Source organism: Aptenodytes patagonicus, chromosome 3 (assembly GCF_965638725.1).
Source record: "Aptenodytes patagonicus chromosome 3, bAptPat1.pri.cur, whole genome shotgun sequence".
Taxonomy (NCBI): Eukaryota; Metazoa; Chordata; class Aves; order Sphenisciformes; family Spheniscidae; genus Aptenodytes; species Aptenodytes patagonicus.
Window position 1 is genome coordinate 118779756 of NC_134951.1, and position 143072 is coordinate 118922827.

The 143072-nt window shown below is 45.1% G+C and overlaps 2 protein-coding genes across 2 annotated transcripts; one reads left to right on the forward strand and one right to left on the reverse strand.

The window, feature by feature from the left end:
- The first annotated feature begins 3802 nt into the window (after window positions 1-3802).
- On the forward strand, window positions 3803-89015 carry MRPS5 (mitochondrial ribosomal protein S5). The gene is made up of 11 exons (XM_076334930.1): window positions 3803-3875; window positions 13628-13765; window positions 27454-27579; window positions 27883-28116; window positions 34035-34069; window positions 63467-63557; window positions 67722-67768; window positions 68906-68963; window positions 70523-70585; window positions 83185-83321; window positions 88427-89015. The coding sequence occupies exons 1-11, from the start codon at window positions 3812-3814 to the stop codon at window positions 88649-88651; spliced, it is 1218 nt and encodes a 405-aa protein (XP_076191045.1). The 5' UTR covers window positions 3803-3811; the 3' UTR covers window positions 88652-89015.
- A 5400-nt stretch (window positions 89016-94415) lies between these two features.
- MAL (mal, T cell differentiation protein (MAL blood group)) lies at window positions 94416-100182 on the reverse strand. Its single transcript, XM_076335586.1, has 4 exons — window positions 100040-100182; window positions 96378-96545; window positions 96061-96195; window positions 94416-95813 (listed from the first exon to the last, which is right to left on the reverse strand). Exons 1-4 carry the CDS (start codon window positions 100124-100126, stop codon window positions 95739-95741), a joined length of 465 nt encoding a protein of 154 aa, XP_076191701.1. The 5' UTR covers window positions 100127-100182; the 3' UTR covers window positions 94416-95738.
- Between the last annotated feature and the right edge of the window lie 42890 nt (window positions 100183-143072).

The window sequence follows — 143072 nt, forward strand, 5'->3', positions numbered from 1 at the left end:
AGCTGTTTCCACCACACCTGGAGGATCTTGCATTTCTTAGCATTAGTTGCTAAACAGCTAAATACTCCTGAGGCTTCCATATTATAAGGCCACCCACAACTGCCTGTGCTGTCTCACCTCTCCTTGAGCCCTTGGGAGCAAGGTCTGGCTGATTTTCCCTGCGACAGTGGGCTGCCTATGCCAAACAGCCAGTTCTGCTATTTTGGAAACTCATTTATCAGAAACTGTTCAAGACACCAGCCTCTTTCCTACTGAAGCTGACCCAAAGTGAGTGAAGTCCTTCTGACTCCACTAGGTTGCAGAGCTCCTCTTCTTTAGAGATGTTTCTTCTTGCACATCTTAAGTTCCTACCAAGGAGGAGTCAAAGCAGTGTAATGCATCTAGTTGACATTGCTTTTACAATGGGAAAGCATACACTGGGGAGCAACTTTAAACAACAGAGATTTACAGGCAATGAGCTAGGCAAAGAAACAGTGTTTATGTTATCAGTTGTTAAAATTTATCAGTCTTGCTGAAACAAATGAACTAGATTAGATTGAGACTTTGCTATTATTCAAAGATAGGAAAACCCTAATCAGAATCACATCTCTGAAATTTTTGTCTGCTGGCGTTAGAGTGCATTATTCATCCTTCATTGGAGCAGGCAGCCTGCCTTTGAATGGTCCATTATTAGCCTGCATTGCTGTCCTTCCCAGTGGCAGCACTGTTCACACATCAATGACTAATACTGGTTCAAATCTATTTTACCGCCAAAGAGTTATCACTGGTGAAAAAATTGGAGCAAGTAAGGTTTGCTCCAAAATGTAAATGACAGCATGCCCAGACAGTAGGCTTACTGTAATTGTTTTCAGGTCTGGTCGGTTATCAGATATGATGGGATTTTTCTGTACCCTGAGACAGCAAAGAAATAGCTGATAACATCACTTTGCTGAAAGTATTCCAGTGCTGGACAGACCAGATATGTGTCTCACAGGAGTGCAGTGGGATACTAAAAGCGCCAGGCTGCCTGATGGATACCTGTGGAGTGGGGCTTTTTCCACCTTAGCTTCTCGCCACAGGGAGAATGGTGGCTGCACTGTGGTGTTTTAACAATCAGTTGTTCCCCCTTCTGGGCTGATCACCCCTCTGGTTCCTTTTCCCCACCACGCATACATCCTTTCCTGCCTGCCACGACAGTGCTATGCTGGTACTAACCAGGTGCTACCAATGGCTCCGGTCATCTGCTTTCTCTCTAGCTTCTCATGGCATCACCCGCACCAGCTTCTTGCACAGCAACCAAGCACTTGCACTAGGTGCTCTTCTGGGGCCCCAGCTCTAACACAAAGACTTTTGCAGGCTACTTGGGTCTCTGTGGAGCTCAGGGTACATGGGGAGACTTAGCATGCTATTTCCAGTTCTCGGGTGAGAACTTTGGGTTCAACCAGGTAAGATAATAATAGTTCAGAGCTAATGGAACCAGATTTTTTTAAGAAGGTCTAAATGAAACTCCCAAGCAATTCAGAACTCTGTTAACTTTTCAGACTTGGAAGGTTTTGCTCCAAGATGATTTAGCCTTTTGGGAAGTCTTTTCTTAAAATGTAGTCCTTTTTTTTGGGGGGGGGAGGGGGGGAATAATTGTAATAAACAACTCTCATGAAGGAGGAAATTTGTCCTCTTTGAGTTGGATCTTGAAGCTGAATGACCAGTAATCAACTCCAGAAACTGGCTTTCAGGACTGCATATTACTTTTTCTCCATCTTTTGTAGTCTGTGCAGCATACTGAGAGACTGGCTAGTGCATAAACCAATTCCCATTGACACAAGACAAAACACGCTCACCCCTACACTGCTGGCATTGACCAGCTGTAGCAGCGTGACAAGGTACAGTTGCTAAACAGCCATTTCACTGGCTGCAATTTTTTTTCTATGTAACAAATTTGTACAAGGCAAATTCTTTCTCTCCAGTTAATGATGCGCAGAAAGGGGCATTTCCATTAGATCACCCAGTGCATAAATAAAAAAAGAGAGTTTAATTCTCTGTGTGACACAATTACTTCCAAAAGGAAGAACTGGAAATAAATACTGCAGTGAACATATCTGCAGAAATTTATGAGACTAATTGGTTTTATCCTTAGCGACACTTGTCAGGGTTACGTCCTGAAATATGTGGTATCTTAATGCTGTGAGAATGGGCATATTTAAAGTGCCTGAAGATAGGATAAAAATCCTGTTTAAAAGATTATGTCTTGCATCAATTTTCTGCCAGCAGCTGGTCTGTCAGCACACTACAGGAAAGAATTCTTTACAGCTTCTCAGTGTATTTTTGTTCCATAAGGTACAAAGCAATCATTGTGTTACATGTTGAATGTACAACAAATACTGAACACATTGCAGGTTGTGAGCTTCTGCTCACTAACGCAAATTAAGCTATTTGTTATCACTGTAGTCTTTAATACTGGAACTAGTGCATCAGGAAGAACGGTAATGCAGTATATGAAAATGCCTGTATCGCGGAAGAGGGCAGTCAGACCAATAACTCTACTGGCTTTGCCGCACAGAAGGAAGAAAAATAAGAGGGAAAAAAGCTGCTGTGAATAATTTCCAGCAGAGTTTTCCCTGCCTCAAAAACTGTTCTGAAAAAGCAAGAATTCATCCCCTAGCATTCTGCCTTTTCGTTCTCGGTATAACAATGCCTTAGAGCCACAATGGTAGGCACCATGCAGGAGAGTAGGAGATGGTTCCCACCCCAAGGGTACAACAAAGGGTACAAAGTGTGTGCAGTATGCTGAACTGCCAGGTCTTCTTGTTACGCTTGCTGTATGAGTGAGTTCAGAGTCTTGAGCAGTTCCTAAAGCGCGTTTGGTGCTTAAGCTGCTGCAGTTCAGGGGAGTAACAGAGCTGTGGGGAGACGGCAAGCTGTATTTGACAGCATTATTGTCAGGCACAGGGAAGCTTTCCAAGCCACAGGCAAAGTTCGTCTGTGCAGGAAACTGCTTCTGTTGGAGCTCACCTGCCCCTTTGGATCAAATGGCCACCAGCATCCACAGAATAGCAAGCGTGCCTTGGCTGCCACTCTGACCAGCAATGCAGAGCCACTAGAAAAAAGCTGTCTGTGAGGAGACACCTTATCTAACCGAGCCACGTGGACGAGGAGCACTGCACAGCCCACTGCACCTCAGGGGTGTGAAAGAGGAATGGAACCACCGGGAAAGAGACCGTAACTCCTAGGAAAGCCGTACGAGCTCCAGGCAGAGCTGCCGCCCTGGTGTTCATGCGAACTTTGGTTTTGGGCAGGGCAGGGCAGGGCAGGGCAGGGCAGGGCAGGGCAGGGCAGGGCCCGGCCCCGGCCCCGGCCCCGGCCCCGGCCCCGCACCGCACGGGTGAGCCCCTACCTGCACCCATAGCCCACCCCCACAGCTGCCGGCACCAGCAGTTGCGAGGGCAGGAAACGCAGAGGTACCAGCGGACGGCTATTTACTTCAACTCCCTTATGCCGAGGGCCTCGCCCGGGCCGGACGGCAGAAGGCCGCCACCGCCCGGCCCCGCCCCTGGGTGGCGGGCAGCGCCTCGGCGACCGTTGGGGTCCTGCGGCAGGCCTCCGCTGAGGGGCTGTTCGGCCGCTTGCCTGTTGGACCGTTAACTGTGCAGCTGCTCGTGGGAAGGGGCCGGGACGGTGGGAGCGTTTCAGTGAGGCTTCAGCCGAGTGTCAGCCATTGTTTTTTGCAGTTCCTCCCTAGTTTTCCCGAAGCTGTTCTCTTGCTGCCTTCGCTTTCTCATCAGGCAATGAGCGGGGCAGCTAAGTACGGTGGCCGGGATCGGGAGAAGCGGCCGGTATGGCGGCGGCGGTGGCGATCGGCCGGGCGTGCACCTACGGTGCCTTCCGAGTGGCGTGGCGAGGTGATGAGGGAGGGCATGGTACTGGGGGCGCCTCCTCGGGGAGGGGAGGCGGTAATCGCTCGCGGGTCCGTCTCCCGTGGCAACGGGCCGGTCTGGGCAGTCGCCGCGGGAGGTAGGGCTCCGAGCGGTTCTCCGCTCCGTGTGTATGCACACGTGTGTGTGTGCACACATACGTGTGTGTGCACGTAAGCGTGGGAGGTGGGTGTGCTGTGTCCCTGCCGTGTTCCCATAGGTCTGGGGCATGACCTGCTACGAGCTCTTCGTGGTAAGAGCAACCTGTTCCCCTTGCGGCCTGCTGCCTGCCTGCTCTGGGGTTGCACCGCAGGGCTGCGGGGGGACAGAGGGAGATCAAGAGTGTGTCTGTGCTTCAGAGGCGGCTGGTCGTTGTCATATGTGGGTGTCTATACATATGTATGTTTGCATTTTATAAGCCCTTGTACTGTTTTTTTCTCCATTGTATTAATTCCAGTGTGGAAAAAGTGCTTTGCTGTTTGTTGGACTCAGCTCCATCTGTGAGACTTAACAATGGTTAGTGTGGCATAATGTTAAATGTCTAGTGATTAACTCGAAAATAACACATGGAGAAGCAGGAGCTACTCTGTATGTGCACGGATCAGAACACACCACAGTTGCATGTGTTCCCTTGTCCAATCACTCTGGGTCCTACAAGAGCTAGATATGAATTCTGTTTTATATCTAAACAATGCTAATGGGACTTTCTAAACAAATGTTATTTTTTTAAAGCCTGTATTTTGTTAGGTGGTGTGAACCTAGTTGCTCTTGCATGTGTTATTCTTCTCTAGGACAGGAAGTGTGATAAATACCTTATGAAATAACTACCTTTACACTTGCATTGTCATCAGTGGACAAGGTTGCTGTTGTCACTACTATGCGTTTTCCATATTTCATTCTTCACGTGCAGTAAATATGTACTTTGAATCATAAATGGGCTTTAGGCATGCAGATCTCACTCATCGTTACAGGGTTTGGGGCAGGCCAGCTGTGCCTTTGGAAACTGTCCTGATTTGTTTTCTAGACTTGTCTAATTCTTCAGTAGCCATTTCTTTCTGGATTTTAATCCTCTGCAGTCACTTTTCAGAACTCAGATGTATTATTTTTCCCAGTAGAGGTTAAAGTATACTTAGGAGGAAGGGATAATGTATATTTTTTCCACTAAGGGTCAGAGTTGACTTTGGATCTGTCTTTCAAAAATTGTGTTTAGAAAATTGGGAAAATTGTCTTTTGATATATGAGAAATAATACTGTATAACTGAAAACTTCTCCTGGGTGGCATTTTCTGAATATATAGTTAATTTTGATATAGATTTTTTTTTTTTGACCTGCATCCTTCTTAGAAGAGAAAATTAAAGTCTTTTCATTATACAGTGTTTTTAAGCAGTGAATACTACTGAGGTTTTGACAACAAACTTAAAGCAATATAGGTGTAGTTATTGCAGTGCCAGGGGTGCCTTAGCCTTTTGTATTGCTAAGTGCCCTCCATTTGCAACTTTGCTGCCTGCCTTTCAGCAGCTCTGTCCCCTTTCACCCAAGCTGCCCTGGCACTGTTGCAGAGCTTTTGGGGCAGTATTTTCCCCTTGTTTTCATGCTGTTGTCCTTATGACCTTGCAGCTGTGAATCCCAATAGTGTTTGGTGGGTTCTTCTGGGTAATAACTGGCAGGAGCAGGAAAGACTTCTCTTTTTCCCTTTGCTTTCCTCTGGGTTGTAGGTTTTGGATTCATTAGGGGATACCATGACATGCTTTCATAGTGCTTAACAGCCAGCCAGCCTGCGTGTATCTAGTGAGGAGTCTAAAAGGGTCCCGATGAAAAGTATATACGTACTGTGGGAAATTCTTATGGGGGGAAATCATCTGCAGCACTAGAGACTGCCTTGGGACACCTTATGTCTTTCTGTCTCCTTTTGTTTTCACTTCTCCTCCAAAGTGACTTCCATTGTTAGAGTCATTGCATGCCATCAGCTATGCACCCTGCTAATAAATCTTAGTGAACCTGTCTCAGAATCCTTTATACAGCCTAGGTAGCTTGTATGCGCTTAAGTTCTTGACAAAAGTTGTAATGAACTACATTAATGCCTGTGTGTTCTCCAGGGAAAGCTGGCGACTGAGGTGGGAAGAAAGGCCAGATTACATTGGTAAAAGTGTGTTTAAGCTTGGTATTAGAACACCTGGAAGCTGGGCATGTTTTTGCTTTCAGTGGAGGATGTCCCTTCTTTCTCCCCCACCATCAAAGGCAAAATAGTTCTCTAGCTTTTTTTCACTTCTACAGTCCTCTAAAAACTTCCTTGCCTCCACTCCTAAAAAACCCAAATCTAAGCAGTTAATGAATTTCTGATCTCTTTTCTTCCTCAGAGTAATCTGTAATGAAGCGATGCCCATTCTGTAGCCAAACTGCTATTAAGCCTGAGCATTCAGGGAGGTTTGAAAGCAGGCCAGTGGTGTTTTTGTGGTGGAGGGAAACATTTTCACTGTCTAGTCACAGAGTATATCCTAAAAAAAAAAAAATATTTCTTGCAAGTAGACCAGGAAAAGTAAAAGGCTGCAACTCCTCCTAAATAATTTGTTAAAATGATCTGTGTCTTTTCAGATGTGACCATCTAACTCTTTCTGATTTGATTACCTTTGTGTTCCATGCTTAGCCCAGGTAGATAGTGACCCTTTCCATGTGCTGTGATTTTAAATGCATGGGTTTTAGCTTGAGAAATTAAGTTCTTCACATCCAAATTTTTCCAAGGTGGCTGGAGGTTTTTTTAAAAAGCAGTTTGTATTAGTGCAAAGATTTCATTACTACATGGGCCTTTCTTGAGCACTTGTGAGATGATATGAAAAAAACAGTAATGATTCTGAAGTGTCTTCCCTGTTGCGATTGTTTGTATGAATGTATTATTTCTGTGCATAACAGTTTCATTTGAATAAAAAGCAGCAAGCCAAATGTTAAACAAAAACGAGGCAAAAAAACTTCATTGCCCATTAGAGGCTAAGTTAATAGTGCTTGATGTTTTCAGAACCGCAATTTGGAATTTAATCAGAACATCTCTGTTTTCTTGTACGTAAACCTTTTCAGAATGTCGTGATTATTTCAGCCTAGAGCCTCCCATATGTATGTCTGGGACCATACTCGGGCAATTTTTCCCAAGTTCTAATTATAACCATACAATAAGCATCTTGATGGCTCTTTTTTAAAGTCATTTTACAATGCAGTTCTCACTGCTGAAACCAACTTCATGCAGTGTTTCTTTCTCTCAGGTACGGAACAGAGTAAGAACAGTTTTCAGTATTTAATTCCTGTGGAAAATAATTACAGGAGTAGAGGGAATTATTAAATTGTTGCCAATTGTTTAAAAAAAATAAAATTAGCGCTCAGGCTTGCTGAACACTGCATTCACTAGTAAAGTAAATATGTGGATGTTCAGCACGCTTGCTGTCTTTCAGAATGTTAGGTGATATAGCAAGCAAATGGCAATGCATACCAATTTTGGGCATTGTGTGTGGTGACAGATACTGCACCCTGTGCATAAATCTCCTAAAGGTAGCATGTTAAACCAGTATGTAACTGAAATAAAGGTTAGGAAAGTTATGATGAAATGGGTACAGTAAAGTAGTAGACTTGTATATGAACTAGGGTGAGTGTCAGAAAGAAAACTGTTAGGGATTTAAAGCTTGCAGAAATAAGACTGTTAACCCGTTAGGTTTACTTTTCCATCTATCTTGAGATTAATTCTTCTGTTGCATCTTGTGAGAAGAATGAAATGGTTTTATAGTGGTTTTGTTAAGTGAATTTTTAGTGCTGAATATATGTATATTTATACTTGTATAAAATTTTGTATTTAACCACCAAAGGGTAACACTTAAAAGTCAGTGCAGGGTTTTAATTGTAATGTTTATAGCAGGGAAGTAAAGTATCACTGAGGGGTTAATTTTATGTTAGTGCAGAGCACGACTTAAATATAGTAAGCATGCATTTTTTTTTTTCTGCTTTGTTGGCATGTCTTTTGCTGGTGGCAAGACCAGGTCCAGCATTCATGACCTGCCTTGTTACAAACGATTCAGTTTTGAATAGCTTATTTTAAGAGACATTTTAGATTTTAAATAAAAATCCCATCACGGATGTTTGGAGGATGTGTAGGGAGTGGAGGATATGATGCATTAACTGTACATCCTTACATGTCAAAATGCTGTTTTATTGAGATGTGACATTTCAAACTGTTTACATTTCATAAATATTTTTATTCTTTGCTCTCCTTTCAAAGTGTCTATTCCCTTGGTGGCAGTATGTGTACAGAAGACTCGGTATACTTTATTAAATACCAGCACTCAGTATTTCAGACTTTGGGAATCATGTGGGTTTGGGGTTTTTTTTGCCATGTCTTCCTCCTCCCTCTTTTGTCCTGCTGCAATTCAGAGACCAAAACAGTCTCATCTCCCAGTGTACAGAATATGGTCAGCACAGCCCCTGGGCTTTCCTAGACATATAATTTTGATTGCCAGCTCAGAACTGGTATTCTCTAGCTGCCAGTCTTAAAAGTATAAATTGCTCTCACTTTAAAAACGATTGAATCCTTAAAGAAAATAGAGATTTGTCACTGGTTTCAGTGAAGCCAGGATCTCACCCTGGGCTTTAACAACTTCTATTGTGAATTGTAATAGTCGGATGTTGTAGTACTTTTTAAAAATAACTTTGGATCACCAGACTTCTTGAGATCAGTTGAAGGTCTTCTGACATTTTTCTATCACACCAGTGTTTATTTGGCTGCTTCTTTTTCTGACACTGGACTCTTTCTCCTCTTCTGTGCCCCAGCCATTCTGTCAGAATTTTATTTCTGCAGCAGTTATTCATCTGATTCCACTATCTCTTGATTCTTCTTACTCTCGTCATTTTGTCCTGACTTTATTGCCTCTTTATAGACTTTTTTCAGATTTCCATTGTAATTTCAGAAGGAGACAGTGTTTAGAATGTGGAACTTTTTTTTTGCTAATGAAAGTAGGAGTAAAACAACCAACCAAAAGCAAATTGCATTGCAAATATTTTTGATAATGAAGTAAACTAATACTCTTATGTTTTGTTTTCCAAATGAATGTATTGTTTCTTAGGCAGAGAATTTAGAATATGCTTTTGTATTACAGAACCGTGAAAGAAACCAACACGTCCACTGCTAGAAGTGTAGATGACCAATTCAAACAAAGCAATGACTTTCTTACTGTAATGTTTTAATGTATGTTTGAGCCTGCCCCAGACAATTAGTGTTTTTCCTGATGTTCTGAATATTGACCAGTTATTTATCTCATTTTAGCTAATAAAGTGTTGCTCCAATAGATAACTCAAAGTGAATGTCTGTAGAGCCAGTTTAACAAACAGGATACAAGAGGAGCACTCAGAGATGGCAAGGCAGGGAAGCTAAATTAATTCTTTGCATCGTTATTCACTGGAAAAAGAAACAAGATATTTCCATATGGTACCCCTTGGTGGTGATGGTGGTGAGAGTTAGCAGATATTTCTGAAATTAAAATAACTGTGAAAGAGGTTATGGGACGAATCTACAGTTTGATCATTAGCAGAATCAGAAACTATTCACAAAAGAATTCTGAGAGAACTCCAGGATGAAAAAGGTGAATTACTAGTAAGAGTGTGTAACCTCCCTTTTGAAATCGCTTTGGTACCTGAAGAGTGGAAGGTGGTAAATGTGGCGCCAATCTTTTAAAAAAAAAAACAAACTTGCAGGATAAATGTCGATAAAAAGATTATGCATGCTTTTAGTAATGGAAAATTCAACCTTACAAATCTCTTAGATCTTGGGTGTGTTTGTTGTTTTTTCTGAGAGACTCAGTAGGATAATGGTGATCCAGTTAATGCACTACATGCATGATTTCCAAGTAGCTTTTAACAGAGTCCCTCACCACAGACTTTTAAGAAGTTCAGCAGATGTGGGATATGAGAGGAGGTCATGGTGTGTTTAAATAATTCACTGAAATGTAGGGAAGAGTGTTGGAGCCCTTTTGTCAGAGGGAAATCACCAGTGGAGTTCCATAAACATCTGTACTGGTTAGCATGTTCATAAGTTCACTGGAAAAGGGGTTGAGCAGCAAGGTAATTAATTTTGGTGGTGGTACTAAGTTATTTAAAGTAGAAAAGAAAGACTGACTGGAGAGTTACCTAAGATTGAGTGAATGGGCAATAAAATGGTGAATGAATTACAGTGTAAATAAATATAAAGTGATGAAGTTCTAAATCCCTTCATATCCAAAAGGCTAAATCACAGCTGGAGAAGACTGATACAAAGGGGAGAAGGGTCACCAGAAATACCAGAGCAACAGCTGAGTAGGCTGGGACTTCTCAACCTGGAAAAGGCTTCCTGGGGAGGCATGAGGGAAGTCTGCTAGATCACATGTGGAATGGATAGGAATTGACTTTCTCTTCCAATCTGACAACTAGGCCATGGAGCTAATAAAAGACAGGCTGAAAATAATAATAAGCAGCATCTGGTTCATTATGTGGTGAGTAGTAGATGCATGGAATTCCTTACCAAGGAGCGTTGTGGATGCAAGATGTCTACGTGGTTCTGAGGAAATCACCTGTATTGAAAGTAGTCAGAGACTGAGAAAACACAAAGGAGGACATATTTGTACATATTTGCTCACTTTTTACTCTTCCCCAGGCAGCTCTTTGTAGTGCTTGCTGGAGAGAGAATACTGAGCTGCTTAGGCCACTAGCCTGAACTAATGCATCTGTTCATAAATGTCCATTTTTTTTTTCCTCATTTTTCTCAAAAGGTGTTAAGAACTAGGAGTTACTAAGTCTTCATATTAAAAGAAGCTTGTTCAAGGAAATTATCAGTAGATGTGCTCATGTATGTGAAAAGATCATTTATAGGCCAAGAGGAAGTGTGTGAAGTGGGGAAAAGTGTGCCACTTCAAGTCATGTTTGAGATATGACAAAATTTGTAAGTGTGTGAAGAAGACGGGATTAGATTTTGCAAGTATTTTGAAGCAATTTCGAGCTGTAGGCAATTAAAGGGTGCAGCAAGGGAAATTATAAATACTGCCACACAGTGCAATTTTAAATTAGTTGTAGATACATGATGTTATTTTTTAAAAAATAACTTCTTTAATTGCATGCCATTTCAAAAAATAGATTAATACCTCACGTAATTTTTGTGAAAATTATTCTCAGATGAACTGTTAATTTAATCTTGTAGATTAACGTTTTGTCATTAAATACATACTAAAAACACAAAACAGCTCAAAAATTGTGTGTGCTTATACAGTTATCATTAACATTGTCTATGTAGTTCGTATTAGGAGTGACTGCTAGTTCAGTAGCAGTTTGAAGTGAAAGGAAGTGTTTGAGTAGTGACTAGCATATTGTTTATATGTGTTTCATACTATGACTCAGTGATATGTTCTGCATTCTCTGTGAATTTAACCAGATATTTAAGAATCTTCTATTCCTATTTTTTGCTTTTTTGTTTCTAGGCTGCTTTTTATTTTGTGAAAATAAAAAAAAATCACAAAAATTTCATAGTGGAGTTTTACTGTCAACTTTAACTTTTCATAGGAATAAATGATGATAAATTTACATTTTAAGACTACTTTGAGAGGAATTTTTTAGAACTTCCTGCTACATTACCCCAGTTAACGGAACTGATTGTTATTTGCCTAGAAGGAGCTGACTTCAAAAAATGGGTTGTTTTATTGGTACTGGATGGTAACAGAACATGACAAAAGTTACTTACAATACTTACTTTCTGCTTTTAAAATCTAGCTGAAAAGATTGAATTTAGATGTAGTTTAGGAAGAAGTAGATTTTTAAATTTTTATTATAATTTTCTGAGTAACACATTGAATAATTGATTTCAAGACAGTATAGCCCTTTTTAGTTTGTTGAATATGCACACTGTTTGGACTGATTGATTGTGTAAGCAGGAAAAATACAGATTCCTTACTTCTGAAGAACCACCTCTCTGTGATGGTCAATAAATGAAAGCATATCTTGCTTTCATTGTTGTAGGTAAGCACCTGAGCCTTAGCAGTTATAACATGCTCCCTTTGGCTAACAGAATAGCAACCTTTCTGTGTCAGCTGAGCCACCGGGCAGAAAATGCACCACCATGTATGCTATATTGAAGTAATCTATTCTGGAGATGATAAAAGCATGTGTAATTGGCTAGCTTTATAATAATCAAATCTGGAGGGCCATGGGGAAGGTACTTCTGGAGGTACATTCTCCTTTCAGGATGCCAGAGTAAGTCAGGTTCACGAATTCGCAGAATCACAGAATAGTTGAGGTTGGAAGCCTCTGGAGATCATCTAGTTCATCTTCCCTGCTCAGAGCAGGGTTAACTAGAGTAGATTACCCAGGACCATGTTCAGTTGAGAGTTAAAAAAAAAAGTTTTCCTATGTTCAGATGGAATTTTGTGTTTCTGAATTTACGCCCATTGCCTCTTGTCCTGTCACTGGGCACCAATGAGAAGAGCCTGGCTCAGTCTTCTTTATACCCTCCCTTCAGATATTTATATACATAGGTAAGATCCCTCCTGAGCCTGCTTTTCTCCAGGCTAAATGGTCCCAGCTCTCTCAGATTCTCCTCTTATGAGAAATGTTCCAGCCCCTTAATCATCTTCATGACCCTTTGCTGGACTTTCTCATAGAATCATAGAGTACCTCGAGTTGGAAGCGACCCATAAGGATCATCGAGTCCAACTCCCTGCTCCTCGCAGGACTACCTAAAACTAAACCATATGACTAAGAGCGCTGTCCAGACACTCCTTGAGCTCTGACAGGCTTGGTGCCATGACCACTTCTGTGGGGAGCCTGTTCCAGTGACTGACCACCCTTTCAGTGAAGAAACTTTTCCCAATCTCCAGTTCTCCAGTATGTCCACGTCTCTTTTGTGCTAGGGAGCCCAGAAGTGGACACAGTGCTCCAGGTGTGTCTCACCAGTGCTGAGTATAGAGGGGAAGGATCACCTCCCTCAACCCACTGGCAACAGTCCTCCTAGCGCAGCCCAGGATGCTGTTGGCCTTTTTTGCTGCAAGGGCACATTGCTGGCTCATGGTCAACTTGGTGGCCATCAGGATCCCCTGAGCTGCTTTCTGCCAAGCTGCTTTCCAGCTGTTCAGCCCCCAGGATGTATTGATGCATGCAGTGCAGGACTTTGCACTTGCCATTGTTGAACTTCATGAGGTTCCTGTCAGCCCATTTCTCCAGCCTGTCAAGGTCCCTCTGGATGGCAGCATGACCCTCTGATGTATCAGCCACTCCTCCCAGTTTTGTGTCGTCAGCAAACTTGCTGAGGGTACACTCTACCGCCCCATCCAGATCATTAATGAAGATATTGAACAGAATTATTGGGCTGATTTCAGGTTTGGTTTTCATAGCACATAGTAGTTAATGATGTATTTATTTATTACTTTTGATTGTGTCCAGGAACATTATTGCATATTTTGCTGCTAGAACAATATTTCTACTTTTTGAGGGTGCATTCTCACTCTATCAGCAATATGTTAGAAACGTTCTAGCCGCCTTCTCTCTGTGACATTTTCTGTTGCAATATTTCCCCTCCCTTCTGCAGCTTGCTTTACACTTCAAGACAGAAGGTTCAAGTCTGATTCCCTTTGGAAACTAAGCTGTATGAGTAAATATTACCGTTTTTTTGTCTCATGTGTATATTTGCAGGAAGTGCTGTTTTAAAGAAGAAAATGTGCTGTATATAAACACCTTTCTGTCTTCATTCTCAGGATTTGCTTCTGTGCCAGTGAAAGGGAGTTGCTGTTCATATTCTAGCCTGGCGTGGGCTTTCCAGACACGGTGTTCCATCTCTGCCCCCTGGAATGTGACAGTCAAGCAATGCAGACAAAGCAGTTTCTTCAATACGTGTAAGTCTTGAGTTGAATTCAAATTATTATCTGTAGTAAACAGAAGAAGGAAAGAAAATTTTGCTTTGGAGAGATACAGTCATGTAAATCTATGTATAGTAACTTTTTGCATCTATTCTAGTTACATATCTCCTAAGATTATAGTTGCAACTACAGCTATTGACAGAAGTGCGTGCACAAGGTCAGTTTATTATCTTTTAATAGCAAGCAAGGGTTTGATTTATGTCACAGTGAATCCATCTAATATACGTCATTGGATGGAAGGGGGGAAGCACCTTGCCCTCTGTTTCGTAGTCCTTTATTGAGAATGTAAATTGTGTGTTTATTTTCCAAATTATTTTTGAGCCACAGGCAAGACATACTGTTCAAGCTGTGCTGTCTGAAAAATGAAATAACTAAAATGCAATAATGTGTTAAACAAAAACTGTTGATAATGTCCTGCTAATTGTCTGCACAGCTGCAGTATTTTCCTCCAGTCCTGAAAGGAATTACACACATGCTTAACATAATTGAGAAATGATAGCTGTTTAAATTCACGCTTGGGATTGTGAACTGAGGTAGCTGAGGGGCCATTCCACATGTTTTGCGGTTCCTTATCCTATCCCATAGGGGAAGAGAAGGAATAGTAAGAACGTAATCTCTGGAGGAGATAACTGCAGCAGTTTGAGAGTCAAAGTTCTTTGTTTATAATCCATAGAATGTAAGAGCTCTGCAAAATTAGGCTTTCAGAACTGGTGGTCTCTTCCTATTCTTCTCAACATCGGAGTGGCAGAATACTGTATTTGTTTTCTTTACGTTTGCTAAAGAAATGGGGTTTAAGCAGTCATGTTGGCTGTCTGTTCGTCTTATCCAGTAAATTTTGACTGAGGGTAGAGAGGTCTCAAAAGACCTGCAAAAGGTTGCAGTGTGAACAAGAGGGTCTGCATGGTAAAGGTTTTCTAAGGATGCTAACTGCAGGAAAAACTAATTTAAAACTTAGCCACTCAAACAGTCACAAGATAAGAATATGTAAGAAGCTAAGCACTGTTGTTATTCTGTTTATCTTAATTTTAAAATATAGCACTGCAAGTGATTGCAATGTGATTACAATTTGTAGGTTAGATGTTTCCTTAATTATGCTTATGTTCATATTCACAAAGTCTAGATGAGGTCTGTTTTACCAGGAATTTTGCCAGCTGTCTTGTTAGATGACTTAATGAAAAATGTTTGTTAGATGACTGAATTAAAAATGTTTGTTGTGATGGCATCCCCATTGTTTGACTTAATAAAATTTTAAATGAGTTGTATTTAGGCAAACTACCTAAAACTATTGGCTTAATTAGTAAGATGTAACAACTTGGAAGAATTTAAGTTTACCTCCTTTATGTATTCAGCAGAGACAGTAGCCATCAGATTCGGAAGACTGAAGGTTTTTATTTCAAAGTAGTTATTCTAAGAACAGTTTCTCTTACAGAAGTCAAAAATAAAATCTTCAAAATTCAAATGCAGTAGATATTAACAGTATAAATTGCTCATATCCTCTAGCAGTGGAGTTGCTTCACAAGTGGTAACATTAAAAATGCAGATATGACCATTTTATGTGAAACAATTTTCAAGTGAAATGTCAACCAAATGACAGTCCTTTGTGACTGAGAAAGGTGACTATACTTTTCTATCTCATTAGTGAAGGTTTACTTCTCTTCCATCATACTTTTAAAAATATTAACATGCTTTTGTTAGTAGGGTCATCTGTACCTTCAATTTAACTATTAAAAACAGTTTAACTCATTTAAATAGAAGGAATTGCAATTATCCTAGGCAGTCTGTGATCCTTACCCAGATAGCTGTCTCCTGCAACTCTAACAGAAACATACACAGGGGTTTATTCTTGTCCAATGACATATTTCAGTGAGTTTGTAATGAAGTGATTTAAAATGATCTTGTTATTCCAGGCTTAGCTTCTGTCCCTCCCTCCTTTCCCCTTTCCACCCTCCCCACTATGGGAAGCAGTTCAGTTTCCATTTACTTAACAATTTCACATGCTTAGTTAGAGATATGGAAAGGCCTGAGGTTTTTCAGATCATGTTTAAAGAAGAAATAACTTCCTCTGAAAAGTTTACCTCCTTTTTCAATGTGTCTCAATAGACCTGGTATTTGCAGATAATGTCTTGCTTGTGCCTATTTCAGTCCAGCTTTTGTCTGAGAGGATAGGGCAGATCTTTTTTCCTTACCTGTAAGTATATTTACGTGCTCTTATGTGCAGGCACACAGACTGGGAAATCCCACCAATCCAGACTTTCTGAACAGATGCTTAAGTTTCAGTTGTAGAGAAACATTGATAGAAAGTGCTATATGTTTAATGGAAGAAGTATGTATCTGTCTGCCCTGTAGATGAGGAAAATGTGAGATATAGACCATTTAAATTTGATAGCCACAGAATTGAGTTGAAATACATGGGCTGTCATTCCTGAAGGCAGCAGAGGCACACAGATGAGTCATGAATACTGAAATGATTTGGCTGTCTCCCAGCCATAGGAGTTATCTTTGACCCTAATCATCCAAACTAGCAAGTGTAATTTTCTCAACATCCGTTGTGTATCCGAGTGTATGTGAGAATAAAGAACTTTTATTTGATACTGGGACTATATAAAAATTATGCTTTCCTGCTCGCAGTATTAATTCCATTAGCTACCCTTGGGAACAAATGAAAAGAACTTAATTTCTCTGTTGCTAGGTGATGTTTCCTCTTAGGTTAGAATACAGAATAAGGAATATGATGATTTTTCAGAGGTTATAGAACTGGATTGTAACAATCAAGGGAGAATCATTTAGACCAACAATATAAAATCATACTCAGAGTAACGCGTTTTGTCTCTAGAGGCTTTGCTTGCTGGAAGCAGTTGTACTCAGTATAAATATCTGTGTTTGTGTTCTGTATTGGAAACATCAGTTCCTGAAAGCCTGCTCCTTAATTACATTTTATATTAAATTTTTGTAGTCCTATGTGAGTTTTCTTTGGATTAAATTGTTCATTTTTTCTGCTGTTCCTAATTTGAGAATCAGAGTGAAAATATGATTTTTTTTTAAAAAAATTTTTAAAGAATTTTTCTTTAAGTATGAACACTCCAGATAAATAATTAGAGTTACCACTTGTCATTGTCAGTAGTAACATATGAAGAGTTTTGATGTTTCAGCATTAAGAATGTAAAGACCTCCGAATATACAACTGTCTTTTTTTTTTTTTTTCCCCTAAGGGGGATGCCTGTGTGTGCATGTGTGTTGAAGAATAGTTGGTTAATTGTTTTTGGTCAGAAAAAGGGGAGTGAATACTAAATGCCTTACAGTTAATTGTACTAATGGGGGGGCTATTTAATTGGGTTTTAATTTGTTGTTGTGCAGTGTAACTTTTGTGAAGGCACTTGGCCTCTGGTTTTTATTTTGTTTTGAGGAAATGAATCAGGCCAATGGTATTTAGTTTGCAAACTTCACTAAAATCTCTGTTCTCCATATCCATCTGGTGACACTGAGGCCAGCTTTGTAATACTTATTATTTAAAAAAAAAAAAAAGCTGCAAATGAAAGCTTTAATCATCAAAGCAACCTTCAAAAGATAGTAGCATTTACAAAAACATTATTAGCTAAGTTAAGGTCCTGTTTTTTTGATAAGATGTTATGAAGAAAAAAATAAAATTTCTCAGATGTTTGTCAGGATAAATTACAGCAGTTTTGTTTCTTTGTTTAAGCTGACAAGTTTTTAGTCTGTTAATGACTGGGTTTGTAGCTGGATTTATTCAGGATTTGAATTGTGATTAACCTGAAAATCCCATGTCTGCAATTTCCTGCTGACATTGTGCTAAATTGCCATTTTTAAAAAATGTGAAATTCTAATGCCAAGTGCACTGTGAAAGTGTGCTCAAGGTTTGCAGTTCAGTGGAGTTATTGTCACTGTGTCTGTGTAGCAGTATGAATGCATCTTTCAGAACAATATTTTCAAGCTGCAGAGGTTTTGTTGTACTGTCATAATGCAATAGATTTGTTTCTGGGTTTGGGGAAGTTGCCCAAAACTTTCCCATGCTGTCTTATGGGAATAATAGTTAGATTATAGAGACATCTTTTGCTGCCAGCAAATTTGCAGACACACCTAAACTAATTCTTTTCTGCAATCCACATAATGAGAACTTTTTCATTTTTTTATGATATATTAAACTTCTATGAATAAGCAGGTAGCCCCCTAGAGCTTCAGCCTTGTATTAGCAAAAAAACCTGGAAGCCAGAAAGTTTGTTAGTAGATGAGTTTTTTTCCTGTTTCACTATTGTGGAAATCCAGCTAGCAGTGAGAAGTAGAAATGAGCTTAAGTTTTCAGTGGAAACATTTCATATATGTACAGTTCTAATTTTTGGTCTGTGAAGTTTATCTAAAACCATCTTATATCTGTCCCATGGTACTAATCTCTTACATCGCCTCAGGTTCCTCTTTATGGCCTTGCAATAGACCTTGTCTTTCTCAGACATTTTGAATGTCCAGATTCTTGCAGTTCCGCAGTTAGATACCACCTACTATCCAAATTAATTTTGAGTGACTCGGTAGTGGGCTCTCTAGGCTGAATGCTTTATATTCTTCACTACTTCCTAGGTTTGAATAAAGACCCTGTAGAGCTAACAGATAATATCCTCAGAAGATGACATCTTAAGAGGGTTGAGGCAGAGTTGTGAAGAGGAACATGTATTTTGCTAAAGCAGCCCTTTTTTTAAGGCATCACTTGGCAGGGGGAAGTTTTTTATCTTCTCATTATCTTTCAGCAGAATTCAACATCAGATATGGATCATAAACTTCCATGTAAGGAATGTAAGGCTTCTCTTTTGCAGTTGAAGAAAACAATGTTTTGAGCATGGTCACTTAGCAAACTTTAAAGTAATCCATCACTATATCTCATTTCTTATGGATCCACGCTTTTCTGCTTGCAGACTGGGATTAGACAGGGAGTCAAGAAACTGTGATGTCACATGATGGCAGACAGTTGCAGTTCGGAGATAAAGGAGGTAGCAAGGGCAGTTCTCATTTGGGATGAACACACTGATTTTGACGAAACTGCTTTAGAATCTTGCATGTTATAAGTAATCCATCCCATATTAGTATGCCATTGTTCCATTTTTCTCTCATAAATAAATCTATTTGTATTATCATCTGCACGATACTCCCCTTTGAATTGTGGAGGAGAGGATTCAACCTATTAAAAGAGTTAAATAGTTTATCTTTAAACAGGCTGAGTAAGTCTTAGAATTAAAGATTCCACTTTTAAAACTAACAGGAAAATGCTATATTAGAAACATAGTTTGTCAGGAATAACTGATGGTATGGACTGAGTTGACAGTTTTTGAACAGTGTATGAGTTCAGTTGAAGTTTATGAAGGGATATAAAATCAGACTCCATCTTTGTTTTGGATGCTTCACTTCTTTTGTTTTGGAATTAGGTATTTCGTGTAATTGTGAGAATGCCTCTAGCCACTAATAAGTATTGTGCTTGAAATTAAATGTTCATATGTGCAATTGAAAGTGACATCTAAATCATTTGCTTCATGTTGGATTCATGTTCAGCCACTGAAATGGGTTGTAGGTTTTGCTCTTAAGACAGCTGCTCTGTGTACATTTTTGCCTAGCACCTTTATCTTAAATGTTTTGTAGTTAAGGATATTGTTATTAGGCACATTTTATAAGACTGTGGAAAGAGAAAGTAAGACATCGTAAGGCCCAGATTTAAAAATACAGTTGAGAACTCCTTTTTCTGACCTAAGTGATTTAAATTGCAGTTCATTGCCAAATCCTAGATGGTTAGAGTAGTTCACGTAGCCTGCTCAGTGCCAGCCTCTGTCCTAGGAATCTTTTAAATACTGATGGGGAGGAGGCTGGAAACAGAAAGGTGGTTTTTTGGGGGTGGTTTTTTGGAATGGAACTTGTGAAAAAAGAGAGACATATATTCTTGCAGAAAATGGGAGACCAAGGTTGAAGTCACAGAATCATAGAATAGTTTGTGTTGGAAGGGACCTTTAAAGGTCATCTACTCCAACCTCCCCTCAGCAGGGACATCTTCAAATAAGTCAGGTCGCTCAGAGCCCCATCCAACCTGACCTTGAATGTTTCCAGGGGTGGGGCATCTACAGCTTCTCTGGGCAACCTGTTCCAGTGTTTCATCAACCTCATCGTAAAAAAAATTCTTCCTTGTATCTAGTCTGAATCTACTCTCCTTTAGTTTAGAACCATTACCCCTTGTCCTATTGCTACAGGCCCTACTAAAAAGTCTGTCCCCATCTTTCTTATAAGCCCCCTTTAAGTATTGAAAGGCCACAATAAGGTCTCTCCAGAGCTTTCTCTTCTCCAGGCTGAACAACCCCAACTCTCTCAGCCTTTCTTCATAGGAGAGGTGTTCCATCCCTCTGACCATTTTTGTGACCCTCCTATGGACCTGCTTCAACAGGTCCATGTCTTTCCTGTGCTCCAGGAGGACTCCAGAGCTGGACACAGTACTCCAGGTGGAGTCTCACCAGAGCAGAGTAGAGGGGCAGAATCACCCCTCGTGACCTGCTGGCCACACTTCTTTTGATGCAGCCCAGGATACGTGGGCTTCATCATTGCTTCCTTTGCCTTTTCTCTTCTGTCCTGAGCCAGCTACATCTACCTCACTCCCATCGCAAACTCTACGTGGGCTTGCTTCAGGCAGCTGCTGGATCGAGCACCCATTATGCTGGCAACTATCACTACTACCAGTTTTTTCTTTCCATGCCATACTTGAGCAGTCACATGAGGTAGGCTATAATTGACCTGAAGTTCAGATTTCTCTTACAGAAATTTTAAAATGTGAAAATGATCTCATCAGGTAGTGTGTGTAAGATATTATACGTTTATCTGGCCATGCTGGCTGTGGATAGCTAAATACAAACACTATTTACAAGTCATTCTACAGTCATTATTTTGTGTGTATTTTTAAAACAGCTGGCAAATTCATATTAGTGGATGGCCCTGACTCCTTCAAGGAATTTTCTTTTAAATCAAAATAGATTTAGTATTAATATGAATTAAGAATTCTAAGTGCTAGTTTGTATGAAAAACAAAGGTTTCTTTTATCTGTTTCTAACTTTGGGTCACTTAATGACCTGATTGTTTGTTGTTGACTGATAGAGGAAAAAAAGCTTTATGCTCAGTTATTTGAAATATACTACTTCATAATGTGCTTGCAAAGGAGTGGGGAAAAAAAAAGCTACTTTTGTTGCTCTTGTTCTTCCAGTCTCATTGATGGATGTGAGTTCATTGAAAATCTGAAGTCTTTAACTTATACTGTTTTTTTGTTTTTTGTTTCTACTTCATTGTGATTTTTGCCTTTGTAGGCCTAATTTACATGGAAGATAGCTTTTTTAAGTGTTACTATCAGTTTTCAGCTTAGATTGTTTTTGTACTGTAGTTCTGTTCTGTAAGCTGCAACCTGTATATGCATCTTATATGCCTTATTAGGGAATAGATGCCTTAATAGGGAACCTGGAATTTGAGATTGAAGTGCTATTCTAGCATATGTTGCCACTGCAAGTCTTGCTGTGGCAGTCATACCAGTGGTTGCCTAAGTATTGAAGTTTTTATTATAGACCCAGGTTTAGGCTACTGTTCTCACTTTGGCTCTGAAATTTTGAGAGTGAAGGCACTGGTTTTTGTTCTTTGCTTCCCTAACATGGAAAGGAAAGAATTTTTTCTACTTACATGCGGTGGCTCAGAAAATCTTGTTCTCTTCCCAGTTCTGTTACAGGAATTCTAGGCTAGGCTTTTTTGTGCAAGTGGTCTCTTGGCAACCTGATCGTAGATGTAAATCAATTTGCTTCTTCAGGTGCATAAATAAGATTTATTTAGCTAATTGATATCTTAGTTTTTCTATCATGAGATGCCTCTGAGTAAGTTGGAGGTAGCCATGCTTGAGCTAGAGGTTGGAGTGGGTGAAATCCTGTGGTCCCTTCAAACCTAAATTATTTTATGTTTCTAAAGAAGACAGAGACACACTTCTCTGAGGTGTATAGGCAAATAGCAAAGGGCAGTGAACACAAGTTAGAACAAGGATTCTGGTTACACAGTAGGAGAAAGTTTTTCATTGTGAGGGTGGTCTAACACTGGACCAGGGTGGGGGTCCAGAGAGGTTGTGAAATTTCTATTACTAGAGATATTAAAAATATGACTGAGCAAGTCTCTGGGCATCCTCACATAATCTTGAAGTTGAATTTAGCTTTGAGGTTGGCTCTGCTTTGAGCATGGGATTAGATCAAGGACCTCCTGAAGTCCCTTATAATGTAAATTTTTCTGTGAATCTGTGATTATAGTGTATTTCACTCCTTGTACAGTATTGAAGATGGGGAGTTGAATTTCACTAAAATGTACAAGGTGACACTAGAGTAGAAGCAAAAATATATTTTCATCACTTCAAGTTTAGTGACTTAATAACTTAGATCCAGTGGGAAGGGTGGATTGAGTGTTTTGGGAGTCATGTTTTAATTTTTTTTTTCTTTGTTCTCAGGTAATTCTTTGAATAATTTTAAACATTGTTTCACTGCCTTTGTCTTAGCTTGTTCTTTATGTTTTATGCTGTCCATATGCTGCTTTGCTTCCTAATAAAACCATATATAATCAGAAATAGTCTGAGTTTTTTGGCTAACTATATAGTCAAAATTGAAGCTTCAGGAGGCTATAGTTATACAAGGAGAGGGGAAAACTAATGGAAGATAAACCACATACATGCTTAAGTGATGTCACAAATAAGTGACATTGTTTTCCCTGTTCTCATCCTATTTCAGCTACATGTGGAGACCAGCTCTGAGGGCAGGCCCATCATTTGCTTTTCATACCTGTTTAATGGTTGGCCTATTCTTAATCAGTCCTCAGTGCTTCCAGTTGTGATGAGGTCATAGAAACGTGTGTGTTTTCTAAGAACTTACGGAGCCCATACTGTTTTTTTAGAAATGTCTTTCAAAACCAGCAGATACTGAATATGAAAACTATACCTTACAGTAGTGTCTTAGAGGAGTAAGTTAAAAATGAACTTCTAGAACATGAGAAAAACCTTGCCTCATCAGACCAAATGTCCATCTAACTGAGCATCCTGTCTCCAACAGCAGCTGATGCTATGGGAAGAAAGTAAGAATTGGATGAGCATGTAGGGATGCTTCCTTAGAAAAACCTCACAACCTTCAGTGATTTGTGACATGGAATTTTTTGAATTTATAGCTCTAGGTGGCTTTTTCTTCTGTGAATTTGTTTGGCTGCTTTTGAACCCATATAAATGATCTGACAAGAGTGCATTCTCTTTTCTGTAGATGGGTAAGCATGTGTTTGTCAGAGAAAAGGTCAAGGAAATGCCCTCTGCACTTGAGTATAGTGAGGTTTGTGAGGCTTGGTTCCTAGAGGAGTTAATTTTTAAGCCTTTGACTTGCCTCCGAGAAAAAATGTCTCCTTGTGGTCATTAAGCAGCTGAGTCTAGCTGTGTAATTTATCATGCAATTTGTAATAGAATACGTAAGCAGCACATTCCCTTTGCAGATGCTCTTTCATGTTTCGTGTATGTGAAGTATTTTTTCCAAATTCTGTTTTTGTTTGGAGATCGTGGCAAAAATATTGGTGTCTGGAGAAGGAAAGAGGTTGAAATATTATACCTTTTTAGAATTCATCTGCTAGTAAAAGTATGTATTCCAAACTGAAACCTGGAAGAGAATGTTAGTGATTGAAAAGACCTTACTAAGTTCCTTAAGGTAATACAGATGCATAGAGGTAATGGCATTAGTGGGCAACAGTACATTGAAAGAAGCATGTTTATTGTAACATGTTCATTAGTCTTTTTATTATGTCATTAATATTAACGTCTTTGGTTCTCTGCTGCTGTGTTGCCACAAGGCTATTTGTCATCAAAAAACTTAAGGAAAAATTGCTTGTAAGTGGAAGAAGTGAGCCTACTTAGCTGTTTTACAAAGTCGATTCTTTCTTCTCCTTTTACTCCCTTCAGTTTTCCAACTTACTACTATTTGTCTTTCTTTGTAGTTTATACTCTAAGCAAGCTGGGAACCCATCTTGCAGGAGGCAAAGAAATCTGCTTTTAATCTCAGTTTATCAGGGTCTAGGATACTGTTTTCTGATATGGTCTACAGCAAGCTTTTTGGTAACACTTGTGAGTTACTGAGGTGTGATCTAATATTAATCTTCCTCTGAAGTAAGCACTAGGGCTGTCTGGTTCCTGAAATTCAGGGATAGTACAAAAAGACACAAAACCAAATCCTTTTCAAAATATTACAAACATCTTTTATGTAGATTAAGCAAAATGGAGTCGTGTCATACAAACTTATTATTAGCAGTTGTTAGCAATCAGCTTGCATAAAGCATGCTTTCAGCAAAATTCAATAGTGGATCTTTTTCTAGGCCATAAAATAAAATCTTATATATGACACTTTTTTTTTTTTTTTTTTTTTTTTTTCAGTTAGTAGCTACATACTTTTCGGTAACTAACTAGAAATGTGTGGTGGCTTTTATGACTGGGTCTATTTTAGCTCCTCAATTTAGGAGGAATGCATGCAGCCTGCCATTTTACAAAGGTAAAATAAAGGTAAGGCCACAGATCACTAAGAGACTGCATACCTACTGTACTGTCTTCATTTCAGAGCATTTCTGCAAATGTGAAAAGCAGTACAGCAGTCCTCATTTCTGTTTGGAGTTATTTCCTCCACTACAAGACATTTCTCCTGCCTATGTATATGTTCTCCAATCATCTTGGTGCTTTGCTGCCAAGTCAGATTGACCTTTGTTATGGTCAGATTTTTATTTCCTTCATTGCTGTGTTGTCTGTCTGTCATAAGCAATGTCCCCACCATTGTAATCTTCTTGACTGCAGCCTATCCCTTCCATATTCCATTCTTGTCATTTTGTCTTAAAATCAATGTGATATCTGCCATCTTATAAAGAACTCTCAGCTCTGTAGCCTGCAGGCTTCTGATGTGTTTCATTAAATTCATCTGCTTTCCAAACACATGATAATATTATTATAGACTGATTAGATGAACTGCACTTTGGTACCAAATGTGACGTTTTCCTCTGGTTCTAATTGTGGCAGAATTTGTGCGGTGCTTGAGGCCAAAACTTGACTCAGTCTGACCTCATCTCACTGGATCTATTGGCATTGACTGGTCTCCTTTGGTACAAAACAATCTCCTTACTCTGTGACTTTTGCTACTTTCCTCTATTGGGATTAAGTGATCTTATCGTACAGATATTTAGAATACAGCTCAAAGTGCTGGGGTTTTTTTGAGTGTATTACCAGCTCAAGAGCTGCCTGTTGTCTCTCAACTGCTTGTTGCTGCCCATCTGCAGCCTCCTTTGTAGCTGTTATGACCCTTTGTGAGGCCACACAATCTGCAGTAGATTGGGGAACCGCTCCAGCTTAAAAATAACCTTGCAAAGAAAGATGTAAACACCTTTATTGTAATTCCATGTTTCCAGGCCAGCAGGATTATCATAAAAAAAGATATTGCTAGTTACACAGTGTTTTCTGAATAAGCTAAGAAGCTTAACATGATTGATTGTCAACCTTCTAACTCATGCAACAGTCCTATAGTCCACTTTAGAACATGAAAAGCTGCATCATGCATTACCTGCTTACCACCAGTCGTCTTCTATACTGAACTTTAATGCAGTGTTATCTTAGGGTAATATTCACTACTTGTAGACAGTCTAGTACCTGTCACAGTTTGGCTTTTATTGAAATTAACATGCTGAGTCAGTAATGAAATTTTTCTGTTTGGAGAACTCTGTGCAGCTGAAGATTTTTTTTTTTTTTTTTTTTATTTAGCACACAGCTACATGCATCAGTTTATTGTAATCAGCTGGAATTTTTTTTAGTGGCTGACAGTTCAGAGACTGGTTTCAAGCCATTTGATACAGTTACTGTTTGTGGCATTTTTTTTAACCATAAACCTCTGGACATTAGGGTTCACTTGAATGTCTAGAAAAGAAAGTGTAATTACTGATAGAAATTTCTTTTTTACAGGGACTAAAGCCTACCCAGGAGCAAATACAATTCTTGCCTCACAGCATATAAGAAGTGTGATAAATGTTGCTGTTATGTGCAATCCATGGGCATTTCTCCTTGTCTATAATACACAATTTTCACTTGTCTATAATACAGATGAAATCTATATTACATACTTTGGCTTATTTTACTATACATACAATATGTTATTTGGGTATGTAGTCACTTTCTAGGCCATTCTGCTCTTGCCCATCTTGAGGGAATACTTTTTTGTAGCTTCCTGGACTTGTAGTGTTGTGTGTCCTTCCTTGTATGCTTGCTTTCCAATGTACTGAGCTTTGATTACTTGATTCAGGATTGTACTTCTCAAAAAAGAATCACAGTTATGCATCCCACTTTGAAAAGGATTTTTGACTGAAAAGATGGACGTCATACCTTTGGAAGAGCCACCTTGACACTCTATACAAACTTATTCAATACAAAAATATACCTGGGCACTTAGCAGTACCTCTAGAAATCCTGGATAGCTCCTGTCCCTCACTGTGTTGTCAACATAGCAGTTCCAATGTATTTGCCAGTCTGTGGGACAGGATCTCACACATGCATTAATCTAACAAGGATTAATTGCTGTTGGGAAACAATTTGAGCATAGTTATTTTAATTCCCCTGGTTAAAAGTGTTTACTGACTTTTTTTGTCTACTTTAAATAAACAAAATCAGTTTCTAATCAGAGAAGACAAGAGATTTAAACTGCCGTAGTAACATTGCCCCTGGGTGAAACATATAATAGCATTAATCTGCAAATACAACAATGGTGATGCTTGTGTATTCCGTGGTGATAGCCGCCTTGTCTGGACTAACAGGATGAAGTATCGTCTGTGGTGTCTTCTTCACATCATCAGTTTCATTTTGGTGTAGTTTGTTTTTGTGTAAGTTATGAGGATGTCCTTTATTTCCATCAGCTGGGCAAGCAGTAGTTTGAAGTTAACTACCAAATATGTGCTTCCTAAGTCATGCTCTCATATGTTGGGTGAAACATCTTAAGACAGTGGATGTCCAGTACACAGCCACTGAGTGAGGAGGCCTGACCAAAGCCTGAGCTCTGTGATGAGGCTGTTTAAAGTGTCTTACATTCCTTCCTCCTTACATTACTTTGCATTTATACAGGCAATAAGGGAGACCTTGTATTTTGTCAGAACATGAGAACAACAACAGATTTATGTTGTTGGTTAACTTTTTGTGCCTTGTGGCTTTTTAAAGTAGGCTAACCCTTGGATATTTTTAGAAGTGATTCAAGTTGACTGTCATGGATATTTGTCCTTGGATAAGTGCTTACAGGTATTGCTACTCTGAGTTACTAATGAATGACCTGGGAATTAATACCTTACTGGTTAGGAATGTTTGCCTTTAAATCGATTTTGAAAATCCTTTTAAGAACCATGCACCTGGCTGTGTGCCTATCTGATTGCAATCATCAGTAGAGGCACATCTCTGCACCAGATACATATACATGTAGTAGGAAATCACTTTCTTAGCAAGGCAGTAATCCTACAGTTTAAATACTGGCAAAGATCAAGCAAGGGTTAACATTTCAAGGTTTTTTTTTTGTTCAGCTTCAATTTCCAATATAAGCTGTGCTTGTACATTACTTACGAAAGCTTTTTTATTTCAGTGACAGCTGATGAGCTATGGAAAGGAGCTTTGGCAGAGACTGGTGTGGGAGTAAAGAAAGGAAGAGGAAAGAGAAGGAAGAAAAAGCTAAGGAAGAATCTCAATAAAGGCCAGGAGATTGGTGAAGGTAGATTCACAAATAGGGGGCTGAAGACATGTCTTGACCTTTTTGTGTACAGTGTTTCTTGATTTAATAAATTGACAAATTGCTGTTAATTTCTGTGGTGTCAGAACTGCTTGAGATATTTTTGTCCTTTTAAAAAAAAATCCTGATATGGTTTTTTAATGATATTCTTGGGTTTTAAATATAAATTCTGTATCATAAAACGCACTCGAAATATGTGAGAACCTTCGATTTTATTGCATTTTTCCAGCATGCAGAGTTTCAGTCTAATTTGGCATAAAATGCAATTTTTCTGTTTTTTTTAAGGGCGCTCTGGTTTCCTCTGGCCTGGTCTTAACGCACCTATGATACAAAGTGGTAGAGTTCAGGCAGTTACTCAACGAAAAAAAGAAGAACGAGAGAGAATTCAGTCTGAAATTGTTCAGCAGAGAGATACATGGGAGAAGAAAAGAAAAATCAAAATTAAGAGAGAGGGAGGATGGAGTGGAAAGTGTTGGGGAGGTGTCATTCTGGATCCTCCTGACCCAGGTCCTAATGGAGGTAAGAAAACTGAATATCTGTCTTAGTCTTACTTAGCCTTTCTGGTAAGGGACTTGGAGAACGTGAGATCCAGGCTTTCCCTGTGGTTGAAAATTTATTTTATACTTCTGTCTTATATGCCGTACATGAAGCAAGGCAGCTAAATCAAAGAACAAGTTGTGTTAACACAAGCTAAATCACTGCTTAGTCTAATATAGATGTTAGAGTATTATATGATGTTATAGACTGTATGATATTATACTGTATTACAGTACAACATTATTATGTTGTAGACTGTTATAGAGGTCTTGAAGTATGAAAATATTTTTCTGTGTTCAACATCAATTGTCTTGAATATGAAATATACCCATGTTTTTTTGTAGTTTCTTAAAGGATCCTGTGGGATAAATCATTTTTCTTTCTAGTTCATATAATGAAATATGGTTAAAGATTATGTAGTTTGAATGTAGCTAATAGAAGTTATTTATTTATTTATTTATTTATTTATTTATTTGGTGCCTAGTTAAATGTCATAGTAGAACTAGAGGTCCTATATGTAGAGTGAAGAGGTGACCTTAACTTTTTTACAGTGCTGTTATTCAGACCACTAGAAATTCTATAGTAGCTTTGTTTAACATTAAGAAGCCTAATTCTTTTCAACTAATTAAATATGAAAATGAGTTGTTACTCATGTTCAGCTGAATTTTTCTTGTGAAGCACTTAATGATGCTTGTACGTTTATTGTCGTCTTTCTGTAGGCTTTTATAGTGAGATGAGCTAAGAAAGATGTTTTGTAACACTGTTGTTTCAGGCTTGTTGCAGACTCCAGTCATTCTAACAGTTAAGCTTGTTCATGTTTTTGGAGCTCTTTTTGTCCAGGAATATCATCTCCCAGTGCAAGCTTGGATCTTGAACATATGTTGTAGCAAGTCAACATAAATGAGAAATTACGTGCATGGAATCACAATTATATTGTTGTCTGATCTTCTTGCAGTCACCTTTGCTCCCCAGTCTGCCTGGTGCTTTGTTTATTAATTTCTTTCTGTTTGTCTGTGAATATTTTCTGGTTACATTCTATTGGACATTAATTAAAAATTCAGGTATGCTTTGAACCAAGCCATAAGGTAGTGAGAGCATTGTCTTTCCAGTGTGATCTAATGCCTTTGTCTGTGTAGACTGAAGTTATGCTGGCATTTTTGTAGCTTTCTGCTTTATAAAATCATGCCGTTGTTGCTATCTACTACTTCTGTTCCCTTCCCAGGTTTTCCATTCCAGTAGCTGGTATACATGATTTTGTGTCTTCTGTTGCTGTAGTGTCTGAGATACATTGTTTCCCTCAGATTTACCTTGTGACTTTAAGGACAGCTTGCCTGCCAATCTTTTTGAGTATTTCTCGCTTGTCTTCAATTTTAAGAGCAATTCGTTCTATTTTAATATCAGCATAATACTGCAGTATACCAATGAAAGATTTCCTGTATTTACTTCCCTTCATTTAATTTTATTACCTTGAAAACAAATATTCTATGGAAGGCAGTGATGTGACAATGGACTTGGCAGCCTGTCACTGAATCTTACAGCTGAAAAATAGAAGATTTGAGAAATTAATGAATTGTTCCAAATACCCCATAAGGCAGTGGTGGAATATAGAGAAAGTCAAGAAAATTTAATGGTTCTAGTTCCATACTTTGAACACAAGACTATATTGTTTTTAAATTCAAATATATTTTCAAGTAGTTTATTCCAATAAAAGAAGTGGCAGCTGTTGCATGCATTTATGCATGTATGAATTTTACCTTCCGATGTTTTCCTTGATTTAGCTTTTGGCTGATACTATTGCTGTTGATTACTTGCATTAAAGTTGGCTGTGTGGAGGCTGTAGTAGTCAGGTCAAGTTTTGCCAAAAAGAAGAAAGGGTACTACAATCAAAATAGGAAAATGAAACTGTCAGCTTGTATTATAAATGTGCTTGAGAAAAAGCAGTTTCTGATTAGTGTACACTAGTTTCCTATTAATCTGTTAAAAATTGCAGGGATTTTGAGATCCCCGTAGTTCTTTCAGCATCTTTTTATTCGGAGAATTAATGATTTTGCAGGGGAACCGGGACATTGCACTGTCAAGGTGGTAGGAGGAATAGACCTGAAACCACCAAACCGAATGTTTGTCCTGAGACTATGGCGTGGCTGGGTTCCCTGGTGTCTAAGCAGGCATGAGTTCTGACTGAGATTTTGCAGTTTAGCGCTTCCTAGTATTGGTATTAGATTCTCTATTAACAAACGGAGGTTGAGCATATGCTGCAGCTTCCCTTCAGCAGCATTCATATTTTCTAATGAAAACAGGTACAGGAAGTTTGTAGAAACCTCAGTGGTGTTAGCCTTCAACATCTGACAAATTTGTTTGAAATTGACCAATGTTAAAAAAAAAAAAAAATTGGGGACATACTGTGATTTTATATGCTTCATTCTTTCAGGGGGATCTTCTTCCGTTACACCTTTACTTATTGTGCTAGCTATGAGTAGAGAAAGAACGGTATTTTTCAGTTGGAAATAAAATTATTTTTCTTCCAAGTTTAGTGTTTCTATGCAACTGAAGAGGCTTCAGAGAGGGAACAGAGTGCCTGTTGGCATTCATAGCCTCCACTGTGAGCTAGAAGTCTACTTCTTGTAGACTAACGGATCTTTAAATTGTGCCAAGATGATCATGTCTATAATCATGTTGGAGGTTATGTGTAAATGATAAAGCAATGTTTGGTGAAGGAATGAGTCCCCAGTTCTTCACCATTATATTGTTTTCAGCTCCCAAACTTTTCTCCAGAATCTCACTGTGACTACACCAAATAAGTATTAAATGCTTTAATTAGCACTGGTCTTCTATGTTATACTGAAATGCTGTTGTTCATGAGATAAATTGGAGAAGCAGGAGGCTGGAAGGATCTCTTATCTATTCTGCTTCTTATACCAAGACGTTGCATTTTACTCCATTGTCCATTGTTTTCAGAGTCAGTAGGTTTTTTTCCTCTACCAAGCTGATAATAGGATACTCCCTGTGGAAAATGTATCTGTATTAAAATATAAATCAATTATAAGTATGCTCTCAATTGCATAAAAGGAAACAAATATATTTGCAATTTGTATTCAGGTATTTGTGTGGTCATCAGGTTTTGAAACAGAAACTCAGAGAAAATGAGATCTTTTTGGGAGTATCCATGATTTGCAGCATTTTTGCCTGCTTCTGTAAAATGGATTTTGAGAAATGCTGGTGCAGCTGCTGAAAGCCAAGCCTAGGGGATTTGCTTTCTGACTTTTCTTACAGCATGTGTCAGGGTGAAAGCCTATAGATAAGGTCCGACTGGGCTGTTGTTTGCATGGTTTTGCGCTCTCTCATTTGACTTACTGTCTTTGGAGGCAGTACATGTAGATGCCCATGTCATGCTCAGAGCTCTCCAGTATTCATGCTCTTTCCTCCCCCACAATGTTGTAAGACATTTCAAAAACATCTTACTTCTTTGAAGTCCCTTCTAATGACAGAGCAGAAACTTACTAACTTTCTGTGCAGTGAAAAGAATATGTTCACCACTTAGAGCTGAATGTGTAATGTCCACCTGAATGTGTAATGTCCACCTGAACAGAGCTCTGTGTTCAGTGTTTCATTACCACTGTGATGAAAAGACTTGAACACACGTGACATAGAAGCGATCTTTATTTTACAATGCAAAACACCTTAACTGTTACTAGACAAAATAAGTGACGCTGTAATTGTCTTTGATTGCAAAGGCATTTTTTCAGGCAGAATTTCAAATTGAAAGAGAAAAAAAAAAAAAAGTCTGGCTATAGAATAGTTTGGGTTGGAAGGGACCTCTAAAGGTCATCTAGTCCAACCCCTCTGCCGTGGGCAGGGGCATCTTCAACTAGATCAGGTCTCTCAGAGCCCCGTCCAACCTGACCTTGAATGTTTCCAGGGATGGGGCATCCACCACCTCTCTGGGCAACCTGTGCCAGTGTTTCACCACCCTCAGCGTAAACAATTTCTTCCTTATCTCTAGTCTAAATCTACCCCCCTTTAGTTTAAAGCCATTCCCCCTTGTTCTGTCGCAACAGGCCCTGCTAAAAAGTTTGCTGCCATCTTTTTTATAAGCCTCCTTTAAGTACTGATAGGCTGCAAGAAGGTCTCCCCAAAGCCTTCTCTAGGCTGAAGAACCCCAACTCTCTCAGCTTTTCTTCATAGGAGAGGTGTTCCATCCCCCTGATCATTTTTGTGACCCTCCTCTGGACCCACTCCAACAGGTCCGTGTCTTTCTTACGCTGAGGGCTCCAGAGCTGGACGCAGTAGTCCAGGTGGGGTCTCACCAGAGCAGAGCAGAGGGGCAGAATCACCTCCCTCGACCTGCTGGCCACGCTTCTTTTGATGCAGCCGAGGATACAATTGGCCTTCTGGGCTGTGAGCACACGTTGCTGGCTCATGTCCAGCTTTTCATCCACCAGTACCCGCGAGTCCTTCTCGGCAGAGCTGCTCTCAATCCCTTCATCCCCCAGCCTGTATTGATACCGGGGGTTGCCCCGACCCAGGTGCAGGACCTTGCACTTGGCGTTGTTAAACCTCATGAGGTTCAGACAGGCCCACTTCTCGAGCTTGTCCAGGTCCCTCTGGATGGCATCCCGTCCCTCTGGCGTGTCGACCGCACCACTCAGCTTGGTGTCATCTGCAAACTATGTGATTCTTGATTATTTGAAGTGGCTATGTATTGATTTGTTTTATCCTCCCCCTCCCCTTTCTGGAATTTCACAGAAATATGTATCAAGAAATACCTGCAATTTCTTTGAATCCCTGTTGATTGCCTAGTACAAGTTTCAGAACATTCTGAACAATATTGGATAATAGTTTGGCCATGATGGAAGTGACCCATTTGGTGTTTTACCTTTTTATTTTTTAATCATTGAGCCCTTTGCTCAGTGTATATGGGGTTCATTTACAGTTTTAGAGCAGTATTTAGGGAAGAAGGCAGTTTACACTGCCAGCCAGTGAAAACCCAAAACATTCTGTTTTCATAACACGCTGTGGATAGTTGTTTTTCACAACATTTCTGCAATTGGAAAGAATCAGGAAGAATATAAGATATAACTTAATAAAAATGCTTCAATGTAAGTGGTGAGTTGCAGTGATTTCCAAAAGAAAGTTTCAGGTTTAATTTGGAGAGGATGTATAGCTTAGCTTGTGATCAAAATATTCAACAGATTCTGAGGATGTCTCAGTTTATCTATCAGCTTTGCTTTCTATGTGATGTTCAAACAAAGCAGTTAAATTTGTATGTTTTGCTTTACCATTTTAAAAAAGGATTATTTTTCTTCCTTTGTGCTACTCTGGTTATTTGGTTGGACAGTCTTTGGAGACTGTTTATGTCCTACTTCTCTGCATGTCTGGTACTTAAAAAGATGAGATATTGATTGCAGTTGGAGGTTGGGGTCCCTAATAGAGCACAATGAATGTATTTAACAGTTGTCATCTCATAATTAAAATAGGAGCTGTGTTGTAATTATAACAAGAGTAGTATTATGCTTTCTGACAAGTTATCATTTTAACTGGATTTTTTTTTAAGCAAGTTTTCTTCACCTGAGTTAATTTTACTGAAGAAATGAAAAAAACCTATGCTTTATAAATAAGAGCTACATGCTGTTTTTTCACTGACCTTTTTCTAAAAGAGATTGAATGAATGGAGTCAAGTAAAAAACCATATTTGAGGTCTTTTTAAAAGGAAGCAACTAATGAAGCTCACTTTAGATACGTTTGTTCAAAATATTCTTACCTTTTCTACTTACTGCTGAGATTAATTTATAAATTACAGTTACATAAAAATTGTGTCCTTTTTCAATTATACCACCTACGGGGAGCTATGCTGATAGGTAAGTAATACAAGGAAATGTAATACCGTATTTTTCTCCCAACAGAAACTTACGAAGACTTTGAAACAAGAGTCATTGAGGTAAGCATTACAAATCTTTTCAAGGACTTTAAATAATTATCACTATATATATTGAGCTTGCAATTATTTAACCAGTCTTTGCTAAGTCAATCTTAAAGCAATAGGAATTAGTCTGGTATTCTGTTTCAAATGCATGACATAATCTGTCATTCTTTTCATTGGGGTCTTATCTTCTCTGTTGAGCAAATAACATCTAATTCAAAGGTGGTTTTGAGTAACTCTGAAATGGCAAATGCCTGCAGATAAAGCTTTAATAGTTCACATACAACCGTAATAGGGAACCTAGTAAAGTGTTAGGGTTATTTCTCAGACAAAACTACAAATAGGAAGTTGTATAACTCTGCTTGTAAAATGAATAATGAATTAAAGGGGGGGAGTGGCGGCACAGGGCAGAGAGTGAGTGGAGTGAAGATCCCCTTTTGTGTGCCTCTCAACTAATAAAATACTCACTTGTCCTAAATATGATAAAGGTGGATTTGGCTTCGAAAACAAGGTAATCCATTGGTAATAATTTTTTACTGGTGAAATGTGAAGTGTTAGTAATGCAGATATGTGGACCCATGTTACTTCTCAATGGAAAAGCCATTACTGAAGAAGGCAACTTACAACTCATTCCAAAGCAGACCATTAACAGTTAGTGCCACGCACACCCATGCTATCACAAAATATGCTTTCCATTTATCGTAATGGAAAGTTTAAAAAACTAGTTTTTCTTTCACTTCAAATACATTAGTTGCTATGGAAACCATAGAACTAGTATAAGCATTGTTGGGGGGAATCATAACTTCAGAAATAAATTGATTTCTTGTGACTCATTTGCTCCCAATCCAGAATCAGATGATGCACAGCATCCAGAAGGGGAGCAGCTCTGGAAGTGAGAACAATTATTTGCTCTCTATCCTTGCATGTTCCCTTCTCTTCTACTTGCGTTGTAATTTTAGTGAGACTTGTGGTAGCAGCGGTCATTTCCAAGTCTGTGTCCAGAAGTTTGTTTTTTAGACAACTGAAATCTCAAACTTATTTATCTATTTATTTATTTATTTATTTATTTAAATACCTAATGTGTTAAAAGGACTTGATAATTGCTGAAATGATTGATCCATTAGAAAGCAAAACCCTCTATGGTGTGACAAATTGACCACTTCCAGCTGGGGGCATCAGAAAGCCCCCAAATAAGATAAGATTTTGCCAAGTCTCTCTTGTTCATAAGTATTGATCTTCTTGGTGAAGGAGAAGGGACTGGGAGAAAGTCAGTGTTACTTGCAGCACGTTTTGCTGGGGAGAGATCTTAGAGCCATGTTCAGCTCCTTGTGCCCTGAAGCCCACCTCACTGGTCTGTGGAGCCCCACAAAGCAGGAAACTGTGCCTGTGACTCTTCAGGTCGGCTGCAGGGTGGAGGAAGGCATCTTTGCGGAGCATTCTGCAGAGGTGGTTGTGACAGAGTGCTGCCATTCTGGAAACAGCTACTGTAAGGTGACTTCCTTTGTATAATTGGGCACCCAGAGTGGAAGAATCTGAGCCTCCAGTAACTGCCACTGAACTCTTGCATTCCTAAGGACTTCTGGTCAAAATTCGGATTGTGCTTTGATAAATTACATTTAACCTTGTTATACAAATACTCTGGTGCATAAATCAACCCAGTAGCTTTGTGTGTAAAGTAATTAGAATCATAGAATATCTTGGGTTGGAAGAGAGTCCAACTCCCTGCTCCTCGCAGGACTACCTAAAACTAAACCATATGACTAAGAGCATTGTCCAGACACTCCTTGAACTCTGACAGGCTTGGTGCCATGACCACTTCTGTGGGGAGCCTGTTCCAGTGACCGACCACCCTGTCAGTGAAGAACCTTTTCCTAATGTCCAATCTGAACTTCCCCTGACGCAGCTTCATACCGTTTCCTTGTGTCCTATCGCTGGTCACCAGAGAGAGGAGATCAGAACCTCCCCCTCCGCTGCCCCCCTTGAGGAAGTTGTAGACTGCAATGAGGTCACCCCTCAGCCTTCTCTTCTCCAAGCTGAACTAACCAAGTGACCTCAACTGCTCCTCATAAGTCTTGTCCTCAAGACCTTTCACCATCTTGGTCGCCCTCCTCTGGACACACTCTAGTAGTTTGATGTCCTTCTTATATTGAGGTACCCAAAACTGCACACGGTACTCGAGGTGGGGCCGCACCAGTGCGGTGTAGAGTGAGACAATCACCTCCCTCAACCAGCTAGCTATGTTGTGCTTGATGCACCCCATCACACGGTTGGCCTTTTTGGCTTTCAGGGCACGCTGTTGATTCATATTCAGCTTGCCATCAACCCAAACCCCCAGATCTCTTTCTGTGGGGCTGCTCTCCAGCCTCTCATCCCTCAATTTGTACATATAACCAGGATTACCCTGTTCCAGGTGCAGAATCCATCACTTGCTCTTGTTAAATTTCATATGATTGATGACTGCCCAGCTCTCTATCCAGTCTATCCAGAGTCTATCCAGATCTCTCTGTAAGGCCTCTCTACCCTCGAGGGAGTCCACAGTTCCTCCTCCTAATTTACTATTGTTGGCAAACTTACTTAATGTACATTTGACTCCTGCATCCAGATCATTTATAAAAACATTATAGAGCGCTGGCCCTAAAATTGAGCCCAATAGTGGCTGGTCGCCAGCTTGATGCAACCCCATTTACTATAGCTCTTTGAGCCTGACTCGTCAGCCAGTCGTTCACCCAACGTATTACGGACATATCTAGCTGTATGCTGGACACTTTGTGCAGAAGGATACTGTGAGAGACAGTATCAAAAGCTTTGCTAAAATGCAAAGAAACCCACATCTGCTGTCTTCCCTTGGTCAACTAGATGGGTGACCTTGTCATAAAAGGAAATTAAGTTGGTTAAACAGGACTTTCCCCTTGTGAACCCATGTTGGCTATGACCAATTGCGTAAACTTGTCACTTTAGAACATTCTCCTGTTGTTTACTTACCTACAGATGAAATTGCTTATTAGATTTATGTTCCTTTCAGGATTATAATCAGAACCTTTAACTACTACCATTTAACTACTTTATTATTGAAAAACTATACTAGTCTAGCTGCTGCTTTGAAAACGAGACTTCTCTCATTTCTAACCATGATCTGAGAGCCAAGGTATTAACCTGAATTAATACACATTCTGTGATAGATGCACATCAGGTCTCTTTGCTTAATACTGACTGACCGTTGAGTTGTTATGCAATTTTAAATGGGTAGAGATTAATATTCATCACTTTACTCTTGTCATTGCTACAGCTTTGCTTACCAAACAATTCTGTGAAACATTGCCTGTATTTTTATCCAATATTATGTTGTACCTGTGTCCAGACAAGGTATTTGTTCCAAAGTATCTGTGTTTGAGATACAGCATATCATCTTGTGTTCCACTACCAAAGTTCACTAGTGATGCCCTTTTTGGATCACACTCTTTCTGTCCACTACTATGCACTGTCATATACTGTTGGAACAGCTGGTTTTCCTTCATGCAAATCCTTTTTAAATCCTTTGTCTGACAAAGCTGGCAAGGAACAACATGTTCTTAATTAGTAGGATGCACTTGAAAACAGTTATTCTGTTTCAAGATTTTGCATTGTGGTCATAGTAAAATCTCATATTCAGAATTTAATCTCTTTGAGACAGAAACTTTCTTCTGCACTGCATATCACTAAGCAAGCTATAAATGCCAAACATTGATTTTCTTACCAGACCTTATGTCTGATTGCATTTTTCTTGGAACATGGCCAAACATCTCACTTTTTGTAGAATCATAGAATCATTAAGGTTGGAAAATGAGTCCAACCATAAACCTAACACTGCCCAGTCCACCACTAAACCATGTCCCTAAGCACCACATCACACGTCTTTTAAATACCTCCAGGGATGGTGACTCAACCATGTCCCTGGGCAGCCTGTTCCAGTGCTTGATAATCATTTCTTCAGTGAAGAAATTTTTCCTAATATCCAATCTAAACCTCCCCTGGCACAACTTGAGGCCATTTCCTCTCGTCCTATCGCTAGTTACTTGGGAGAAGAGACCGACACCCACCTTGCTACAACCTCCTTTCAGGTAGTTGTAGAGCGTGGTAAGGTCTCCCCTGAGCCTCCTCTTCTCCAGGCTAAACAGTCCCAGTTCCCTCAGCCGCTCCTCATAAGACTTGTTCTCCAGACCCCTCACCAGCCTCGTTGCCCTTCTCTGGACACGCTCCAGCACCTCAATGTCCTTCTTGTAGTGAGGGGCCCAGAACTGAACACAGTATTCAAGGTGCGGCCTCACCAGTGCCGAGTACAGGGGCACGATCACTTCCCTACTCCTGCTGGCCACACTATTTCTGATACAGGCCAGGATGCCATTGGCCTTCTTGGCTACCTGGGCACACTGCCGGCTCATGTTCAGCCGGCTGTCAACCAGCACCCCCAGGTCCTTTTCCAACAGGCAGCTTTCCAGCCACTCTTCCCCAGGCCTGTAGAGCTGCATGGGGTTGTTGTGACCCAGGTGCAGGACCTGACACTTAGCCTTATTGAACCTCATAGAATTGGCCTCGGCCCATCGATCCAGCCTGTCCAGGTCCCTCTGCAGAGCCTTCCTACCCTCGAGCAGATCAACACTCCCGCCCAACTTGGTGTCGTCTGCAAACTTACTGAGGGTGCACTCAATCCCCTCATCCAGATCATCGATAAAGATATTGAACAAGACCGGCCCCAGTACTGAGCCCTGGGGAACACCGCTTGTGACCGGCCGCCAACTGGATGTAACTCCATTCACCACAACTCTCTGGGCCCGGCCGTCCAGCCAGTTTTTTACCCAGCGAAGAGTCCACCTGTCTAAGCCGTGAGCCACCAGCTTCTCTAGGAGAATGCTGTGGGAGACAGTGTCAAAGGCTTTACTGAAGTCCAGGTAGACCACATCCACAGCCTTTCCGTTATCTACTAGGCGGGTCACCTGGTCATAGAAGGAGATCAGGTTGGTCAAGCAGGACCTGCCTCTCATGAACCCGTGCTGGCTGGGCCTGATCCCCTGGTTGTCCTGCACATGCCTTGTGAGCACCCTCAAGATGAACTGCTCCATAATCTTCCCCGGCACCGAGGTCAGGCTGACAGGCCTGTAGTTCCCCAGATCCTCCTTCCGGCCCTTCTTGTAGATAGGCGTCGCATTTGCTAACCTCCAGTCAACTAGGACCTTCCCAGTTAGCCAGGACTGCTGATAAAGAATTGAAAGTGGCTCGGTGAGCACTTCTGCCAGCTCCCTCAGCACCCAGCCCCATAGACTTGTGTGTGTCTAAGTGGTGTAGGAGGTTGCTAACCATTTCCTCTCGGATTCTGGGGGCTTCATTCTGCTCCCCGTCCATGTCTTCCAGCTCAGGGGGCTGGGTACCCGGAGAACAACTGGTCTGCCTGTTAAAGACTGAGGGAAAGAAAGCATTAAGTACCTCAGCCTTTTCCTCATCCTCGGTGACAGTGTTCCCCCCCTGCATCCAATAAAGGTTGGAGATTCTCCTTAGCCCTCCATTTGTTGCTACTGTATTTATAGAAACATGTTTTATTGTCTTTTACAGAAGTAGCCAGATTAAGTTCTAGCTGGGCTTTGCCCCTTCTAATTTTCTCCCTGCATAACCTCACCACATCCTTGTAGTCCTCCTGAGTTGCTTGCCCCTTCTTCCAAAGGTCATAAACTTTTTTTCCTGAGTTCCAACCAAAGCTCTCTGTTCAGCCAGGCTGGTCTTCTTCCCCGCCAGCTCGTCTCTTGGCACATGGGGATGGCCTGGTCCTGCGCCTTTAAGAGTTCCTTCTTGAAAAATGTCTAGCCTTCCTGGACTCCTTTGCTCTTCAGGACTGCCTCCCAAGGGACTCTGTCAACCAGTCTCCTAAACAGGCCAGAGTCTGCCCTCTGGAAGTCCAAGGTGGCAGTTCTGCTGGCTCCCCTCCTTCTCAGAGAATCATAAACTCTATCATTTCATGATCGCTCTGCCCAAGACGGCCTCCAACCATCACATCACCCACAAGTCCTTCTCTGTTCACAAACAACAGGTCCAGCGGGGTGCTTTCCCTAGTTGGCTCCCTCACCAGCTGTGTCAGGAAGTTATCCTCCACACACTCCAGGAACCTCCTGGACTGTTTCCTCTCCGCTGTATTGTATTTCTAGTACATGTCTGGTAAGTTGAAGTCCCCCACGAGAACAAGGGCTAGCAATTGTGAGACTTCTGCCAGCTGCTTGTAGAATATTTCATCTGCCTCTTCATCCTGGTTGGATGGTCTGTAACAGACTCCCACCATGATATCTGCCTTGTTGGCCTTCCCCCTGATTCTTACCCATAAACACTTGACCCTATCATCACCATCATCAAGCTCTAGACAGTCAAAACACTCCCTAACATACAGGGCTACCCCACCGCCTCTCCTTCCTTGCCTGTCCCTTCTGAAGAATTTATAGCCATCCCTTGCAGCACTCCAGTTGTGCAAGTCATCCCACCATGTTTCCATGATGGCGACTAAGTCATATCTCTCCCGCTGCACAATGGCTTCCAGCTCCTCCTGTTTGCCGCCCATGCTGCGTGCATTGGTGTAGATGCACTTGAGTTGGGCTATTGATCCCACCACCTTTTTGAGGGGAGAAGCTTTAATTCCTACATGACCATTCTCAGGTGCTTCCGTGGTTTCTAACACATCAATAACCCTTGTGTCTTTGCTGTTGCATGGCTCTCCATCCCCTACCTCCGCTGAGATGGCAGACTGAAGGACCTCACTAGCACACCATCTCTCAAACATTGGTGTGCCACCCCCAGGCTTATTGCTAGTGAGCCTGGTTTTATCCCTTTCCCCCTTCAAATCCCATTTAAAGCTCTTTCAACGAGCCCTGCGAACTCCTGTGCAAAGATCCTTTCCCCCCTTCGAGACAGGTACACCCCATCTGTTGCCAGCAGGCCTGGTGTTGTGTAAACCGACCCATGGTCAAAACCCCCCAAATTCTGCCGGTGACACCAGGCTTGGAGCCAGGTATTGATCTGCTGGCTCTTCCTGTTTCTTCCCTCACCATTCCCTGCAACTGGAAGGACAGAGGAGAACACTACTTGTGCTCCTGATCCCTTAACCAGTCGTCCCAAGGCCCTGCAGTCTCTCTTGATTGCCCTCAGACTTCTAGTTGCAACTTCATCCCTGCCTACCTGAAAAATCAATAATGGATAGTAATCCGAGGGCCGTACCAGGGTAGGAAGCTTTCTCTTCCCCAGGGAGGCAGCAGACTTCCCTAAGAAGTGGGTCTGGTCTGCATATTGGGCCTTCTGTTCCCTTCAGGAGAGAATCTCCTATGACAATGACCTGTCTTTTTTTCTTTATGGAAGCGGTTTTGATGCAGGGCGTAGACCAGCTTAACCTCAGTGACACCTCCAAGCTAGATGAACCATCGTCCTCGTCATTGTTCGACTTGCAGAGCCTCATACCTATTATGCAAGGGCAACTGGGAGGGTAGGGTAGTCACAGGGGAGACACGCCTGCTGTGCTGGGCAGGAACTTTCTGCCATTGCCCCCTATTCCTTGAGTCACTGCGTTCAGCCAGGTGGAGAGAGGATAGGAGATCCTCAGTGTCATGTGTCCTGTCTGCCTATTGGGCCTGTCCCAGGGAAGGTAGGGTGTGTGTTTCAGAATGCTCTGCAAGGATGCCTTTTGAGAGAGGAAAAAGTGAAATAAAGTAAAAAAAGTAATAAAATCAGAGTTGCTGTGTAAAGAACTGTGAAATCAAGTGTTTACTTGGTTTGGAGAGTAAGGAAAAGGTTGCCCTTTAACTAGGATTGTAGTCAAAGAGGGAAGGAGATGGCCATGTCCCAGTCCAGAACAGGACCAAATGTATAAAGCAAAGAGTCCCTTTATCTGCCAGTTTTGCAGGGTTCATTGCAGCACAAGGCTGCATAGGTTTAGAAGTAGGAAGTGAGATGTGCAAGAGACCTTAAAGCTACATCAGTATCTAATTTCCATCACTGTCTGTTTTGAGAAAAAAAGCAGATACTTCAAGTTAGGGAAATAAATTATGTCCTTTAACAATAATACTCTTAGATGTTGCCTTATTTAGAGGCTTAATATAAAGGGTGGAACCAGAAGTACTGAATATCAGCTGTGAACCACATCTCTCATGTGGAGATAAGAAACAATTTTCTGTCTTTTTGTTTTTAGCTCTGCCTGTCGTTGTTTGTGTCACCTGTCTTTGAAATGGTGGTCAACTGCCTTTTGCTTGAAATTGTTTTGCCATTCCTTGGTGAGGTACTTTCCATGAAGAAATGTTTTATTCAGAAATTATTTTCACCAACATTTGAGAATTTTAATGTTGTATTTGATGTGATAATAGGAGTCTATCCATTGTCTTCATTGAAATATATGTGGCCAGAGTAGGTAAGATTTTGCCAGAATGAAAATAAAATAGCTTTTAAATGGCTTTGAGTAACTAATAAATAGCGTGTACAGGGTGCAAGAGTAAGAACAAAGTTAATATAACTGAGAGCAGCATTCATTTCTTTTAAACTGTGTACAAGCATAACCTATTGGAAAGTGAGTTACTTGAAGTCTATTTAGCTGGGAAAGAGGGCTTATGAGAAACATTTCCTTAAACAGAATAGACTAATTTGCAACAGCTCCTTGTCTGAAAGTTAAAAGAATAATCAGTCAAGTTGAGCTGACTGACAGCTCTACTTCAGAAAAGCCTCTGAGTGTTCTCTCCTGTCCTGGTTTTCTTTGTCCTTGATTATCTTCCTGCATTTTGCTGAGATGACCATCAGTTGGGAATCGATCCAGTGGCTTGAATGATTTCTAGATTAATCCTATGTATCAAAATTCTTGCCTGTTGCAGTGATTTTGAGTATCTTCTGAGACATGGAAAACAATGATGTTGTATTGTAATGTCAGATTGGGTAATTAAAAGTCATGAGTTGGTTTATATATTTTAAAAAATCCTCTGATGGGGAAAGGAATAAGCTGTTTTACGTGTCTGCTGTGATAAGGATAAGAAGCAATGGATTTAAATAATGAGCAAGGGAAATATAGATGTAAAAAATGAGTTGCAAAAGGAAAGTTGAATACTAGAATGGATTGTCTGGGAGCACACCTGTGTGTGGTGTGACCAGGGGGATGATCTGCTCAGCCTGGTGGCAGAGCTGAAGGAGGAAGTGGAAAGGTTAAGGAGTATCAGGGAGCGTGAGAGGGAGATAGATTGGTGGAGCCGCACCCTACCATCCCTGAGGCAAAGGCAGCAGATGGAGGCTCCACAAGAAGCAGAGGATCCCCTGCCCTCTTGCCACCAGGCAGAAGGAGGAGGCCTAAGTGACGGGGGGGGGAATGGAAACAGGTCCCTGCTCGGGGTGCCAAGTGATCCCCCGCCCAGCCTCCCTCACCTTCCTAGTTGCTCTTACACAACAAATATGGGGTCCTGGAACTTGAGGGCCAGGCAAATGAGGATGTAGATGAACGTCCATCCAGGGGGTCGCTTAGGGTGAGGCAGTCAGCCCCACACATTATGACTGCCTCTGCTAAGAAAAAAAGGAGGGTAATTGTCATAGGCAATTCCCTTCTGAGGGGAACAGAGGGCCCTATATACCTACTGGACCCATCCCACAGGGAAGTCTGCTGCCTCCCTGAGGCCCGGGTCAGAGACATTACTAGGAAACTCCCTGGTCTGGTATGGCCTTATGACTACTACCCGCTATTGGTTATACAGGCTGGCAGTGATGAGGTTGCAGAGAGAAGTCCAGAAGCGATCAAAAGGGACTTCAGGGCACTGGGGAGATTGGTTGAAGGATCAGGAGCACAGGTAGTGTTTTCCTCAATCCCTACAGTGGCAGGGAAGAATCCTGAAAGGAACAGGAGAACACACCTGATCAACACGTGGCTTGGGGGCTGGTGCCATCGGCGGAATTTTGGCTTTTTTGATCATGGGGAGGTTTACATGGCACCGGGCCTGCTGGTGACAGATGGAGTTCAGCTGTCTCACAGGGGGAAAAGGATTCTTGCTCGTGAATTGGTGGGGCTCATTGAGAGGGCTCTAAACTAGGTTTGAAGGGGGAAGGGGATAAAACCAGGTTCACTAGAGATGAGCCTAGGGGTGGCATGCCAATGCTGGGGGCAAAATCGATAGGCCAGCTCAAGTGCATCTACACCAATGCACCAATGCAGCATGGGCGGCAAACAGGAGGAGCTGGAAGCCATTGTGCAGCAGGAGAGATATGACTTAGTCGCCATCACAGAAACATGGTGGGGTGACTCTCATGACTGGAGTGCTGCAATGGATGGCTATAGACTCTTCAGAAGGGACAGGCGAGGAAGGAGAGGCGGTGGGGTGGCTCTGTATGTTAGGGAGTGTTTCGATTGTCTAGAGCTCAGCGATTGTGATGATGATACGGTTGAGTGTTTATGGGTAAGGATGAGGGGGAAGGCCAATGAGGCAGATATCCTGCTGGGAGTCTGTTATAGACCACCCAACCAGGATGAAGAGGTGGATGAAGCATTCTACAAGCAGCTGGCAGAAGTCTCACAATCGCTAGTCCTTGTTCTCGTGGGGGACTTCAACTTCCCAGGTGTCTGCTGGAAATACAACACAGCAGAGAGGAAACAGTCTAGGAGGTTCCTGGAGTGTGTGGAAGACAACTTCCTGACACAGTTGGTAAGTGAGCCTACGAGGGGAGGTGCCTCGCTCAACCTGCTGTCTACAAACAGAGAAGGACTGGTGGGAGATGTGGTGATTGGAGGCCGTCTTGGGCTTAGCGACCATGAAATGATAGAATTCTCGATTCTTGGTGAAGTAAGGAGCGGGGCCAGCAAAACTGCAACCATGGGCTTCCGGAGGGCAGACTTTGGCCTGTTCAGGACACTGGTTGAGAGAGTCCCTTGGGAGACAGTCCTGAAGGGCAAAGGGGTCCAGGAAGGCTGGACGTTCTTCAAGAAGGAAGTCTTAAAGGTGCAGGAGCAGGCTGTCCCCATGTGCTGTAAGAAGAACGGGTGGGGAAGACGACCAGCCTGGCTGAACTCAGGAAAAAAAAGGAGAGTTTACCACTTGAGTTGCCTGCCCCTTCTTCCACAAGAAGAGTACAGGGATGTCGTTAGGTCATGCAGAGAGGAAATTAGAAAGGCAAAAGCCCCACTAGAACGCAATCTGGCCGCTGTCGTTAGAGACAACAAAAAAAGCTTTTACAAATATATTAATGACAAGAAGAGAGCCAAGGAGAATCTCCATCCTTTATTGGATGCGGGGGGAAACACTGTCACCGAGGATGAGGAAAAGGCTGAGGTACTTAATGCTTTCTTTCCCTCAGTCTTTAACAGGCAGACCAGTCATCCTCAGGGTATTCAGCCCCCCGAGCTGGAAGACAGGGACAGCGAGCAGGATGAACCCCCCATAATCCAAGAGGAAGCAGTCAACCACCTGCTACGCCACCTGGACGCTCACAAGTCTATGGGGCCGGATGGGATCCACCCGAGAGTGCTGAGGGAGCTGGCGGAGGAGCTCACCAAGCCACTCTCCATCACTTATCAGCAGTCCTGGTTAATGGGGGAGGTCCTGGGCAACTGGAGGCTTGCCAATGTGACGCCCATCTACAAGAAGGGCTGGAAGGAGGATCCGGGGAACTACAGGCCTGTCAGCCTGACCTCGGTGCCGGGGAAGATTATGGAGCGGTTCATCTTGAGGGTGCTCACAAGGCATGTGCAGGACAACCAGGGGATCAGGCCCAGCCAGCACGGGTTCATGAGAGGCAGGTCCTGCTTGACCAACCTGATCTCCTTCTATGACCAGGTGACCCGCCTAGTAGATAACGGAAAGGCTGTGGATGTGGTCTACCTGGACTTCAGCAAGGCCTTTGACACTGTCTCCCACAGCATTCTCCTCGAGAAGCTGGTGGCTCACGGCTTAGACAGGTGTACTCTTCGCTGGGTAAAAAACTGGCTGGATGGCCGGGCCCAGAGAGTTGTGGTGAATGGAGTTACATCCAGTTGGCGGCCGGTCACGAGCGGTGTTCCCCAGGGCTCGGGTTTGGGACTGGTCTTGTTCAATATCTTTATCGATGATCTGGATGAGGGGATCGAGTGCACCCTCAGTAAGTTTGCAGACGACACCAAATTGGGCGGGAGTGTTGATCTGCTCGAGGGTAGGAAGGCTCTGCAGAGGGACCTGGACAGGCTGGATCGATGGGCCAAGGCCAACTGTATGAGATTCAACAAGGCCAAGTGCCGGGTCCTGCACCTGGGTCACAACAACCCCATGCAGCTCTACAGGCCTGGGGAAGAGTGGCTGGAAAGCTGCCTGGCGGAAAAGGACCTGGGGGTTCTGGTTGACAGCTGGCTGAACATGAGCCGGCAGTGTGCCCAGGTAGCCAAGAAGGCCAATGGCATCCTGGCCTGTATCAGAAATAGTGTGGCCAGCAGGAGTAGGGAAGAGATCGTGCCCCTGTACTCGGCACTGGTGAGGCCGCACCTTGAATATTGTGTTCAGTTCTGGGCCCCTCACTACAAGAAGGACATTGAGGTGCTGGAGCGTGTCCAGAGAAGGGCAACGAGGCTGGTGAGGGGTCTGGAGAACAAGTCTTATGAGGAGCGGCTGAGGGAACTGGGACTGTTTAGCCTGGAGAAGAGGAGGCTCAGGGGAGACCTTACCGCGCTCTACAACTACCTGAAAGGAGGTTGTAGCAAGGTGGGTGTCGGTCTCTTCTCCCAAGTGACTAGTGATAGGACGAGAGGAAATGGCCTCAAGTTGTGCCAGGGGAGGTTTAGATTGGATATTAGGAAAAATTTCTTCACTGAAGAAATGATTATCAAGCACTGGAACAAGCTGCCCAGGGACGTGGTTGAGTCCCCATCCCTGGAAGTATTTAAAAGACGTGTAGATGAGGTGCTTAGGGACATGGTTTAGTGGGCATGGTGGTGTTGGGTTGACGGTTGGACTCGATGATCTTAAAGGTCCTTTCCAACCTTAATGATTCTATGATTCTATATGGGATGTCTGTCACTGGAGGTTTTTAAAAACAGGTTAGATAAATCTGTCAAGAGGGGGTGGGAAGACAAAATTGGTAACCTTCTAACCCATTTTCCTATGATTCTTTAAGACTTTTCAGGTGCATTTCATTTAATCCATAGACATTTTTGTGTACTCCCCTTTATTTTACTTTATAAGTAGCATAATTATTAAGGTTAGGGCAGATTTACTGTCAAAGATATGCACTCGGCTCCGAAGGAGTATTCATCTGACACTATCATGAGGTGAAAGTAGATCTGTACTATTGTCAGTGTATGTGATGAGAGAGAAGAGGAATACTTTTCTCCCTGGCAGCAGCTGGGAGTAGTCTCTAATCTAGTCCATATATATCTCTCTCTCTGCAGCAGTTGAACTGTTCTCTTTCTGCATAGGATGCATTTGAGAACAATGCTGTCCTGTTGGAATTTCCAAAGGGCTCTAGCAAACGTCCAGCCTGAGTTAAAAATGTATTTCCTTCCTTCTCCGCATTTCTAGAGTCCCCTCTCCCCCTAAATGTAATTAATCCCTCCATCACTGAGCTCATGTTTCTTCCTCATGTTCTGTTTGCCCTGAAACAGCATTATGCAGACATCATCTCAGATGTCTCCGCTACTTGGTAGTGCTCTTTTATGGTGACGATGAAGATGTTGAACAAAATCACTTTGCTGCTCAGACTGATGATAACATCCTTGCAAATGAAGAACAGTTTCTTTTTCAGGTTTTTCTGTCAGTCATCTTTAAACTTTTTTTATAGACCTTTCTTTGCCTTGCTGCCTGAGTAATTTTTTTCCTGAATTAAGTCCTCATCATTTTTTTTCATTTTTAATTTTTTAGTGTTCCAGCACTTAGAGTAAGATGAGTATTTGTAGGGTCCCTTCTGTTATCTTGACAAAGCTATTTTATTCTTTGGATATGATCACTATTTATTTTAAAACTAAATTGCTGTTTAAGATCAACTTTGACTTTTCAGAGTCTTCAACAGAATGTGTGAAGTGGTACTGGTATGTACAAGAACAAATGAAATAAAAGTTAGTTTGATGAGGGATATCTTTTCCATTAATGAGTGTATTCAGTCAAAATCTTAAGATAACATTTATCAAAGGATCTGACCTTCACTGGCAGTTCATATTTAATGCTCTATATGTCACGTATATCTAAACAGACATGAATATAAACCTATACAAATGAGTTTGGTATCAAGATTTTTTCTGTTTTCTCAAGTATCTCTAATATATTCTTGTCAGATTTGTCATTGGTGCCTAGAGATGATAGAAAATAAAATGAGTAGCAAACTTGCACTTAATGTCACAGGTGGTTTGTTGCAATAATAAATGGGTTGCATGCTTCTGCATACCTTACTGCATATGCTGGTGTGCATATGTCTAGACTTCCCCAAAACAGCTTTTAAAGGATGGTATCATTGGAAAAGAAACTGGTGATCATCTGATCATATGTAAGTGGATAATCTGATCCATTTACATACCAAATTCCCATTTAATAGTATTTTAGGGATTATGCTGAACATGATAAATGCAACAAAAATGAATATTTACATGAGCATTAATGAGATGTCCTGAATTGCACCATACACTTTTTATGCATTCTTATTTTAACATGCAAAATTAATCTATTATTCTCAGGTTTAAAACAACACACGTGTGCTGTTTCATTTGAGATGCTAAAGAATCAGAAAACCCTTCTCTATTTTTTTACTTCCTCTTAGATTAGGAGTAGCTGTACACACAGTAGATGGTTGTGGTGGGTTTTGGAAAACCCACACAATTCATTAAAGCTCCTTTAAGTAAATGAGGTTTTGGAGTGGACTGTGCACTCTGTCTGGGCTTTGACTCTGATGTAGCAAAGACCATTTGGACCACTTAGCCTTTAGCTGTGTCTGTGTTGGAAGGCAACTTGTAATAGTTGAGTTGCATGGGCACCGCTCATAAAGAAGTGATTTTTCTTAATGAGCTCTGCAGTTGGCAGTGCTTTAGTCCTTTAATTGAAAGGGCACATTGCAGAAAAGCGGCTGTTGTTTTGTTAGTGTGACATGTCACAACTGACTGTCAGTTTGGGTACTACAGTAGGTATTTACTAAAGTTGGCTGTTCTGTACTGGCATAATAATTTACACTCAAATTCATTAGATTAAACAACAAACTAAGTTGCCATGCAGTGCTTCCATGTGCTATAGAAATCTGTTTCAATGCTTTATTATATCTGAATAATAAAAAAGCTTTTAGAAGCAGGCTGGGGCTCTACTGTTATATGAGATTGCCAGCGATCTGAACTGAGAAAGAGGAGTGTTTTTTGCAGAAAAATAGCAGCAACAGCAAAACCTTCTATATTCAAAGCCAGCAGTGAACCCAAGATAATTGAGTCCTATAATTTTCTGATAACAGGTATGAGTTTTGAAGTAAACAGATCTTTTTTAGCATTCTTATTTTAAATAGATGGCATACATGATGCTATTTCTGTATGTCTTTTCCGTTATCTTTATCTTCACAACAGTACAGGAGATTAAAATAATGTTTGTTGGGAAATTATACTTTGCAGCAAGAAACTGAAATCCATTTTTAAAAGACTGTCTTATGAACAAAGATAGAAAAGCCCCTTTCTGTTGTGACTGTGCTGCTAAAAAGGCTCTGCTCGCTTGCTAAAAGAGAGAAATTGCTTATTAAAGTGTTTTCTTATAATGTAGAAACAGAAAAGCTAACGATTTTTCCCTACTTGTAGAATAGAGTACAGACAAGGTCAGATGTTCATGTAAACTAGAGCTAAAGTTGTCATAAAGAGAAAGCTAGCTTGAGTGAGTGTTAAGGGACAGCAGCAGGGACTGCATATTGGTTTTGTTTCTGGCTTTCCTATAGACTATTGCGTTACTTAGAGTAGGTGACTTGGGCTGTTTCTTTCTTTCCCTGCCAACCTGAAGGCACATTTCCTGTTTTGCTCATATATTACGCATAAGAAGAATTTCTGTGAATAGAACTGGTGGTAGTATTTACTGTTGTTTAACATAATGTAGTAATAGTGGTAATTAAAATTTACAGCTGTAGTTGACATATGCCATTCTTATTTTAACGGGAAGGCTTCATTTCGTGTATCATCCATCCTCAGGTGAATTTTTCTTCTATTTTTCTCCAAACTCAACATGGTAACATAGTAAAAAAAGTAGCCTACACGATATCCTGTGTTATGATAGTATTTGCCTTGTAGTGCAATCAAAATTAGAAAGTGAGATCTAGTAATCAGTAAGGCCTGAAAGCACATAACATGAGGTTAGTGGCCCTTTGAATCTTTCACAAAGGGGAGCTTTCTAAGGGAGAAGATAAAGTTATAAATAATGCCCTTTGCAAAAGACAGATCTCTCTTCTTTTGTCTAATGCTGAAGTTGCCCTCTGCCAGTTGTGAAAACTCTGCCTTTTGATCACTTACTATTATGTTCATGCTTTTTTGTTTTCGTTACCTGTTTCTAATAAAGATTACTTGCAGATTTTTGTGCAAGCATGGCCCCATTGTAACTGGGTCAGTGCAACCTTTCCAGTGTCAGAATAGTTCCCTTTTTCAGCCAGATGTTTAGGATATTATATTTGGACTCAGGAGAAAAAGGAGAGTTTACCGCTTGTGGAAGAAGGGGCAGGCGACTCAAGAAGAGTACAGGGATCTTGTTAGGTTGTGCAGAGAAGAAATGAGAAGGGCAAAAGCCCAGCTAGAACGCAATCTGGCCACTGTCGTTAAAGACAACAAAAAAAGTTTTTACAAATATATTAATGACAAGAAGAGAGCCAAGGAGAATCTCCATCCTTTATTGGATGCAAGGGGGAACATTGTCACTGAGGATGAGGAAAAGGCTGAGGTACTCAATGCCTTCTTTGCCTCAGTCTTTAACAGGCAGACCAGTTATCCTCAGGGTACTCGGCCCCCCGAGCTGGAAGACGGGGACGGCGAGCAGGATGAACCCCCCGTAATCCAGGAGGAAGCAGTCAATGACCTGCTATGCCACCTGGACACTCACAAGTCTATGGGGCCGGATGGGATCCACCCGGGAGTGCTGAGGGAGCTGGCGGAGGTGCTCGCCAAGCCACTCTCCATCATTTATCAGCAGTCCTGGTTAACGGGGGAGGTCCCGGAAGACTGGAGGCTTGCCAATGTGACGCCCATCCACAAGAAGGGCCGGAAGGAGGATCCGGGGAACTACAGGCCTGTCAGCCTGACCTCGGTGCCGGGGAAGATGATGGAGCGGCTCATCTTGAGGGCGCTCACAAGGCATGAGCGGGACAACCAGGGGATCCGGCCTAGCCAGCATGGATTCATTAGAGGCAGGTCCTGCTTGACCAACCTGATCTCCTTCTATGACCAGGTGACCCGCCTAGTAGATAACGGAAAGGCTGTGGATGTGGTCTACCTGGACTTCAGCAAGGCCTTTGACACTGTCTCCCACAGCATTCTCCTCGAGAAGCTGGTGGCTCACGGCTTAGACAGGTGGACTCTTCGCTGGGTCAAAAACTGGCTGGATGGCCGGGCCCAGAGAGTTGTGGTGAATGGAGTGAAATCCAGTTGGCGGCCGGTCACAAGCGGTGTTCCCCAGGGCTCAGTACTGGGGCCGGTCTTGTTCAATATCTTTATCGATGATCTGGATGAGGGGATTGAGTGCACCCTCAGTAAGTTTGCAGACGACACCAAGTTGGGTGGGAGTGTTGATCTGCTCGAGGGTAGGAAGGCTCTGCAGAGGGACCTGGACAGGCTGGATCGATGGGCCCAGGCCAACTGTATGAGATTCAACAAGGCCAAGTGCTGGGTCCTGCACTTCGGCCACAACAACCCCATGCAGCGCTACAGGCTTGGGGAAGAGTGGCTGGAAAGCTGCCTGTCGGAAAAGGACCTGGGGGTGCTGGTTGACAGCCGGCTGAACATGAGCCGGCAGTGTGCCCAGGCGGCCAAGAAGGCCAATGGCATCCTGGCCTGTATCAGAAATAGCGTGGCCAGTAGGAGTAGGGAAGTGATCGTGCCCCTGTACTCGGCACTGGTGAGGCCGCACCTCGAATACTGTGTTCAGTTTTGGGCCCCTCACTACAAGAAGGACGTTGAGGTGCTGGAGCGTGTCCAGAGAAGGGCAACGAGGCTGGTGAGGGGTCTGGAGAACAAGTCTTATGAGGAGCGGCTGAGGGAACTGGGACTGTTTAGCCTGGAGAAAAGGAGGCTGAGGGGAGACCTCATCGCTCTCTACAACTACCTGAAAGGAGGTTGTAGCGAGGTGGGTGTTGGTCTTTTCTCTGAAGTAACAAGCGATAGGACGAGAGGAAATGGCCTCAAGTTGCGGCAGGGGAGGTTTAGATTGGATGTAAGGAAAAATTTCTTTACTGAAAGAGTGGTGAAACATTGGAACAGGCTGCCCAGGGAAGTGGTGGAGTCCCCATCCCTGGAGGTATTTAAAAGACGTGTAGATGAGGCGCTTAGGGAGATGGTTTAGTGGACATGGTGGTGTTGGGTTGACGGTTGGACTCGATGATCTTAGAGGTCTTTTCCAACCTCAATGATTCTATGATTCTATGATTCTATGATATGATACTGTCATTTTTAAACAAAAAAAAACCCATTGATTTGTGTTTGAGTGTTAAATTACAGAAAGGTATAGACTTTCTAAAGAAGTTCAGGTCAGGCAATACACTCAATTTGTACAGAGAAATGGTGCAAAAGGCAGCAACATAAAGACACTGATGCTTTTCTTAAAGCAAAAGCTGCTCTCTGCAGATATAAGTACGCTGGTGCTTTGGTTTATATACAGAGCTTCATATGTCATGAGCTGGGTACTGGGATGTTGGTATTATCTTTTTTGGTCCTTGAAATAACAAAATTATTTTTGTTGCTATTTTAATTCAGGGTTATTTCTCATTCTTTCTTATGCTGTAAGTAAAACTGTATGTGGACCTTTTTCTTTTGGGTGTTTGTGTGGTTTTTATTTGTTTTTACTTTCTAAGAGTGTGGGAAGGGAGGGAAGAAGAGAAGACAAAAGAGATCTTTTTTAGCACTTGCATAGTAAAAATAACTAACTGGTTTTTCCTTAGATAGAATCAGTCAAAGTAAATTGCATTGTGTGGATAATTGAGTGGGTATTCTGAAAGCATACAGATTATATTTTCCCAGGAATTGAGTTAGTGATGAACTCTACAGAAAGCGTTTGAGAAGAAACACTTTTGTCTTATAATCAAGATAGTGTGCAGTAAATGAAGCCAGATTCTAGGTTCTCACCTAAATCTTCTCTCTCTTTTTTTGCATGTTACCTCCAGTAGTATTCTTTACAGACTTAATTCTTAGTTGAATTGACTTGAGATTGGGTATGCGTCACAGAGTTGTATCATAGTATTGGCAGTTCATAGCCGAGTCCTGATGTGCCAAGACTTCATGCAAAACCTGTAATTTCTTAAAGCTGGCAGTTTCTCTCAAGTGAGTTTGGTCGTTTGCTTGTTGTTCCACTGTTTTCTTCAGACATTCAGCTGGATTCAAGCACACTTGTTTTGATTGTCTGAGACCTGTTTGGATGCAGCATTTACCTCAACTGTTGTATGGCACTATGGAGAAGCAAGACTGAAGAGAGCAATTGGAAAAAAGCAGTTTTCTGATCAGGGTCTGCACAACATGCATCTGATGTGGGTTGTGCTGCCCGTATGCAAAGTAGTGTTAGGTGTGCTTGTCACGGTTCATTTGGATCACTCAAATTAACAGGGCAACATACTCTGTAAATTAAACTTTATTTTATGAGCTTACTAGGAAGGAAAACAAACACACACATAAAACAAGCACTCAATCCCCTTTGTACTGACTAGTCTAACACATGAATTCACTAGTTCATCACTTAATTCATGAGGTTTCTAACTCAAAAGTTCTCTAATTCATAACTTGTAACTCACAACTTCTTAACTCGTGCATCTGTGAGCAAAACAGTTGCCAAACCAACAGTAAGAGTGCTCATCCTTCCTCCTCTGTCACGGTACTGGCATCCCGTGTATCACACCAGGAAGCATGAAAGCCTCAGCTGTCTGGCTGCTGTTGGATCCACTTCAAAATCTTTTTGTGTAAGCTGACACATTTATACCACCAACTTGGAAGTTTGGTCTGTACCATTGCCATGAGTTAGGGGATTCTGAAGAAACTGCCAGACAATCAGTATGCAAGGATGATGGCTGCAGGGGACAGTAAGCTGCAGGTGGCAGTGGCTGCATAAGGACCTTTAGCCCTTCCTGGCCATCATGTTTGCCTACATGTTACCTTCACTTCAACCTAATGGAGCTGCTCCCAGCATACATCAGGCCTTAGCATGAGCTGTGTGTTAGCCAAAATCTGAGCAGGAGTAGAGTGAACAGTCACTATTCCTAGCTGGAAAAGATTAGCAGAAGTTTCAAGGTTTATGTTCTTGCAGTTGAATGTCACCTGTACTTATTTAATCATCTGAATCCAGCCCTTGGCAAATATCAATGAGGCAGTAGAGAAGGTTGGTTGTGTGGGGGCTCTCATTCTGTTCTGGGACTGTTCAGGGATGGTGACACTAGGAACCACTAGGCTTTCTTTACCAATCCATGGAGAATTGACTTGCCTTAGGAACAGTAGCTTTATGTTGGCATGTGGAAAGCAGGGGTAAAGTCAGAAGAACAAAGGTTTGTTGAGTCAAAATGATATGAAGGACCTTGTCTTAAGTATTTCTAAATGTATTGTCACAAAAGTGCATGCACATGTAGAGAGTTATCTGTAGGGAATATGAACACAGAAGAGAGTTATAACTGTTATCACTCTGTAGTCATTTGTTCTGCATTCACTAAACAAAAATAAATTGTCTAGGTGCAGCAGCGGGTTGTTAATAGAATATAAAGCCATAGTTTCAACTTTCCATGAAGTAACAAAAAACCCACGAGTACGTGTTTGTTTTAAGACCGCAGAATTAATCTTGGTAGACTTGCTACTTGTGACAAAAAGAATATTCCTTAATATGCAGTCTAAAATCTTCGTTTCTTTTCATAAGTCATTGGAAATTGTTTTCTAGCTATTGTTTTTGCAAAGGGTGCAATAAAAAAGGCTTGTGAAAAGGAAATGCTGCATGAAATTGCAGTGTCTGAGATCCGTTGTTTGACATCCTTGACTGAAAAATTGCATGGTATACAGGATACTCTCTGAGTAATAATTTACTTCAAATGAGATGCTGGCTCAGAAGTACTTTTGGAGTATTGGAGCTCTAGATTTTGCTTTTAGAACTACAGGGAGGTTTTCTGTTCCCTGGACAATACTGACAGAGTCTTTAGGCTGACAATGAAAATTTCAGACAGTTTTTAAGATAGCACCTGAAGCAACCTGGCACAAGAAAGAATGACAGGTCAGAGCTGTGCCCTAGAATTTATTTCTGATATTCTTGGGAGTTCTCAAGAGTTTTGGCCTGCCTTTAAAGTAGACTTTAGGGATGCTACCTTCAACTGGTTCTGTTGATTAAATAATTAAATCTTTTTCTCTCTTTTACCTGTCAGCCTGTATGGATGAAATAATTGGCATTTGGAACATTCAGAAGCTTTTAAGTGAATCATAACCATCCTGATTATGGATCATCCTTTGAAAAGGAAACAAAGCCTTTTCAGATGTAGTGTGGCTTTGAGCATGCATTATTGTGGGGTTAATCCAAAGGATCTGTACTCAGATGTGAGCTGTAGTATGAAGCCACATTTAGACACATGCTGTGTCAGTAGGGCATTTGAGCTATGTTATTTTTCCTAGTGAGTTTTAAAAGAGTTTCACACATGTGAGAGGGGAAAACTATCAGCACTAAACATGGTTTAGTCAATAGTTTCTCTGCAGATTGGGCTCATTACTAATTTGGATGAGAACTGCACTTGGGGTTTATCCCAGAGCTGTGATGAGTCAACCTATATGAAAAACACTTCAAGTATCTGGTCAAAAACTTTCATCTGTTTTGCTGAGTAAGGGATAGAGAAGTCCAAATTATTTTCTGTATTGCAGCTTCTCCGCTTACTGTGTCCTTGGGGGATGGATGCACTGTGAATAGGATGGCTAGTTCTAATCTTCTCGCTTCTCAGAAGTTATAGCTACTGAATGAAATTCTTCAAGAGAGAAGCACTTCTACTGATGGCCAAGATGGAGAGAGTACTGACTGTTAGGGTATGTGATAAAAGGCTTGTCTGTCCACACACAAAGGAGCGCAGTAGCAAAAAGGCAATAGCAAGTAGAAGAACCAAAATAATACCCTGCCACCACTCCTCCTAGGACCATCACAGGAGAGCCATAACTGCATCAGTGGCTCATTTGCACAGACCAGAGGAGCACAGAGGCAGGCAGGGGAACCAAAATTACATACTCAGAGAAAAAGACACCCTGTTTGGCTCCTCCTGAGGCTGTACTGGGATAGCCTCGGCCCCATGGTCCAGGGGTGACATCTATCAAGATGAGGCTTTCCAGAGCACCCCGCAGTCTGAGGGGGGATTACTGCCAAGGGGTAGGGGACACATTATGGAACGCAGGGAAAGAACATTTCAGTAGTACACAAGACTTACGGGATGTCTAGGGCAGGAACCAAAGGGAGAACAAGGGAGGGATCTAGGTGATTTGGGGAGGAACAAGTGTGGGGAAAATAGAGGGAAAAGGGGATAGAAAGAGTGGCTCACATGTAAGCAGGGCTGGTCAGTATGCTTGTCTTGCCATGACCTGTGTCTGATCAGTAGTCGGTCCTGACTTCTTATTAAACTCAATTTCTAACTATTTTCTTGGGCTAGATAAAAAATCTTGTTTACTGTGTGCATGTGCGTGTATGGGGAGGGGTCTAAGTGCCAGCAACTGGAGTATATGTATTTGCCACTAATGGGTCTTCATCTTGATCAGCCAGTGAGAGGAACAGGATGAGGCTATTAGTGCTGTTTGTGTTTGTGTGAGCGCTGTTCATTTCTGTTTGTGTTAATCTGCAGGGCTTGCTGTGTATATATGCATATACGTGTTGTATAGGTGTATCAGCTTTCTTTAAGGGTACATGGATGGAGAGAGCATCTCCTCCTTTAAGGGTGCATGGTTAAGGACCTTTTCAATGTAGAAAGGGGATAATAAGGGAGAAGCCATAAAAGAGAACATACAGACACAAACCTGACTGACAAACTATAAGGCAGGCAGTAATGAGAACCAAACCTGGTCAGCCACACTAGTTGCTAAGGGTATGTGGAATGTGACAATGTTTATTTCATTAAGATTATCTGATAGAGGTCCAGTGTGAAAATGGGAGTGAAATTGGTGCCAGCAACTGCAATCAAACTGGGGGTGCGGGCACCCCTGACTTCTGGTGTCAGCAACAGGCATGAGTGGGGTCTCAGTGCAAGCCACTGGAGAAGGTGAGGGCCTTTGCCACTAGCCACTGGTGCAGGAATGGTGTTTCCTGAAAATCAGCTACTGGGAGGGACCAGGGTGAGTGAAGCAAGTCAGGGCCTCAGCACTGGTGCCTGGGGCAGGACCACGGGTCAAAGCCTGTCTGCCTGGTGCCAGCTGCTGTGGAGGCAGCAGGGAGGTGAAGGTCTGTATCTTCCCCAAACCCGATGTTTGTTTCGGGGGGGGAGGTGTAATTTACTAGCAAACTTCCAAGCTGGACTAGCCAGCAAGTAGGAAGCCAGAGGTCCGGGCGTGGGGTCAGGCAAGCAGAGGACCAGTTGCTTGTATTCAGAGGGACCTGCAAATGTGGAGTGCCTTTGAGATGAGTGTGTGAGTGCTGCGTGTTTGCTAGTGAAGACCAAGCTGGACCAGCCGGCAGGTGGAAGATCTGTGAAGCGGGTAAGAGGGCCTGGGCAGTAGTATCAGATGGACAGAAGGGACATGCTGGTACTTGGGGGAATGTACAAATGTGCATGCGCTCGTGAATGTAGAGAATGGTTTGTATGGGCCTGCACTAGTGAACCTCAGTCTATACCAGTCAAAAAGGAGGAAGGGGACGTGGCTGTCTATACTTAGGTTTTATGCAAGTCCTATATGTAGGTGCTGTTTAAGGCAGTGCCTTGTCTGTGACAGACTGTAACTGGACATGTCAGTGTCCTGCATGTGTGTCTCTGGGATACATACTCGGCTTTGCTACTTTTTGAACCTGCAGCCATGTCCCTCAGCCTGGCTGGGCTGGGCTCCAGTGGCCAGGCGGGACAAAGTCCTGGGCCCGGAGCTGTGGGAGGTGGTGTCCCCTCCTGACGTCCCTTAACACCTTGCTACTTGTTGGACCTGGGAGCATGGAGCTATGGCAGACTTGCTTCTGTTGGGCTACTGAATTTGGCCCTCCCTAACACTTATATTAAACATCAGTACGGACTGATAAATTCACTAGCTAGCTGTTCTTGAGAAGGTCACATCTTAGTAATCATAGCGGAAGACAGAATAATTTGCTGCCTTCTGAAGCACTGCCCTTGCCACTGCCCACCATTTGCACACTTTTAGGGAAACCATATAACACTCATAGAATCATAGAATCATTGAGGTTGGAAAAGACCTCTAAGATCATCGAGTCCAACCGTCGACCCAACACCACCATGTCCACTAAATCATGTCCCTGAGTGCCTCATCTACTCATCTTTTAAATACCTCCAGGGATGGGGACTCCACCACTTCCCTGGGCAGCCTGTTCCAATGTTTCACCACTCTTTCAGTAAAGAAATTTTTCCTCATGTCCAATCTAAACCTCCCCTGGCGCAACTTGAGGCCATTTCCTCTTGTCCTATTGCTAGTTACTTGGGAGAAGAGACCGACACCCACCTCGCTACAACCTCCTTTCAGGTAGTTGTAGAGAGCGATGAGGTCTCCCCTCAGCCTCCTTTTCTCCAGGCTAAACAGTCCCAGTTCCCTCAGCCACTCCTCGTAAGACTTGCTCTCCAGACCCTTCACCAGCCTCGTTGCCCTTCTCTGGACACGCTCCAGCACCTCAACGTCCTTCTTGTAGTGAGGGGCCCAAAACTGAACACAGTATTCGAGGTGCGGCCTCACCAGTGCCGAGTACAGGGGCACAATCACTTCCCTACTCCTGCTGGCCACACTATTTCTGATACAGGCCAGGATGCCATTGGCCTTCTTGGCTACCTGGGCACACTGCCGGCTCATGTTCAGCCGGCTGTCAACCAGCACCCCCAGGTCCTTTTCTGCTGGGCAGCTTTCCAGCCACTCTTCCCCAAGCCTGTAGAGCTGCATGGGGTTGTTGTGACCCAGGTGCAGGACCCGGCACTTGGCCTTGTTGAATCTCATACAGTTGGCCTTGGCCCATCGATCCAGCCTGTCCAGGTCCCTCTGCAGAGCCTTCCTACCCTCGAGCAGATCAACACTCCCGCCCAACTTGGTGTCGTCTGCAAACTTACTGAGGGTGCACTCAATCCCCTCATCCAGATCATCGATAAAGATATTGAACAAGACCGGCCCCAGTACTGAGCCCTGGGGAACACCGCTCGTGACCGGCCGCCAACTGGATTTCACTCCATTCACCACAACTCTCTGGGCCCGGCCATCCAGCCAGTTTTTGACCCAGCGCAGAGTACACCTGTCTAAGCCATGAGCCACCAGCTTCTCTAGGAGAATGCTGTGGGAGACGGTGTCAAAGGCCTTGCTGAAGTCCAGGTAGACCACATCCACAGCCTTTCCGTTATCTACTAGGCGGGTCACCTGGTCATAGAAGGAGATCAGGTTGGTCAAGCAGGACCTGCCTCTCATGAACCCGTGCTGGCTGGGCCTGATCCCCTGGTTGTCCCGCTCATGCCTTGTGAGCACCCTCAAGATGAACCGCTCCATAATCTTCCCCGGCACCGAGGTCAGGCTGACAGGCCTGTAGTTCCCCAGATCCTCCTTCCGGCCCTTCTTGTAGATGGGCGTCACATTGGCAAGCCTCCAGTTGCCCGGGACCTCCCCCATTAACCAGGACTGCTGATAAATGATGGAGAGCGGCTTGGCGAGCTCCTCCGCCAGCTCCCTCAGCACTCTTGGGTGGATCCCATCCGGCCCCATAGACTTGTGAGCGTCCAGGTGGCATAGCAGGTGGTTGACTGCTTCCTCTTGGATTATGGGGGGTTCATCCTGCTCGCCGTCCCTGTCTTCCAGCTCAGGGGGCTGAATACCCTGAGGATGACTGGTCTGCCTGTTAAAGACTGAGGGAAAGAAAGCATTAAGTACCTCAGCCTTTTCCTCATCCTTGGTGACAATGTTTCCCCCTGCATCCAATAAAGGATGGAGATTCTCCTTGGCTAACCATATAACACTCTTGTCACTTGTCAGCAATACTAGTTCTGCCCTCCAGCTAGCTTGTGCAATTTCTGATTTTTAGGTACAGTAGGTTTAAATTACAACTGGGAGATATTCTGTCACTGTGGTACAAATCTGCTCTGCCCTTGGTGCTTTTCAGAGAGAAGAGAAGGCTGATAGACACGATCTAGCTAACATGGGCTTGATTTTTCTTTACAAGTTTATTACTCAAGTCTTTTGGGTAACTGGCTTCCCAAGCCTTTTAGCTATGTCCCTGAGCCTCTCTAGGCTCACTTGCATGGAAGTGCTTTTCTTTCAGCACTGCACCCTGCTCTCATTTTATCTTGTCTCACCTTGTACCTTAGAGAAGTATTGGGACCAGAGGACCTTATGCCATGAGGGGATCAGCCTGTGCAGACACTCTCCTCTGCATAACAGCAGCAAAAGAATAGCAGTGTCAAGAGTGTGGCCTAGAGGTGGCAGGTTCCTAAAAATCATGATTAGAATATGATTTCTAGAAAGGAGGACTTTCCAAGGGCAATCAGTTTGGCCTGTCATTCATTCTGCTTTTACAAGAACAAAACCTCTAGGGAAGTGTTGGGTTTTTACCTTTTTCTAACAGAGTGCAACAGCTGATAAGTACTTGAATTCACAATAACCTTTAGCAGCCTGTCTCTTACTGTAGCCTATTTCCACACTTTCAACTCCGCCTTTGAAACTGTTGCTTGCCTTTTCTTCTCTTAATAAACATTTGAGGTGGTTTCATTTTGTATTTGAGCGATGCTGTTCTTCCCTCAGCTCTCGAAAGAAAGCTGAATTTGCATTTGCATTATCACCACTGGATAATGGATGCAGGGAGACAGTCAACTTGAGGTACACTGTGATTAAGGTTGAGCATGCATCTGTTTTCAAATTTTAAAAATTGGCTTTAAATCTGACTTGAGGGGCAATCTAGTAAATAGGGGTAATTGTGTCTTAGTTTCAGTCACTTTTCAGAGGTCACGCTGTTTTAAAAGTGGCACTTTTTTCATTGTCTATTAATTAATTCCAGTGCAGTTTAATGATAGGCTTTCAGCTGCATGCTTTATTTCCAAGATGGAAGGGAAGCATTGCTGAGCACACTCCAGAAGAGCACTGCTTTCTTTGATGTAAGGAGGCACAGGGCTGTGGTGGGGAGAATCTAAGGACTGTTGTTCCAGCAGTCATGGCTGCCTGTGCACATTATCAAGCTTGGGAGGCCTTTATGGTGTTTCAGGAGAGATGTAATAGCACTGATTGTGAGGGGTGACTGAACACATTTTCCTTCAGAGCTGCTCAGAAACAGCTGACAAGTGCAGTTTTAGGAAGGCTTCTGGAGAAGCTCATTGCATGTGTCTTTATGCCACCTTCTGGAGAGGGAGAAGAATAATTTTTGAGTAGATTCTACAAACATCACGTACTTTATTTTTGACAATAACGCATGCCAACTGTTTTTTTTTTTACAAGTACTTATTCAGATTGGCAATGGAAGACAAAAGTATGTGCAAAGCAAAAATAGTATGCTCTTGATGCTCCTGGAGAGATCACTCTACTTCACTTTCTTTTCTTTCTTTCATCATTATTTTGCATTTTCCGTAAATAGCCTATTTCCACAAGCACTTTCATCTTAGGGGGCTTGGTTTTTTAGCTTGTTCTTGTAGGCAATAAGATTGCAGAAAGAAAAATAGCTTGGAATAAGCAATTAGCAAAGCTGATATTTCTTTGAAGTGCTGTCTAGAATATATGTGCACCTTGAATTTAACAGCATCTTTATTTTAATGAAAGCAAGGTGGTATTTTTCAGAAGCACTCGTTCCTAATCTGTACCTAGTGATGTCAGTGGAATTTGTTGGTTTTGGGTTTGGGGGTTTTTTTGGTGAATTTCAGTAAGAATGTTTAAACCATGACCAAGTATTTTATAATAATCTATTTTCAGATGTATAATGCTACAACCAGACTAGCTTACTGAAGAATTGCCTATAGGGAAAAGGGGGGAGTACTGCTTAATTCATGTATTAACAATGCATGTTTAATTTAACTGTTATTACAATCTATGGAAATCATACTGAAGCTTCAAGAAAGTAGACCCTGATGCATTTGAGAGGAAGGGGAGAAATGAACCATGAAGTAAATTGTATCTTTTGACTGGTAATTCTGAGACACAGATATTAACGCAGTCAAGCAATATCCAGTATGTTATTCTATATGTATATATATTTTTATATATACTATATATTTTTATATTTTATATATAGTTTATATATTGTATACAGTATATAAACTATATATAAAATATATGTCTATATTTAAATAAACATAATATATAAACAAAACCAAGAAACTAGAACAGGAGCTAGATGGACAAAGGATCTCAGATGATAAGTTAGACCATTTAAGGTGGGAGACTATAAAGCAATGACTTGCCTATAGTCACATAGGGGAGTCTGTAGCAGAGGCAGAAGCAAATTTAGATTTCCAGAATGCTAACCATAAGGCCACCTGTCTCCCCAATTGTTGTTGTGTCCCGCCACTCCAAACTAAATAGCTTTCTTGCATCTCTGCTTGAATTTCTTGCAGAGTTTCTGTAAACATTTCTAGTTCCAGGAATGAAACACCATTTTCTTCTTTCCCTCTTTTAAATGAAGTCTTCTTTTTCGCAGCTGTCATCTCAGTAATGAGACTGCCTTCTGCAGTCTGCAAGTAGATTTCAATCCTAAGTTTTAACCCATGTAAAGCAACAACGTGCCTTGAGCAATTCCTGAGAGTGCTTCTAAAGTATGTTAAAATGTGAGGGGGACAGTGAGATATTAATGTCACTTTCAATTTTTTTCCATGTTTTTTCATCACGATTAAAATCACACATGAAGCTAGCAGCATTAGAGCATTATCTGTTGTGCAGCTAAACCCAATAGAGGGGATATTTTAATGAATGTGTACTGAGGTAACTTCTGTGTCTGAGTGTAGGTTTTTAGCAGCTTTTACGTATTTAATGCCTTGAAGCCAGTGTCCCACTGCAGATGATACCCATTGACAAAGACAGTATATATTGTAAGGTTTCATCACAGACCTCTAATTCCTTTTTGGTAAACCGACTCTTTTTAAAAAAAAAATACAGTTGGACTTTGCCATAACAAGATGCTTTGTGGTTTTTTTCTTCAGGTGAAAAATGTGTTTTGTATGAAGGCAAAGGAAGGCAGAAAAAAATCAATACGTGCCTTAGTGGCTATTGGAAACGGTAAAGGGGCTGCAGGTATGTGCCTTTACTTTATGTAAAAGATGCCAAAATTAATCATTGTTTGTAATAGGATTTTTTATGCTTAAAAAAAAGAAAATTTACCCTTTTTTCCACTGGGTAATATTGAAATAGCTGTAAGAATTTTGAGTTTCATCTATAAAAGTAAGCTTTAAAAGTAAGCTTTATAAGCAAATTATGTATGTATTCATTTGGACACTTTGTTTTGTATAAAAAAAGAAATTGGGAAAAGTAGTAATATGTGATTAGATTTGAAGCATATATTATCCAGTGGTAAAAACATTTTTTATTTAACTCTAGAGTGATAGAACTAACCACTGGTAGATCCTACCAGAAGGGATCATCTATGCTTTCCTGTACACACTGTTTCTTTTTACTGTAGATACTGTTTATGTTTAAAAAAAATAAAAGCCTGAAAGTATTCAGCCATGCATATCTGCATTTGTTTCACCTAGCCTTAGGCACCTAGCTGCAGAGTGTAGTTGTTTACTCTCAAGTCAAAGAAAAGAATCAGGCACCTGCAAAAGGTGCCTGGAATTGCAGGTCGGCTGACATGCCCCAGGAAGTATTCATCCCCTTGCGCTGATGGTGGAAGAAAACTCAGCTGAGTGTGCTCTTCACAGAGGTACCTGTGCTTGACTAAAATGACTGAAAACCTGGGCCTCCATGGTTAGTAGAGCAGATAGAGTCATGAGAAGGTAGGAGTCAGCGCATGTGGATTTGTCTTTCTGGTTTTGAAAATCACTTTCATGTTGTTGGGGTTCTTGGGGTTTTATTTTCATTTGCTCTAACAGCGGTGACCACTTTGCAGCAAAGGGCAGCATGACTGGTTGTGCGTTTCTCTGGGTTATTTTCTAGCTAGTGTTAGTGTAGAAGAGCCTTTGAGTTGGTCAGAATCGGTCTTTACAAAATGAGGAGAAAAGAATTCACTCTACTGCAGCTTTTTACGGGGTTGTATGCAAAGTAAAACGTTGCAAGAAAAATTCTTAGTTGAATCAGTTATTGCTGTTGATGGGAAGCTCAACATAGAGAAGGCTGCAGTAGTTTCTGTGTTATGGTTGCAAATTTTCTAAACAAGCAGGTCCCGTTTAAAAAAAAACAACAACCAGCCAACCAAAAGAAAACAGACAAGGCCAGACAAGGCTGACAAGCACATATTAGTACTTCAATGCAATGGTATAGCCAGGTCTTTATATATTGGATATTACTGGATGTATAATACTTAACAATATTACATATTGGTAAAGCAAACGGAGACATTCCATGATGTGGTGGTCACTGTCTTTAAAAAAAAAAAAAAAAGAAAACAACAAAAAACAAAACTGTCACTGTCTTTTTAAAAAATCTGTAAAGGCTAGTAGATATTCCCAGAAAAGTATATTTTCTCTTAGGGATTTTCTGTTTCACTTTGTCAGTTACAAAGATTATTGGGCATCCTTCATTTGACGGTACATGCTTTGCTTTTGGTAGCCAGCTTTTGGGATGAGTCAGATTCCGAGACAGAATTAAAAAAGGTAATGCTAATACCACTTAATTGTAAAGGCATCCATAAAGGAACTGTGCAGCCACCCTGTACAGCAATGAGTTTCTTGTGGGTTTCCAGTTCTGTTATTGAGGAAATAGTGTTTATCTTTCACTCAGTTTTCAAATACCAGGGGTTAAAACTTTTTTTTTTTTGTTGCAGGATAAGTTTTATTTAAGAAGCACCCTTGAATGTGCTAAGTTTTTCTCTGTAAGGAGATAGTTTTCATGCATTCTCTTGTGGATACAAACAGATGTACATTAAAATTCCCATTAGACCTCAAATGGACTTAGAGATAAGGCAGCTGTGCAGAATTAAAAGAAGAATCAGCTAAAAAAATAGAAAGTGAATAGCTGTGAAGTAAATAATCCAAATAATATAATCCAAATAATAGAGGATTCCTATCTCTATCAGGAGGTAGGAATATGGCATGTATTGTATTGGTGATAGAGTACAGGAAATTGCATTTGCATTGCTATATGACTCTAGTAAAGAAAATCCTGCTTTCAATATATATGCAGAGCATCCACCTTTTGGATGTAAATAGTATCTTTTTATTATGAGCTGAATAGATATCTCTGATGATGGGATGTATGTGGGAGCTTTAATAAGACAACTGTATTTCCAGTCAACTGCAGTTTTGCAGAACTTCATTTATGTGAAAGATTCAAGTCCAGATGTGTTCCTCAAGATGAATTTTAATTGCAGTTTGGAGGGGAGGAAGATTTATATATAGAGGAAGGAGTGGTTCTCCAGCAGAAAGTTATGTTACTCTGGAAAAATTCTTCCTACCACTTCTTTGAAAAGAAGGTTATCACTTTAATCCATATGTGCTGAATGATTGAATTGAGATTGCCCAGGTGACCTCATTTTTGGCATTTTCTAATCTATTGTGTGAATTCACAGCATTAATACACTGCTATTGTGCTCTGTGTGTGTGTTTAAAGGAATAGCACAGTTTCGTTGCATTTTCTCGTGCAGGAGTTAGAAAGTGACAGAACCTCTGGGTGTATGGTGCGTGCACAGGGAATGCTGTCTCAAGAGGTAGCTGATAGCAGACGCTACCCTTGACTGCCTGCTTCTTCCACAGCAGCCTCCAGGCTTGCGGTCATATCCTCTTTGCTTGTAGCACCACAAAAGTCAGGATGGTATTTCTTTCCTAGATCTCTTCCAGCCCAGTTCTCCTGTAACGTCTGCATGAAATTAGTGAGTCAGTGTTGGCCAATGGGTCCAATCCCATTGATTTTTGGATTAGGCTTTTGGTTACAGGTAACCCACAGCCCCAGCTGACACAATAGAAACATCAAAGGACCAAAAAAGCTAGATCTGCTGATTTGAAGTTAAGTGATTTTAACTCAATCTACCTTGACATTGTTGGACTACAGAGTTTGTAAAAATGGTTGTCACATCCTCTTACTCATTCCACACAGTCAGTTGATGCCCTGCTCTGAGCTAACTGCAAATACTCTGCGACTGCTGTGAAATCTGTCATCGCTACCACAGTTCACCTGGTAAATAGGAGTTGGTCTGAGGGTTCAGAGAGGATTAGGTAGCAGTTTGTAAATTGGCAGTCTGTTTTTTCTCTGTTCTACAGGCATGCATTTTTTGCAAATGCACTATTCTGTTAAACCTGGTTTTTATATTCTCTATTTTGCTAATAGGAACACAGTCTCCTTCTTCGCTTCTAGGCTCTTTGTACAGATGTAGTTGATATATCTGCGTTAGCTTCCTTTTTTTTTTCTTCCTTCCCTTCTTTCTTTTTAAGCAGAAGACTGGACTTTTTTTGGCTGATGTCACGGAGGCTCACGTAATCAAATTAGGCAGATGATAGACTCAAAAATAAACTTTATTTTAACCAAAATTGTTTAGCAGAAAACTAACTAGAAATGAGGCATCAACACTCAGCAAAACCACAGGTTGAGGATGGTGTACGAAGAATTAATACTGCACAGCTGGCTTTAGAAATGAGGATCCAAAATGTGCACAATCACTCACCTATAAGATGAGGGCTCTCAACCTTGAGGAGTTTCCTTGGGTGGCGTCCTGACCCAAGGGGAGAGTCCCTGACTGCAGACCTGCTGCTCAGAGGAGGACCGGCTCAATTTGCCCTCTGGCGGGGCTCCAGAATCGGATAGTGGTCAATTCTAATTGGCTGAGGGCCTTGACTTTCTTACTCCTTGCCCGAGGTGTATACATGACCATAATCACTGCCCCAAGGTGTGTATGTGATGATCAGCACTTGCCACCTTGAAGGTGCAAAAAGTAAGGATGCAGCGGTCTTAATGTCCCCAGTCTTTGTCAGGGCGGGTACACCTGCCACAGCTGAAGCAGTCACCACTATTCAGTTGTTTGGAACAAGTTTGGACAAATACACAAAAGAAATAACTTAAGCCTTATTGTTTTCATTTGACAACAAGCAATTGGCATCCAATTGTTAGGTATTCATAACTCCTAAACTGTTACTTTCTATGGTTTCTGTGGTTTTCTTTGGACCATTTCCCAAGTATGATCTCTGCAATGGAGTGGAAATAACAGGTACTAAACGTGGTAGTGAAGTTCTCTGTTTTTCCCCTTTTGCTTTCTGAAGGTCCTGCCTCATGTATTTCTCAGTAATAAAATGACTCTTTTCTGCCTTGCAGGTTTTGCAATGGGGAAAGCAGGTGACAGGATGAATGCTTTACGGAAAGTATGTAGATTGAATTACTTGTTGCTTGATGACAAGCACAAACAATTCATACATACACTTTTTCTTTTTAAATAATAAGTATGTTTTGTAGCCTATGCAAAGAAGTAAGTCCATGTACATGATCTGTCCATGTTGATAAAAATAATCATAGAATCATTTAGGTTGGAAAAGACCTTTAGGATCATCAAGACCAACCGTAAACCTAACACTGCCAAGTCCACCACTAAACCATGTCCCTAAGCGCCACATCACACGTCTTTTAAATACCTCCAGGGATGGTGACTCAACCATTTCCCTGGGCAGCCTGTTCCAGTCTTGACAACCCTTTCAGTGAAGAAATTTTTCCTAATATCCAGTCTAAACCTCCCCTGGCACAACTTGAGGCCATTTCCTCTCGTCCTATCATTTGTCACTTGGGAGAAGAGACTGACACCCACCTCGCTACAACCTCCTTTCAGGTAGTTGTAGAGAGCGATGAGGTCTCCCCTCAGCCTCCTTTTCTCCAGGCTAAACAACCCCAGTTCCCTCAGCCGCTCCTCATAAGACTTGCTCTCCAGACCCCTCACCAGCCTCGTTGCTCTTTGGACATGCATAATGAGGTTGCCCTGCAATGAGGTTCTCTTAATGCACTCATTATTTTCTTTCTGCTCCCTTTTCTATGGCCTATACCTCTCCCCCCTTGCTCACTTGTTTCCAATATCTATATAGCATACAATTTACTTATACAGTTAGTGTGTAGGAATTTTTCTCTTACACATGCATAATGACCTTATTAAGGCTCCTTTAGACTTCAAAATGTAATTTGTGCATCTACATTAATCTAGTTTGTGTTGTAATGCTCAACTAAGCTATCAAAGTAGCAATGCTAAAATACACAAAGTTTGATGAAGTTGTTACTATATTGAGAAATCTTTTTAAATATTAAATCTGTTAGGAGAAAGCAGTTCTTTAAAGACAACATTTTCATTTCCAAAAAATAAATGGTTTAGATGTGGCAAACCTGTTTTCCTAATGGCAAACCTGTTTTCCTAAGTTTTCTTTTTTCCTTTTTTTCTGTCTAGTTAACTGAACAATGATAAATTTCAAATACTTTGCAGAAAAATTCAAGAAAAAATGTTTTCTGCTTTTATTCCCTAGGCAAAGAATAAAGCAATACGCTGCTTACATTTTATAGAGCTGTATCAGAACCACACAAGTGAGTATTATTTTTTAGATTCCTTCTTTAACTTTCCGTAAGTACTGAATATACCAACAAGAACTGGTTGCAACTAGTTACAAAGCATAAAAAGATGTTAACTAAAACCTTTCTGATCTGATGCATTGTATTGTTATTCTTCATGCATTATTTTGTTTCTTCAGCATGCTGTATGAAATCTTAGCCCCAGACTGTTTTAGCTGGACAGTGGTAATGTCAGAGTACATAGTCTGTCAATCCTTGTGTAAAATAAATCACCATTACCTGGAATGAATATGTGGTTTACTCTTTACTTTCACTCAGGTTTGTATCAACAGTTGTAGGAAGGTCCACGAAAAAAAGTTAAGATTACATAATACGAGATGTTGTTGTTAAAATATTAAGAGATTTATCTCCCTTCTAGTCTCCTGCCTTTGCCATGTTTAAAATTTGGATACTTAATGCATAGTATTTCAGGCTCTTTAAAAATGGGGGCGGGGGGAGGGAGTAGTAGCAAGACTAGATCTCTGCTGGCACATTCGAGTTAAGGAAGTCAGATACTGTCTGGGCATCTCTTCTCTACAGTGAACTCCTCTGTGCTTGTCCCCTTTGTATGTCAGAGATGATTCCCTGTTGACAAAATCCACGTATGCTGACAAAGCCCAGCAGCTGGGGAGAACGTGGGCTAGAGAAGTCAGTCTGATGTTTCATGGTAGCTTTTTGTTAATTCAGTTTAATACCATACAAGTCCTCTCTGATGTCAGACGTGGTACCAGTATACCAGATATTCAATTATCTTTCAGAAAAATTTTGAAAGATAGTACCTTACAGAGTATATGAATATTTAACCAAGTCATTTTGTAGAAATATTCAGTATAATAAAACTTCAGCTTACAAATACAAAACTGCAGTTATCCTCATGAGTCTATTCCTTGAGCATTATTATTTCACGCTAACAGATTGGGGATTTGATTAAAAACTGGCGGTGTTTCCACCATGCTTTCCATTCTACTTAACATAGAGGTCCTCTCTGAGTCATCTTGACTGCAGTGCTAGAATCCACTATGCAGAGACTGAGCCACTGAATAAGATGTATATAACAGCCACCCACCAGAGGATATGAATTTGGGGTTCCTTTTGAAGTAGAGAGAAACAGGAAGACTGGAATGGTAAATATTCGTATGGAAAATCCAAGAATGCTGAAGCCTATGGGGAAATCTTAGGCTAAAAGCTGAATCATTAGAAAAATCTGAGTATGAGGAAGAAGGTTAAATTGTATCAGGTGAGCTCACTTCAAAGCTAAATGAGGATCATTGGAGGCATACAGACACTTCATATTTTTCAAGTGAAGCTTGGTTTTGTATACAATAGTAACATAATATTCACAGATGTGTAAATATTCCTAATCTATTCCAGAAATTTACCTAAATTAACCCTTCTCTTTAAAGAACTCAGAGGAGAGTAAAACCAACTTCCCGTTCACAGTTCTGAAGAAAGGTACTCCTTAAATGTGCTGAGCTAAAGCTTTTCTAGAAGGAATAATTTAGCTGTAATGCCTTTTTTTTTTTTCTCCCCTTCAGTTTACCATGACATTACAGTGAAATTTAAAAGTACAACCATCCGCATGAAGAAGCAAAACAAAGGTAATTAAAGCTGCCTGGAAATTTTGAAGTTTTATTAATTACTGGCTGGTATTTAGTTGATGTTATATTTGTGCAATGTCTATTTACTTCAGAGACGGATCATTTGGTGCTAGTCTACCACATTTTAAATGTTGAAGATGATAAATTATTTTTCATTAGAAATACCTACTGTTGATGACATGGCTTTGTTATTGTAAATTGGGGTTTGACCCTCTTTCACTGGTGGGACCTCTCTTCCTGGTTTTCTTTGATGCTTCCTAAGTGTAGCTTCTTCTGCTCTAAATTACTTAGATGTGAAAAAGTCTAATCTAATAGCATAGATGTTGGAGGCAAAGGCCTTTAGAAGAACCCTGCAGGTTTTTCTTCCCACCATATGCCCCATGCGTGCTTTGGTGACCTGATAGGCTTGTTCCATTATTTTTCAGTGATTTTTAATTGCTGTTTTCAAGAAAAGATTCAGAAGTAGTTTAGTATGCAGTAGTGGGAGTGCTTCAAATGGGAATCAGAGTACAAGCCGCATCTGTGTGCCTGTCCTTCCTTAACCGTCAACTGCCTCAGATTACCTGTGGTCATGAGCTGGAGCCAGGACAGCATCCAGACTGCTACTTCCTTGAGACCATTACTGCTTTATTCTCCCTAAAATCAAGAGCTCCCAGTGTGGAAACTAGAGGGATTATCTACCCTGGCTTGTTGTTGTGCACCATACCAGCACAAAGACCATCTCATTGCTACACAGTAGCAGTATTTTCATTTCTCCATCTTTGAAAGCTGTTCTTCACTTTGATCCCAGTTGTAGTACAGGCAAATGCTTCTTTAGACTCCTGTAGGTCAGATGTTAGTAGTAGGGAGTCCATGCCTGGTAGCTCTCAGCTCACAGGTCTGTTCTTCCACAAAGCTACTGTTAAGTGATGTTAGATGTGCAGCTGTCTCCTCCAGCCGCTTCAGCCCAGGACCCTCCTGCCCAACCACTGCAGCCCAGCCTGGTGCCCAGGGACCCTCTGCCCAGGCTGAGGGATGCAGCTGTCACTTTCCCGTTTGCGGGTTCAACCAGTAGCGAAGCTGAGTATGCATCCCAGAGACACATGGACACACACAGGCACACAGGACACTGACACGGCTGACCACAGACAAGGCACTGCCTTCAACAGCACCTACATACAGGACTCACATAAACATAAACACAGACAGCCAAGTCCCCTCCTCCTCTTTGGCTGGCAGAGGTAGAAGATCACTAGCGCAGGCACACCACAGCACTCTCCAGGTTCACAAGTGCACACACATTTGTGGATCCCTTGAGTACCATCATGGCGCCTCCGTCCACCCGGCACCCCTGCCCTCTTACCTGCTTCACAGGTCCCCTACTCGCCGGCTGGTCCAGCTTGATGCTCACTAGCCAGCACACATGCACTCACACTTGTCCCTCATGAACTCCACATTCACAAGTCCCCCTGGGTATACGAACACAGACCGCCCACCTGATACCCTGGCCCAGACCCGAGATCCACTACTCACTGGCTAGTCCAGCTTAAAGTTTGCTACTGAAAACACATGCACACCTCATGCACACCAGGATTGAGGAAGATACAGATGCTGCACCCCCAGCAGCCACCACCAGGCAGACAGGCTGTGACTCGTGGTCCTGCTCCAGCCACTGGTAGGTTTGTATAGCACTATCGATTCTCACACCCTTCACAGTCCGGGTCTCCCCTGGCTTGCAGTCTTACCCGTTGCAAAGTCCAGGCTGATCTTCCCAGAAGTGGCACCTGTAGTTTCTTGATAGCCCATCAATTAGTGGCGATGTTTGTTTCTTGTCATTGTCTCTATGTTTTTCAGGTCTGTGTCTCTGTATATTTTGTTTCTGGTTTCCCCCTTTTCCCTCAGTTTCCCAATTGACAAGATCCCCAATCAGATAACCTCACTAGAATAAACATTCTCATACTCTGACATGCTCTCATCAATTAGTGTGGCTGACCATGTTTGGTTGTCATCACTGCCTCCCTTATCATTTGTTGGTCATGTTTGTGTCCCTGTATGTTCTTGTCACTCTCCTTTGACAGCTACCAGTCCATTGGAAGTACTTGGAAGTAATTAAAAATACTTTCAGTCCACAGTGCTACTAAATCACTGTCAATAGTTGTGAAGTATGGCAACTCAGCATGTCTAGTATCAACAGTTCTGCACCAGCAAGACACAGCACAGATTTTATCATCAGCCTGGAAATTGATGGAGGGCCATGACTGTGTTCCCCTCCCAGCTTTAGCCGAAGAGGTACACAGCCCACCACACATTGTCCCTCAGTTGTGTGTGTGCTGTCTCTAGTAGTTTCCACATGAACGCTGACCTTTTGAAGACATGTTGCTGACTTTCTGCTATCCCTTTCCTCACCTTCAGAGATGTTGCAATATGTGCATTGCCAGTCATTTACAATAACAGGGATACATCCAGAGCAACCTTGTAAACTGCTGTCATGTTCTTCAGGATTGCAACATAAAAAGTTTTAACATATGAGGTAGTTTGGGGAGTTAAAAGTTAGCTTATTTCTAATGCATTGCAGTTTTCGGTGTGATCCATTTTACCTTCTAGGGTCTTTCTGTTTTGAAGACATGCAATGATGACATGAGGTCATTTCTTTGCATGAATCTTTTGAATTAGACCCTTATGTACAAATGTTTGATTTGACTTGTTTAGCCTAACTTTGCTTTCAGGACAGATAAAGGTAGCTGCTGTTCTATAGAAAATAGGTTTAGTTTGCTGCTGAGCAGTCTTAATTGGTCCTCTAATTTTAATATACGAATAGGAAACTAATTCATTTACATGGCTAGTTCTTTGTAAATCACTTCAGTTTCATTATGATAAGATCTAAATGCAAGAGCATTTAATGGTTAGCTTATAGTAAGTCAGAAACTTGGGATAATTTTCCAGTCAGAACACTGTAATGTTCAACTACTTAATTCATCAACTTCTACAATGTTTGAGTAAGCTGAAGCATTGATGCTTTGGACATACAGAGCAGCCCTGCCAAGAAGGACTTGCGGGTACTGGTGGATGAAAAGCTGGACATGAGCCCGCAATGTGAGCTCACAGCCCAGAAGGCCAGTCGTATCCTGGGCTGCATCAAAAGAAGCGTGGCCAGCAGGTCGAGGGAGGTGATTCTGCCCCTCTGCTCTGCTCTGGTGAGACCCCACCTGGACTACTGCGTCCAGCTCTGGAGCCCTCAGCGTAAGAAAGACACGGACCTGTTGGAGTGGGTCCAGAGGAGGGTCACAAAAATGATCAGGGGGATGGAACACCTCTCCTATGAAGAAAGGCTGAGAGAGTTGGGGTTCTTCAGCCTGGAGGGGAGAAGGCTTTGGGGAGACCTTCTTGCAGCCTATCAGTACTTAAAGGAGGCTTATAAAAAAGATGGCAGCAAACTTTTTAGCAGGGCCTGTTGCGACAGGACAAGGGGGAATAGCTTTAAACTAAAGGGGGGTAGATTTAGACTAGAGATAAGGAAGAAATTGTTTACGCTGAGGGTGGTGAAACACTGGCACAGGTTGCCCAGAGAGGTGGTGGATGCCCCATCCCTGGAAACATTCAAGGTCAGGTTGGACGGGGCTCTGAGAGACCTGATCTAGTTGAAGATGTCCCTGCCCACGGCAGGGGGGTTGGACTAGATGACCTTTAGAGGTCCCTTCCAACCCAAACTGTTCTATGGTTCTATATTATTTGATTTTGTGTATCTGGTATTCTTGTTCTGCACTGTCACATTAGTAATATGAGAATATAATTATTAATGTTCAGAGTTACTAATGTGTTTTGAAAGCATCTAAAATTGCTATGAACCTTCAACACAATTTTTATTAGATGACATTTTGATTCTGGGATGAGGGTTTTTTTTAATCAGTGTGACAGTAAAGTGATAATAGCATGGGCTTACAAAAATCTTTACAAGTTAATAGGTATGGAGTCAGACTGTCTTATCATTTACATTTCTGCATTTCTGCATTTAAGGAGCTCTGAAGGTGGTAAATTAGGTAATTGGGCTATAATTTTTAAGATAACCAGTCAAAAGAAACTTCAGTTTATTCTTCAATATGAATGAAAAACATGCACAGAGCAGGAGTAGCACCACTGAAGTACACATTTGACCATGCACATACAAACAAAAAATTCTATTACTGTTAAACGGTAAAGGAAGGTTCACGTTAGATGTTGTTATTTTCTTGTAGTGGAACATAGAACAAGACATACCTTCCTACCTCATCTGACGTTACATTCATGAACCTCAGAAGCAAGAACAATCAGGGTCACCTTATGATTAATTTTACCTCGCCAGGCTGTTGTCCTAATTTATTTCCATTTTTTTATTAGATTTGAGAAACAAACTGCCTCTCCACTACCTTCTCTTTGTCCCTGGAGGGTTCCTTTTGTAGCTGACATACTACTGTTGCCCTACCCAGTGAGGCTTTTCCATGCAACTTACATGGTTAAAATTGCATAACACAGAATGGTTGAGGTTGGAAGGGACCTCTGGGGGTTGTCTTGTCCAACCTCCTGCTCAAGCAGGGTCACACAAAGCAAGCTGCCCAGGACCACGTCCAGACAGCTTTTGAGTATCTCCAAGGATAGATACACCACAGCCTCTGAGGGCAACCTGCGCCAGTGCTCGGTCACCCTCACTGTGAAAAAGTGTTTCCCGATTTTCAGATGGTACCTCCTGTGTTTCAGTTTGTGCTCATTGCCTCTTGTCCCGTCACTGGGCACCACTGAAAAGAGCCTGGCTCCTCCTTTTTGCACCTTCCCTTCAGATAATTCATGTATATTGATAAGATACCCCCTGAGCCTTCTCTTCTCCAGGCTAAACAGGCCCATCTCTCTCAGCCTTTCCTGGTATGAGAAATGCCCTAGTCCTTTAATCATCTTCATGGCCCTTTGCTGGACTCTCTCCAGTATATCCATGTCTCTCTTGTACTGGGGAGCCCAGAAGTGGACACAATGCTCCAGGTGTGTCTCACCAGTGCTGAGTATAGAGGGGAAGGATCACCTCCCTCAACCCACTGGCAACAGTCCTCCTAACGCAGCCCAGGATGCTGTTGGCCTTTTTTGCTGCAAGGGCACATTGCTGGCTCATGGTCAACTTGGTGGCCACCAGGATCCCCTGAGCCGTTTTCTGCCAAGCTGCTTTCCAGCTGTTCAGCCCCCAGGATGTATTGGTGCATGCGGTGCAGGACTTTGCACTTGCCATTGTTGAACTTCATGAGGTTCCTGTCAGCCCATTTCTCCAGCCTGTCAAGGTCCCTCTGGATGGCAGCATGACCCTCTGATGTATCAGCCACTCCTCCCAGTTTTGTGTCATCAGCAAACTTGCTGAGGGTACACTCTACCCCCCCATCCAGATCATTAATGAAGATATTGAACATGATTGGGCCCAGTATTGACCCCTGGGGTACACCACTAGTTACTGGCCTCTAGAGTTCGTGCCACTGATTACCACCCTCTGGGCCCGGCTGTTCAGCCGGTTTTCTATCCACCTCACTGTGTGCTCATCCAGCCCATACTTCAGCTTCTCTGTGAGGATCTTACGGGAGATAGTGTCAAAAGCCTTACTGAAGTCAAGACAGATAATATTCACAGCTCTCCATTTCATCATAGAAGGTTATAAGGTTGGTCAAGTGTGACTTACTCCTGGTGAATCCATGCTGACTACTCCTGATCACCTTCTTGTACGTCATGTGCCTGGAAATGGTTTCTAGGATTAGTTGTTGCATCAGCTTCCCAGGGATCTAGGTGAGGCTGTCTAGCCTGTAGTTCCCTGGGTCCTCCAGTACCTCAGCCTTTTCCATGTACTATGTCGCCAGGTCCCCTGCCCCATTCAGCAATGAGCCCACATTTTTCCTAGTCTTCCTTTTGCCACTTAGATACTTATAGAAGCCCTTCTTGTCGCCTTTGACATCCCTTGCCAGATTCAGTTGCACTTTGGCTTTCCTAACTGCATCTCTGTGTGCTCAGACAGTGCCTCTGTATTCTTCTCATGTTACCTGTCACTGCTTCCATCTTTTTATGTTTGAGTTTTGCCAGGAGCGTCTTGTTCATCCATGCAGGCCTCCTGGCATTTTTGCCTGACTTCCTGCTTGTTGGCATGGACCACTCCTGAGCTTAGAGGAGGTGATCCTTTAATATAACCAGCTTTCTTTGGCTACTTTTCCCTCCAGGGCCTTATTCCACAGGACTCTTCCAAACAGATCCTTGAAGAGGATGAAGTCCAGCATTGTGGTCTTGGTTTTTGCCCCGCTCCCTCCTCACAGGATCCTGAATGCCACCGTCTCATAGTCACTGCAGCCAAGGCTGCCTTTGACCTTCACATCCCTAACAAGCCCTTCCTTGTTTGTGAGTATGAGGACCAGCAGAGCACCTTTCCTTGTTGGCTTCTCTGTCACTTGAGCCAGGAAGTTGTCGTCAATGCACTCCAGTTATCTCCTGGATTGTTTATGCCCTTCTGTATTGTTTCTCCAGCATCTATCAGGGTGGTTGAAGTGTCCCATGAAGACCAGGGCCTGTGAATGTGAGGCTCCTTCTAGCTGTCTGTAGAAGGCCTCATCCACTTGTTCTTCCTGATCAGGTGTCCTTTAGCAGACAGACATGCCCTACAATGTCACCCATATTGGTTTGCTTCTTAATTCTTACCCATAAGCTCTCAGTTGGCTCATCATCCATCCCCAGAGCAGAGCAGATCTCCACGCATTCCAGCTATTTTCTTACATAAAGGGCAGCGCCATCTCCTTGTCTTCCCAACCTGTCCTTTCTAAAGAGCCTGTATCCTTACACTGTAGCACTCCATTCATGTTAGCCATCCACCACGTCTCCGTGATTTCAACAAGACCATAGACATGCAACTGCATACAGATCTCTTAATTCCTCATGTTTATTCTCCATGCTGCATGCATTAGTGTACAGGCACTTCAGAGAGGCACCTTAGCATGCTGATTTCCCAGAAAGCACTTTTCCATAACAGTGTGTTGCAGACACTTCCTTGTTTACATGCAAATGCTGCAGGTGGCCCCACTCAAGCCCTGTTTTGATGATTTTTGCTTCCTCTTTTGTTCACATCACTCCAGACCCTTTGTTCATCGACCCTGTCTGTTACCCCCTCAGAGGGCTGCTGATAACTCTCTCCCTCCCCTGTCGTTGCTAGTTTAAAGCCATCCTCACCAGGTCAGCCATCCTACTGGCAAAGATACCTTTGCCCCGCTTAGCAAGGTGGATCCCATCTCTCCAAGCGCACACTGATCCTCAAACAAGGTTCCATTGTCACAGAAACCAAAACCTTGTTGCCAACACCACCTCTGCAACCAATTGTTGACCTGCATTATCAGTGCAGTATCAGTATCCTTACACCCTTTCCCTTTCTCGGCAGAGTTGAGGAGAACACTACCTGGGCCCCCATCCCCCTGACTATCACCCCCAGAGCTCTGTAGTCACTTTTGATACTCTCCAGCTTGCTCCTGCCAGTATCATTGGTGTCTTCATGGACAGCAAGGGGTAATAGAGGGTCAGACAAGCTTCAGCAGTCTCTCCACAACAACTGGGATACAGACCCCTGGCAAGCAGCAAACTTCTCTAGATGACAGGTCAGGTCAGCAGATGGGTGCCTCTTCCCCACAGCAGGGAGTTGTCCACTACTATCAGTCACTGCTTCCTCCCAGGGGTCTTGCATTGTTCAGGGTCAGTTGGCCCAGATGCTTTGCTTGAAAGCACATCTGGCTCCTCCTCGGCCTTGAGGGCAGTGAACCTATTTCATAGTGGCAAGCCTTTAGGTGGAGCTGGAGCCCTCCTTTTGGTGCCAGAATTCACTAGCTTCCCTTCTTCACCTTCCCCAGAGGTTGCACTTGCTATTCCACTGGACTGTGCCTGTGTCCACACTGCAGGTGGGATTTAGGCCTCTTAAAACTGTTAACGCCATTGAGCAACAGTTAACACATACGAACACCATTGATTGATAATGCTTGGAAAAACATATAGTGTGCATTTTGTTCTAGGCTTCCAATGTGCTGCAGCAGGATAATTATGTTGATTTGTTTTTTGTGGTCCATTATAATCCCCAGATCCTTTTTTTGTTGCTGTTTAGTCAGTCTCCTCTATTTTGTACTTGTGCTTTTGATTTCTTAGCAAAGCACTGCATCTGTCTTTGTTGAATTTCAGTGTTTTAGTTTCAAACTGTGTCTCCAGTTTGTCAGACCTACATTGACGACTTCTGACCTCCAATATGCTTGCAGCCTTTCCCAAGATGATATCCTCAACCCTTTTTTTTCAGTCTGTTCCCCCATCCAAGTTGTCAATGAAGATACTTGCAGGTATGAAAGCCATAACAAATCCACAGCAGGATCCTATCTGGAAAATGCTCTTGGCCTGACAGCAGACTGCTGGTAATGGGGCTACATACTTTAATGATGATTTTGCCATGTTCTTATTTCCGTAGTTTATTTGTGAGAGTATCATGCTGAACTGTGTCAGAATACAAGTCCAGTTCTGTCAGATCAGCAGCTTAGCCTTGGTAGCTTGTTGCTGCCAGTTTTAGCCAGTGCTTTCCCTTGTCTTTTCAGTTACACAACACATTCACATATATGCAAGTATCCTCCAAAAACCAGGAAACGCTTTTCCACTTAATGAATATTTTCCCTGTTTTATAACTGATGGAACTAGGTTGTGCGTTTCCTGAAACAAGTTTGATGTTGTCTAAGAAAAAATTGTGCTTATGTCCAATGTGCTCTGGGCAGCAGACATCATTGGCCTTATTTAGAAGTGTAATGATAGATCAGTGCATAAAATTTTGTAGATGAATTGTATGTGTGTGTGTGTGAGAGAGAGACTTCATTATGTGCTCATGACCTGAAAGGTGTAACATTATATGTCTATGCAAAATTGAGTTTTTGGGGATGGTATAAAGTTCTTCCTGATTTTACCTTAGTCCCTGACAGGCTTTTGTGTTATACTCTAAGGGAAAGATTCATAGCAGCAGTGGGAGCTGGCTGTAATTTTAGAACAATTAAATGACTTGCGGACATACTACAGAACAAGATTTAACTTGAGGCAGGCTCTGGACTTCATGTCTGCCACCATTCCAGATTGCCTCTGTTTCTAGCAAATGCCAGCTGGATGGAAACTACTGGGGGTATTGCTCGTCTGTGCTGCAGAATGTGCTACCTTTTGGAGCATGGACAGCTCTTAATCTTCATCTCTGTCTTGACTTTACAATTACAGTAGTCATGAGACTACTACGCTAGCCACATTGAAACATCTCTAAGTAGTGTAAATTAGTTCCTAATGTGAATTAATAAGGGGAAATGCAAAACAGTTTGTCAAATACACTTATGTAGCTGTGAAGCCCGGCACTGATACCCTGTAGCTGTAATTAATAGGTATAAGAAATGACAGTTATTCATAATTTTCACATTAGACCATGGCATATGTAGACTGTCTTCACTTAAAGTCTAAAAGATTCCTTCTGTTTGCTGGTGGCATTACAGCTGTATAGTTATGTATGCTGAAGCCTCTTGCTTTGCATAATTACAGCTGGCAGTTTATTTCCAGTTCCAGTACATAGGACTCAGGGAGCTGTCTCAACAAATGATTGCAACAAAGCCTAATGTTTTAGTAGAAAAGGTAAAGTCACTGTTATACTTAAATGTTCCTTTCTTGAATTTATTCCTAATACCTGCAAAGTGGAGAAAACTCCCATCATGTAGTCAGTATTACATATGAGACAAGTGAAAATCCAAGTTAAAAAAGTAATGTAATGTGAACATGTGAATGTGAACTTAACTCAGAGTAATCCCTTAGTGTGGATTTAAAGTGGATGTTCTGTTTCCAAACTCCTGTTAGTGGCTACCCAGAAAATCTAAGGTAGATTGCCCATAACAGGTTGTGTTAGTTTATAGGAAGGATACGTTTTAAATACTTCTTTTGGTTACATTTAAATGACCCTGTTCTCTTATAGAGGCCTCAGTAAATTAAACCGCAGTAAGGCAGCATGAGTGCCACAGACAAGTTAAAAATGTCTGGGCCCAACATTTTCTCCACAGCTGGAGTTTACAGTTGGAATCCTTTTCTTTTGTGTTTGGAATAAATTTTGTTCAGTGACTGATGGACTAGTTTGCTGGCTTCTGAGTTTCATGTATTCACAATCTGCAGAAAACTTACTGAGATAAGATGGGAGAAAAGCAACAATAAAACTGCCAGAAATTAAATGCTTTAAGTCACTGAAAATGAAACTTTAACGAACTGCTTTCAGAGGTCATTTACATGTAATTGTGTCTAAAACTTGACTTTGTCTTGTAGCATAGAAAACGGTATTTTCTCAAATGGCAGAACAAATGGCTTTGGATGGTTATAGTATCTTTTTCAATTACAGGTTAAAAGAAAAAGGGACATATTGGCACAATAAAACATGCAGCATTGGGATAGGTTCTTTTTTTTTTCCTCATTTACTCAGCAAGACTGTCCTGCAGAGTGGACTAATCAATAACCTGGCTTTTCAGCTTTTAAGTAAGATACATTAGAACTATCACAAACCAATTTTTAAAGATTAATAGAGCTAGGCCACATGAAACAAATCTCTCTGGGGAACGAGACAGCAAAATTAGACTCCTCAAAAAATAACTTCTTCATTAAAATCTGGCAAGTCTAAGAAACCATTTGCAATTAATGCTAAAGCACTATAATTATGCATTAGAGCTAATGTAACACTCTGTGATGGAGAGGGATGCAGATGACATGCAAACTTCTGTTGTGTTTGTGGATTTTGAAATATGTCTCTCCTCCCCACTCACCTACAAATTTCAAGTTGTTACAGTTACAAGCTTTTGTAATTTGGCCTGTGGTTTCCACAGACACACAAACTTTTTTCGATGATCTTACTGCTTTGAACAGTAAATTGAAAGCAAATGAGTGTTGCAACACTCATTTGTTCTTTAAGGTTGATTAAAATGTTTTTTTCTGGAAATATAGAGAGTATTTTGCTGTCTTTCCAATGTAGTTTTAGCTCTGAGGAGTCTGTTACCTGCTTTATTTCCATTCCCTGTCTGTCACGTTGTGCCACTAATGTAATAACAAAATGTAATTCATGCCAGCTGCTGGGCCAGGAGAAAGGAAGTGATGTCTCTGCACAGTACCTTGATAATCTGTGCTGTCTTACTCTCTTGTTAGTGCATAGCATTCTGCTAGCTTTTGTAACCTGAAGAGGACAAGCATAACTTTTTTGTGGCTGGTGGCTAGTGTCTGTTACATTTTGCAAAGACTGTGAAGCTGGTGAATTGCTGTTGCTGAGTCAGGAGGCAAGTAACAGGTTCATATTTTGGAGACCAACTGCAAAGTGTGAATTTGGTATAAGTGGGTGCAATGATGCCTTCCTCAATTTGCAGGCAGCTTCCCACTTTGGCTGCTCAAAGCTTTGCTTACCAAGAGCTGAATAAAATAAAAATGTGGTAGGTTTTATTTGGCTACCCAAATGCCTGTGAGCAGCAAGAGACACCAGTGCCAGTGGGCACTCACCCTGTTTTGCAGCAGCTCTGTGTTTAGACCAGACTTTTCTGTTGGAGCATTTTGCCCACAGACTTACTTGGACTTCCCTTTTTCTTCCCTCCCCAATTTCTCTGCCTGCTCTGTGTCTGATAGAGGTCTTGAGCACAATCTCAGGCTTTAGGAAGGCACTGTAGGCGTCTCTCATCCAGCAGCAATCTCCCTGGGAATGAGAGATACTGACGTTGCTTCTACTGCAGGGTCCTTCTGGAAGGAAGCCCAAAGGACAGTGCTTGAGCATACCAGTTGTTTTGAGCAGTAACTTCACCATAGGAGACCAGTTTAAATCCCTCCATCATGCATGTGAACCAGGACTTTAAAGTCAGATTTACCATCATTAGGAGTTACTGAAGCTGTCATTCAGCAGTTTGTCACCTGAAATTTCAAAGGAAGTGGTTTTGAAGCTATGTAGGTATTGCTTTTTAGAAGAGAAAGTCTTGGTCAGGATCCAGTTACATTTAGATCCTCTCCCCTTGTAATGGCTTCTTTTTAATACTCTTTTAAGTAAGCTTGTTGCCTTGCTTCTCTGCTAATTATTTATTATTGTTATTGTTATTATTGTTATTAGTTTTGGGAAGTACTAGAGTTTTATTTTTCTGCTGAGTGGGAGAAAGAAATTGCCTTTCATTTGGTGAATGTTCCCAGGGATGGTGGAGTATGTTTGTGGAAGATTATTCTAAAGCTGCCAATGCTACTTGTAAGGAATACTCCCAAACCTGTGGTATTAAACAATTCTTCAGGTTGCATTTTTTATGGTTTTATGTTTTGAGTTTATAGGTGATGACATTTTCATTTGGTTTTGCAGTAAGTTAAGTAAGGTATATTTAGTATAAAAAAACCCATGATCTTCATGTTAGTATGGCTGCAAAGACTGGGAAGAATGGTCTTCCCAGAATGGTTTTGCAATTTTTAAGATATAATGTGTTCTAACATGCTAGGTAACAAAAATAACTAAGAAGAGGTCTTAGTTCTCTCTTTTTCCTTAGCTAAGTTGTATGCTTACAAATAGTCACATAATGCTAATTTATATTTTTTCTCCCCAGGGTATGGTCTTCGTTGCCACCGAGCTATCATCACCATCTGCAAACTAATTGGCATTAAAGATATGTACGCCAAGGTTTCTGGATCCAAAAACTTGATTAACATTACCAGAGCTCTCTTTAAAGGCTTGACACAACAGGTAGATTGCACTCGCAGTGGTTCTATACGTTAAGTCAAGGGACAGAATGGGATTGATATTGTAATAGTTTGTGGTCAAATATATTCTAGGCTTAAAATGAAGTAATTTTCCAAAGAGTAAACAAAATCAGCATGTGAATAATTCCTCAGCAGCTGTATGAAGTTGTCCAGTCAGAAACAGCTGTATGTAACTCTGCCTGTTCCACAGCCAAGTGCCTGCAGGGGACATCTGAATTTCTGGGCTCATTTGTAGTATTTTTGGTGACATCTGAAAAATCATGGGCAGAGGAAGTTGTGGCCCAGCTTTGGTTGCTGCTGCTTGTTTGTCTGCATTCTAAGTTTTCATTGCCTAAGGGCTGAACATCACAGCTGCTTCTATCACTAGTATAATTAAGATCTCTGAAATAAATCAGGGAGGTGGTGTCATTTCCTCTAACTCAAAGCGCTCACAATGGAGACGTCTCTATCTGAGCCAGCTGTCTGTAGTTGATGGAAAGATCCGACATGCAGCATTTCATCTGACTTCCTTTGAATGCCAGCCTTAGGATGAGTCAGTCCTTTGGAAATTCCTAGTTATCTCATTTGGTCACAGAGTCTTGGCAGCTGCCAGGATTTAGCTCCTTACATTCCCAATATAGCCCCACAAACCTATAGTTGTCAAATCTGTCACCCCGTCCTAGCCAACTTTTTCAGTTTAGCCTCAGGAGGGGAGGGGGTTATGATCCTCTTTGCCTAATGAGATAGTTACAGATGCTTGTCAGTATCTGAGGTTAATCAGACTTGAGGAAGTCTGTCATATGTTTTCAATGCATTGTCTCTGAGAAGTCTTCCACAGAATGAATAGAAGAATAGAAGGGCCTGCTGTATAGATTATTGCTTTAAGAGATGTGCATTTGGTATATTTTCTTGACTGCCCTGAATGGGAAAAATTTCCTGTTCCTGTTAAACATTTATTCTGTAAATTCTGAGTGTTAATAAAGCAACTTGTATGCAAGGAAGAGGTATAGTTGAAAATAATGTTAAATTCATATGATTATATTAGCTAATATTACCTTTCAGGGCAGTAATAAGCACTTTACTGTTGTCAAAGCAAAATTTATATCCATATAAAGCCATAAAAAAGTTACTGCATGTTACTAACATGCCACCATGCATCCTTATTAGCAGGATGTGCCTTTTCTGGCCAGATCCTTTCCAGAATCAGAGAGTCATAGAATAGTTTGGGTTGGAAGGGACCTCTAAAGGTCATCTAGTCCAACCACTCTGCCGTGGGCAGGGGCATCTTCAACTAGATCAGGTCTCTCAGAGCCCCATCCAACCTGACCTTGAATGTTTCCAGGGATGGGGCATCCACCACCTCTCTGGGCAACCTGTGCCAGTGTTTCACCACCCTCAGCGTAAAAAATTTCTTCCTTATCTCTAGTCTAAATCTACCCCCCTTTAGTTTAAAGCCATTCCCCCTTGTCCTGTCGCAACAGGCCCTGCTAAAAAGTTTGCTGCCATCTTTTTTATAAGCCCCCTTTAAGTACTGATAGGCTGCAAGAAGGTCTCCCCAAAGCCTTCTCCCCTCCAGGCTGAAGAACCCCAACTCTCTCAGCTTTTCTTCATAGGAGAGGTGTTCCATCCCCCTGATCATTTTCGTGGCCCTCTTCTGGACCCACTCCAACAGGCCCGTGTCTTTCTTATGCTGAGGGCTCCAGAGCTGGACGCAGTAGTCCAGGTGGGGTCTCACCAGAGCAGAGCAGAGGGGCAGAATCACCTCCCTTGACCTACTGGCCACGCTTCTTTTGATGCAGCCCAGGATACGATTGGCCTTCTGGGCTGTGAGCTCACATTGCGGGCTCACGTCCAGCTTTTCATCCACCAGTGCCCCCAAGTCCTTCTCAGCAGGGCTGCTCTCAATCCCTTCATCCCCCAGCCTGTATTGATACTGGGGGTTGCCCTGACCCAGGTGCAGGACCTTGCACTTGGCATTGTTAAACCTCATGAGGTTCAGACAGGCCCACTTCTCGAGCTTGTCCAGGTCCCTCTGGATGGCATCCCGTCCCTCTGGCGTGTCGACCGCACCACTCAGCTTGGTGTCATCTGCAAACTTGCTGAGGGTGCACTTGATCCCACTGTCTATGTCACTGATGAAGATACTAAACAGTACCAGTCCCAATATGGACCCCTGTGGGATGCCACTCGTCACCAGTCTCCATCTGGACATTGAGCCGTTGACCACTACCCTCTGGATGCGACCATCTAACCAATCCCTCACTCACCGGCCAGTCCACCCATCAAATCCATACCTCTGCAGTTTAGAGAGAAGGATGTTGTGGGGGACCATGTCAAAGGCCTTACAGAGGTCCAGACAGTCCCTTCCCTTGTCCACTGATGTAGTCACTCTATCATAGAAGGCCCCTAGGTTAGTCAGGCAGGACTTGCCCTTGGTGAAGCCATGCTGGCTGTCTCAAATCACCTCCCTGTCCACCATGTGCCTTAGCATAGCTTCCAGGAGGATCTGTTCCATGATCTTCCCAGGCACAGAGGTGAGACTGACTGGCCTGTAGTTGCCCGGGTCTTCCTTTTTTCCCCCTCTTTAAAAATGGGAGTTATGTTTCTCCTTTTCCAGTTGGTGGGAACTTCACCGGACTGCCACGACTTCTCAAATACGATGGATAGTGGCTTAGCAACTTCATCCACCAGTTCCTTCAGGACCCACAGATGGGTCTCATCGGGTCCCATGGACTTGTGTACCTTCAGGTGCCTTAGATGGTCTCAAACCTGATCTTCTCCCACAGTGGGTGGCTCTTCATTCTCCCAGTCCCCGACTTTGCCTTCTGCGGCTTGGGCGGTGAGGCTCGAGCACTTGCTGATGAAGACCAAGGCAAAAAAGTCATTGAGTACCTCTGCCTTCTCCGCATCCCAGGTAACCAGGTCTCCTGTTTCATTCCAGAGAGGGCCCACATTTTCCCTCATCTTCCTTTTATCCCTGATGTACCTATAGAATCTTTTCTTGTTGCCCTTGATGTTCCTGGCCAGATTTAATTCTATCAGGGCTTTAGCTTTCCTAACCTGATCCCTGGCTGCTTGGACAATTTCTCTGTATTCCTCCCAGGCTACCTGTCCTTGCTTCCACCCTCTGTAGGATTCCCTTTTGTGTTTGAGTTTGTCCAGGAGCTCCTTGTTCATCCGTGCAGGCCTCCTGGTGCTTTTGCCTGACTTCCTCTTTTTTGGGATGCATTGCTCCTGAGCTTGGAGGAGGTGATCCTTGAATATTACCCAGCTTTCTTGGGCCCCTCTTCCCTCCAGGGCTTTGTCCCATGGCACTCTACCAAGCAGATCCCTGAAGAGGCCAAAGTCTGCTCTCCTGAAGTCCAGGGTACTGAGCTTGCTGTGCGCCCTCCTCGGTGCCCTAAGGATCTTGAACTCCACCATTTCGTGGTCGCTGCAGCCCAGGCTGCCCTTGAGCTTCACATTCCCCACCAGCCCCTCCTTGTTGGTGAGAACAAGGTCCAGCATAGCACCTCTCCTCGTTGGCTCCTCTTGGAGGAGGAAGTTATCATCAATGCATTCCAGGAACCTCCCAGATTGCTTATGCCCTGCCGTGTTGTCCCTCCAACAGATATTGGGGTGGTTGAAGTCCCCCATTGAGGACCAGGGCTTGTGAGCGTGAGGCTGCTCCTATCTGTCTATAGAGGGCCTCATCCGCTGGGTCTTCCTGGTCAGGTGGCCTGTAGCAGACCCGCACCGTAATGTCACCTGTCCCTGCCTTCCCTTTAATTCTGACCCATCGGCTCCTCATCCATCCCCAGGCAGAGCTCCATGCACTCCAGCTGGTCATTGACATAGAGGGCAACACCCCCTCCTCGTCTTCCCTGCCTGTCCTTCCTAAAGAGCCTGTATCCCTCCATCCCAACACTCCAATTATAGGAGCCATCCCACCACGTCTCCGTGATGCCAATAAGGTCGTAGCCCTGCAGGTGTGCGCACGTCTCTAACTCCTCTTGTTTATTCCCCATGCTACATGCGTTTGCATAGAGGCATTTAAGTTGGGCCCCCAGTGAAGCTGTCTTACTGGCTGGAGTTCCTTTGGTGCTCTCCTGCTGACCTGTGCTCCTTCTCCAGGCTCTGGGCATCTATTGCTGGCCCTGGCATCAAACTGGTAGGAGTGGGATGGATTGAGGTTCCCCTCCCCTGGCATCTCTAGTTTAAAGCCCTCTTCACCAGCTTGGCAAGCCTATGACTGAAGATGCTCTTCCCCTTCTCTGACTGATGGACCCCATCAGCCCCCAGTAGACCATGTTCCTCAAAGCGAGTCCCATGGTCTAAGTAGCCGAACCCCTGGCTGTGGCACCAGTCCCGTAACCATTTGTTGATTCGCCAGATTCGACTGGCCCTTTCAAACCCCTTCCCCTTGACCAGCAGGATTGATGAAAAAACTACCTGCGCTCCTGAGTCCCTTACCGCCGCTCCCAGGGCTCTGTAGTCCTTCTTGATAGTCCTCAGACTGCTCCTGGCTGTGTCACTGGTGCCCACGTGAAGCAGCAGCAGCAGATAATAGTCAGTGGACTGTACGAGGCTTGGCAGCCTCTCGGTGACATCCCTGATGCAAGCCCCCGGTAAGCAGCACACCTCTCTAGAGAGTGCATCTGGTCAGCAAATGGGCGCCTCCGTACCTCTCAGAAGAGAGTCGCCTACTACTATCACCCGTCGCCTTTTCTTAGTGGCGCTGGTTGTTATACGGGGGCAGATCGGGCTGCATTACTCAGCTCCAGCACTTCTCCTGGTGTGACAGGACTTTCCTCTTTGGCCTGCAGAGCAGTGAAGCGGTTCTGCAAGGGCACCTCAGGCTTTGGGGGAAAAGCAAGTTCCTCTAGGCTGACATTGTAATGCTAGTATATTTGCAGTCTAGTTACCTGAATTCCTGCTGCTTATGCAATTACCTCATTTGAAACCCATGAGGATGAACCTGACAAGTCATTTAATTTACGCAGTATTTAAACCATTTATTAGTAAATTACTTTTTTTTTTCCTACCCCATATACCATATAGAGTTTGACCTGAAGTAAACCAACATTGTGCATCATTGCTTTGATTGTCTTTTCTCTTTCCTACTCCCAGGAGACCCACCAACAGTTAGCGAACCAGAAGAGTCTCTATGTAGTGGAGTTCCGGGAGGAGCAGGGCCCTCTGCCCATCGTGGTGGCACTGCCTGAGGGGACTGTCCGCGAGGATCCCGAGCCTGAAGATGAGGTTCCAGACACAAAGCTGGAGTGGAGTGAGGTGAAAGAAGCTCAGGGAATGAAGAAATCTCCCTGGGCAAATGTCAGACGGACAGTATGGTAAAAGCTTCAGTCCCTCTGTCTCTTCTGCTCAGAGATGCAACTGGGAAAGCCCAGCCCAAATGGACAGGTTGTATAGGCTTACATTTCAGAGGAGGGCACCAGTAGCTCTCTCATGCCATTCATATTGCTGCTCCCATTGCTACCATTAAGTAACACTGTTTGCTTTCCCACAATTCTTCTGACCACTGTTTGACTAGGGACGTTCAGATGGAAACAGCCAGTGAACATGACTTTGACTTCAAGCATGCATTTACTTGATTCTTGAAGATGATGTGTAATCAACAGATCCCATGTTTTTTTCACAAGCTCTTGGGAAACTACTGAAAAGATAAGATTGTGAAAGCAATAAAGAATCCTCAGAATGAGTTCAGTGTGGGTTTGTTGGCATCTTTTTTGCAAAATGCAAAATCTTCAAGATCTCTGGGAGATCTTGAAGCAAGCAGCAGTAGTGGGAGTTAATGTGTGCACTCTCCATCTCCCTCCCTAGCCTCACTCATTATGGTGGGGGAACTGTGAAATCAGGAAGTAGAAGTTGTGTGTCTTCTGGTGGGGGGGAAGGGGGGCAAGGTGATGGTGGGCAACAGCTGGAGTTGTACAAACACTATTCATGCAAGTGGGGGAGTTCCCCAAATGAGGCAGAGCCCAAATATCTGAGGACAGCCACCCCACAGTCTCCTGTGGGATATTGCAATGTTTTGACTGGCATTGGAAGTCTAGTCCAAAACCTGCAATCCAGGCTTTCTGATGGTACTCTCCTTTGCACGTGTGCTGGGATAAGACCTAACTTCATTTTCTACCAATTTGGTACTGAGCACAGTAGAGTCTTGGACCCTACCCAGAACTCAGAAAGTGCTACAGCACTTTTAAGGATTAAAGGAAAAAGAGAAAGTCCATGATACATACCAGCCTCTGACCAGAGATGGAGTAAATCCCTTCATGTAGCAGATCTCCAACTGAAGCACACAGAGGTAAGTGCCAGATGCTAGATTAGCTCACTGGTTAGAGGATCCATCACCCAAGTCCCACCAGAAGATAAACAGACTCTGCATCCACTCCGTGTTTTTGTCTTGGGCATGGTAAAAGAGACAGTGGAACCGAACCCAAACAATGTATTATCACAAAGTGTTAGAGCAATCCAGGTTATAAAAGAATTCAGGAGTTAAATTCTGTGCCTCCCAGTCTGTGAGTGCTTGTCATGGCATTTCTCTGTATGCCAAAAGATGCTTGTACCACCTGTTTTACTTCAAGACCAGCCTGGGAATTTACATTTGAAGTTCTGATGTTAAAGGCATTTAGGAGCAATATTTTGCATGGATTTCAGTGCAGGTTTCTAAAGACAGCAGTTGCGTATATACAAACAGGCATGGTGAATTTAATTGAGTTTATCTCACTCTGGTAATGAAAATTCTAATTCAAAGGCCATGCCTGCTGAGCAGTTGGCTGAAGGCTTTATTCCTGTTTGCCAGCTCAATCTAAATCCACCTTCCGTAGGATGCAAAGTGTTCAGTTTACAAACTTGCTTGTAAGCAGCATATCAAACTACTGTTCGAGAATGTGTGCTTACATTTAGCTTGCATCTTACTGTTGAGCAAAATCAAGAATGAATAAACCTGGGCTAAAGGAATCAAATCTTGCCACATTTAGATGACCTTCAGTTTGCCTCTGTCGTTGCAGAAACAGTGAGCTGAAGTGAGTTGGCTCTGCCACTGACCCAAAACAGCCTCAGCCTGGGTAGTAAAGAGAGCCTAAAGTGATTGACTGGATCAGCTGTTTGTGATTTGCTTCCTTGTGTTGCAGTGAGTAGATGGATCATGCCAGCATTTTCTCTCTTCTCAGAATCAGGAATAAGGTGCGTGTCAGTAGCAGGTGATTGCGTCCACACTTGGAGATGTCCTGCTGCTTCCTTGCACTCTGTCCTTGCATTTCCTCACCCAACACATATGGAAAAGCCCCCCATATTCTGGCCTAAAATGGTGATGGTGCCACAGGAGATCATACAAGGCCACTGCTGCACAAAAATTGGGGATGTGAGTGATGTCAAGGTCTCCAGCTGTGTCCCATCTGCATAGTGGGATGAGATGGCAGAATTGGGCGGGCTCTTGTGTGATCTTGGGAAAGGCTGAAGAAAGACAAGCTGTAGGGACAGGTCCTTAGCTAGCAGCACCCAATGCAGAGCAAGTTGTAAAGTCCAGCTCTCCCCAGCTGACCTGGACCTGAACACTGTTCCTTGTGCAACCCAAACAGATCTCACACCACATTTTCCCAGCATAGGCCATCACTCAGCACAAGGGTCCCAGCCTGTCTTTTGTGAGTAAAGGTCTGCAAATAGACATGTCTCTTGAACCCTTCTTGGTCACTCAGTAATTTCTGTTCTCACTGCTAGTACAGCGTAAAACAACACATTGTTCTCAGTGGATCTTTCCTCCATCAGCCAAAGCACTGGGAAGTGTCTGACTGATTTCTAGCTGGTGCCTCCAAGAGAATCCACACAAGCAGATCCACCTTGTATGCTCGTAGAAATGAGGAGCTGCAAGGTAAGGAAGTGGTAGGGTGACTGTCATTTGCCTTTTCAGAACTTAAAGGAAGTAATGTAGTAACCACCAATCTCCCTCTTTCCCCAAGGTCTGCACAGTAGCTACACTTGCATCTGCTCCCATGAGGGTCTTCAGGACTCCTCTGCCTTGCCTCTGCTCTCTGGAGGAGGTTTAGGGCTCTCCTCAGACCCACAGGACAATAACTCATGTTTGAGCACTTCCATGAATCAGGAATAAGGCATTTCCATCCCTGTCCTCAAAGCAAATGGGGTTTCAATGCTTGAATCTGTTAGCATAAAGGGAGACCAAGGAGCCGGAGGGGGCTGTGGTCTCGGTGTGAAGATCAGAGGTGGGGAATGGACCATTGGAATGGTCAGGAGAGGGGGAGGCAGACCGAGCCAGCTGTGAATCAGACTCTGCCACAGACCCACATGGAGCTTTGATCCCTCCATAGAAGTTATCTTTTGTGGGTTTCCCGTTTTCACAAGTTTGTTCATATTAATATAGATGCTTGTATAGATGTTTTACCCAGCATACAGTTTGTTCATCACTCACAATAAAGCTGACTGTAAAATGAGAAGCATCAGAAACTCCTGCATTTTCCATGGAGCTGGCCATAATTTTCTATTAAGTTTCTTTGCTTTCAGACAAAGCAAATTCTTCTCCTGCAATTCAAGGAGAAGATGGAAGTGCCTCTAACTCATTGCGTCACCAGAGGCAAGGTATCCAATATACAAATATTTGGGGAACAGCTAACATTGCGGTTAAGAAGCTATTTAATTAAGCAAGAGCAACCAAGATTACAATCTGGGCATAGTTAATGAACGATATGTCTGCAATCTCGTTTTTATCACAGGAGCTGAGGTTTTGCCTGCCTTCAAGTGGATAGTTTGTTTTAACTAAAGAAGTCTAATTGCCTGCTCTCTAGAGTAGATGCCTGCAGACCTCCTTGTTTTGCTGAGGAAGCTGGAGGAGAAGAGCAGAGATGGAAACTCCAGTTACACTACCAGTTGAAATCTGGTGGTGGCTGCAGGGATGCAGTAGGCCCACTGTTTTTAACAGTGTGATGGGACTTGTAAGTGCTCTGAGAAAAGGGCTGATTTGTGGCTTTTTAAATGGGCTGCTACATCTGCAAGGGAATCCCAGGGATGGGGAGGATGAATGAAATGGCATGAGGAGGATGCTGTTGGAGATGAGGTGCCAGTCTGGGGGGATCTGGAAATGTCTGAGCAAATGCAGAGCCTGGGGTGGAGCAGCCGCATATATTGGGCCAGGCTGGGAGCAGCTTTGCAGGCAAGGACTACAGGTGCCTTGTGGTCAACAAACTGCAAGGGCCAACCGCATGCAAGCAGCACTCAGCAGAGCCAGCCATCTCACATTCTGGGGAGCCATGCTAATATGCAATTAACCCCAGACAAATATCCCCATGGGAGAAGGATCAAGCCTGCAGTGTTCATCATGCCCAACATTTCCAGTGGGGTGACAGCAAATTCTCAGGCCAATGCTATCCTCACGGCTCTCTGTGGGGACAAGACCTAGTGCATATATGGTAGATGGTTTGTAGGTCCTGGGAGATTTTCTGAGCTCCGGGTAGCATCTTTCCCTTCAGAAGCATTGAGGTGTGCCATTTTCCCAGCAGCCCTGTGCCAAACAGGGACACTCGTTCACATGCAAGCTGTTCAGCTGCATGGGATTGAAGTTGGGGTCACACTGGGAGGGTTTCAAAGTTGCAGCACTGCTTTGTATCAGTTCATTTGGGTGCTCTTGACCCTGTGGTGGCCCTTCTCTCTGTCCAGCCCTCCCCAGGCGAAGACTTGGCTCAGGTTACACTGGGGCCACAGGGCCTCCCTCCCAATGCCATGTCCACAACCTTGTCTCAGCCCACTCTTCAGCTGCACTGGGGCTGATGAGCACTCCCATACCAGCAGCACCTGGCTGGTTTTTTCCAGTGCTGGTTTACAGCAAGGTTACACTAATGCTGGGGGGGAGGTATCTCAGCAAACCAGGTGGGGCCAGAAGGAAAGGGACGAGCAGGTGAACTAGCGCAGACTGGTGTAAACTGGTGTGTAGCAGGGAAGGGAGAAGCAAAGGGCAAAGCAAGGCAGAAAGAATTGGGGAGGAGAGATGGGAGCGCTGCCAAGACATAGGTTGCAAACGTGATGGCCGCAAGCCATAGGGACATGGATGTGAGAGGACAGACAGCACTGCTTGGCGCAGAGGTGCTGGCCACACCTGGGTACAGAAGGTGGACAGAGATATCACATCCCAGGGCCCAGGGTATGACTGCAAATGTCTGCCTTTGTAAATAGACCTAAACAGAAAGGCGCCTTTGTGTTCCAATGCTAAATTCAGGGGCATAAATAGAAGCAGGGCAAATCTGGGCATCAGACCCCCCCACACACACACACCGTGATGACATGGTGTTGAAACCAGTTTCAACAGGTGCATATTAAATCCTCAGAACCAAGTGCCATTGTCCAAAGTGGCTGGGAGTTCCCTCCCTGCTCTGAAAAGGGGTTTCTTTTTCCATCTCTGTTGCAATCAGCTTGCTTATGTCACACTAACACAAGCAAAACAGGTCAGGTTGGTTTTCAGCAAGGAAAAAACATGTTTTCCTCACATTGCAATTAAAAAGCTTCAACCCAAACCCATGGTCACAGCTCAGAAGTCCCCCTTGGATTTGAAGCAACAGAGGTGCCTCCAAGTCAACATTTATTTCCCTTCCGTTCTCCAGTCCTTGTTATTATCCAGGAACTTCAGACTCAGAATGGAAGCATTTTTTACCCCACAAGCTGGAAGGGCTAATTTGGGTTTATTAGGCACCTCTAACAAGTGAAAACACCCTTTCTTGGGTCTAAACCCCATTTAAATTAACTCACTGTCATGGTTTAACCCCAGCCGGCAACTAAGCACTACACAGACGCTCGCTCACTCCCCCCGGTGGGATGGGGGGAAGGGTAAATCAGAAGGGTGAAAGAAAACTCGTGGGTTGAGATAAAGACAGTTTAATAGGTAAAGCAAAAGCCAGGCATGCAAACAAAGCAAAACAAGGAATTCATTCACTACTTCCCATTGGCAGGCAGGTGTTCAGCCATCTCCAGGAAAGCAGGGCTCCATCATGCGTAATAGTTACTTGGGAAGACAAACGCCATCACTCTGAACACCCCCCCCCCCCCCTTCCTTCTTCTTCCCCCAGCTTTATATGCTGAGCATGACGTCATATGGTGTGGAATATCCCTTTGGTCAGTTGGGGTCAGCTGTCCCGGCTGTGTCCCCTCCCAACTTCTTGTGCACCCCCAGGCTACTGCGAGTGTACCTACTCGCTGGCGGGGTGGTGTGAGAAGCAGAAAAGGCCTTGGACTCTGTGTAGGCACTGCTCAGCAATAACTAAAACATCTCTGTATTATCAACACTGTTTTCAGCACAAATCCAAAACATAGCCCCATGCTAGCTACTATGAAGAAAATTAACTCTATCCAAGCCAAAACCAGCACACTCACTCAAGTTAACACTCTGGAGTAATTTGAACATTCAGATGAACGTCATCACTGAGATTAACCTGAGTTGGTTTAGCTCCTGGCCCTGGCTACAGAGCCCCCCAGGCTCCCCTTGCCAGAAAAGCCCTCTCATTCATACCCAAGTCTGTGCCTTCTCCTTAGGCATTGCCCTGTTACAGTGCAGTCCTCCTGAAACTGTAGAGGAGTGTGTGCACCTGTGTGCAGCAAGGGGAAAACCAGCAGAAATGACTTGTCTATTTGCGAAATCACAGCAAACCCATCTTTCTTACCAACATAGTGTTGGTGTATGTGAGAGCAGCCATGCACCAAAGAAAAGAGTTGATTGCCTCTGCTTATTTAAGATGTTATTCTAATCATCCATACAATTCTCCCACAGTCTACTGTGCACCTTCTAAGTTGTATTTTGTAGGGGGATTAAAGACAGCGGTAATTCCTGCCGTTATGGTTGTGCCTCATAATTCAGCAATACCCTTCAGGTGTTGCAATAACTCATATTGCCCCTGAGGCAAGTTAATATTGTCCCCATTTCTCAGCACAAATCAGAGATGGCATTTCCAGAACTGCATGAAAATTTTCTTTTGGCACAGCAGGTTTAGGGAGGGAAACAGGCTTACATGGATGGGCACCAATTAAAATGACCCGGTTTCATACTCATGCTCCTTAGTGCTGGTTGGCTTCCCCTGATGATAGCAATAACAACCCTGGAGGCATGAAGGTGTGGTTCAGGGAGATTTTAGCACTTTGAATCCAACTATATTATTCTTTTTAAAGCTGGATGTTTTTCTATTTGGGCCCCAATTACCAGCATCAAACTGTACCCTACCCAGAAGAAACTGAAGGGAAACAGATTGTGCCAGGATATAGCTTTCTCTGGCAGGCTCTTTGTCTTCATTGCCATGGTCCCACATAAAAAGCTGCTTGTTTATAGTATATACATTAAAAAAACCAAAACCCAAACCCAGCCTGGAAATTGCAGTCGTTGAACAACTTTCGTGTTCATGGGGTGACCAAAAGACATACTTGCGAGGGGAGGCTCTTAGGATGATTTCCATCGCAGGAGCGAGTACACCTTATGGATCACGTACATCAGGGTAGCTAAGAATGCAAATACCTACAATGGAAAAACACATCAGCCAGTTAACTTTTTACTATATGGTATGAGTTCCTGCACTGAGCAAACACCTCATGATGCATTATGTTTCTATTGACTTTTGCATGTTTGGAGACATTCATGCATAGTAGGACTGGGACTAGTTTCTCTCCCCCCTCCCTGAGTAGTTGGTGCAAGTAAAGATTTGCCCTTGAGGCTGCTCCAGTCACCTCCTCACCTTCCTTCCCCTGCTTTGCCAGGCACTCACCACAGCAGCAATGTTCTCCTGATAGATGGTCATTATCAGAGGGCTGGTAGGCCCTCTGATGACGTAAGTGAAGTAGGCTTCCAACACGGCAGCACTGAGGTAGAACAGAGCTGCTGTCTCCTGGCAGATGACATCCTAAGAAACAAGGATCACACAGTCATTCCCAAGGAGGGAGCACACTGAGAAAGGGAAAGAAAAGGAATCCACACAAGCAAGCCCCAGCCTGCGATTTGGAGTGCAGTAGCAGCAAAGTAGACAAATGTCTACCAGTGATACCAGGGAGGGGTGAGGTCCTGAGGTTTGTCACATCCACTTACCAAGGTGACCCAGGAGCTGCTGCCACCATGCACCCCGCAGACATAGAGGCACAGGAGGGTGATGGACATGACGAAGCAGGACACAGAGACAAACATCACCCACCCTTGCAGGATGGGTAACAAGACCTTCGAGGATGCCACCAGGATCCAGACAAGGCCCCCAAAGGTCTGCAAGTGAAAGTGGGAGAGAAGGTGAGCATGGGATAAATTGGTTTATCCAGAGCAGAGCCAAAAGCCATGCATGCCTCTGGCACTAGCACTGCACATGGCAATAGCCCAGGGATGCCTTTGAGTTCTTCCCAGCCTCCACGTGAAACTGGGTATTTAGCTGGGAGCACCTGCCTCTGATCTTGACCCAAAAAAACCTCACTGTAGCCCTGCCTCCTGGTGTCACTGCCATTCATGCCTTCCCCACATCAGTGTACTCAGGAGGCTTGTTCAGACATTTTTGAAGGCTGGTTTTGATGAACAGGGAGGCTTATTTCAGTAGGGCATGTTTGCTTCACACCCAGTGTGGCAGATCCCTGAAAGGGGTGGTGTTAAGCCCAGCTCACCTACACAAACAGCACAGACATGTGGCCTCATGAAGGCCAAGACATGGCCTTAACGAAGGCCACTTGCAAATGTCTCCCCAAAAGGAGAGAGAACAAGGTTAAAGAGAGGTAATACAGCCAGCTTTACTCTCTGAGGTAGGGGAAATAAGGTTAAGGCTCCCAGCTCCTCCTGGGAAGGGGGGCTTGTATTGCTGCTCCAACTATTTGGGTCATCCTTCATTGGCTACACTGGAGCTGTGCAAGGTACCAGCTGCTGGTCTGGTAGCAGGTGGGACCCCGTTCTTCTCAGCCAGCCTTGGGAGTTTGCTATGGGTTTTCTGGTGTGGTGGGGGACATAAGGACAGCTATATCTAGGCTCCATCCTATCTCCACCAGCAGATTCCTACACAAGAGGATGAGAGCACAATGCCCAATGCTGCGGAGTGTCCGAGCTGCAAGTGGTGTTTTTGCACTAAAATGCACTCAGCAGCTTTTCTCTGCTACAAATCAGCCCAGTTGTTTCTTGAACCTGTGCAAAGTTTAGTCTATGCAGCATCCTATGATGAGGTGCTCCTCAGCTGAACCCACACTGTGTGGAGACCGGTGCTGCTGTGGGGACCTATCCCTCATCACCGGCTGGTCTTGGATTTGCAGGCAAACCTCCAGAGGTAAGAAAGCCTCACTGACTAAGATAATTCTGATCGCCAGTGTATCCCAGGCCAGCCTTTGCTAGCATTCAAGTGCCAACTCATACAAATCATGGCATTTCCATTTCCTTGGAGGCATTTTGCAAATGGAAAAAAGTTTCTGATTTATGATACAGAAAATGTCACATCATTTGTGTCACCCCACATTTGTAGGAAAGTTCATTGGTTACATTACACAAATTGATACATTAAATCAATGATGTGGTTGAGACCTTGCAAATACCTGAGTGAAAATAGGTTGTCCAAAGTGCTGCTGGTTTGGTGCCTCTTGTAACAACCAAAGACTGACACTTGAACACTAATCCAGTCCCTGTAATAACTCATGTGGAGACACCGTTGCAGCTAAAGATCCTGGAGAAAACCTTACAGTTGCTCCATTAAAATCCAACACAATTGGGGTGAGATATGAGGTTGGGGAAGAAGTATCACTTCTCATTTCTTACCACTTCCTATCTCTCCTTTCTGCAGCATGTGATTTCTCACTCAGGCAAGTATGTTTGACGTGGTTTGATTACTGACTTTGTTTTTTATGAGTCTGCTGAACAGCAGCACCATAAAATGAGGAAAGGGTCAAGAGGCTTTCAACAACAACCCACAGAAGGTTGGGGACAGCAGTCTAAGAAAAACTTGTCTTTTAAATAGCCTTTTACAAAGCAAACATATCTGTTTTCAGCTTGTTTCAGCTTTTCCATATAGGCCTGCCTATCCACATATGCAGAAAGCTCTTCAAATACAATAGATTACAAGAATTAAACCCAGCCTCACAGAATAAAAATGGTAGTTCTTAATCAGCACATCCAGATGTGGCAATCATCTGAGCTGCAGGCAGCACCTTCTGGCATTTTCACAACTGTCTTAGCATTTGAAATGCCAATTTTTTTTTTTTTTTCTTTTGTAGTTACCATATTAACCCACTGCAGGCAACCTCAGATTCCACTAAGGACTGAGAAACTCTTTATTCTTCTGAATGCTGTGATTCAAGGCAGCTGCCTCCTTTGTACACAGCAGAGATAATACAGCTGCACAACCTAGAGTCATACACCTCCGGAGATGAAGAAATCCAGTTAATGCAGCATTCCTCTTTCCTGGGTGGTTCCTGAGCCTTTAGGATGCACATTTCCAGATCTTACCCAAACCAAAGGATAGGGTGCTTATTTTTGTCCCATTAAGCAAGCTGCCTTGCCAAATCCCCTGGAGACAGGGATTACAAACAAACAGTTCAAGGCACTGAACAACTGTAAGCAAGCCGAGGCCAACAGCACACTCAGCACCAGGACTAACAGAACCCAGTGGCAGGGGTGTCTGGCAAGCATCTACCCAGCCAGAACCTCCACAGGGAATTTGCACCCTCCTTCATGCAGCTGCAGGAAACCTGGACCTTGCTTTCAGAGCCTGGGCACAGAGACCAAGTCCCCAGAGCATATTTGGAGGAGCTAAAGCAAAGCCTTTCTCCACACATCAGTAATGCCTGCTTTAACCCAATTCCTCTTTGCTTGACTGCTATCAGTAGGAGAATGAAGTAAATGCTGTAAATCCCAGGAGTGTGGACTAAGTTGGGTGACAGGGAAGGATTTGGTCCCAGATGGCAAAGTTGAAGTTTTTAGCATGAAATAATCTGAGTGCCATCCTACAACACTCAGCCAAACCCATCAATGCTGGATGAAAGTGCTCAGGCTTTGGAAAAATCCTCTCAAACTGTTGTGAGAAGAGCAGGTTTCGTGGGCGGGGGCAGAGGACACAGGAAAACTGTTCTAGTTCAAACTTTCCATCTTTTAGTCAGTGCTCACAGCAACTGCTTTTAATCACCTGTGCCAAATCCATTAAGATTATGATCTTCTGCTCAATGAAATTACAATATGGGAAGAAGTTACAAGGTGTTTGTTCACCCTTTGCTCACCCACTGTTGCCCACACACACAGGTCCAGCACACTGCACCTCCAGCTCAGGAATGTTGCAGCTGAGCAGTACTGCTTCGGCAGCCTAGGCTCTTTGCTGCTGCGAACAATTACCTCAACTAGACTTTACCCCCTGCTTTAAGCAAGCAGTTTATCCTCTGCCGGTATCAGCTGCTAAAATCATCTTCCAATTAATTAATTGGCTCAACTCGGCAACCTAGTTTAAACCCACCAGCAACCCCTTCAACTTTGTTACGCAGGAAATTACAAAAGGTTTTCAGAGGCACCACAGAAATCCCCTGCAGACTAAAGGAGAGCTTCAGAGCCCCCAGCTCAGGGCTTGTGGTTTTCTTTGAGAGTGAGCCAGGCATCAGGGGCTGCCCCGAGACCCTTGTGGCTCAGTGACCTGGCGTGGCTCCTGAACCACATGCTTTCTGTCAGGTCTCATCCCTCAGATGAGCAGCATGAAGTGTGCTGGATGCCCCACAAGCAGCATCTGCCCTCCCCAGAGAAAAACCAGCACTCACAATTTCAGGAATGAAGAGCACATCTGGGAAAGTTGTCAGGACAGACAAGCCGCTGGGCAAAGAAGCGGTGGAAGTTGCTGAGGACATTGCGAGCCTCTCCCACGGTGACTGTCAGGTGCTCTGGCTCTAGCTGCCGGAGGTAGCTGCCAAATGCAGCCTCCTTCCTTCCCTCCCCTTCTTCCTGCTCTTCCTTCTTCCCTCCCTCCTTCCTGCTGGCAGGTGAAGACAGCTGTCAATGGCACAGGTGTGGCCAAACCCTGTGACCAGGGGTTACTTGGTGGCTGATGGGAGACACACGGGAGGTTTTCAGGAGATGTGGGGAGCCCTGAGGCATTTTGAGCAGAGCTGTCTCTACACAAGCTGAGCACGCAGGGCAAGTCCCTGGGCGGTGGTGGATGGCACTGGCTTACATCTGAGGGCAGTAGGGAAGACCTGTACCCATCCAGCTGGGCAGCCTCTGATCCCCTTTATTTGCACAGTAAGTCAGCTTGTCCCCCACCCACATGAGCTTGCCACAGCAAGCAAGGGCACAAGGGCAGCTAGCTACTGGCAAACAGCAGGGCTGAGAAATGTCTCACAGACGGAGATGCATCCCAAGACAAGGGCAGTCGAATTGCAGGGCGAACCACTTCCATTGTCTCAGGAGGAGATTAGATATGCCAAGGTGTCCTGGTTTTGGCTGGGACAGAGTTAATTTTCTTCCTAGTAGCTGGTACAGTGCTGTGTTTTGGATTTAGTATGAGAATAATGTTGATAACACACCTTCCAGCTCTACCGACTGAGAAGGCTGGAGGTGCACAAGAAGCTGGGAGGGGGCACAGCCAGGACAGCTGACCCAAACGGGCCAAAGGGCCATTCCATACCATGTGACGTCATGCTCAGTACATAAATTGGGGGAAAGCTGGCCGGGGGGGGCGGGCTGCTGCTCGGGGACTGGCTGGGCATTTGTCGGCGGGTGGTGAGCAATTGCATCGTGCATCACTTGCTTTGTATATTCTTCCTCTTATTATTACTATTAGTAGTAGTAGTAGTATTTTATTTCAATTATTAAACTGTTTTTATCTCAACCCATGAGTTTTCTCACTTTTACTCTTCTGACTCTCTCCCCCATCCCACCGTGGGCGGGGGGAGTGAGTGAGTGGCTGTGTGGTGCTCAGTTGCAGGCTGGGGTTAAACCACGACAGTCCTTTTTGGCACCCAATGTGGGTCTTGAAGGGTTTGAGATAATAACAGATTAACCAGAGTGCATTAAGGAATTTATATCTGTTAACAGTTGTGGGTCACAATGTTGGTTCATCTGTTCTCGATATTAGTTTATCTGATCTGCATCATGCTCTTTTTTTTGCTGTACATGTTAAAGATTGGTGTTGGTTTTTGCAGTTTGCTGTGGTCTGCAGTGATTAGTGATGTTTTGCCTGGGAGGTTTGTTGTTAAAACACTGGCCTTGAGCTTAATCTGGTATTTGAGCTTTGCACTGAAGTCATTACTGTACTTCAGGTACCACTTTGTGGAGACAATTAACAATTATCATCCTTCCTCTGAGAGGTTTTTTATGGAGGAAATACAGAATGGCAGCCTCACTACCTTCTTCTATGATGTTTCCCCCTTCATTACAGTAACTTTTCAGTATCTTGAACATCCTTGGGTAGTTAAGATACTTCTATTGGTATCTCTTGGGAATATTGTTTCGGTTTTGTCTAAGGTTAATAAGCAATTTAAGAATATCATCCAGAGATCTGCCCCAAGGCTGGATAGTTATGAGTGGCAGGATGTGTGGGATAGCATGGGCAAGTACCTAGGCCAATGGGCACCCCCAGTGTTTTGGAACTTCACCCCTGAGCAAGTGCAGAATCCTGAAAAGTTAGTAGAATATTTGGAAAAAGTATGCTGTCACCCTGGCAACTCCAGAGAGATGCAGATCATTGCAACGTGCTGGTGCCTGGCCCATGCCTACCGAGCCCTGTTCAACACCATTCAGTACCCTCAAAGGGAAGAGAAGGTCTCTGGCTCTGACAGTAAAACAACAGGCCCTGCGGCCACTCCGACCCCAGCGACAGGCCCTGCGGCCACTCAGACCCCGGCGACACGCCCTGTGGCTGAACCAAAGAACCAGCCTGTGCCGGTATCAGTTGCCCCTGTACACAAGAAGAAATCTTGGAAGCGGAAGTTGGCTTGTTTAGTGAGGGAGGAAGAAGCTTCTTCTAAAAGGGAGCCGGAGGAAGAAGTGTATGAGGCAGACTACCCTGGAGTAGGGCTATCATGAGAACAGGAGGAGGAGAGCCAGCCGCTGCTCGGGGAGGAAGAAAAGGAAGAAATCATAAACAAGGCGGTGGCCACCCGATCTCTATCCCTGAGTGAGCTGTGAGATATACGAAAAGATTTCAGCCGTCGTCCAGGTGAGCATATTGTCACCTGGCTGCTCCGATGCTGGGATAATGGAGCCAGTAGCCTGGAATTAGAGGGTAAAGAAGCCAAGCAGCTGGGATCCCTTTCTAGGGAAGGGGGCATTGACAAAGCAATTGGAAAAGGGACACGAGTCCTCAGCCTTTGGAGCCGACTCTTGTCAAGCGTGAAGGAAAGGTATCCCTTTAAGGAAGATGTTATATTTCACCTAGGCAAGTGGACCACCATGGAGAAGGGTATCCAGTACCGGAGGCAATTAGCTGTGCTGGAGGTGATTTATGGTGACCTGGACAATGAACAGCTATCCGAAGATCCAGATGAAGTCAAGTGCACATGACCCATGTGGTGGAAGTTTATAAGGAGCTCACCATCGTCATACGCCAATTCATTGGCAGTGATGACCTGGAAAGATAGAGAGGGACAAACGGTGGATGAATTGGCTGGTCAACTCCGGCAATACGAGGAAAGTCTCTCTTCCTCCCTCGTCTCGGCTGTGGAGAAACTGTCTCGGGAGGTCCAGCAACTCGGAGAGGATAGGTCCTACTCCCCACTTGTACGGACCAGTATCTCGGCTATTAGGAGTCAGCGTTCTTTTGCTCAAGAGAGAGAATATAAAGGGTACACACCACGGGGCACCCTATCGTTTTACCTGCGTGACCACGGAGAGGACATGAGGAAGTGGGATGGCAAACCTACCTCAGCCCTAGAGGCACGGGTACGTGAATTGCAAGGGAAAACAGTCACAAAAGGGTTTCCTGTTTTTCCAGGAAAATTGCTGCTCCAGTTTCCAGCGGGCAGTTCCCCAGACAGAGTAGTAGGGCTGATTTTACTCCTGATCTTAATGAAGAAACTTCTGACTCGTATGTACAAGAAATGAGAAACGATTACTGTGATGAGGATTAGAGGGGCCCTGCCTCCAGCCAGGGGGAGGAAAGGGACAACTGGGTTTATTGGACTGTGTGGATTCGGTGGCCTGGCACATCAGACCCACAGAAGTATAAGGCTCTAGTAGACACCTAGGTGCACAGTGTACCCTAATGCCATCAAGCTATAAAGGGGCAGAACCCATCTGTATTTCTGGAGTGACAGGGGGATCCCCACAGCTATCTGTATTGGAAGCCGAAGTGAGTCTAACTGGGAATGGGTGGCAGAAGCACCCCATTGTGACTGGCCCAGATGCTCCGTGCATCCTTGGCATAGACTACCTCAGGAGAGGGTATTTCAAGGACCCAAAAGGGTACCGGTGGGCTTTTGGTATAGCTGCCTTGGAGGCAGAAGAAATTAAACAGCTGTCTACCTTGCCTGGTCTCTCAGAGGACCCTTCTGTTGTGGGGTTGCTGAAGGTCGAAGACCAACAGGTGCCAATCGCTACCACCACGGTGCACCGGCGGCAATATCGCACCAACCGAGACTCCCTGATTCCCATCCATAAGCTGATTCGTCGACTGGAGAGCCAAGGAGTGATCAGCAAGACTCGCTCACCCTTTAACAGTCCCATATGGCCAGTGCAAAAGTCGAATGGAGAGTGGAGACTAACAGTAGACTATCGTGGCCTAAATGAAGTCACACCACCGCTGAGTGCTGCTGTGCCAGACATGCTAGAACTTCAATACGAACTGGAGTCAAAGGCAGCCAAGTGGTATGCCACAATTGATACCGCTAATGTGTTTTTCTCAATCCCTTTGGCAGCAGAGTGCAGGCCACAGTTTGCTTTCACTAGAAGGGGCGTCCAGTACACCTGGAACTGACTGCCCCAGGGGTGGAAACACAGCCCCACCATTTGCCATGGACTGATCCAGACTGCACTGGAACGGGGTGATGCTCCAGAACACCTGCAATACATTGATGATATTATCGTGTGGGGCAACACAGCAGGAGAAGTTTTTGAAAAAGGGAAGGAAATAGTCCAAATCCTGCTGAAGGCCGGTTTTGCCATAAAACAAAGTAAGGTCAAGGGACCCGCACAGGAGATCCAGTTTTTAGGAATAAAATGGCAAGATGGACGTCGTCAGATCCCAATGGATGTGATCAACAAAATAACAGCCATGTCTCCACCGACTAATGAAAAGGAAACACAAGCTTTCTTAGGCATTGTGGGTTTTTGGAGAATGCAGATTCCAAATTACAGTCTGATCATAAACCCTCTCTATCAAGCGACCCAGAAGAAGAATGATTTCAAATGGGGCCCTGAGCAACGACAAGCTTTTGAACAAATTAAACGGGAGATAGTTCATGCAGTAGCCCTGGGGCCAGTCCGGGCAGGACAAGGTGTAAAAAATGTGCTCTATACCGCAGCTGGGGAGAATGGCCCTACCTGGAGCCTCTGGCAGAAAGCACCAGGGGAGACTCGAGGTCGCCCCCTAGGGTTTTGGAGTCGGGGATACAGAGGATCCGAGGCCCGCTATACTCCAACTGAAAAAGAGATATTAGCAGCATATGAAGGGGTTCGAGCTGCTTCAGAAGTGATCGGCACTGAAGCACAGCTCCTCCTGGCACCCCGACTGCCGGTGCTAGGCTGGATGTTCAGAGGGAGGGTCCCCTGTACACATCATGCAACTGATGCTACATGGAGTAAGTGGGTCGCATTGGTCACACAATGGGCTCGAACAGGAAACCCCAGTCACCCAGGAATCTTGGAAGTGATTATGGATTGGCCAGAGGGCAAAGATTTTGGAATATTGCCAGAGGAGGAGGAGGTGACGCGTGCTGAGGAGGCTCCAATGTATAATAAACTACCGGAAAATGAGAAGCAATATGCTCTGTTCACTGATGGGTCCTGTCGTCTTGTGGGAAAGCATCGGAGATGGAAAGCTGCTGCATGGAGTCCCATGCAACAAGTTGTAGAAACTGCTGAAGGAGAAGGTGAATTGAGCCAATCTGCAGAAGTAAAGGCCATCCAGCTGGCTTTAGACGTTGCTGACCGAGAAAAGTGGCCAGTGCTCTATCTCTATACTGATTCATGGATGGTGGCAAATGCCCTGTGGGGGTGGTTACAGCAATGGAAGCGGAGCAGTTGGCACTGCAGAGGCAAACCCATCTGGGCTGCTGCACTGTGGCAAGATACTGTTGCCTGAGTAGAGAACCTGGTTGTAAAAGTCCGTCACATAGATGCTCACGTACCCAAGAGTCGGGCCACTGAGGAACATCAAAACAACCAGCAGGTGGATCAGGCTGCTAAGATTGAAGTGGCTCAGGTGGATCTGGACTGGCAACATAAGGGTGAATTATTTATAGCTCGGTGGGCCCATGACAGCTCAGGCCATCAAGGAAGAGATGCAACATATAGATGGGCTCATGATCGAGGGGTGGACTTGACCATGGACACTATTGCACAGGTTATCCATGAATGCGAAACATGCGCTGCAATCAAGCAAGCCAAGCAGTTAAAGCCTCTTTGGTATGGAGGACAATGGCTGAAATATAAATATGGGGAGGCCTGGCAGGTTGATTATATCACACTCCCACAAACCCACCAAGGCAAGCACCATGTGCTTACAATGGTGGAGGCAACCACCGGATGGCTGGAAACATATCCCGTGCCCCATGCCACTGCCCAGAACACTATCCTGGGCCTTGAAAAGCAAGTCCTGTGGCGACATGGCACCCCAGAAAGAATTGAGTCAGACAATGGAACTCATTTCCGAAACAACCTCATAGACACCTGGGCCAAAGAGCATGGCATTGAGTGGGTATATCACATCCCCTATCATGCACCAGCCTCTGGGAAAATTGAACGATACAATGGACTGTTAAAGACTACGCTGAGAGCAATGGGTGGCGGGACATTCAAACTTTGGGATACACATTTAGCAAAGGCCACCTGGTTAGTCAACACTCGGGGATCTGCCAATCGAGCTGGCCCTGCCCAGTCAAAACTTTTACGTACTGTAGATGGAAATAAAGTCCCTGTAGTGCACATAAAAAATACGTTGGGGAAAACAGTCTGGGTTATTCCTGCCTCGGGCAAAGGCAAACCCATCCGTGGGATTGCTTTTGCTCAAGGACCTGGGTGCACTTGGTGGATAATACGGAAGGATGGGGAAGTCCGATGTGTACTTCAAGGGGATTTGATTTTGGGTGAAAATAGCCAATGATCTGAATTATGCGATGTTAAGTACTACATAATATTATATGCCACACTAATGTTATTACAATAAGAATGACCCAGATTAATGAAGAATAACTTCAATGAAAGCAAGCAAAGCACAGTGATGATGGTACCAGAACTGACTTCAACATGAAACAATCCAACACCACATACCATCTCCATCTTTCCTGCCCTGAAAGATTATTATGACAGATGGAGCCCAAAGTCATGGACTAAATGAACTCACCGAACATTTTAGAGGGATGGCCCGTAGACTAAGGGAATGATATCTGTGTGTATATATATCAAAAAACAGGAAAAGGGGTGGTGATTAATGGAAATGTCTTGGAAAGTGGGGGACCTGGGCATGACGTAGATGGTATAGAATAAGGGGTGGATACTGTCCTGGTTTTGGCTGGGACAGAGTTAATTTTCTTCCTCGTAGCTGGTACAGTGCTGTGTTTTGGATTTAGTATGAGAATAATGTTGATAACACACCGATGTTTTAGTAGTTGCTAAGTAGTGCTTATGCTAGTCAAGGACTTTTCAGCTTCCCATGCTCTACCAGCTGAGAAGGCTGGAGGTGCACAAGAAGCTGGGAGGGGGCACAGCCAGGACAGCTGACCCAAACGGGCCAAAGGGCCATTCCATACCATGTGACGTCATGCTCAGTACATAAATTGGGGGAAAGCTGGCCGGGGGGGGCGGGCCGCTGCTCGGGGACTGGCTGGGCATTTGTCGGCGGGTGGTGAGCAATTGCATCGTGCATCACTTGCTTTGTATATTCTTCCTCTTATTATTACTATTATTATTAGTAGTAGTATTTTATTTTATTTCAATTATTAAACTGTTTTTATCTCAACCCATGAGTTTTCTCACTTTTACTCTTCCGATTCTCTCCCCCATCCCACCGTGGGCAGGAGGAGTGAGTGAGTGGCTGTGTGGTGCTCAGTTGCAGGCTGAGGTTAAATGACAACACAAGGTAACAAAAATGACCTAAAATAATGAGATTTCCCAAGCCATTTGGTTTCCTTTTTTTGCCTTTTTTTTTTTTTTTTAGTCTGGAGTCCATGGTAGTGAGTCATTCCCCTCTCCATAGTATGGAGTGTTTACTTCTTTTTAACACACTCACTTAGACAACCAGTAAAACCACACAACTCCAGAAGCTAAGGCCAAAGACATGAAACATCAGGAAAATAAAAGGAGCAATGTGACAATGACATTGCTGTGGATCAGTGACCCATGGAAGATGTGCCCATTTTGGCCAGGCCCTATATATGGTGCTTGCCCTTCTGCAGCTGCTCCCATGCACAAGGCTTTGGTGCAGGGTCTGGAGCAGGAGGTAGGACTGCCTTGTTCCCAGCCCCACATGCCTGGCACATGCAGCTCCAATAACTGCCACCATCAGCTCTGTCACAGAGCCTCCAGCCAGACTCCTCACAGCTGCTACGGGGGGCAAGTTCAGTCATTGTTGCTTTGCTCTCCATGCCTGCAGCAGCTGGTGTCCCAGCCCTAGGGGAGGAATGGGGTGCCCTGGGCAGCACTGAGTGTGGTGACGAGGCTACATGAGCCAGCTACATTGCAATAATGGTGGCATCTGCACCGTTGGTGCAGATCCTTCTGGCTGGGAGCACGATGGGTTCACCTTGCAGCAGGCTGGCAGGCAGGAGGAAATGGGGAGAGCTCTGCAGGGAGGAAAGGAATAAACACCTGCCCTGAATCCAAGGGACACAGAGAGACTGGGGGTATCAAGTGCAGGAAAGGAAGACAGTGAAAACTTTCCCTTACAGAGGAAGCAGTGGGGCAGATGGCTGGAGGAGGCTGCAAAATCAGAAAAATTGGACAAATGCTTTTAATAAACAGATTAAGTGAGGGGGATGGTCCCCACTTTAGGGACCTCCCCACCTTATTTGATACAATGTGCACAACAACGTGACCAGAAAGAGAAGGATCCTCTGGCATGTGCCTGAGCTCAGGTGGTTTGGAGTATCAAACTTGTCTGAAAAACAATGATCACTAGGACTTGCTATAAGCATTGCAAGGACAATGAGCACCTGCAAAGTCCCTCAGCAGCCTTGGCAGGACATGCCAGACAGGCTCCAGGGGTGCTCAAAGAGGCCTCAGGGGGTAGGTGAGGGTGAGGGTTAGGTGGTAGAGCAAGCGCAGAGCCCCAGTGTTGATGGGACTGTGAAGGGGCTGCCAAGGGAAGGTGAGGGCCACCAAGAGCTTTCATTCCTGGCCACTTCTGTGTGGGAGCCCTAGGTGATGGGTGTCTGTTTTGGACCTGGGCTCTGACTAGGGTGAGGGGGTAGGTGAAGGTGAGGGTTAGGTCATAGAGCAAGCACAGAGCCCCAGTGCTGGTGAGGCTGTGAAGGGGCTGCTGAGGGAAGGTAAGGGCAGCCAACAGCTTTCAGTCCCAGCTACTTCTCTGTGGGAGACTCCCTAGGTGGCTGATGTCCGTTTTGGACCTGGACTCTGTCTAGGGTGAGGGAGTGGGTGAGGGTTAGGTGGTAGAGCAAGCACAGAGCCCCAGAGTTGGTGGGGCTGTGAAGCAGTGTGATGGATACCCCTTATTGAGACCTTGAGCTCTCCTTTTTTTTTTTCCCAAGTAGTCCATTGAAGCAAGACAATTTAAGTGGATAATTCTACGGCTTTTGTTTCTGATGACCTTTTCTCACTTAAATGCAGAGTCCGTGCTGATGACATCCTGCCACAAGTACCACACAGGGGACTTATGACTTATTCTTCAAAGGTTGGAGAGTGGTTTTGCTGTATCTACCTAATCTCCTGCTTCTTTAGTGGGATTACACGTGCCATAAGATTACATAGGTATACTTAAGTATAAAAACTTACCTAAGTGGCAGACATATAAACCAGTCAGCACACAGGTAGAGCAGAAAGCAGTGGGAGTGTAGGCACAAAGCTTGCCAGAGACAACTCCAGAGGGGGTCTACTGACTCTCTAAGGGGGACAGCTGAAGCTACATAGCCCTCATGTTCCTGGGACCAAGGGACTGGCAGTGGTGGGCATGAGGAATGAGCAACTGTGTTCTGAGACACAGGGACACCAGTGCTCGGTTTGGTTCAGGAGGGCTGAGTAAGCTTTGAAGAACCCCTTCTTTGCTTGTTATTAGAATATAATTTCTTGAAGGTATAGCTTCTCCTATTTTGTTTCATGTCCTCCTCTCTTGATTGGGAAGCAGCATGTTACTAAAAGCAACTATCAAAACTGTTGAGAGTTGCCACACCATTGCAAACTTGTGACCTGGTTTTGTTTGGTACAAGAGGCATTTTCTTAGAATTGGTCTGTAACAGTTGACTTCCCCCTTATAGACCAGCTTTTTAACAAAACCAGTAAAAAATCAGTCAAACCAGAAAAAAGTCTATTTGAATTATGCCAAGTCTCTTTGAAAGTTAGCTTCACCCTCTTATCAGAAAAGGTAGGTGAAGTGCATGACACATGCGATTTCCAGCAGATTAAAATCTCATAGATGTTTATTCCTGAAATATGCATGAGGAAACAAGTAAGTATAACAAATATAGGATTATCACAGTTTAAGCTTAAGAAACTTTGAGGGATTTAGTTCTGGGAATGACTGTGAGGATTTTAGGAATCTAAATGTCTCCTTGGGGATCAGTGTCTGTATGAATGTCTTTGCTTCTAGCGGTACACACGAAACAAAGTTTGGGTTCTCTTCATTTGGTTACTTAAAGCTAAAGCCTACACCTTTTGAAGAATGATCGCACTGTCACTCCACCTGTCTGATGAAAAGACACTGCTACAACTTGAATATTTGACCATCATCTTCACAATGAATTGCCAGGGAACAAACTCCAGGCTGAGAATGAATGGCGACTTTATTTCACAAATTGTGTCTGAATGGTGAATAGAGTGAACTGAACCATTTGCAGAAAACCGACAAGCAGAACATAGAATGAATATGTACTTTATATAAATTCTTTTGAATACTTTTCCTTCATCTGTGCAAGCAAGTAGAGACAGTCCATCTGCGCAGCTGAGGCAGTGATTTTCTGGACATCTGATGTATTTCTGTATGGCATTCGTGAGCCCAGAGTTTCTGTAGCTGGTAGAAATTTGAAAAGGGTCTGATTGTAGGTGGACGACAGCTAGCTTGAGAATGGCTGACAAACACTGACTGTCACCTTAAAACTATGAGCATAAGAAAAAGTCTGTAGGGTTTATGCTCTTCCAGCTTTTGATTTTTCCTTTTCTTTCTTCTTTACTTTTCACATGGGTCTGTGACCTGTGTTGTCAGTACCCCTTGGGGTTAGGTATTCAGTCGTCTTGGTATTTTGGTTTTGATCTTTTCTTTCCTCTGTCGCTAATTTACCCAGACAGCTACCCACAGCCCCCTGAAATCAGCCTCTTGCATTTCTGTTCCCAGAGAACCCCTCACACCTTGGCCAAGGGCTTCTGCTCTTTCCCCCCTCCAGCAGAAGGCTTCACTTTATTCCTGTTAGTCCCAAAAAAGGGCAGGCTGCTTTGTCCACCTGTTTCATCCCACTTACCATAACACATCTATTTTAACTGCTCTGTCCCCTTCTAGAAGAGCTGCTCTCTCGCTCTCTCTCTCTCTCTCTCTCTCTGGGTTCACAGCAAAAGCCAAGTGATACCATACCCGTGTCTCTCGCTTGGCTCTTCACAGCTATGGACTGTGAAATTTTTGCCCTATTCTGTGAGCACGGAAATAATATAGCTATTTACCACTTCAGATCAATATAAGCCTTTGTCCTCTCCCTTCTGGCCTCCCTGTGAAAGCCAATGAATTTATGGATTCACTGCATCTTTCTCCAACACAGAGCCAAAATGGTTGCTCCATCAAGACTGAACTCCTAAGGCCAAGGATTCCTGGCCAGACGTTGGCTGGTAAAAGCTTGTGGAGTTGTACGCTGGAGGAGACAGAGCTGTAGTAGTTCATACTCCTGAGACTAAGTACTTTTCTGAAATCCTTTCAAATTAGGCATTTACAAAGGCTAAGAGTAAAGCTCTGTTTTACCCATCAGCCTCACCTGTAGCTTGTAAACCTGCTTACTAACAGTGGAAACTAAAAGGCCGCAATCCCGAAGAAATAATGGAGAAAATGTTAACCTGTTCTCAAACAAGGCCTTTGGTTTGTTTTAGTAAAGAATGCCAAGCGCTTTCTTCAACAAGAAACCCAGGGAAGCCCGAGAGAAGCGAAATCCTCTGTGTGTGAAACGTGTTGTGTGTTCTTTCTTGTGAACTGTCAGCGTGACACTAACACAAGCGTATCTGTTTCTAGAGATCACAGTCACTTAGTTAATAGGTTTATGCCTCTTTCAGACTATCACTACAGACTCGCTCTTCCTGCAAGATTCCCCTTCCCTTGGGAAGATGGTACAAAAGGTGACACTGTGCCAAGGAGATATGAAGGGAGGAAGAGGCTGTTACCTGCTGGTCTCTGTCCGAGGCGCCTGCTGTGAGAACTGCTGCCCCAGATGAAACGTAAGAGTATTTGGTACACTGGCTTTCTCCTGTTCTCCTCCCAAGGCATCACACCTTTGCCTTGAAGAAGTGTCTTGCAGACATGGGGAACAGGCTCCCTGCACCCACCATTCAATAGAGGCTATGAAGATCTGAGGATTTTTTCTCAGTTTTCTTGTCTTTGTCATGATTCAATAAGAGTTGCACTGACACTATGTGCTCGCTCCTGCATGCAATACTGAGTTCAGTACCATCTCCTTTGTGTCTTCTGCCAGCTTCCATTAGAATAGAGTCACAGCGCACACTGGTGTATTTGCTCCAGATGGCACCCTCTCCCATTTGGGAATGATTCTTCTGAAAATCTAATATGAAATGGTTAAGGCACCTCTAGACTTATTTGCAAGTCACTTGCGCTTCTGAATTTGTCTGAAAATGTTGGGGAACACATGGGGTCCCCCAGGAGAGCAACAGGGCTCATTTCAGGATAAGCCCAGCCTCAGGGTGCTGCCCACAAGACTTCCAAAAAAGAACCTCTTGCATCATGAGACCATTTCTGGCCAGCTTTCAGAGAGGTTTTCACATCTGCCATGTAGGCAGGCCAGATATAATTACTGTGGAAAGTAAAGAGTTCAGAAACTCGTGACTTAATTGATTCTGTAATTCACAGTAGGCGGGATTCAATCCAGCCTTTTAAATGCACAAGATGTCTACCTGCCCTTGGCACCTACAACATCTGCAGTCCGTTCCACAGCTCAACTGCATGAGGTGTGAAGATCCACGTCCCTTTGTTCCTTTTCTATCTGCCAACTGATAATTTCATTTAAAGCTCTCGGTTCCTTGCATTATGAGGTGCAAACCGTAATTCCTTCTTCTCTCCTTCTCTTCACTCATGATACCATAGATCTCTTTCAAACTGCCTCTGAATTCTCCTTCCATAACACCTCAACTGCATTTCCTTTGCTTCATTTCAAGCCCATTCCTCCTTGTACCCAACACGGTGCATGGGGAGAAGGCAACTCCCTGTTCCTTTGCAGCATCCTTTCAGATGTTTAAAGGCCCTTGACACAGCTCTCTTCTGCCTTCCCTTCCTGACCTTAAACAACAACTCCATTCACCCTATGATTAATCCTTCTTCAGAGACCACGTTTTCCAAAACCCTGATCCTCCTTAGTCGTATTCTCCGGATGCCTCTGGTTGGCATGTATCTTTCTTGAACGGTGCTCCTCAGAAACGGACACTGTGTCAGCGGAGAAATAACAGGAGACCCCAGCCCAGGCATGACTCTGGGAGCGGTTTTCCATCAGCCGTCAGTAATTTGATCGAGACTAACCTCCATTAGCCTGCTTACAGGAACATCAGGTGAGGGGGTGTGGCGGCTTTCTGGAGTCCACATCCAGGCACCTGCCCTTGACAAGCTGTTACACTGTCAGAGAAGGAAACTGATTTGTTGCTCCTTTCGCACAGCCCCCTCTTTGTTGTCATCTTTTGTTGTGGTTGCCTGCATAGGCGTGAACTATTGGATAATTTCCTTTTTTGAGTATTGTTGTGGGTGGGAATTGAAATTTAACTCACTAGTTAAAATAACGTGATTTCACTTTTAAATGAAATTAATGAGTTTTCAATTTGATTTAATTTTTCTTTGCTCCTCCTCCCTCTTATTATCAATTCTTCACCATCCTGCCGTGACAAACCGTGTTGCTCTGGGCACACGGTTGAACCGTGCGGGGCCGGTGGGGCTGGTGCACGTTCTTGGACCACAGACACGCTTTCCTTTTCAGAAACCAGCCTGATTGCGTTCAGCACGAGCATTTGTTTCCATGATTCCTGCAGCTTTTGTTGTGCCTGTTCTTGTCTGTGTTTAGTGAGGGCCACAGTTAGCAAACTGGGGTCCCTCTCCCTTTGTGGTGCTCAGGCAAGAAACAAACGCCTGACATCGGAGACAGTCATTCCTACGTCAGATGACCTCACGGTTGAGTGCCCGGCCTCACTGCTGTCCTCATAAGGCACCTCCAGCAGTCGGGAGGAGGGGAGAGAGGTGGGTGGTGCATTTCGTGCCCTAAACCCCTCCGCCACGGAACCAGGCCTGCATCTCTCTCTCAGGAGGCTGGAAGTTTTAACCAGCCCCACCCAGCTCTTCCAGGTACAATAGCCTCCATTTTAGCAAGATTCAACACACATTACCGTTGCGCCCTCAAAAGAAGACACTATCCATGATTTCCACTTTGTTGTACAACCTTTCCCAGTTTGGCAGAAGCCCTTCTGGCCACACTTCCCTACCAACCCGTGCCTGTAGTAACTAATGGCCAAACTGCCATAAAGTCACCCGTTAAGTTCAGCCCTGAGGAAAGGCCGTGCTCTTTGCGGCAACCCCTCGGACAGCCGGGGTTTGTTCCTGGGTTTTCCTCAGGGCTGTTCTACACTCGGCACTGCCAAAGGACATGTCTGTGCTGTGAAAGATCAAAACCTGGGAAATGCCAGAATGTGGGAGCTTTCCAGAGCTGTTTCTGGAAGAACTGAAGATCCAGTTCTGCAAGAAGCTGAAGCAAACCCTGCACGTCAGTGAGAGTTTTGAGTAGTATTTTCCCCGTGTCAGTGCTCAAGGACTCAGATTAGTTGCCGAAATGGTGAAACGCTGAACTTTTGTATTGCGCTTGTAATCGGCAGACCTCAAAGTGCTCGACAAAGACCATCATTTACATGTGTGGGGTGTTCTAGAGATTAACAGATGGCTTCTGGATATGTATTTTTTCCTCTCACACTGTAGCTGGTTATTAATATGTCTCTTAAATAAGGCATCCATGAGACACTGTCTTTGTGGATCCCACAACATGTATTTTGCCTGTGCTGAACCAAAGTTGTGTCTGGACAACAAGGGAAGAAGAGATTTCCGCACGCTCACCTACGGAGTTTTATCAAGTTTATTCCCAGTTTATTCCTTGGAAGTTTTGCTCCAGGGAGTCAACATGAACGTTGTTGGCACTGATGTGGAAGAGCATTGCAGGGCTTGGCCAAATCCCCAGTCAGCGGCGAGGAGGACTTTGTGGATGTGGTGCTCTCTGCAACGCCCACGCTGTGTGTTTTGACCGGCTCGTGTGCCTGTCTTCTTGTGAGCAGGCTCCTCTTGCGGGGGGGGCGGGGGGGGGGGGAAGCCAAGGGGGAACCAAACCCAGCATTGACTGGGCCTCACCACTCCTGCGTTGAGCTGTGCGGCCTCAGCCCTCCCTGCGGCCCCAAGCCCTCCCGCTCCCGCCGTGTCCGGGCTGTGTCGGGACAGGCAGCGCCGGGCAGCCTGGCCTGGCCTGGCCTGGCCTGGCCTGGCTTGGCTTGGCCTGGCCCGGGGCTGCCGAAGGGCGGGGGCGGGCAGGAGGCTCAGGGCCCAGCTGGGGCTGCCAGCCCTGTTGCCTAGCAAGGGGTGCCAGGGCGCTCGCCATTGGCCGCGCCCAGAGGCGTCGAGGCCGCCGGCCAATGGGGTGGTGCTCTGCTGTAGGGGAGAGAGGCTGGGGTGCCTCTGCCTGCCCTGCCCTGGTGGGGGGAGGCCAGGGCCTCCCTGCGGGCAGCTGGGTCTGCTAAGCTCCCTGCTGTGGCAGAGCCCCTTTGGGGGAAGCTGCCCTTGCAGTGGAAGGGCAGGGCCCGGCCAGGCCAGGCTTAGCCTGTCCCGTCCCCGGAGCGCCGGCCTGGAGGCCGTGCCCGGGGCCTGGCTGGAGCCGGGTTGTGTCAGGGCAGAGCCGCCTCAGCGAGCCCCCCCAGGAGGGGCCGGAGCAGGTCTGTAGCACGGGGCTGGGGCTTACCCCAGGCTTTGCTTCAGGTGGGGTTTGGTCGGGGCCGGGGCTGAGGCGAGGGGCCATCGGGGCTGGGCAGGGCTTGCCTGCCCTGCCCTGCCCTGCCCTGTCAGGCTTTGCCCCCGGGGCCGGTCCCTGGGGCGGGCTCTGCCTCGGGCGCCGCTTTCTCTCCCCTCCCCCCTGCTCCTGCCAGAGCTGCCTGGCGGGAAGCTCTGCCGGGCTGCTCTCGCCTCTGGCCGGGGCTGTCGGCGCCCCCTTCCCCCGGGGCTCCCTCCCCTCCCCCCGGCGGCGGGTGCACGCGCGGCTTCGGGAAGCTTCGGGAGGTAACGGCCGGCGCGAGGCGAGGGGGGGCGTTGAAGGCAACGGCCGCCGCCGCGGGGCGCTGCGCGTGGAGCTGCCGGCGGGTCGGAGCGGCGCTGCCCTGAGGAGGAGGACGAGGAGGGCGGCGTTTTCGGGGAGGACGGCCGGGGGAGCAGACACCTTGTCCCGAGGTATTGGGCGAGGGGAGAAAGCTGCTTTCCTCCGGGGAGCAGGCGGCGGGCAGCCTGCCTAGAGGTGCGGAGCCTGTGCCCGGCCCTGCCGTCAGGACCCGGCGCTGCCACAGGCACCAAGTGTGCTCCAGGCTGTGGAACGTGGGCGTCACAGTGGGTGTTTGAAGCCGGAGGTCCCAGCAGTTCAGAGGCTGAGCACTGGAGTCAGAGGCTGGGGACCTCAGGTGCTGCCTGTTTCCTCCTCACCAGAGACCATTACAGCGCCCCCCACCCCCCCCCACCCCCTTAGGCATTGGGGAAACTAACAGAGTTGGTTATGGCTTTAGTATTGACGCAAGGGGCAGGTAAGAAATGCGCTGGCTTGCACATTGCTTTCCCTGCTAAGTACCTGTTTGCAGAATTTGCTGCGTTCTGGTGTTTGGCAGCCTAGAAATGAGTCTCGCTGCTTTATTTTTCTCCTGTAACGCAGTGTAGTAATGCTGCTTGTCTCTTGCAGCATCTTCTGACGAGCTTGAGACTAAGATGAGGAGACGAGAGCAGACTGGTCACCAAGTCGGCTTCTCTGCGATGCACAGCGGGGACCCGTTCTTAGATGGCTTTCAAGCTTGATGGTAAGAGACTCAAGTTGCAAAGAAAGAGTATTCTGAAGGTGAAAAGTTGAATGGAAGCAAAACTTGGTAGAAACGAATGCCTTGCTTAGCTGACACCTAGTCCAGATTTCACAAGCTAGTGTAGCGGTAGCTCGTGTTCACGCTCGTGCTCAGTGATGGTGCGGGATGCTTTGACCCAACTGAAAGCCAAGTGTAGCCTGTTCTCCCTTCTCCTAGCTTTTCCTATACGCGTACCCTCCAAGTACTGGTACCTGACACCTCCTGTCTGTCTGTCAGGTCTGCTTGCGCCCAGCCTCACGCAATGGGGACATTTAGCAGCAGCACCTCAGATTATTCTAGACTAGCCTTTGCTTTGAAATGCATTACTTTTTGCTGGAAGGTGTGAAACGGCCAAGGCCAAAATACCTTCTGCTTGACGCATTTTATAGAAATTCATCTCTATTCTTAGATCAGCCTATTCTGTCCGAGGCTTATGGCATTCCTGAAGGACAATCTCCTCGGTTCCTTTCTCTCTGCCTTCCCAAGGTGAATTCGCTTGGTAGGGTGGAGGGATTCCCCTTTCTGCTTGGTAAAGACAGTGTCATATCTGGTGCTTGTGGTAGCATCTTGCATTTGGGAAAAGCAAGCGAGGAACACTTGTTCCCTGTGGGGAGGCCAGTAGCAAGGTTTGTAGTTGTTGTGGACCCCCACAGAGCATTCTCGCACCTGAGTTGTCCTGAGATAGCCGTCCTGGGTAAACATGCTTTCTCCTTGCTGCATGTGGCGCTCTGTGCTTGAAGCGTAGTCCTGTCCGCAGTTATATTATAATGGGCATGTTTTTATGAATGGTATTTCTGTAAAAGTACTGATATTTTGTAAGTCTGTAAATATTGATACTTGTATGTAGATTTCTATAAAATATATATAAAGACACTTCTATTTAGCCCGGAAGGGGGATGTCTCTGTAGCGGATACTGTCCAAGAGTCTGAGCAGTTAATTGAGTTCCTGGGTGCCCTCCACAACAGGGTGAAAGCAAGTTTAGCTGCATGTGGGAGAATGGGGTGAGAATTTAGGTGAATGGTGGAGAGAACGGTGGGGGATGGAACCTGAGATGAACACGGCCAGCTTTCCCCAGGAGGAGCTGTGCAGTGTCTTCTCATGTGCCTGCCAGCCCTGTGCTTTCTAGAACTGTTTTACTTGCCCCCATCTGGCCTCAGATGGGAAGACCTAGCCTTTAAACTCTGCCTTCGTTTCTGTTACCTGTCTGAAATGGCTTTAGTGTGCTCTAGAGAACCGAAGCATGGCAAGCCTAGAAGTGATGGAAGGTAAGGGTTGCTGCCTCCAGCAACTCCCCTGGTGTCCTAGGAGCAAGTGTTGTGCTCTGCAAAGGCTTTTGTAGAGCTCTTAACATGAGCAGTGGCCAGTGATGAATTGGGAGAATACTGGAGTGAAATGAGAAATCTCTGGGGATTTGTAGAATGGTGTAGGTTGGGCAGGTCCTCCCGATGCCATCTAGTCCGATTTCCTGCTCACAGCAGGTCCAGTCAGATCATGTTGCTGCGGGCTGTGTCCAGTCACGTTTGGGGTATCTCCAAGGATGGAGATTCAGCATCATCTCTGGGCAACTTGTTCCAGTGCTTGGGCACCCTCGTGGTGGGCAACTTTCTTTGTCTTGAGTCAGAATCTGCAACTTGTCTGTTGCCCCTAGTCCGTCCAGTGTGCCCCTCAAGAAGAGTCTGGCTTTGTTTCCTCCAGTGAGGAAGAGAAGTAGGACTGAGAAGTGGGGCAAACACCCCCCCAAAACACACCCCCACCCCCCTGCCCACCCCCCCCGGCCCTGTGTAGCATCTTGCCTAGCTTTTCCCTTGTCCTTTCCCTTCCTGTTGAGCAGTGGCTTGCGTTTCCCTTAGCCTTCCTTCTGCTTCCAGTAGCCTTCCAGAAGACCTTCCTGTTGTCCTTCATCTCTTCCTAGTTTGCCTGCAGCTAAGCTGAGGCTTTCCAAAATCCATGCCTGCATGCTTGCGCAATGTCTCTCTGTTCCTCCTGGGTATCCCGTCTCTCCCTGTGCCTTGTGTGTTCTTCCTTTTTTGCATTTGAGCTGGGTCAGGAGTTTCCTGTCCGCCAGTGCTGGCCTTCTGCTACTTGTGACTGACTCTGTGTTTTGGCATGGTCCCTTCTGTTGTCTGGGGAGGGGGGGCTGTTGTCCTTGAAGTTCAGCCAGTTGCCCTGGGCCTCTTTGCCCTCCAGGCCGGTCTCCCGTTGGCTCCTGCCTAGAAGCTCTTCAGGAAGCGGCAGTCTGCTCTGCTGAAGTCCAGTGTTGTGATTTTGCCAGTTTGCTCACTTCTCTCAGCTTTTTAAATTCTACAACTGTATGGTGGCTGCAGCCCAGTGTGCCCTTGACCTTTGCATCCTTGGATCAGTTTTTCCTTGTCTGTGGACAAGGAGTCCAGCGGAGGGTAGAGATGAGTGCCCAGTCATTCTGCTTTCACACATGGGGTGTGAGACGATGTTGCTCCAAGTCTGCTGTTCCCTGGACGCCTCTTCACTGCCCCCCGCACCCTGCCTGCAAAGTCTGAGAAGCCCCTGCTGGTTGCAGGCCTTCCTCACGGGGTTAGCCAGCCTGCCAGCAGAGACTCTCTTGTCCGCTCAGTCAAGGAGGCCCTGTCCCTGGGCCAGCAGTCCTTGTTCCTTGTGTTCCTCAAGGAAGGGTCCTGTGGTCATAGGAGCCGGAGCCCTGACTGTGCCACCAGCCCGATGGTGCTAAGCAGCAGGATGCGTTTGCTCCTATTTGAGCCTTCCTGAGGAGAACACTGCCAGGGCTGCAGGCTCTTCCCCCTGGATGGTGCTTGATGTCGTGGGGATGAGGGCCTGATGAGCCTCATCAGCCTCCCTGGAGCATCGTGGACCTGAGCACCCAGTGAGCTGCAAGCCACTTGAGCCTTCAGGTCAGGTTGGCAGAAGGCTGCCTCTACCTAGCTGCAAGAGGGGGGCTCTGATAACTGCCAGGCTCCTGGCAGCCTTGCCTTGCCTCACCTGTCTGCCTGTGCTCTACGCAGAGGGCGTCGCCTGTGTACAGGCAGGAGCACCCCACCTTCCCCTGCCTGTCTGGGTCTGTTGTACAGATGAGCAGTATATGTTCTAAGTACAGAGACATCTCTCTGCTCTATAGACAGCCTATATTCCACATAGAGGCAGAAGAGCCCCGTACTTGCTGCCTGTGTGCACTGAGTCTTTGCCCTGCAAAGAGAAAAGCCTCAGCTCCCCTGTTTGCGTGCTTCTGTAGGCAGAGTGTGCCAGATGTACAGAGAGGCACCCCCCCTCCACCCCCCAGTCTCCCCAGGTTTCACATGTGGGCGGGTGGAAAAGCCCTGCCTTGCCTGGCCCGTCTCTGCTCTGTAACCAGAATACGTTCCACGTCCCGACAGGAAAGTGGTGTGTGGTGCTCTCCATATGTATTCTCCGTACAGCCATTTTATAGTCATATGGTGACAGAAAGGTATTGCCTCACGTCACCCTTCTGTTGTTTTCTGTTCTCTATACAGCCAGTGTACACTGTATAAGCAGACCAAAAAGCCCTGCCTTGGCGGTATCTAGTCTATGACTAGACGGAAAAGAGATGCTTTGCCTGCATAGAGTCTATCTACAGACGAAATATAGTCTGTATCTGGAGCGAAAAGCCGCACCGTCTCTTTTCTGTTAGGCAGAGTATATCCTGATATATGCTACATACTGAGAAAGCAAGCCTGGCTTGTATATACATATATATATATACACACACACACGCACACTGTATATACAGTGTGTAGCCTGTATAGCGACAGAAAAGCCTCCCCTTGATGTTGTCATGTCGTGTGTACACAGGTGGTAGTTATTAGATGTAGAGGTAGGTGAGGCACTGCTTTTCTATGTACGTGTTTTACATTTAGCCCATATGTTCTCTATGCAGACGGAAAAGCCTGTCATGACCTTGCCTGTGTATATTCTGCATATGCATAGGTTGTATTCCAAAGAAAAGACTGAAAAGCCTTCCCCTCCTGTCAAATATATTCTATAGCGATAAACCAGATCCTCTCTTCAGCCCTGTGTGTATTTGGTAGCTAGGGTCTCTTGTGTGTACAGACAGAAAAGCATGACGCTATGGGTCTTCTGTAGTCTTCTGTGGAAAGAGGCTCTCTTCCGTAAGCAGAGAAGACCTGCCTCATCTCTTTGTACCCACTCTACACACAGATAGTACATATTCTATGTAACGGCAATACGTGAGCTCTGTACAGACAGAAAAACCACGCCTTGCCTCTCTCTCTGTGTATGTCTGCATGTAAAGTACGTGTACTCATGTGCATGTGTTCCAAGCCAGGACAGCATACGCTCCACACACAGAGAGAAATGCCCTTCCTCCCTTGGCCTTGAAAATGTCTGTGTTCCATGTAGAGACAGTATCTATTCAATGTAAGGACATGAACATTCCTGTTCAGCATAAAGACATAAAGTGTAGCTTCCCCTCACCTGTCTGTCTGTTTTGTGTGGTACGTATGCAACTGACAAACTGTATGTCTAGTCTGTATGTTCTGTGTATGTGTTCTGTGTAGGGAGTACATCTACGGAGAGAAAACCATGGTTGTGCTTCCTGTGTCTCTGTACTTTTTTATGTGTAGATAATGTCTCTTCTGAATAGAGGGAGGAAAAAAGCCTCAGCGAGATGAGTTTGGCTGAGGCTTCTGTTCCTGGAGATCGAGTATATAGTGTCTGTGGATGTTCTGTATAGACCGTGCGTGGGGGGGTGTGTATCTATGTTCTCGAAAGACATATATTTACATGTATCTCTGTATGTCTCTCCGTATATGCCCTGTTTATACTTGCTGCGTGTTTTCTGTGTATAGTCTATGCATATAAAGATATCTAGATGGTGTCCTAGCCGTGTGTATTGTATATCCGGACAGAAATTGCCTCACTCGGGCAATGCAGGACTCGTTCTGTATGTAGAATATACCCAACCTACAGATAATGTAAATGAAACGAAGAAAGTTTCAGCTAAGCAAGGTGAGGCTTTTTTGTTTCCGTGTACAATACATGCTCTCTTGTTTATGCCCCGTTTGCAGATGCAAATCCTCGGCAAGACTCTTCTGGGTGTGGGTGGTAAACATACTGTCAAGTCCTCTTCAACCTATAGATGGGAAGCAGGGACATAGTCCAAACCCTGTTGTCCGCCTGCCGAGTCTTTGCTGTCTGAATGTCTCCTAGTTTCAGCCTGGAGAGCTCGGCTGAGTCTTCTGCGTTGCCACAGATGTGGACTTTGTGCTGCTTGTGTATCTCTTGGGTAGCGGGCGAACAGCGAGGGCAAGGTGAGAGTGCCCAGAGGAGCAGAGAAGTGGCTCCCAGGTGAAAGGGGAGCTGTCCAGGTGGTCATTTGAAGGGGCTGTGGGGAAAGTTTTGGGGGCTACCTTGTGCCTTGGCCAGAAAGGGCCGTCTGTGAGTTGCAGGTTTCTTCAAAGGCAGAGAAGCGGGTTGTGCCCCTGCACAGGTGCCACCTGTGAAGGATGCAAGCTCTCCAGGAAGCATTAAGAGCGGTTGGCCACTGAGTTGACTAATCCCTGTGCCGTAAATAGCAGGGGTCTGGGAAGAGGTGCGGCATTTGTGTCCCCATCAGGTGTAGTCCGGCTAAGCGCAGGCAGCGTTTCTGTTGTGGGAATGTGCAGTGTGGTTCTTTAGCACAGGAAAATGAGGGAGAAGTGAGGAATTACCTAGGAACCCCTAGGAGACGATGAATTGGGATGCATTCAAGGACTTTCACAGGACTTGCTAGGAATGACCGTCTCTAGGAGATTGGCAGGAACGTGGTACTAGGTGGAACGTTGGCTAGGAATTTCCAAATGGGAATAAAAATACCTATTCCACTGATGTTTTCTAGGATTGCCCACAGCCTTGGATTGCCCACACTAGTTTTGAAGTGTCTAAGGAGCGCACCACTGCATGGCCCTGGAGGAGCGCTTCATTGTTTGACATTTTTGGAGCGCATCACCACGCTGCCCTGGAGGAGTGCATGGTCGTTTCATTTTTTGGGAACTGTTCAATGGTCGTTTTTTTTGGATCCATTCACCATTCGGTTTTTGGGAGCTCTCCACCCAGGGGCTTTTTTGGAGCCCTCCATCTCCTGGGTTTTTTGGAGGTGTCCATCACGGTGCTTTCTGGAAGCACTCCACCCAGGACTTTTTTGGGGAGCTTAACCAGGTGGGTATTTTGCAGCACTTCACCCCAGTGCTTTTTAGGAGTACCCCGTCCCAGGGCTTATTCAGAGCCCTCCATGGCTTAGTTCTTTGGAGCTCTCAAACCTGGGGCTTTTGGGGAGCGATCCAACATAGAGCTTTTTGGGAGCTCTGCACACTGGGGCTTGTTTGGAGGGCTTCTCCACTTTGGTTTTTGGGAGCCCTTTACGGTTTTGCTATTTTTAGAATACTACGACGCCTAGGATTTTTGGTGTCCTTCACTGCAGTGCCCCGGAGGAGTCCTTCACCGTACACTTCTTTGAGTATCCTTAGCCCTGCCGCCCAGGAGGAGTGCTTCACCTTTCGCTTTTTTTGGGAGCCCTGCACCATTTTGTTTTTTTTGGGAACTGTGCACCATTTTACTGTTTTGGCACGTGTCTATCCCTGGCCTTTTTTCGCTTGCTTCCCCGTTTTGTTTCTTGGGATCCCTTTACGGTTTTGCTACTTTCTGTAACATTACAATACCTGGGATTTTGCGAGTGCTTCACCACGCCACCCTGGCGGAGTCCTTCACCGTCTTGTGTTCTTTTGGGAGCTCTCCACGGAGGGTACTTTTTGGGAGCGCTTTACCCCGGTGCTTCTTCAGAGCCCTCCATTGCTTGGGTGTGTGAAGCTCTCTACCCTGGGGCTTGTTTGGAGTGCTCCTCCATTTTGGTTTTTGGGAGCCCTTTACGGTTTTGCTATTTCTGGAATGTTAGAACAGCCGGGATTTTTGGAGTGCTTCCCCACGCCACCCCGGAGGAGTGCTTCACCGTTTGTTTTTTTTGGGAGCCCTGGACCATTTTGGGGTTTTTTTGGCAGTCCTGCAACATTTTGTGGGTTTTGGCCTCTGTCTATCCCTGGCCTTTTTGGAGAGCCTCCCCATGTTGTTTTTTGGGATCCCTTTTCCGTTTTGGTTTTCCGGCAGCTGTCTATGCCTGGGCTTTTTTCGAGTGCTTCACCATGTTGTTTTTTGGGATCCCTTTACGGCTTTGGTATTTTGTGGAATTTTACAACACCTGGGAGTTTTGGAGTCCGTCCCGTCGCCGTCCCGAAGGAGTGCTTCAGCTTTTGCTTTTTTTGGGAGCCCTTGAACCGTTTGGATTTTTGGGCAGCTTCCTATGGCCTTTTTTCGCTTGCTTCCCCATTCTGTTTCTTGGGATCCCTTGATGGTTTTGCTATTTTCTGGAACGTTACGACAGCTGGGATATTTGGAGTCCTTTGCCGCGCACTTCTTTGAGTGTCCTTCAGCCTGCTGCCCCGGAGGAACGCTTCACCGTTTGGTCTTTTCCTGGCAGTCCTGCAGCATTTTGGGGTTTGTTGGTAGTCCTGCAGCATTTTGGGGTTTTGGCCTCTGTCTATGCCTGGCCTTTCTGGAGAGCCTCCCCGTGTTGTTTTTTGGGATCCCTTTTCCGTTTTGGTATTTTCTGGAATGTTACGACACCCGGGATTTTTGGAGTGCTTCATCGCGCTGCTCCGGAGGAGTGCTTCACCATTTGCTTGTTTGGGAGTGCTTCAGTGTTTGGTGGTGTTTTGGCAGTGCTTTACGCCGGTGCTTTTTGAGAGCTGTCCATCACTTGAATGGTTGGAGTTTCCACGCTGGGGCTTGTTTGGAGTGCTTCTTGCTTTTGTTTTCTTGGAAGCCCTTTCTTGTTTTCCTGTTTCTGGAATATTACGAAACGTGGGATTTTGGGTGTCCTTCACGGCACTGCCCCGGCGGAGTCCTTCGCTGCACACTTCTTTGAGTGTCATTCACGCAAAAACCCCAAAATGTTGCAGGACTACCAACAAACCCCAAAATGGTGCAGGACTGCCAAAAAGCCCCAAAATGCTGCAGGAGTGCCAAGAAAAGACCAAATGGTGAGCATTCCTGCGGGGCAGGAGGGTGAATGACACTCAAAGAAGTGCGTGGTGAAGGAATCCACGGGGGCGGCGTGGGGAAGCACTCCAAAAATCCCGGCTGTTCTAACATTCCAGAAATAGCAAAACCGTAAAGGGCTCCCAAAAACCAAAATGGAGGAGCACTCCAAACAAGCCCCAGGGTAGAGAGCTTCACACACCCAAGCGATGGAGGGCTCTGAAGAAGCACCGGGGTAAAGCGCTCCCAAAAAGTACCCTCCGTGGAGAGCTCCCAAAAGAACACAAGACGGTGAAGGACTCCGCCAGGGTGGCGTGGTGAAGCACTCGCAAAATCCCAGGTATTGTAATGTTACAGAAAGTAGCAAAACCGTAAAGGGATCCCAAGAAACAAAACGGGGAAGCAAGCGAAAAAAGGCCAGGGATAGAAAGCTGCCCCAAAATCCAAACGGTTCAAGGGCTCCCAAAAAAAGCAAAAGCTGAAGCACTCCTTCGGGACGGCGACGGGACGGACTCCAAAACTCCCAGGTGTTGTAAAATTCCACAAAATACCAAAGCCGTAAAGGGATCCCAAAAAACAACATGGTGAAGCACTCGAAAAAAGCCCAGGCATAGACAGCTGCCGGAAAACCAAAATGGCGCAGGGCTCCCAAAAAACCCAAACGGTGAAGCCCTCCTCCGGGGCGGCGTGGGGAACCAATCCAAAACTCCCGGGTGTCGTAATATTCCAGAAAATGGCAAAGTCGTAAAGGGATCCCAAAAAACAACATGGTGAGGCTCTCCACAAAGGCCAGGGATAGACAGATGCGAAACCCCCAAGATGGTGCAGGACTACCAACAAACCCCAAAATGGTGCAGGACTGCCAAAAAAACCCCAAAACGGTGCAGGACTCATAAAAAAAGACCAAACGGTGAAGCACTCCTCCGGGGCAGCAGGGTGAAGGACACTCGAAGAAGCGCCCAGTGAAGCACTCCTCCGGAGCAGCGCGATGAAGCACTCCAAATATCACTTTTTGGAGTGCCTCACCATGTCGTTTTTTGGGATCCCTTTACGGCTTTGCTACTTTCTGTAACATTACAATACCTGGGATTTTGCGAGTGCTTCACCACGCCACCCTGGCGGAGTCCTTCACCGTCTTGTGTTCTTTTGGGAGCTCTCCACGGAGGGTACTTTTTGGGAGCGCTTTACCCCGGTGCTTCTTCAGAGCCCTCCATCGCTTGGGTGTGTGAAGCTCTCTACCCTGGGGCTTGTTTGGAGTGCTCCTCCATTTTGGTTTTTGGGAGCCCTTTACGGTTTTGCTATTTCTGGAATGTTAGAACAGCCGGGATTTTTGGAGTGCTTCCCCACGCCACCCCGGAGGAGTGCTTCACCGTTTGTTTTTTTTGGGAGCCCTGGACCATTTTGGGTTTTTTTTTGCAGTCCTGCAACATTTTGTGGGTTTTGGCCTCTGTCTATCCCTGGCCTTTTTGGAGAGCCTCCCCGTGTTGTTTTTTGGGATCCCTTTTCCGTTTTGGTATTTTCTGGAATGTTACGACACCCGGGATTTTTGGAGTGCTTCATCGCGCTGCTCCGGAGGAGTGCTTCACCACTTGGCTGTTTGAGAGTCCTTCACCGTTTGGTGGTTTTTGGCAATGCCTTACGCCGGTGCTTTTTCAGAGCCCTCCATCGCTTGAGTGTTTGGAGCTTCCACGCTGGGGCTTGTTTGGAGTGCTTCTGCATTCTGTTTTTTGGAAGCCCTTTCTTGTTTTGCTCTTTCTGGAATGTTATGATACCTGGGAGTGCTGGAGTCCTTTGCCGCGCGCTTCTTTGAGTGTCCTTCACCCTGCTGGCCCAGAGGAGTGCTTCACCGCCTGGTGTTTTTTTATGCGTCCTGCACCATTTTGGGGGTTTTTTTTGGCAGTCCTGCAACATTTTGTGGGTTTTGGCCTCTGTCTATCCCTGGCCTTTTTGGAGAGCCTCCCCATGTTGTTTTTTGGGATCCCTTTACGGCTTTGGTATTTTGTGGAATTTTACAACACCTGGGAGTTTTGGAGTCCGTCCCGTCGCCGTCCCGAAGGAGTGCTTCAGCTTTTGCTTTTTTTGGGAGCCCTTGAACCGTTTGGATTTTTGGGCAGCTTCCTATGGCCTTTTTTCGCTTGCTTCCCCATTCTGTTTCTTGGGATCCCTTGATGGTTTTGCTATTTTCTGGAACGTTACGACAGCTGGGATATTTGGAGTCCTTTGCCGCGCACTTCTTTGAGTGTCCTTCAGCCTGCTGCCCCGGAGGAATGCTTCACCGTTTGGTCTTTTCCTGGCAGTCCTGCAGCATTTTGGGGTTTGTTGGTAGTCCTGCAGCATTTTGGGGTTTTGGCCTCTGTCTATGCCTGGCCTTTTTGGAGAGCCTCCCCGTGTTGTTTTTTGGGATCCCTTTTCCGTTTTGGTATTTTCTGGAATGTTACGACACCCGGGATTTTTGGAGTGCTTCATCGCGCTGCTCCGGAGGAGTGCTTCACCATTTGCTTGTTTGGGAGTGCTTCAGTGTTTGGTGGTGTTTTGGCAGTGCTTTACGCCGGTGCTTTTTGAGAGCTGTCCATCGCTTGAATGGTTGGAGTTTCCACGCTGGGGCTTGTTTGGAGTGCTTCTTGCTTTTGTTTTCTTGGAAGCCCTTTCTTGTTTTCCTGTTTCTGGAATAGTACGAAACGTGGGATTTTGGGTGTCCTTCACGGCACTGCCCCGGCGGAGTCCTTCGCTGCACACTTCTTTGAGTGTCATTCACGCAAAAACCCCAAAATGTTGCAGGACTACCAACAAACCCCAAAATGGTGCAGGACTGCCAAAAAGCCCCAAAATGCTGCAGGAGTGCCAAGAAAAGACCAAATGGTGAGCATTCCTGCGGGGCAGGAGGGTGAATGACACTCAAAGAAGTGCGTGGTGAAGGAATCCACGGGGGCGGCGTGGGGAAGCACTCCAAAAATCCCGGCTGTTCTAACATTCCAGAAATAGCAAAACCGTAAAGGGCTCCCAAAAACCAAAATGGAGGAGCACTCCAAACAAGCCCCAGGGTAGAGAGCTTCACACACCCAAGCGATGGAGGGCTCTGAAGAAGCACCGGGGTAAAGCGCTCCCAAAAAGTACCCTCCGTGGAGAGCTCCCAAAAGAACACAAGACGGTGAAGGACTCCGCCAGGGTGGCGTGGTGAAGCACTCGCAAAATCCCAGGTATTGTAATGTTACAGAAAGTAGCAAAACCGTAAAGGGATCCCAAGAAACAAAACGGGGAAGCGAGCGAAAAAAGGCCAGGGATAGAAAGCTGCCCCAAAATCCAAACGGTTCAAGGGCTCCCAAAAAAAGCAAAAGCTGAAGCACTCCTTCGGGACGGCGACGGGACGGACTCCAAAACTCCCAGGTGTTGTAAAATTCCACAAAATACCAAAGCCGTAAAGGGATCCCAAAAAACAACATGGTGAAGCACTCGAAAAAAGCCCAGGCATAGACAGCTGCCGGAAAACCAAAATGGCGCAGGGCTCCCAAAAAACCCAAACGGTGAAGCCCTCCTCCGGGGCGGCGTGGGGAACCAATCCAAAACTCCCGGGTGTCGTAATATTCCAGAAAATGGCAAAGTCGTAAAGGGATCCCAAAAAACAACATGGTGAGGCTCTCCACAAAGGCCAGGGATAGACAGATGCGAAACCCCCAAGATGGTGCAGGACTACCAACAAACCCCAAAATGGTGCAGGACTGCCAAAAAAACCCCAAAACGGTGCAGGACTCATAAAAAAAGACCAAACGGTGAAGCACTCCTCCGGGGCAGCAGGGTGAAGGACACTCGAAGAAGCGCCCAGTGAAGCACTTCTCCGGAGCAGCGCGATGAAGCACTCCAAAAATCACTTTTTGGAGTGCCTCACCATGTTGTTTCTTGGGATCCCTTTACGGCTTTGCTACTTTCTGTAACATTACAATACCTGGGATTTTGCGAGTGCTTCACCACGCCACCCTGGCGGAGTCCTTCACCGTCTTGTGTTCTTTTGGGAGCTCTCCACGGAGGGTACTTTTTGGGAGCGCTTTACCCCGGTGCTTCTTCAGAGCCCTCCATCGCTTGGGTGTGTGAAGCTCTCTACCCTGGGGCTTGTTTGGAGTGCTCCTCCATTTTGGTTTTTGGGAGCCCTTTACGGTTTTGCTATTTCTGGAATGTTAGAACAGCCGGGATTTTTGGAGTGCTTCCCCACGCCACCCCGGAGGAGTGCTTCACCGTTTGTTTTTTTTGGGAGCCCTGGACCATTTTGGGGTTTTTTTTGCAGTCCTGCAACATTTTGTGGGTTTTGGCCTCTGTCTATCCCTGGCCTTTTTGGAGAGCCTCCCCATGTTGTTTTTTGGGATCCCTTTTCCATTTTGGTTTTCCGGCAGCTGTCTATGCCTGGGCTTTTTTCGAGTGCTTCACCATGTTGTTTTTTGGGATCCCTTTACGGCTTTGGTATTTTGTGGAATTTTACAACACCTGGGAGTTTTGGAGTCCGTCCCGTCGCCGTCCCGAAGGAGTGCTTCAGCTTTTGCTTTTTTTGGGAGCCCTTGAACCGTTTGGATTTTTGGGCAGCTTCCTATGGCCTTTTTTTGCTTGCTTCCCCATTCTGTTTCTTGGGATCCCTTGATGGTTTTGCTATTTTCTGGAACGTTACGACAGCTGGGATATTTGGAGTCCTTTGCCGCGCACTTCTTTGAGTGTCCTTCAGCCTGCTGCCCCGGAGGAATGCTTCACCGTTTGGTCTTTTCCTGGCCGTCCTGCAGCATTTTGGGGTTTTGGCCTCTGTCTATGCCTGGCCTTTTTGGAGAGCCTCCCCGTGTTGTTTTTTGGGATCCCTTTTCCGTTTTGGTATTTTCTGGAATGTTACGACACCCGGGATTTTTGGAGTGCTTCATCGCGCTGCTCCGGAGGAGTGCTTCACCACTTGGCTGTTTGAGAGTCCTTCACCGTTTGGTGGTTTTTGGCAATGCCTTACGCCGGTGCTTTTTCAGAGCCCTCCATCGCTTGAGTGTTTGGAGCTTCCACGCTGGGGCTTGTTTGGAGTGCTTCTGCATTCTGTTTTTTGGAAGCCCTTTCTTGTTTTGCTCTTTCTGGAATGTTATGATACCTGGGAGTGCTGGAGTCCTTTGCCGCACGCTTCTTTGAGTGTCCTTCACCCTGCTGGCCCAGAGGAGTGCTTCACCGCCTGGTGTTTTTTTATGCGTCCTGCACCATTTTGGGGTTTTTTTTTGACAGTCCTGCAACATTTTGTGGGTTTTGGTCTCTGTCTATCCCTGGCTTTTTTCGAGTGCTTCACCATGTTGTTTTTTGGGATCCCTTTACGGCTTTGGTATTTTGTGGAATTTTACAACACCTGGGAGTTTTGGAGTCCGTCCCGTCGCCGTCCCGAAGGAGTGCTTCAGCTTTTGCTTTTTTTGGGAGCCCTTGAACCGTTTGGATTTTTGGGCAGCTTCCTATGGCCTTTTTTCGCTTGCTTCCCCATTCTGTTTCTTGGGATCCCTTGATGGTTTTGCTGTTTTCTGGAACGTTACGACAGCTGGGATATTTGGAGTCCTTTGCCGCGCACTTCTTTGAGTGTCCTTCAGCCTGCTGCCCCGGAGGAATGCTTCACCGTTTGGTCTTTTCCTGGCCGTCCTGCAGCATTTTGGGGTTTGTTGGTAGTCCTGCAGCATTTTGGGGTTTTGGCCTCTGTCTATGCCTGGCCTTTTTGGAGAGCCTCCCCGTGTTGTTTTTTGGGATCCCTTTTCCGTTTTGGTATTTTCTGGAATGTTACGACACCCGGGATTTTTGGAGTGCTTCATCACGCTGCTCCGGAGGAGTGCTTCACCATTTGCTTGTTTGGGAGTGCTTCAGTGTTTGGTGGTGTTTTGGCAGTGCTTTACGCCGGTGCTTTTTGAGAGCTGTCCATCGCTTGAATGGTTGGAGTTTCCACGCTGGGGCTTGCTTGGAGTGCTTCTTGCTTTTGTTTTCTTGGAAGCCCTTTCTTGTTTTCCTGTTTCTGGAATAGTACGAAACGTGGGATTTTGGGTGTCCTTCACGGCACTGCCCCGGCGGAGTCCTTCGCTGCACACTTCTTTGAGTGTCATTCACGCAAAAACCCCAAAATGTTGCAGGACTACCAACAAACCCCAAAATGGTGCAGGACTGCCAAAAAGCCCCAAAATGCTGCAGGAGTGCCAAGAAAAGACCAAATGGTGAGCATTCCTGCGGGGCAGGAGGGTGAATGACACTCAAAGAAGTGCGTGGTGAAGGAATCCACGGGGGCGGCGTGGGGAAGCACTCCAAAAATCCCGGCTGTTCTAACATTCCAGAAATAGCAAAACCGTAAAGGGCTCCCAAAAACCAAAATGGAGGAGCACTCCAAACAAGCCCCAGGGTAGAGAGCTTCACACACCCAAGCGATGGAGGGCTCTGAAGAAGCACCGGGGTAAAGCGCTCCCAAAAAGTACCCTCCGTGGAGAGCTCCCAAAAGAACACAAGACGGTGAAGGACTCCGCCAGGGTGGCGTGGTGAAGCACTCGCAAAATCCCAGGTATTGTAATGTTACAGAAAGTAGCAAAACCCTAAAGGGATCCCAAGAAACAAAAAGGGGAAGCAAGCGAAAAAAGGCCAGGGATAGAAAGCTGCCCCAAAATCCAAACGGTTCAAGGGCTCCCAAAAAAAGCAAAAGCTGAAGCACTCCTTCGGGACGGCGACGGGACGGACTCCAAAACTCCCAGGTGTTGTAAAATTCCACAAAATACCAAAGCCGTAAAGGGATCCCAAAAAACAACATGGTGAAGCACTCGAAAAAAGCCCAGGCATAGACAGCTGCCGGAAAACCAAAATGGCGCAGGGCTCCCAAAAAACCCAAACGGTGAAGCCCTCCTCCGGGGCGGCGTGGGGAACCAATCCAAAACTCCCGGGTGTTGTAATATTCCAGAAAATGGCAAAGTCGTAAAGGGATCCCAAAAAACAACATGGTGAGGCTCTCCACAAAGGCCAGGGATAGACAGATGCGAAACCCCCAAGATGGTGCAGGACTACCAACAAACCCCAAAACAGTGCAGGACTGCCAAAAAAACCCCAAAACGGTGCAGGACTCATAAAAAAAGACCAAACGGTGAAGCACTCCTCCGGGGCAGCAGGGTGAAGGACACTCGAAGAAGCGCCCAGTGAAGCACTCCTCCGGAGCAGCGCGATGAAGCACTCCAAAAATCACTTTTTGGAGTGCCTCACCATGTTGTTTTTTGGGATCCCTTTACGGCTTTGGTATTTTGTGGAATCTTACACCACCTGGGAGTTTTGGAAGCACTCCCGGAGGAGTGCTTCACCGTTTGGTTTTTTTGGGAGCCCTGCGCCATTTTGGTTTTCCGGCAGCTGTCTATGCCTGGGCTTTTTTCGAGTGCTTCACCATGTTGTTTTTTGGGATCCCTTTACGGCTTTGGTATTTTGTGGAATTTTACAACACCTGGGAGTTTTGGAGTCCGTCCCGTCGCCGTCCCGAAGGAGTGCTTCAGCTTTTGCTTTTTTTGGGAGCCCTTGAACCGTTTGGATTTTTGGGCAGCTTCCTATGGCCTTTTTTCGCTTGCTTCCCCATTCTGTTTCTTGGGATCCCTTGATGGTTTTGCTATTTTCTGGAACGTTACGACAGCTGGGATATTTGGAGTCCTTTGCCGCGCACTTCTTTGAGTGTCCTTCAGCCTGCTGCCCCGGAGGAATGCTTCACCGTTTGGTCTTTTCCTGGCCGTCCTGCAGCATTTTGGGGTTTTGGCCTCTGTCTATGCCTGGCCTTTTTGGAGAGCCTCCCCGTGTTGTTTTTTGGGATCCCTTTTCCGTTTTGGTATTTTCTGGAATGTTACGACACCCGGGATTTTTGGAGTGCTTCATCGCGCTGCTCCGGAGGAGTGCTTCACCACTTGGCTGTTTGAGAGTCCTTCACCGTTTGGTGGTTTTTGGCAATGCCTTACGCCGGTGCTTTTTCAGAGCCCTCCATCGCTTGAGTGTTTGGAGCTTCCACGCTGGGGCTTGTTTGGAGTGCTTCTGCATTCTGTTTTTTGGAAGCCCTTTCTTGTTTTGCTCTTTCTGGAATGTTATGATACCTGGGAGTGCTGGAGTCCTTTGCCGCGCGCTTCTTTGAGTGTCCTTCACCCTGCTGGCCCAGAGGAGTGCTTCACCGCCTGGTGTTTTTTTATGCGTCCTGCACCATTTTGGGGTTTTTTTTTTGGCAGTCCTGCAACATTTTGTGGGTTTTGGCCTCTGTCTATCCCTGGCCTTTTTGGAGAGCCTCCCCATGTTGTTTTTTGGGATCCCTTTACGGCTTTGGTATTTTGTGGAATTTTACAACACCTGGGAGTTTTGGAGTCCGTCCCGTCGCCGTCCCGAAGGAGTGCTTCAGCTTTTGCTTTTTTTGGGAGCCCTTGAACCGTTTGGATTTTTGGGCAGCTTCCTATGGCCTTTTTTCGCTTGCTTCCCCATTCTGTTTCTTGGGATCCCTTGATGGTTTTGCTATTTTCTGGAACGTTACGACAGCTGGGATATTTGGAGTCCTTTGCCGCGCACTTCTTTGAGTGTCCTTCAGCCTGCTGCCCCGGAGGAATGCTTCACCGTTTGGTCTTTTCCTGGCAGTCCTGCAGCATTTTGGGGTTTGTTGGTAGTCCTGCAGCATTTTGGGGTTTTGGCCTCTGTCTATGCCTGGCCTTTCTGGAGAGCCTCCCCGTGTTGTTTTTTGGGATCCCTTTTCCGTTTTGGTATTTTCTGGAATGTTACGACACCCGGGTTTTTTGGAGTGCTTCATCGCGCTGCTCCGGAGGAGTGCTTCACCATTTGCTTGTTTGGGAGTGCTTCAGTGTTTGGTGGTGTTTTGGCAGTGCTTTATGCCGGTGCTTTTTGAGAGCTGTCCATCGCTTGAATGGTTGGAGTTTCCACGCTGGGGCTTGCTTGGAGTGCTTCTTGCTTTTGTTTTCTTGGAAGCCCTTTCTTGTTTTCCTGTTTCTGGAATAGTACGAAACGTGGGATTTTGGGTGTCCTTCACGGCACTGCCCCGGCGGAGTCCTTCGCTGCACACTTCTTTGAGTGTCATTCACGCAAAAACCCCAAAATGTTGCAGGACTACCAACAAACCCCAAAATGGTGCAGGACTGCCAAAAAGCCCCAAAATGCTGCAGGAGTGCCAAGAAAAGACCAAATGGTGAGCATTCCTGCGGGGCAGGAGGGTGAATGACACTCAGAGAAGTGCGTGGTGAAGGAATCCACGGGGGCGGCGTGGGGAAGCACTCCAAAAATCCCGGCTGTTCTAACATTCCAGAAATAGCAAAACCGTAAAGGGCTCCCAAAAACCAAAATGGAGGAGCACTCCAAACAAGCCCCAGGGTAGAGAGCTTCACACACCCAAGCGATGGAGGGCTCTGAAGAAGCACCGGGGTAAAGCGCTCCCAAAAAGTACCCTCCGTGGAGAGCTCCCAAAAGAACACAAGACGGTGAAGGACTCCGCCAGGGTGGCGTGGTGAAGCACTCGCAAAATCCCAGGTATTGTAATGTTACAGAAAGTAGCAAAACCGTAAAGGGATCCCAAGAAACAAAACGGGGAAGCGAGCGAAAAAAGGCCAGGGATAGAAAGCTGCCCCAAAATCCAAACGGTTCAAGGGCTCCCAAAAAAAGCAAAAGCTGAAGCACTCCTTCGGGACGGCGACGGGACGGACTCCAAAACTCCCAGGTGTTGTAAAATTCCACAAAATACCAAAGCCGTAAAGGGATCCCAAAAAACAACATGGTGAAGCACTCGAAAAAAGCCCAGGCATAGACAGCTGCCGGAAAACCAAAATGGCGCAGGGCTCCCAAAAAACCCAAACGGTGAAGCCCTCCTCCGGGGCGGCGTGGGGAACCAATCCAAAACTCCCGGGTGTCGTAATATTCCAGAAAATGGCAAAGTCGTAAAGGGATCCCAAAAAACAACATGGTGAGGCTCTCCACAAAGGCCAGGGATAGACAGATGCGAAACCCCCAAGATGGTGCAGGACTACCAACAAACCCCAAAATGGTGCAGGACTGCCAAAAAAACCCCAAAACGGTGCAGGACTCATAAAAAAAGACCAAACGGTGAAGCACTCCTCCGGGGCAGCAGGGTGAAGGACACTCGAAGAAGCGCCCAGTGAAGCACTCCTCTGGAGCAGCGCAATGAAGCACTCCAAAAATCACTTTTTGGAGTGCCTCACCATGTTGTTTTTTGGGATCCCTTTACGGTTTTGCTACTTTCTGTAACATTACAATACCTGGGATTTTGCGAGTGCTTCACCACGCCACCCTGGCGGAGTCCTTCACCGTCTTGTGTTCTTTTGGGAGCTCTCCACGGAGGGTACTTTTTGGGAGCGCTTTACCCCGGTGCTTCTTCAGAGCCCTCCATCGCTTGGGTGTGTGAAGCTCTCTACCCTGGGGCTTGTTTGGAGTGCTCCTCCATTTTGGTTTTTGGGAGCCCTTTACGGTTTTGCTATTTCTGGAATGTTAGAACAGCCGGGATTTTTGGAGTGCTTCCCCACGCCACCCTGGAGGAGTGCTTCACCGTTTGTTTTTTTTGGGAGCCCTGGACCATTTTGGGGTTTTTTTGGCAGTCCTGCAACATTTTGTGGGTTTTGGCCTCTGTCTATCCCTGGCCTTTTTGGAGAGCCTCCCCATGTTGTTTTTTGGGATCCCTTTTCCGTTTTGGTTTTCCGGCAGCTGTCTATGCCTGGGCTTTTTTCGAGTGCTTCACCATGTTGTTTTTTGGGATCCCTTTACGGCTTTGGTATTTTGTGGAATTTTACAACACCTGGGAGTTTTGGAGTCCGTCCCGTCGCCGTCCCGAAGGAGTGCTTCAGCTTTTGCTTTTTTTGGGAGCCCTTGAACCGTTTGGATTTTGGGGCAGCTTCCTATGGCCTTTTTTCGCTTGCTTCCCCATTCTGTTTCTTGGGATCCCTTGATGGTTTTGCTATTTTCTGGAACGTTACGACAGCTGGGATATTTGGAGTCCTTTGCCGCGCACTTCTTTGAGTGTCCTTCAGCCTGCTGCCCCGGAGGAATGCTTCACCGTTTGGTCTTTTCCTGGCCGTCCTGCAGCATTTTGGGGTTTTGGCCTCTGTCTATGCCTGGCCTTTTTGGAGAGCCTCCCCGTGTTGTTTTTTGGGATCCCTTTTCCGTTTTGGTATTTTCTGGAATGTTACGACACCCGGGATTTTTGGAGTGCTTCATCGCGCTGCTCCGGAGGAGTGCTTCACCACTTGGCTGTTTGAGAGTCCTTCACCGTTTGGTGGTTTTTGGCAATGCCTTACGCCGGTGCTTTTTCAGAGCCCTCCATCGCTTGAGTGTTTGGAGCTTCCACGCTGGGGCTTGTTTGGAGTGCTTCTGCATTCTGTTTTTTGGAAGCCCTTTCTTGTTTTGCTCTTTCTGGAATGTTATGATACCTGGGAGTGCTGGAGTCCTTTGCCGCGCGCTTCTTTGAGTGTCCTTCACCCTGCTGGCCCAGAGGAGTGCTTCACCGCCTGGTGTTTTTTTATGCGTCCTGCACCATTTTGGGTTTTTTTTTTGGCAGTCCTGCAACATTTTGTGGGTTTTGGCCTCTGTCTATCCCTGGCCTTTTTGGAGAGCCTCCCCATGTTGTTTTTTGGGATCCCTTTACGGCTTTGGTATTTTGTGGAATTTTACAACACCTGGGAGTTTTGGAGTCCGTCCCGTCGCCGTCCCGAAGGAGTGCTTCAGCTTTTGCTTTTTTTGGGAGCCCTTGAACCGTTTGGATTTTTGGGCAGCTTCCTATGGCCTTTTTTCGCTTGCTTCCCCATTCTGTTTCTTGGGATCCCTTGATGGTTTTGCTATTTTCTGGAACGTTACGACAGCTGGGATATTTGGAGTCCTTTGCCGCGCACTTCTTTGAGTGTCCTTCAGCCTGCTGCCCCGGAGGAATGCTTCACCGTTTGGTCTTTTCCTGGCCGTCCTGCAGCATTTTGGGGTTTTGGCCTCTGTCTATGCCTGGCCTTTTTGGAGAGCCTCCCCGTGTTGTTTTTTGGGATCCCTTTTCCGTTTTGGTATTTTCTGGAATGTTACGACACCCGGGATTTTTGGAGTGCTTCATCGCGCTGCTCCGGAGGAGTGCTTCACCACTTGGCTGTTTGAGAGTCCTTCACCGTTTGGTGTTTTTTGGCAATGCCTTACGCCGGTGCTTTTTCAGAGCCCTCCATCGCTTGAGTGTTTGGAGCTTCCACGCTGGGGCTTGTTTGGAGTGCTTCTGCATTCTGTTTTTTGGAAGCCCTTTCTTGTTTTGCTCTTTCTGGAATGTTATGATACCTGGGAGTGCTGGAGTCCTTTGCCGCGCGCTTCTTTGAGTGTCCTTCACCCTGCTGGCCCAGAGGAGTGCTTCACCGCCTGGTGTTTTTTTATGCGTCCTGCACCATTTTGGGTTTTTTTTTTGGCAGTCCTGCAACATTTTGTGGGTTTTGGCCTCTGTCTATCCCTGGCCTTTTTGGAGAGCCTCCCCATGTTGTTTTTTGGGATCCCTTTACGGCTTTGGTATTTTGTGGAATTTTACAACACCTGGGAGTTTTGGAGTCCGTCCCGTCGCCGTCCCGAAGGAGTGCTTCAGCTTTTGCTTTTTTTGGGAGCCCTTGAACCGTTTGGATTTTTGGGCAGCTTCCTATGGCCTTTTTTCGCTTGCTTCCCCATTCTGTTTCTTGGGATCCCTTGATGGTTTTGCTATTTTCTGGAACGTTACGACAGCTGGGATATTTGGAGTCCTTTGCCGCGCACTTCTTTGAGTGTCCTTCAGCCTGCTGCCCCGGAGGAATGCTTCACCGTTTGGTCTTTTCCTGGCAGTCCTGCAGCATTTTGGGGTTTGTTGGTAGTCCTGCAGCATTTTGGGGTTTTGGCCTCTGTCTATGCCTGGCCTTTCTGGAGAGCCTCCCCGTGTTGTTTTTTGGGATCCCTTTTCCGTTTTGGTATTTTCTGGAATGTTACGACACCCGGGTTTTTTGGAGTGCTTCATCGCGCTGCTCCGGAGGAGTGCTTCACCATTTGCTTGTTTGGGAGTGCTTCAGTGTTTGGTGGTGTTTTGGCAGTGCTTTATGCCGGTGCTTTTTGAGAGCTGTCCATCGCTTGAATGGTTGGAGTTTCCACGCTGGGGCTTGCTTGGAGTGCTTCTTGCTTTTGTTTTCTTGGAAGCCCTTTCTTGTTTTCCTGTTTCTGGAATAGTACGAAACGTGGGATTTTGGGTGTCCTTCACGGCACTGCCCCGGCGGAGTCCTTCGCTGCACACTTCTTTGAGTGTCATTCACGCAAAAACCCCAAAATGTTGCAGGACTACCAACAAACCCCAAAATGGTGCAGGACTGCCAAAAAGCCCCAAAATGCTGCAGGAGTGCCAAGAAAAGACCAAATGGTGAGCATTCCTGCGGGGCAGGAGGGTGAATGACACTCAGAGAAGTGCGTGGTGAAGGAATCCACGGGGGCGGCGTGGGGAAGCACTCCAAAAATCCCGGCTGTTCTAACATTCCAGAAATAGCAAAACCGTAAAGGGCTCCCAAAAACCAAAATGGAGGAGCACTCCAAACAAGCCCCAGGGTAGAGAGCTTCACACACCCAAGCGATGGAGGGCTCTGAAGAAGCACCGGGGTAAAGCGCTCCCAAAAAGTACCCTCCGTGGAGAGCTCCCAAAAGAACACAAGACGGTGAAGGACTCCGCCAGGGTGGCGTGGTGAAGCACTCGCAAAATCCCAGGTATTGTAATGTTACAGAAAGTAGCAAAACCGTAAAGGGATCCCAAGAAACAAAACGGGGAAGCGAGCGAAAAAAGGCCAGGGATAGAAAGCTGCCCCAAAATCCAAACGGTTCAAGGGCTCCCAAAAAAAGCAAAAGCTGAAGCACTCCTTCGGGACGGCGACGGGACGGACTCCAAAACTCCCAGGTGTTGTAAAATTCCACAAAATACCAAAGCCGTAAAGGGATCCCAAAAAACAACATGGTGAAGCACTCGAAAAAAGCCCAGGCATAGACAGCTGCCGGAAAACCAAAATGGCGCAGGGCTCCCAAAAAACCCAAACGGTGAAGCCCTCCTCCGGGGCGGCGTGGGGAACCAATCCAAAACTCCCGGGTGTCGTAATATTCCAGAAAATGGCAAAGTCGTAAAGGGATCCCAAAAAACAACATGGTGAGGCTCTCCACAAAGGCCAGGGATAGACAGATGCGAAACCCCCAAGATGGTGCAGGACTACCAACAAACCCCAAAATGGTGCAGGACTGCCAAAAAAACCCCAAAACGGTGCAGGACTCATAAAAAAAGACCAAACGGTGAAGCACTCCTCCGGGGCAGCAGGGTGAAGGACACTCGAAGAAGCGCCCAGTGAAGCACTCCTCTGGAGCAGCGCAATGAAGCACTCCAAAAATCACTTTTTGGAGTGCCTCACCATGTTGTTTTTTGGGATCCCTTTACGGTTTTGCTACTTTCTGTAACATTACAATACCTGGGATTTTGCGAGTGCTTCACCACGCCACCCTGGCGGAGTCCTTCACCGTCTTGTGTTCTTTTGGGAGCTCTCCACGGAGGGTACTTTTTGGGAGCGCTTTACCCCGGTGCTTCTTCAGAGCCCTCCATCGCTTGGGTGTGTGAAGCTCTCTACCCTGGGGCTTGTTTGGAGTGCTCCTCCATTTTGGTTTTTGGGAGCCCTTTACGGTTTTGCTATTTCTGGAATGTTAGAACAGCCGGGATTTTTGGAGTGCTTCCCCACGCCACCCTGGAGGAGTGCTTCACCGTTTGTTTTTTTTGGGAGCCCTGGACCATTTTGGGGTTTTTTTGGCAGTCCTGCAACATTTTGTGGGTTTTGGCCTCTGTCTATCCCTGGCCTTTTTGGAGAGCCTCCCCATGTTGTTTTTTGGGATCCCTTTTCCGTTTTGGTTTTCCGGCAGCTGTCTATGCCTGGGCTTTTTTCGAGTGCTTCACCATGTTGTTTTTTGGGATCCCTTTACGGCTTTGGTATTTTGTGGAATTTTACAACACCTGGGAGTTTTGGAGTCCGTCCCGTCGCCGTCCCGAAGGAGTGCTTCAGCTTTTGCTTTTTTTGGGAGCCCTTGAACCGTTTGGATTTTGGGGCAGCTTCCTATGGCCTTTTTTCGCTTGCTTCCCCATTCTGTTTCTTGGGATCCCTTGATGGTTTTGCTATTTTCTGGAACGTTACGACAGCTGGGATATTTGGAGTCCTTTGCCGCGCACTTCTTTGAGTGTCCTTCAGCCTGCTGCCCCGGAGGAATGCTTCACCGTTTGGTCTTTTCCTGGCCGTCCTGCAGCATTTTGGGGTTTTGGCCTCTGTCTATGCCTGGCCTTTTTGGAGAGCCTCCCCGTGTTGTTTTTTGGGATCCCTTTTCCGTTTTGGTATTTTCTGGAATGTTACGACACCCGGGATTTTTGGAGTGCTTCATCGCGCTGCTCCGGAGGAGTGCTTCACCACTTGGCTGTTTGAGAGTCCTTCACCGTTTGGTGGTTTTTGGCAATGCCTTACGCCGGTGCTTTTTCAGAGCCCTCCATCGCTTGAGTGTTTGGAGCTTCCACGCTGGGGCTTGTTTGGAGTGCTTCTGCATTCTGTTTTTTGGAAGCCCTTTCTTGTTTTGCTCTTTCTGGAATGTTATGATACCTGGGAGTGCTGGAGTCCTTTGCCGCGCGCTTCTTTGAGTGTCCTTCACCCTGCTGGCCCAGAGGAGTGCTTCACCGCCTGGTGTTTTTTTATGCGTCCTGCACCATTTTGGGTTTTTTTTTTGGCAGTCCTGCAACATTTTGTGGGTTTTGGCCTCTGTCTATCCCTGGCCTTTTTGGAGAGCCTCCCCATGTTGTTTTTTGGGATCCCTTTACGGCTTTGGTATTTTGTGGAATTTTACAACACCTGGGAGTTTTGGAGTCCGTCCCGTCGCCGTCCCGAAGGAGTGCTTCAGCTTTTGCTTTTTTTGGGAGCCCTTGAACCGTTTGGATTTTTGGGCAGCTTCCTATGGCCTTTTTTCGCTTGCTTCCCCATTCTGTTTCTTGGGATCCCTTGATGGTTTTGCTATTTTCTGGAACGTTACGACAGCTGGGATATTTGGAGTCCTTTGCCGCGCACTTCTTTGAGTGTCCTTCAGCCTGCTGCCCCGGAGGAATGCTTCACCGTTTGGTCTTTTCCTGGCCGTCCTGCAGCATTTTGGGGTTTTGGCCTCTGTCTATGCCTGGCCTTTTTGGAGAGCCTCCCCGTGTTGTTTTTTGGGATCCCTTTTCCGTTTTGGTATTTTCTGGAATGTTACGACACCCGGGATTTTTGGAGTGCTTCATCGCGCTGCTCCGGAGGAGTGCTTCACCACTTGGCTGTTTGAGAGTCCTTCACCGTTTGGTGTTTTTTGGCAATGCCTTACGCCGGTGCTTTTTCAGAGCCCTCCATCGCTTGAGTGTTTGGAGCTTCCACGCTGGGGCTTGTTTGGAGTGCTTCTGCATTCTGTTTTTTGGAAGCCCTTTCTTGTTTTGCTCTTTCTGGAATGTTATGATACCTGGGAGTGCTGGAGTCCTTTGCCGCGCGCTTCTTTGAGTGTCCTTCACCCTGCTGGCCCAGAGGAGTGCTTCACCGCCTGGTGTTTTTTTATGCGTCCTGCACCATTTTGGGTTTTTTTTTTGGCAGTCCTGCAACATTTTGTGGGTTTTGGCCTCTGTCTATCCCTGGCCTTTTTGGAGAGCCTCCCCATGTTGTTTTTTGGGATCCCTTTACGGCTTTGGTATTTTGTGGAATTTTACAACACCTGGGAGTTTTGGAGTCCGTCCCGTCGCCGTCCCGAAGGAGTGCTTCAGCTTTTGCTTTTTTTGGGAGCCCTTGAACCGTTTGGATTTTTGGGCAGCTTCCTATGGCCTTTTTTCGCTTGCTTCCCCATTCTCTTTCTTGGGATCCCTTGATGGTTTTGCTATTTTCTGGAACGTTACGACAGCTGGGATATTTGGAGTCCTTTGCCGCGCACTTCTTTGAGTGTCCTTCAGCCTGCTGCCCCGGAGGAATGCTTCACCGTTTGGTCTTTTCCTGGCAGTCCTGCAGCATTTTGGGGTTTGTTGGTAGTCCTGCAGCATTTTGGGGTTTTGGCCTCTGTCTATGCCTGGCCTTTTTGGAGAGCCTCCCCGTGTTGTTTTTTGGGATCCCTTTTCCGTTTTGGTATTTTCTGGAATGTTATGACACCCGGGATTTTTGGAGTGCTTCATCGCGCTGCTCCGGAGGAGTGCTTCACCATTTGCTTGTTTGGGAGTGCTTCAGTGTTTGGTGGTGTTTTGGCAGTGCTTTACGCCGGTGCTTTTTGAGAGCTGTCCATCGCTTGAATGGTTGGAGTTTCCACGCTGGGGCTTGCTTGGAGTGCTTCTTGCTTTTGTTTTCTTGGAAGCCCTTTCTTGTTTTCCTGTTTCTGGAATAGTACGAAACGTGGGATTTTGGGTGTCCTTCACGGCACTGCCCCGGCGGAGTCCTTCGCTGCACACTTCTTTGAGTGTCATTCACGCAAAAACCCCAAAATGTTGCAGGACTACCAACAAACCCCAAAATGGTGCAGGACTGCCAAAAAGCCCCAAAATGCTGCAGGAGTGCCAAGAAAAGACCAAATGGTGAGCATTCCTGCGGGGCAGGAGGGTGAATGACACTCAAAGAAGTGCGTGGTGAAGGAATCCACGGGGGCGGCGTGGGGAAGCACTCCAAAAATCCCGGCTGTTCTAACATTCCAGAAATAGCAAAACCGTAAAGGGCTCCCAAAAACCAAAATGGAGGAGCACTCCAAACAAGCCCCAGGGTAGAGAGCTTCACACACCCAAGCGATGGAGGGCTCTGAAGAAGCACCGGGGTAAAGCGCTCCCAAAAAGTACCCTCCGTGGAGAGCTCCCAAAAGAACACAAGACGGTGAAGGACTCCGCCAGGGTGGCGTGGTGAAGCACTCGCAAAATCCCAGGTATTGTAATGTTACAGAAAGTAGCAAAACCGTAAAGGGATCCCAAGAAACAAAACGGGGAAGCGAGCGAAAAAAGGCCAGGGATAGAAAGCTGCCCCAAAATCCAAACGGTTCAAGGGCTCCCAAAAAAAGCAAAAGCTGAAGCACTCCTTCGGGACGGCGACGGGACGGACTCCAAAACTCCCAGGTGTTGTAAAATT

Bases quoted from the DNA above. Each gene is read 5' to 3' on its own strand.
- MRPS5 (XM_076334930.1), top strand. From the start codon at position 3,812: ATGGCGGCGGCGGTGGCGATCGGCCGGGCGTGCACCTACGGTGCCTTC. The intron at 63,558-67,721 runs GTATGTGCCTTT...TCTGCCTTGCAG, and splicing joins AAACGGTAAAGGGGCTGCAG to GTTTTGCAATGGGGAAAGCA. The intron at 70,586-83,184 runs GTAATTAAAGCT...TTTTCTCCCCAG, and splicing joins CATGAAGAAGCAAAACAAAG to GGTATGGTCTTCGTTGCCAC.
- MAL (XM_076335586.1), bottom strand. From the start codon at position 100,126: ATGTCCTCAGCAACTTCCACCGCTTCTTTGCCCAGCGGCTTGTCTGTC. The intron at 96,546-100,039 runs GTGAGTGCTGGT...TTTCACTTGCAG, and splicing joins TGCTCTTCATTCCTGAAATT to ACCTTTGGGGGCCTTGTCTG. The intron at 95,814-96,060 runs GTGAGTGCCTGG...TTTCCATTGTAG, and splicing joins AGGAGAACATTGCTGCTGTG to GTATTTGCATTCTTAGCTAC.